The 121896-nt window shown below is 47.0% G+C and overlaps 4 protein-coding genes across 23 annotated transcripts in view; 2 read left to right on the plus strand and 2 right to left on the minus strand.

Annotated features, from left to right (window-relative positions):
* Positions 1 to 33363, plus strand: part of LOC114769910 (CUB and sushi domain-containing protein 3-like) — a 324749-nt gene extending 291386 nt beyond the window's left edge. The window contains 14 exon segments of the mRNA XM_028963275.1: positions 5936 to 6118; positions 8218 to 8394; positions 10991 to 11170; positions 14909 to 15082; positions 17709 to 17882; positions 21462 to 21535; positions 23191 to 23302; positions 27044 to 27223; positions 27579 to 27644; positions 28808 to 28966; positions 29710 to 29822; positions 30650 to 30737; positions 30831 to 30966; positions 31070 to 33363. Coding sequence (XP_028819108.1) covers positions 5936 to 6118; positions 8218 to 8394; positions 10991 to 11170; positions 14909 to 15082; positions 17709 to 17882; positions 21462 to 21535; positions 23191 to 23302; positions 27044 to 27223; positions 27579 to 27644; positions 28808 to 28966; positions 29710 to 29822; positions 30650 to 30737; positions 30831 to 30966; positions 31070 to 31229 — 1976 coding nt within the window. The 3' untranslated portion in view covers positions 31230 to 33363.
* A 9405-nt stretch (positions 33364 to 42768) lies between these two features.
* Positions 42769 to 48761, minus strand: clptm1l (CLPTM1 like). Its single transcript, XM_028963583.1, has 17 exons — positions 48454 to 48761; positions 47976 to 48070; positions 47145 to 47334; positions 46013 to 46155; positions 45851 to 45929; positions 45633 to 45750; positions 45426 to 45520; positions 45233 to 45317; positions 44881 to 44984; positions 44657 to 44722; positions 44330 to 44380; positions 44154 to 44236; positions 44041 to 44075; positions 43900 to 43955; positions 43772 to 43816; positions 43577 to 43692; positions 42769 to 43477 (listed from the first exon to the last, which is right to left on the minus strand). The coding sequence occupies exons 1-17, from the start codon at positions 48616 to 48618 to the stop codon at positions 43393 to 43395; spliced, it is 1611 nt and encodes a 536-aa protein (XP_028819416.1). The 5' UTR covers positions 48619 to 48761; the 3' UTR covers positions 42769 to 43392.
* Positions 48762 to 49291: 530 nt separating this feature from the next.
* Positions 49292 to 50476, plus strand: rplp1 (ribosomal protein lateral stalk subunit P1). Its single transcript, XM_028963584.1, has 4 exons — positions 49292 to 49519; positions 49720 to 49794; positions 50140 to 50257; positions 50351 to 50476. Exons 1-4 carry the CDS (start codon positions 49448 to 49450, stop codon positions 50431 to 50433), a joined length of 348 nt encoding a protein of 115 aa, XP_028819417.1. The 5' UTR covers positions 49292 to 49447; the 3' UTR covers positions 50434 to 50476.
* Positions 50477 to 52194: 1718 nt separating this feature from the next.
* On the minus strand, positions 52195 to 119771 carry ptk2aa (protein tyrosine kinase 2aa). Of its 20 annotated transcripts, none has more exons than XM_028964245.1 (36): positions 119638 to 119771; positions 100419 to 100445; positions 88608 to 88834; positions 84628 to 84794; positions 81534 to 81621; positions 80481 to 80560; positions 80307 to 80369; positions 78304 to 78358; positions 75503 to 75643; positions 75317 to 75394; positions 73941 to 74048; positions 72481 to 72598; positions 72166 to 72196; positions 71776 to 71837; positions 70731 to 70820; positions 68937 to 68954; positions 67820 to 67876; positions 66179 to 66259; positions 65512 to 65609; positions 64712 to 64796; positions 64531 to 64631; positions 64324 to 64439; positions 64045 to 64145; positions 62555 to 62644; positions 62256 to 62460; positions 60874 to 60985; positions 59753 to 59839; positions 58893 to 59033; positions 58671 to 58802; positions 56568 to 56630; positions 55901 to 55940; positions 55664 to 55767; positions 55021 to 55029; positions 53461 to 53616; positions 53295 to 53375; positions 53010 to 53222 (listed from the first exon to the last, which is right to left on the minus strand). In XM_028964245.1, exons 3-36 carry the CDS (start codon positions 88800 to 88802, stop codon positions 53010 to 53012), a joined length of 3366 nt encoding a protein of 1121 aa, XP_028820078.1. In that variant the 5' UTR covers positions 88803 to 88834; positions 100419 to 100445; positions 119638 to 119771. The 20 variants fall into 20 exon arrangements, with proteins under 20 accessions (XP_028820067.1, XP_028820078.1, XP_028820069.1 ...); XM_028964236.1 differs by lacking the exon at positions 119638 to 119771 and adding an exon at positions 105565 to 106636; XM_028964234.1 differs by lacking the exons at positions 100419 to 100445; positions 119638 to 119771 and adding an exon at positions 91492 to 91790 and having other exon boundaries at positions 52195 to 53222.
* Between the last annotated feature and the right edge of the window lie 2125 nt (positions 119772 to 121896).

Genomic DNA, 121896 nt, shown 5'->3' on the forward strand with positions numbered 1-121896 from the left:
TGCCGACACAAGCTCCTCCCCATCTGTATCTGCACACCGAAATCCCTGACCCAGAAAAAGAGTCGGGAGGGAGGGAGGAGGACGGAGGAGATGAGAATCTCGCCCTCTTCTTCTCCTCCCATCCCCGTCGAGGCCAGACTCGCCTTTTTTTTTTGGTTATTTTTTTTGTTCTCTGCCTTCTGGGGCGTTGTGCGGTTTCCGTGGCTCCGAATCACAGCGGGAGTTTAACTGATGCTCTTTTCAGAGAGGATTAGCTGGACGTGGTACCGAACCCGGACGGATTTGTCCTCTGTGAGAGCGTGTGAGTGTCGAGAAGGCGCCGGCGCGGCCGGCATTGATCAGCCACCATCTGGCCAGCCGTCGTGATCGATGACATTCCTTCACCCTTAGCCTGGACTTTTCCTCTCGGATAAGTGAAGGAACGCGGATGACAAAGTTTAACTGGAGTAATGGACGCCCGTTCCGGGATCGGGAGCGTGGCCCTCTCATTGCATTAGGCCGTCAGAGAGGGAAGAGGGAGAGGACACCAATTTTCGGTGTCCCGTGCTAATTGCTATCTGCCGGAAGTGTTGCCGGCGGAAAGCAAATGTCGAGGCTCCGGAGCTTTCCCGGCTGCCGTTAATGGCTCTGCACCTTACGGGTCAAGGCCATTTTAAACGGCTCAACCGACAACTTCCGCGTGCTTCCAGGCACCATTTACGTCGGCATCGATTTATGCAATGGAGGTCGGTCCCGCCTAGATTGGCCGACCTTCTGCTGGCGATGGCGATGTTGGAGCAGGCCAGAGAGCTTCGGGGTCCCCGCAGTGCGCACATTTCGACTGACCTCACCTGGACCAAACATATCTCCCATCAGGTGGGGAAGTCTCGGGTGAGGAGCCTCGCTTCCTCACCTTCTTCTGCCCCCCCCCCCCCTACCCGACAATAGCGGGCCTCCTGACCCACTGCTGTAAAAAGTGGAGAGAACTTATAACAACTCTCCCCCTACACAAAAAAAAAACACCGTATTAAAACCACTTTAACCTGGCAGAAAGGGGCGTGGCACAATAGAGGTTAAAAGGATAAACAGTTTCTAATTTATTAACACCAGTACATTACTATTGCAATTACTTGTGAATATTGTATGTAAAAAAGTACAAATGTTACAGAGAAAACCAAAAATAAAAGGAAGGAGAAACGGGAGAGAAAGAGAGAGAAAAGAAAAAAGAAAAGACTCAGAAAGTGATGGGAAGGTTCCCTCAGTTCCCGATGGAAAAGAAAATGGAAGTTCCGAGGCCACAAGTGAACATTCTTTTATACATCTGACAGACCAATCAGAATTAGTTGGTTCTCTCCTGTCACGCCCCCGGTGTCACGCCCCCTGGGGCAGACAAAGAGGTGCAGGGGATCCCAAAACAAATAGCTGGCGCTTCACACCATTTGCTCCGGGGAAGGCTGCTAAATGCTGTAATGCTGTAACAAAGAGGTGATGGGCCTCTCCGCAAGGCAAAAGCTGCAGAAACATCATGGCCCTGCAGAATGTCCCATCTTGCAGATCTCCGCAAGACAAAAGCTGCAGAAACATCATGGCCCTGCAGAATGTCCCATCTTGCAGATCTCCGCAAGACAAAAGCTGCAGAAACATCGTGGCCCTGCAGAATGTCCCGTCTTGCAGATCTCCGCAAAGCAAAAGCTGCAGAAACATCATGGCCCTGCAGAATGTCCCGTCTTGCAGATCTCCGCAAGACAAAAGCTGCAGAAACATCGTGGCCCTACAGAATGTCCCGTCTTGCAGATCTCCACAAGGCAAAAGCTGCAGAAACATCGTGGCCCTACAGAATGTCCCGTCTTGCAGATCTCCGCAAGACAAAAGCTGCAGAAACATCGTGGCCCTGCAGAATGTCCCATCTTGCAGATCTCCGCAAGGCAAAAGCTGCAGAAACATCATGGCCCTGCAGAATGTCCCATCTTACACAGCCTTGCGGCGGGTGGCAAAGGCGGCAGAAACATCGTGGCCCTGCAGAATGTCCCATCTTACACAGCCTTGCGGCGGGTGGCAAAGGCGGCAGAGCGCCCCGGTGGCACGACACTCCCTTCCCCCAGAGACACTGACACCAGTGGTCTTCACAGCAAGGCCGTGTGTATTCAGATGACCCAAATCACCCTGGATACCACCTGAAAACTGGCCTAAACTCTTACCTGGCGTGCCATGTGTTTTTTTTTTTTTTTTTTTGCCTTCGCTAGTTGTAGCATGCAGTACTGTGCAAAAGTCCTAGGCAGTGCAAACTAAACCACTGTTTATTCAAGCCTCAAGCAATTTTGTTAATGTAAGAAGAAAAAAAAAATCACTGTCAAACATTGAACAAATTTTTATCTATTTTTTTCAAAACAATGGCATGAATAGTGAATTAGAGATTCTGAGGAGAAATACAATATTGTTCTCCATCTGGAGACTTGTAGGAGATCATTCTTTTCACCACTGCCAATACATGGTGTATTCGGGGTTAAAACGTGCTGTCAATTTTTTAAGATAAAGATCTGTTGTGTTGAGAATGCAGAGACGATGGTGTTGGTGGTCTGTGACGCCATTAAACAGATGTGGACACGTGGACTGGGAATTCTTTTCATTGGTATTGCAGATGAGAGGTAATGATGGGATATTTTCCTATTATCTTGAATGACCAATCGAAGAGCTACAGTTCGAAAACATTCCACCATTTCTTCTTCTTCTATTCTTTCTTGATGTATTGGCTGCAATGCCCCTGCAATTTCCAGCAGCATGGCTGCATTCTGTCGGCATCAGCAAGCTTTTCCAGAAATATGGACAAAATGCGTCTCTCTGTGTCTGTTTCCATCATTAAAGTTGAGCATAAATGGGCCTTAAAGGGGCCATTCACAGAACCGAGGTTCTTAGTCCTGAAGGAAATGTGCAGCTCAGCCCTCGGGTACCTGGAAGCGCAGCGGTGCGTATGGAGCGATGGCACGGATCGATGTCCTTTTTTGAACAATGGAAGCGATTCTTGAAGCATGTTACTTCCACTGGGGCCGTGCTCTGTGCTTGGCCAATCAATGTGGAGAAGGAAGCGAAAGAGGAACTATATAATGAAACAGGTTCCTTAAGTAGAGACTAAAATCCCACTTCCGAATGTTAGTTCTTGGGAACAGTCATTTCCCAGAAACCAAGTGGGACATTTTCCCCCACTTACCGGGGTGGGATTAGTAATTGTGTGGTGTGTGGTCTTGGGAAACACGAAATGTCGGATAGAAGAGGAGAATTCTGTTAGGATGTGTCACTTCGGCGGGCTGACATAATGCAAGCAATGATTTATTAACTAATAAAGGAAAACGGCGCGATGGCCGAAAACGGTGGAAACGAAAAGGGGAAAAAACTCAAACCAGCCCGCAGGCGCAAGGTCCACAAAGAGGGTCAAGTTCACGAAAAGAGTTCACAAGAATGTCGGAGCCGCCGAAGGGAGGAAAAACAGTGCCTTATAAAAAGCCGTCCTGATTGGGCACAGGGGCCGTCAACCCTGACAGCATGATTATTTCCAAAAGACAACTGTCACGGGTAAGAGTTTGATTTTATAGAATATGTTTCTTACTTAAAGGTGGTACAGCATTTGCAAAACACATTCTACATATTTCATATTAAGCCGCGCATAAAGATCTCAGAAGCAATTTTTTTGGTTTTGCATAGGAAATATGAGCCGTGCGTTCGTGCAATTATGATAGAGGTAGTATATGGGGCATGTCGCTTGAGGATTTAACATCTCCTCCATTTTCTTTTTGTGCCTTGTTCACCATGTCGTCAGCAGACATCACAAGCTTTATAGCGTGCAGATAGATTCATTCCAGCAATCCAGTGAATCCGACATTCATTTACATTTACGGCATTTACCAGACGCCCTTATCCAGAGCGACTTACAGTCAGTAGTTACAGGGACAGCACCCCCCCCCCCCCAACCCCCCCCCCCCCCCCCCCCCCCCCCCCCCCCCCCCCCCGGAGACGCTCAGGGCTAAGTGTCTTGCCCAGGGACGCAATGGTTGTGGATACGTCTTACCCGCTAGGCTACTAGCACCATTCATAAATATTCCAAATGTATGGAATATCCCCCAATGGTCAAATTTGGCGAGGATGCTTATTTACATAAAAAAACAATTGAATGTGGTTAATGTCATAACCTTTAACCTCTGGCTAAAGGTTATGCGGGTTTGCTGAAGTCTTGAAACTTAAGGTTCTTTATACTTTCGCTCTCCATAACGATATGGGGGGGTATTTTGTTTGTGTGTGTGTGTGTGTGTGTGTGTGTGTGTGTGTGTGTGTGTGTGACAAGCGGCACTGTCCCTCGCGCCCGTGCTGCTTTCCGGGCTGCCAAAGGCAATGAGCGCAGCGGCGGCGGTGGGAACGGCTAATACGCCGGCACCCTCCCTCTGCCCTTGAAGTGGCGCTTGGTCAGCACTGCCCTGATAAAGCACACTCCTGAGAGCCCTACCGCAGCTTCCCCAGCGCACACACACACACACACACACACAGACGTTCTGTCAGGTGTGCCGTGGAGGAAGATGGAATATGACACACACATTTGCACAAACCTCGCTTTAGTCACCGGTGTCCGCTGTGCTTAGTCACACGCTGGCTTCCTGGCCTCCGTCGTGACAAGACATCGTCGCACGTCCCGGGTCGTCTGCCGCGTTGTCCCATGATACCGCAGCAGGTCTCTTTGTTTATTTATTGTAATATTTACCAGTGCGCTTTATCTCTTTCTTTTTTGGCAACAGCGGAGCAACGGAGACGGGACCTCCGCAGCAGCAGCAGCAGCAGCAGCGCAGACTGCCCAGCTCCAGTATTAATAATTAAAAAAAAAGGAACGGCCTGCGGCATTTTAATAACAGCCTCTCTAATCTTCCCCCTGGGCTGCCAGAGGACTGTACTGTCTACCTGCTGCACACACACACACATCATCATCTAAATCATCTAGACTCTTCTCCGTCTTGGCCCCTCGGTGGTGGAATGAACTTCCTCTCGAGGTCAGAACAGCTCAGTCACTGAGCACCTTCACACGGCAGCTCTTTAGAGAATATTTAGATGAACTTGTAACCTTCTTCTTGTCTGACTTCTGTATAGAAACTAGAACAGAGTGAATAAAAAGATTGTATTCATAGTTGGGGGTCCTAGTGAACCAGAACTGATCACTTCATCCATGGTAATATGAAAGCACGTTGTAAGTCGCTCTGGATCAGGGACGTATGGTAAATGCCTTAAATGTAAATGTAAAATTTAAAATGTACACTCCTCCCACGTGCAGCCAAATTGGATTTTTCATATTTAATTTTCCACGAAGGGCTTTATTATTTCTTGCTATGCCGCGATGTTGAATAAGTGTTGACTTCATCAAATGGTCTATTCTGACACCGGCCTGTCTGTCTGAGGTAAAGGTTAGGAGAACATTTATGATTGGTTCCATCGTCGTTGCCGTAGCTGTATTTGCTCCTCTGAAGTTCATCTGAAGCGCTGCTATTAAACTGTAGATGTTGGTACATGTAGATGGGGCGGGGATCGTTTTTTCCAGCCCTGACACCCCTGGCCTCTACGGTCCCCCCTCGGGCCGCTGCTTTGCATCAGCGCAGCTGACTGGTTGCGTGTGCGCTGGGTGATGAATGGCTCGCCGTTCGGGTGAGGAACAAGGCTAGCAGGCCAGGAGCAGCGGAGATATATGGAATGTCCATTTCCTGGGAGCTGTTGTGAAACCTTGAGTGTGTTATAAAAAAAAAGGGGGGGGGGGCGGGAAAAAAAAGGAAGATTACACCCAGAACGGACAGATGCGGGGAGGAGGGGCCAGACATCCTCCTCCCGTGGGAGCTGACGGCCGGCATTTCGCCCTGTCATATAATCACCATTTCCGTTCTCTTTCTGTCCTTCTCATGTCCCGCGCTCCCCGTCTGGCCGGTGTGAACAGGAGACTCGTCGGGAACGTGCGGTGACCCCGGAACCCCCTCCCATGGCAGCAGGGGCGACAGCGACTTCCGCATCCGCAGCAAGGTGCACTTCAACTGCTCCACCGGATACATCCTGTACGGCTCTGCAGAGAGGATGTGCTTCCCCAACGGCACCTGGTCTGGAACGCAGCCGTCCTGCAAACGTAAGACTTGACCTTTGGTAGAAAAGCAGCAGAGTGCTGAATTTTGATCCAATTAACATTTGTCTTCAGTTCCTGTTGATTAAGATGCAGCAACTTAGTAAACCTGGATTTGCACACCAGATCTAACAATCCCGAAAACTGAAATCTGATTGGACGATCCATGGCTCAGTGAACAAACATCACTAGACACATGATCACCAGACACACTTGTTCGTAGCTTTTGCTCTTGTGTTACTAGGCAACTGGAATATTTTAAAGCTGGAATTTATAATACATAATAATAATTAATGGAATTAATAATACATGTTGTTGGATAGATAGATGTGTATCACAATGATAGATAGATAGATAGATAGATAGATAGATAGATAGATAGATAGATAGATAGATAGATAGATAGATAGATAGATAGATAGATAGATAGATAGATAGATAGATAGATAGATAGATAGATAGATAGATAGATAGATGTAGATCGGACTGTTTGCAGATAAAGAGACAGAGAACAACAAAAGAACATCAGGAGGTCTGGAGAAACACGATCTGAACAGTCCTGGTCATTGCTGTTGGTGATTTATAAAGCATGCGTATCAGTACTTGACTGGAGTTCGTGAGGACACAACCATCAGCCTGAAAAATGCTTGGGGTTTCTTGACAGAACACTTTGTTAATCCGCTGGGCACTTTGGCTATAGTTCAGCCAACTCCTGCCCATATGAGATCGTGTCCAGGGAATTTTCATCTTTATACTTTTTTCCCCGACTGGCCACCGTTGCCCCAGAGCTAAGTAAACTTGGCCCTGCAACATTTTGCTCCCGATCCCCAAGACAGGCTGCTGCTGTTGCTGCAGGAGCCGAGCGCATTAAGCCACAAAATGAAATAGGACTGTGCCGCCAGCCAGCACAGGGTGCAAGAACATGCCTTGTTTGCTGAGAAAGCATGTACAACAGCACGTCCCTGCGGCCTGGGAACTGACTAATGGTGTTTCTTCACTCAGCCTGGGCCTCCCATTGCGGCTGGGTGTGACACAGCAAGCTTCTTCTGTCCGAGGGAGAGGCTTTCCGAAAATCACAAATTGGCATACTGGAAAGGGACGTAATGGTGGCCAGCGGAAGCAACACAGGAGTTCAGAAGTACACAATAACCTCTGTGCCATAGGGACACGATGGGGGACTTGGTGTTTGGGCACTAACAGGTCTCATTGGCACCTTGCTCATCATTTGTCTTGCCTCTGATGAGACTGCCCTGTCTAATCCCACAGCGCTAGGCCACAGTGCATGAGGAATATTCACTAATGTCCCATGGACGTATACAAATAAACAGATAAAGTTAAGAAAGGACTACTTGCTGGATGTCTGCACACCCAGGCCCTTTTGTCGGTGTTGAACTGTTGCTGAAACTTCAATAATGCGGTTCTTCATCGGCGTTGTGTATTTTTATTTTGCTCCTCGAACAGCAAATGACGAGATGACTCCAAGAGATTGCTTAACCATGTATATTTTTCTGCACAAAAAGCAAAGTCGCATCAGAACATCGCGTCACAACATCTCCTTCCTGCGCCTCTCTCTACAATATACAGTATTATAAGAACATATAGAATATTCCTAATATGTACATAATTTATAATAAAAAAAAAAACATTGTTGGCACCAACCCCACGTACCTCTTACAGCCCATGCCATGTGTTGAAGAGAATGGAGCCGGCTCCCCAACCCACTAACCCAAGGGCACGGCCGCTACCATACAATTTTTGGGGGGGTGATCAGAGTTTTATGACTCACATAACTTTTCACAATAACCATAATTTAAGCAAACACAAAATACAGAAGCATATTTGATATAACCAGAAACTCTAACACACTTAGATATTCCACATTTAATTAAACACCCAGATTTTCACTATAATTCCACACCAGAATACAGGTAACCAAAGTAAAAGTCTTTAGAAAATAAGAAAATAAGAGCACACATTTAAAGGATTAGTACATTAGTAGAATCTTGGAGAAATAGTGTGACGAATTTGCCAGGAAATTGTTCATCCTTGTTTCTGTTGTGATATGACTGCAGCGTTACCTTGTTGTCTGGTCTCCTCCTTCACAGCCGTGCAGTGCGGGAACCCTGGCACTCCCAGCAACGGCCGGGTGTTTCGGCTGGATGGGACCACATATTCCCACTCGGTCATCTACTCTTGCATGGAAGGCTACCTGCTGTCTGGCTCCACCACCCGAGAGTGCCTGGCCAACGGCTCCTGGTCCGGCACATTGCCCAACTGCACCAGTAAGGGTCGAAGTCGTCCGGCCATGTCCATGTTATCTTTGCCGACCACGTCTAGAAATGAGGACCTCTCAGTTTAATATGGCACAGGAAAGTCTGTTATAACTCGATAATGAAAAGGTCAGATCGTGTCATGCGAACGCACCGGGCCTGAAGGGCTCAATTTCACCTCATGAAATTTAAAATCAGACCTCATCAAGCTTGCCTTGGAGTTCCCCTCTGGTCACCTCGGGTCACCGGGGCTCCGTACCCCCCCCCCCCCCCCCCCCCCCCCATTTCGTTCAGACAAAGTAAATGTGGGCAAGAGATTACCATAGTCCTCTCTGTTCCCTTATTGTCTTCAAGATCCCCGCCTTACAGGGCCAAGGAGTCGATTTCGTTTAAATCTGGGCCAGAGGCAATAAGGCCTCGTCCCCTCTGTGAAAATGAATGGCGCCTGGCCTGCTGCTCCCTGTCCGACGTTCTTTTTGTTTAACGAATTGATTTCAGCGTCAGAGAGTTAATTCTTTGGCTGTGCGAGTTTCGCGGTTAAAGAACCCCGAGCCGACGTTCCTCTTCCTTTATCGCCGCGGCTTAGGGTGCTTATCGGACAATGGCTTTTAGTCGACTACAGTTCGCGGAGGACGGGTCCACTGGCCCCGCGCTAATTTAGTGCCACCAGACCTCAGCGTCTCAGCGAGCTGGAGCCAGGCCTTTAACGTCCTGTTTGTTTTGAGACTTTTTAATTACACCAATGCGGCAGAGCCGACTGATGCAACCGCGGACGTGTGAGAACCTTCCGTGTGATGCATGGGTCTGTCTCAGGGAGCAGTCGCATTAGCATCTCGGCTCACCTATTTCTCACAGCGGCCGGATGTATTTATGAGCGACTGCCCTCCCTGCCGCATGCACACACCCACCCATTCAACGTGATAGATTTCAGATCATCATTTGCCAGCCTTGTTTTTCACGAAGGCATAAAAAAGTATGGAAACTTCATGTTAATCAGTTTCTAAAACATAACTCGGCTCCATTCTGGGAACTAGCTAAAGCAAGGGGTAAAGATTGGTCGCGGGTTCCCGCGGAACGCAGCTGCATCCCTGCTCCACCCCCCCAATTTATCCAGTGGAGGGGAGGGTAATTGTAAAAGATCTGCCGAATTGATTATTGAAGTTATACCTCTGGGACACCTATGAGGAAGCAGCTCTCCCTGCTATTGATTTTTTTTTTTTTCACATAATGCTGTGATCTATCATTTTGAATAAAGGAGTCAAGGGTAGCAAAGATATCTCTGTTGCGGCACAAATGGTTTGTTTTAAATGATTTGTGGTCCTGCCTTTCCAGAGTTCTATTTCTGTGACCCAAGCCACACCTCACACAATGTAGGGGGGTTTAAGCTGCAATTCAATGTTTTTTGTTTTTTATGTATATGGCATTATTACTACTCTGCCATCTTAGCATCTAAATTGATCATAGGATGATTAAAAAAAAGTTTGACCATCTCTCTGCAAATCTCAGAGTTGATACATGCAAAAATTATTACTTATATATGTGTGTGTGTGTGTGTGTGTGTGTGTGTGTGTGTGTGTGTGTGTGTGTGTGTGAGTGTGTGTACTGTGTATACAGTACAGGCCAAAAGTTTGGACACACCTTCTCATTCGATGTGTTTTCTTTATTTTCGTGACCATTTACGTTGGTAGATTCTCACTGAATGCATCAAAACTATGAATGAACACATGTGGAGTTCTGTACTTAACAAAAAAAAGGAACTGAAAACATGTTTTATATTCTAGTTTCTTTGCTCTGATTACTGCTTTGCACACTCTTGGCATTCTCTCCATGAGCTTCAAGAGGTCGTCACCTGAAATGCTTCTCCAACAGTCTTGAAGGAGTTCCCAGAGGTGTTTAGCACTTGTTGGTCCAGCTCACCCCAAACCATCTGGATTGGTACATAACTCCACATGTGTTCATTCATATTTTTGATGCCTTCAGTGAGAATCTACCAACGTAAAGGGTCATGAAAATAAAGAAAACACATTGAATGAGAAGGTGCGTCCAAACGTTTGGCCTGTACTGTGTACACACACACACACACACACACACACACACAGTATAAACATGATATTTGCATGTAACAACTCAAACAACTTCAAGTTAGAAAAACTAAATTATTGTGCTCCTTAACATGAATGAAAAAACAATTTAGCTGCATGGGGGTGGAGAGGGAGATTCCGCTGCACCGAAAAATGAAAGACAACCCTGCACAAACGAAGTGAGGACATGGTCCTAATAAAGGCACAGGAAAGTAGCACATTACACTGTCCTGATGCTGGTTGTACATCTACATATAGGACATCAAGGTGACGTACCAAACAAATAAGTACAATAATGACACAATCAAAGCCCAAAGTTGGTGGCGGCCTCTGGTGGCTGCTATGGCCAGGACTTGGCAGTTTTGCAAGGTTTTTTCTTTTTTTTTTTTTTTTTACCTCAACAACCTATATAATATTGAATCATAACTGGTCTGATTTTCTAATTGTTGAGTTAATCTTTCACATGAAATTGAGTAAGCAAGCAAATCTATCAAGAAAAAGTCTAACAAGACATTTTGTTTTTGCAGTGATCAACTGTGGTGACCCTGGCATACCTGCCAATGGGGCCAGGCACGGGGAGGACTTCACCATCAACCAGAACATCAGCTTCGAGTGCCAGCTTGGCTACACCCTGGAGCCCGAGGGCTCATCCATCCGCACCTGCACCAATAACAGCACCTGGAGCGGATTCATGCCCTCCTGCAGAGGTACGGGGCAACCATGAGCCCTACTGTGGGGGCCCTGTCACAATTGGGGTCTCTGCAGATCACTGTAATTCATTTCCTATCAGTGCCTCATGTCTGCTTGTTGTTGTTGCCCCGAGCAACGGCTCACCATCACAGAAGCAGAATAAGTGGTTTTACGTAGCGGAAAGGCCTTTCTTCTCTATTACCTGCCTTGTGAACTTCACTTACCCACTCTTTACCCACCTGAGATCTGAGGTCTGGCGTTTTACCTTCTTTAACTTCCTTTCCATGTGTCAGTTCCTTTCACATCAAGCAAATGTGGTCTTTAAAATTTTAAAATACTGCACAGCCCAGAACCTTCCTGGTAAAAGAGTGCAAAAACAAATCATTGTTTCTTTGTTTTTAAAGCAGAGCATAGAAGAACGAATCCGCCCTGCGACAGTCCCAGCAGACTCCCTATAAATATTAATGTGCTAGAGAGCAGGGCAGTTCACAATGCAATGTGGTGAAAAGACTGAGCAGCATGCTCCCTTCTTCTAGTGTAAGGGCATGGTATTAGAATTCCTTTAATTCTATTTATATGTATTCTAAAAGTACAATAATGTAACGTATTCAGAATTACCAGGAAAACCTGGTTTCAGTCAGAGAATAGAGGAGGTTTTAATATGGGGGCTGTTACACATTTGTAATAGATATGTTACATGGTTATTACTCTGAATGCATTGTGTGTGTCTGTGATGTGAAGGAGCTGTCACAGTTGAGACAATTCTAACAAGTACATGGAAACACACACACACACAGACACTGAAGTTGTGAAACTGCATACATTAGCTATTCATTAGCTTAGTGAAAACTTAACCTATCCAGTCTCCATGGATGCGCCTCGGAGCGTGTCCAACACTAATTCCGAATATTAATACAACATTCAGGGATTTATTACACTTTTACTGCTCTTATTACAGGAGCGAAGGGGATGACAGCGCGATCATTGACTCATAAAAAGAAGCCCCCTTGAGCTGGATGCATTTGTGCTTGTGTGTTTTATTTTTTGTTTCCTGCGGGCAACTAATTGGGAGAAATCTCCACCTCGCCATTGTCCCCGTCCAATTTACCCATGCTAATGTAAATCAGGAAGCAATTTGTCACAGCGTCCCCACTTCCTAATGGCGGAGCCAGCATCCGACACACATACAGGGAGAAGGAAAAAGAGAACCGTCACCTGTGCAACGCGTCCACATGCAATAACAGCAACGTGTTGTGGCAGCATGAGCCATCCCGAGTTCGGCGTAGGCCGCCCGGCGCCGGGAGACTCGGGTGGGGCGAAAAACGCTCCCTTTTATCCCCACCTTCCCAAATCCTACAATGCATCTCAATTAGCCGAGTTGACTTAAGTCATAATTGTTCCAATTAGCGGAAAGGGACGACTGTGGTCCCAAACATTCATGGGGAAAAATGTACTGCTTGCAAGAGAAAAAAAGGAAACTGATTCATCTTTGAAAGAAAATGCTGAGAATATAACAAAAAACAAAAGTAAAATAAAAATAACTATAATAGTAGTCATTAAAAAAAAAAAAAAAGTTCTCTCCCTCTGTCAAAATGCCAACAGCACCCCCTGCCGTGCATGAAAATTACTGCAAGGGGATCAGAGCCCCCCTGAGCCTCCTGCAGAAGTCCATTGTAAGTGTCTGTCACCCCAGCATCGTGGATTTTGACATGCGGGTGAAAGGTAATGAAAGGCAAACCTCCCATTGTGCGGGTCACAGATTTACCTTTTTTTTTTCATAAAGTCATTTATTAATTTTGGCACTTTGACAAATAAGAACTTTGGACTCTTTGGACTTTTTTCCAATTTTCTTGTTTTCATTCAGATGAACACAAAAGTGACAAAATTCTCTTTCCAGTTGCGTTTAGGTGCTGGCAAGATGTTATTTGTCTGCTGGGCTACTTGTCACAGGGGAGTTTGTCAGAGAGATGTAGGCGGTTAATTAATTAATGTTTCTATTAATTAATTAGACATTACATTTCTTTTTCAAATATTCATTGGCCCTTGGTGGTGGACAGACAATGACCGACGTGACAGGGACTAATTTCAGCACTTAAAAATTAAGGTGATCAAGAAAATCAACGATATAAGGAAAAAAATTAATTAATGGGACAAGCATCAGATCAAGAAGCCCTGGACAGAAAGTCAAGATTATTACACTAGGTTGGAATTAATTGCTTAGTATATAGATTATTTAGATAAATGTTATTCCATATATTTCTGTCACAATGGCTGGACATGGCGAGGAAGGGGGACGCATACGCACGACGTCACGAGGCAGGGTTTTAATACACCACCAAACAATGACCTGATGGCAAACAGACACAAACAGGATAGTTTTATACAATTATACACAGGTGAACACGATTTGGAAACATTACACATGACGAACATGAAACTCCGGACCCGGAGTAACCCCTGCCGGATCATGACAATTTCCTAAAGATATTCCATATATTTCAATTTTTTTCTTTTAATTATCAACTCAAAATCTATATCAATTATTATAACAATGTATTTCTTTATTTATTAATTTGTTAAAGTTAAACAGTTTTAATGGTCATCAATTTGTTCCCATAGGATACAGAAATGTATAAAAGGACAGGACAGGACAATTTTTGCAAAAGACCCCCCTTTAGATACCACCCCTAGTCAGCAGAAGGTACTGATTGCAGTATCCTATTAGACAACCAGGAAGTCCTGCTTTGTGGAAGGGCCTGCTGGTCCACCACAGCCTGCCAATTTACAGGGGCAAGGAAATTACTTACCTACTGGCCAGATGTCCAAGTTCTTTTGATTTTCCAGCCTTCCTTTACCCAGTGTGATATATCCGTGGCCAATCAGACTGAGCAACTAGAGGTGGGTTCATTCCACTGTCAAAAAACCTCCCAGTGATCACATAAAGTAGAAGTTCAGCTGCTTTCCCAGTTTTCAGTGGGGGGAAATGTTGAAAATTGGCACCCTGTACCAGTGTTCAAAGAGCCTGTCCTCAAAACGCCTGAAAACTACGGAAAAAGTGAGGAACTGGCAGGAATGTGCTTCTAGATGTCTCACCAAAAGCACCAAAAAATATTTTACTTGCCACGTATCCTAACATAGTAACCCAAAACAGGATATTTTTGCCGATCTGAACGCTGATTCCACATTCGGAGGAGCTCAGAGGTTAACTTTCCTTTCCCAGAACACCACTGGGGTCGTTAGTCCCACAAACAGCTTTAAGCGATTGAAAGGAACCTTTTAATCAGTTAGATGCTGAGGATCTTGGACCCGACACACCCGGATGCCTGGTGTTTACCGAACCAAATTGCTTTTTGGCTGCCGAAAGCGTTCGACTGAACCTGTCGGGAGTGTCAAGGTGAATGTGACTTTCTCGCAATTTGAAAGTGAGAGTGAAGTGATTGTCATTGTGAAACACAGCAGCACAGCACACGGTGCACACAGTGAAATGTGTCCTCTGCACCCTTGGTGAGCAGTGTGTCGCAGTGTGAGCAGGGGCCGCTTCCTTAACCGCTAGGCCACCACTGCCACTGCACCGTTTCCTCCGTATCTCATTGGGTTCACACAACACGTGAACGCAGCCAAGTGGCAATTACAAAATTCGGACAAATCGCGAGCGAACTCGTACCGCCGTCAGCTCCGATTCCAGCTCGGCTGGGTGACATTTCTGTTCGGACGTGGTGACTTTGAGGTCTTCTCTCCTCTCTGACCCCCTGCAGCCGTCACCTGCACCGCGCCGCCTGCCATCTCCAACGGCATCTTGGAGGGCACCGACTTCGAGTGGGGCACCAGCGTGAGCTACAGCTGCACAGCCGGCTACGAGCTCTCCTTTCCGGCCTACCTCACGTGTGCGGGGAACGGCACCTGGCTTGGAGAGGTTCCCCAGTGCCTCCGTAAGTGACCTTCTGGGGCTTTCACAGACCACTGAGGATATTATGTAGCCATTCTGTCCAATTTTCTGCTAAAATACAAAATTATATTAATAGTTGCAAATGCGTGAAATGAATGAACTCCGGTCATTGCAATTTATGTTTTTAAGTAGTAATATTTGTCATTTATCGGCCTGGTCTGCATATGTAAATTGATTCAATTCATTACATTTTTTCACACATTACATTATTCACACATTTTGCAACAAGTGGAAAAAATGACAAAATAATAAAAAAAACATAATTCAAAAGTAAAAAAATGGGAAAAAAATGATCAAATCCAAAAAAAAACACATGATTCAGATGTGGAAAACTGGAAAAAAGGTCAATAATAAAAAAAAAAGTCAGAAGTGGTCAATCACGATGAATCACAATTAATTCTTAAGACTAAAACTTGCTATAATATTTAAAACTATGACCCATGCGGCTCTGTTGCTTCGGGTGGCTTGTGGTGCTTGTGCAGAGTGTTAAAAAATGTTGAACTTTCAATACATGCAGCAGGTGGCAGACATTCAAATCCATTCATGCATTCATTTTGACAGCCCTGATTTAAGTGTCAAAGCTCTAATTTACAAGAAGCTGAGTGAAAGACTGAATTGGCTGATTATGTCTAAACAGCATAAATAAGCCCTATTCATCGGCCAGCCACAAACCTGCAGTTTTTTATAAAGGTTCTAAAGCTTGTTTTTAACACACCACTGGGATAAAGTGGGTGTTCTTTACTGTTTGGTGCAGAATAGCTATTAACGCACAGCTTATTTTCCAAGTAGTCTAGTCAAATAAATTGTTATTGTCTTTTCAATTTAAAAAAAGATCTTTTTGTGTGCAAATATGTAGAATAGTAACAGTACTATATGTATTAAAGACACAAAAGGGCCTTAGAGAGAAACTTACATCTCAGCTCCTTTCATTGTTGCTAAGCAACATCCCTCAGTCAGGTAGGCACCAGATGCTTTTCGCTTTACTTTCATGGCTGGTAAACATAGTAATGGACTTTCTTTCGCTGGTTTGAGTATTTGACTTTGGAACAGAATGAAAATGGGGTCTCAAAAGTGCAACGCATAATACAATATCGTGTCCGTTTCTCAGGAAAACTTTCCACTTAACGTAACCTGAATTTAAGGCACATACAGTGAATGTTGGCCGCATTTCTGCATCGTCCTCTGGAGTCAGCAAGCTTAAAGAAAGCCAGTAGCGGAAAGAATAAAAGAAAATTGCATCAATTAGTACATAATTAATGGCATCTTTTTAAATGGGGGGGGGGCACCAGAAGCAGAGTTGCCTGCAGAGCACCAGACGGTAGCTCGGGCCCCGAAACTTTATCTACCTATACAACTGTACATCACTGGCCCATCGCTGTAGCATCTGTAAGAAGCGCTTTGCACTGCTGGTTCTCCACGCGCGCTTTGTTCCATTTTTAAGAGCGAAGTACGCCGCTACCCCTACTCCCACTCCGCCTGGGGAGGGATGAAAGACGGAGTACGCTGCGTTCCTTCAGTTCTGAAGGAGCGTTCTGCCTCAGAGGTGCTACTCCATGACGGCATAGACAGCTGGCATCTCAGCGGCTTACAAGGACGCGCTGGTAATCTAGCGGCAGTGTCACGCAGGTAGACATCTGAGACCTCAGACAGATCACTCACTTCGGTACTGAACCCAGACCGATCAGGGAAACTGCCATTGGGTTTCTTGCTCACACAATTAGTTGATCACGTGTCTATATTTATGTAGGAATGCATTTAATATGTATTCTTATTCCATGTTGCACCTCTCGGAGCTCCGCTTCTCAGTGTTGAGAGCATATGGCGTCAGTCATGTGTCATCGGCGCGTTCGTCATTCAGACTCAGGCAGACTGGACAGAGGCGGTTTTTTCGGCTATAATGAGGTCCAGTCTAGCCGAGTTTTACACATTCTTCTAAACTTTCAGCTGAGTTTCCATCACATTTCGCAGCATATGTAGGTTATTCTTCAGCTGTGGTATAATTTGTGTCCCTGGGGGAACTTTCGCACGCTACGAGGAAATATATTAAAAAGTTATAACAACTTTTTTTTAAATTGTTCATGTTAAAAGCAAATGTACAAATATATCATTTCAATAAACATAGTATGTGTGATCATATTTAATCACATGATCCCATCCTTTTACTGCCTTTATATCTCATTTCCACCACATAATGTTCTGCAGAATTCTGGGATCATTGTTTTATGATTTGTAGATTTGGTAACCATTTCAACAGTGATTTCAAAATTGGAATGCATGGCTGGAGAAAAAGTGTTGTCTCCACTGGGACTGATAATAAGGCAAAAAAAATCACTTAAATAGAGAGTTTGAATTCTGTGTGCCATATTCTGTAAGAACCAGTCTCATTTTTATTTTGTGCATTTTGTTTATATTCACATTAAGCTTAAAAACTGCCATTAAAGTGACCCAAAAAAAAACACAAATGAGGCTGGCCTTCTCGACAGAAGGTGACGTTGAAGCATCGCCCATAAGTGGAATCTGAAACATGGAGGGGGAAAAATCGCTTGATACCTGAGGTCTCTCTGTAAGTTGTTCCCGTGCTAAACGATCACACGTGCCTGTCGTTGCAGCCAAGTTCTGTGGGGACCCTGGCGTTCCCGCTCACGGTTCACGGGAAGGTCGGAGCTTCATCTACCAGTCTGAGGTGTCCTTCACCTGCAGTCCCCCCTTCATCCCCGTGGGCAGCACAACCCGCATCTGCCAGGCAGATGGGAGCTGGACCGGATTTCAGCCACGCTGCATAGGTACAGCACTTCACTGGGGGGAGGGGATTAACAACTTCAGCATTAATTGTCATTGATAGTCATTAGCTGTAGATTGAAGAAAATTTGGACATTTACATTTATGGCATTTACCAGACGTCCTTATCCAGAGCGACGTACAATCAGTAGTTACAGGGACAGTCCCCCCCCTGGAGACACTCAGGGTTAAGTGTCTTGCTCAGGGACACGATGGTAGTAAGTGGGATTTGAACCTGGTTCTTCTGGTTCACAGGCGAGTGTGTTACCCCACTTGGCTACTACCATCGCTCATCATGCATCTATCTCTCAGCAAGATCATAACAGCAAACAGCAAAACAGAATTTTAAATTTAAAAAAAAGGTCAAAGTGACCCTTATTTCCTGTGCAGAGAGGCAACATTGAAAAACAACATACTTTTTTACACAGGAGCGGCCATCTTGGAACCCTTTACATTTACATTTACATCATTTACCAGACGCCCTTATCCAGAGCGACTTACAATCAGTAGTTACAGGGACAGTCCCCCCCTGGAGACACTCAGGGTTAAGTGTCTCGCTCAGGGACACAATGGTAGTAAGTGGGGTTTTGAACCTCGAGGTCCGGGGCTGGAACCGAGTCCCCGCCTCTGTTTCAGAAGGTGTGAAAACGGACCGCCGTGCGGCTGGGTGTGCGTGTGCATGTGCTCGTTCAGGCGGGCGATCCAGCGAGCGTGACGTTCCGACCTGGTGCACTCCGGTGGACCGGAGCGTGCACTCGCAGCACGATGTTTACTAAAACAGAACGCCACGCCCACCGCTGGCCCTGCACCTTTTTGGACACAATGGAGGCGGCGGCGGCATTAACAGGAGCCGCTCTGGTGAAAGGCCCTCGGGCCGCTCTAGCAGCAGAGGCTCAGCTCCTGCTCGGTGTTCCTGCTCGGTGCTCCTGCTCGGTGCTCCGGCGGCCGCGGCCTGCGGGTATCATGGCTGTGCGGCACTCGTTAGCGGCCATTAAACGCCGCGCTGGGATGCCGCGAGGAGCGAAAATGGAGATGAATCACGAGCCGGCAGGTCAACGGAGGGCAGAATACCAAATGTGGGAAGCGTTGTTCACGCAAGGCAGAGAAATATCGGATTTTGCTGCGTAACTTTTCGCCGTCGCCAACCGAAGGTCTTCCCTGTGCTCCTCCAGTGGTTTATTTAACGTTCTTCCAACGTTTTTCGAAGAACTTGCGACCCCCCCAACTGGTGACCGTTCCTCGGCTTCCCCGTCCCCCAACTCCCAAGTTCCGCCCAGACCTCATTGATGAGATTATTCCAGAAATTGAAAAATTTCCAACACCACCTGCAACGAGCGCCAGCTGGCAGTTAAGAGTAATGGAGCTCCGCTACGAACTGCTCGCAGATAGCTGGAAGGAACCAAATTACATCGGGGGTCATTTTCCATCGCTCCGGCTGTCCTCGAGCAGTTGGCCGGAGGTGCAAACCTGTTCGCGGCACACCGTATTTCGGCAGAACTTCATAATACGGTGACGCTTTGTGCCACTGCAAACAGCATTAGAGGAATCGTTCCCAGGAAGGTTCGTGACCAGACGAACTATGAGGACAGTTTTTGTAGAACTTTTACTACTCGGGGAGGTTGGACGTAGTCATGCCCGAGGGCTGAGGGGTGAGGAAAGCGTAGAATCCGGACCAAAATCAGGAAAACAACTTGGTGGTCTTCTGCTTTGTTGGTGAGTGTTTCACCCACTACTTTACTTTACTTTTACCCAAAGCGACTTACAAGAGGAAGACACCAGCAACTCTCATTCGGTTTCCATAGATTGTGAATTATTTTTACATTTACATTTAAAGCATTTATCAGATGCCCTTATCCAGAGCGACTTACAATCAGTATTTACAGGGACAGTCCCCCCCTGGAGCAACTTAGGGTTAAGTGTCTTGCTCAGGGACACAATGGTAGTAAGTGGGATTTGAACCTGGGTCTTCTGGTTCATAGACGAGCGTGTTACCCACTAGGCTACTACCACCCCTATAAGAGCCCCGATAAGGCCTAACTTGTCAAGAATAGAACATGCTCGGGATTTTTTAAGTGCAAGACGATTTTTTATTTTTAGTGAGTGTGTGTGCGTGTGTTGGTGTTATCAAATTAATATCAAATTTTTTACTTAACAAATTTAACATCAAATAAAACTTACTTGAAATTTGCAGACAATAATGGTGAGCTGCTGGTTGACTGTCTCTTGAAATATTGCTCTGCCTGCTTGGATTGTCGGATAGTTACAGCCCCGAAACTGTGGTTTTCACTGTGCTGCATGGTAACAGCCATCAATCAACCAACCAATCTTTATTCATTAATCGTTGTTTACAGTGTACGCGTAATATAAAAGGGTTTCTAATACACGTCATTCTTCTATATATTCACACATTTTGAAAATGCCTTCATATACATTTGATTGCATATGTACAGTACACCCCACAGCATTGATCCCTTGACCATATAAAACACCATCATCAGTCATATGCAGTTCGATCTCCAGATAAACGTGTTTTTATCCCCCGGTGTTGTTGAAAGATGCCGATTTTGCTGCAAAGCGCAGCAGAGGCAATAATAAAGAATTCTTTCAGTTACATTCATTAGCTTTTTTTTTTTGCTTTTTTTTTTTTTTTCAGACCAAACAAAGAGCCCGTTCCCTGTTAATGCAGCAACAGCCTCCCTTAACATGCACACATGCACATACGCTCCTTCTTTCCCGGGAGATTATCCAGCGCCTGATTCAATATCGCTGCGCTGGCTCGATTACGCATTGTGTAGGCCCAGGTCCGTGGTCCAGGTGGTAGTAGCCTAGTGGGTCACACACTCGCCTATGAACCAGAAGTCCCAGGTTCAAATCCCACTTACTGCCATCGTGTCCCTGAGCAAGACACTTAACCCTGAGTGTCTCCAGGGGGGGGGACTGTCCCTGTAACTACTGATTGTAAGTCGCTCTGGATAAGGGCGTCTGGTAAATGCTGTAAATGTAAATACAAATTTAAAGTGGCTGGTAGTAGCCTAGTGGGTAACACACTCGCCTATGAACCAGAAGACCCAGGTTCAAATCCCACTTACTGCCATCGTGTCCCTGAGCAAGACTCTTAACCCTGAGTGTCTCCAGGGGGGGACTGTCCCTGTAACAACTGACTGTAAGTCGCTCTGGATAAATACTGTGGTATTTATCTGGATATATAGGGGTGGTACTAGCCTAGCGGGTAACACACTCGCCTATGAACCAGAAGACCCAGGTTCAAATCCCACTTATTACCGTTGTGTCTGAGCAAGACATTTAACCCTGAGTGTCTCCTGGGGGTTTCTGTCCCTGTATCTACTGATTGTAAGTCGCTCTGGATAAGGGCGTCTGGTTCGTGATGTAAACGGAAATGTAAAAATGTTCCAATTCTGCAAAGGCAAATGGCCCCGGGCCCCCGATGCCGCTGCAACACCCCCCTCTGCTGGGCCTTCCTTTGGTCGTAAAAAAATCACCATTATGCGACCGCGGAGGCCCATAACAATCACGATAAGCAGGGGCCGCGGCCCCCTCCAATCACCACTTCTGTCTCGTTGCAGAGCCCACGCGCACCACCTGCGAGAACCCCGGCGTCCCCCGCCACGGATCCATGAACAGAACCTACGGCTTCAAGGTAACGGCAGATGTGCAGATGCACTGTACTTCGCAACGAGACGGAGATTACGAGCCTCATGACGGTAACGACACCGGCGCTGACGCCGACGATGACGATAATGATGATGAAAGGGAGAGAGGCGAATGGCCGACGATTAAAATAGCTTTTGCACCTCGCCGCTGATGGATTTAATTATCGTCACGTGGAGCTTTTTTAAATCTTGTTATGAAGGGATTCATTGGGACGCCTGCCGGTTTATTTGTTAAGGTGCTTTCATCTGAAATACCCTACTGCTTCGACTTGCACTTCGGTGCGTGCATGTACGTTGCCGTGTGTCGTTGCTCAGCAGGACCCTCAGACTCACGCAGTCCCGCCGCACCGTAGTTTGGAGAACGTTTATGCGCCACGCTGCCTTGCTCAGAGCGTTCAGTGTTGATTAAATGTCCGTTTTCTGTAATTAAGGAATTACAGGATTCCTTCATTGGACTGTGGAATGGAAATTTGAACATTTTTCTTAATTAAAAAAAAAACTTATTTTTTATCTTCTATGCAATTTTAGTTGTTGTTATTTAGTTGTATACATATATATATATATATATATATATATATATATATATATATATTTATTTTTTTATATGATGGCGTGTGTAAATGAATGGCATCTGGGAAAATTCATTAAACGCCAGCACATCTAGTGTACATGATTTTGGATGGAAGGAGGAAACCGGAGAACCTGGAGGAAACCCACACCGACACAGGGAGAGCAAGCATGTAAACTCCTCGATCTCACCGTCATGCCAAAGAGGTCTTCATTAAGACTCAGTTAACAAAGAGCAGCAGAACGAGAAGCATTTAATGTTATTTGATTATATTTCCAAGAGTTTACAGTTGGGTTTACAGTCCACGCACTATAGGCTGGATCCTCGTTGATAATTTCCCTGTCTTTAAAACCAAATGTGTGACCAAAATTTTTTTTTTTGGGGGGACGAGCTGCAGCCATCTGCCTTTTACCAGTTCGAGCCCGGAATGCAGCTGCAGGTTGCAAGTCTTGCCGAGGTTTGGGAGAATCAGGCTTTTTACACTCATAAATCATTTGTCTCAGCGCGCAGACGGAAGGGAGAAGCGATGGGAGGGCCGCCCTCCACCCCCCTGACTTGCTGGTGCTTAATGATATTGAAGGCGAGGCGAAGGAGATATTGTACCCCGCCGATAAGCCGCGGTGCCCATTACTCGTCCTGCGAGAGGGGGAGAGAGAGAGAGAGACGTGTTAATCAATTAGCGCGTGGAGCCGGCGCGTCAATCCATGACACGTTTTAATATTTCACTCTCCTGGTCCTGTCACTTGGGCTCAGGCCGTCGAGGGAGAAGGAGGGGAGAGGCAGCGCCCGCAGTCAATGTGGGGGGGGGGGCTGACAACAGCAACTGAACGCCGCCGCCATCACTCTCTGCGAAAAGGCCATCGGCGATCATAAATACCAGCAGTGTGCTTCCTGGCATGAACGGGAGGTTTTTAAATAAAGTTCAATCGACGCCCTGACAGAAGAGGCCGATGTTGCGAGCTCCGTTTCACGGTGTTTTTCGCCGCGGTTTATCTCTCCCAACCATCCCCGGTGGCATCCTGTCCATATTTGATTTTTGGGTGTGTTTGTTTCCCTGTGTGTGTGTGTGTGCAGGTGGGCAGCTTGGTGGCCTTCCATTGCCAACCCGGGCACCTCTTGCTGGGCTCCACCACCCGTCTGTGCCAACTGGACCTCACCTGGAGCGGCGCGCAGCCCGAATGCATTCGTGAGTTGACCTTTGGCTTTAGGTCGTGCTGTAGGTCAAGTCCAGTCCAACATTTTCCATGGCCATCTTCAATATTTTCAATATTTTTCACGACTGCGATAAGCACATCCGTATTTTTTTTTTTTTTTTTTTTTTACATTTCTGACCAGGTAGGAAGCCAGATTCTCATTTTGTCACAGTGTCATTTCTGCCACGTTGCTCAGTGCAGCACAGACATCAGGGCCGAGTGTCCGATGGGAATTCCGGTGGATCTTGTCCCGGCCAGAGACAGGGGATGACGCGCTAATAATACTCCCGTGTCACAGCTTGAGCTACGGCTCACGCTGTGGGTCTTGTCACGTCGCGTTTGTCTGTTATTCGGGCTTCTTGCTCCGAAAGTGGCCTGTTATAACCGCCTGTTTCCCAGGTAGCCGGTTTATTATATCAATTTTAGCACTTTTTTTTTTCCACTTGAAAGAGCCGCTCTGCTGATTCAGAACCAAAGGGCCTGATTCTTTTGACTGATGAAGTACATATTCTGCCAAATGAAAGTCGGATTTAATAACTGCCACTTTGAAATTGATTCATATTATGGCAAAAGAGAGGGGAGATCATTTCTTCTCCCTTCACAGCAGGTACATTGGTTCCCTATGAATTAGAAAAGGAGGCGACAGGAGTTGAGACTTCAGAGTGAAAAGTGAAGTTGAAGACTTCAGAGTGAAAAGTGACACCCCACTGTCCCTACCTCTTTAGAAGGCACTTCCTGTGAGATTTATTCACACCGTTTTTTTAATCCGTTCCCTCACATTTGCTTTTGATCACTAGACCAGACTAAAGGACAGGAAAATAGCGTAAAGTTGAGAGTCGTGTTGCCAGATTGGGAAGTCCCTATTCAATTTTGGAGTAAAATTTAAAACGACATGTGATCAACAACTGGCTTGGTGTGGGATCAGTTTACCATTTCTCTTGTAGACAGACCCTGACCCTACACTGTCATATAATTAAGGTGGGACGCAGTTATACAAAATTTACAGACTATTTTCCACCCCATTACTCCAAAGTTACTGGTCGCGATGGCGACCCTTTCATGCCCAATTCATTTCTGACTTATCAAACGGCAGCAACAAGAGAGCCTGCAGAAGGCCGGCGTTGTGAGCTGAGAAATGTGCAACAGAGTGAAAAATGTTGCATGTGCACGCTTTCCCTCGCTGTTAAAAAACAGCTGGCGCCCCATTCCCCCAAACAGATTGCCATTCCATTCACTCCGAGCATCACAAAGGCGTAATTACTTTGTTGCCTGGTATTCCACAAGCCTGTGTTCTGCCGTTGTTTTGCTGACTGATGTCTGAGCGTTGGGACAGAAACAGCGAGTAAAAAGGTCTCATGCTGTTTAATTGTACAATTGTATGAATTGCCTGGTTTAAAAAGGGTTCTGTTTCAGAGAAACCTTATTGCAATTTGCAAATACGCATTAATCATATTAATCGAGCGGCATGAAAGAAATGAGACAAAGTAAAACAACATCAAGTGTCCAGTTACCAGAACCGTATAACCGGAGCCTTGGACACCGTTTGGTGGATCTTAGTGTGAACTATTGGCTGTGCCAACAGGCACCAAACTACCAATGGGCACATAGGACACATTTACATTTTTACATTTACAGCTTTTATCAGACGCCCTTATCCAGAGCGTCTTACAATCAGTAGTTACAGGGACAGTCCCCCCGGAGACACTCAGGGTTAAGTGTCTTGCTCAGGTAGTAAGTGGGGTTTGAACCTGGGTCTTCTGGTTCATAGGCAAGTGTGTTACCCGCTAGGCTACTAGAACCTGACTGACAGACAGATAAGTTACCATTAGTTACCAAGGAGTCCACTAGGACCTATGGCTGCCAGTTAGCAAATCACTTTAAGACATCGCTCCATAACCTTGCATGGGATTTGTTGACCGGTGACTACATTTACGTTTATGTTTATGGAATTTGGCAGACGACTAGGACTGCCAAGAGCTTAAAAAAAAATTAATAGTTAATTGAGAGTACTTGCAATTCCCTCTTAAGGCCAAGACTCTTAAGTCTAGAATATTTACAACCATTACAGAGCAATTGCCAGCCAATCCAATCCATTCGTGCAATATACCCAAACATACTGGCCAGTAGGTCAAATAGTTTGATCAGCATTATTTTCATGCTCAGCCAATCCGGGTGATTATTGGTCATAATCCTGGAAGATGGCACTACCACGATCAGGGTTGCAATGTTTGACTAACACACAATGGCAGAATGCTCCCATTCATTTATTCAGCCGTTTTATTGAACCTCGAGACAAAAAAGGGGCTGCCCCTAGAGAGCCACAAACACAATAGGATCAAAGCGGCGGCTTCGGCTGTGACAGGGGACACAATCCGATTGTCCCTCTTCCTGTCCCTGCAGTCTTTTGGTCGATGGCTACTTGTGGGCCTATTTTCATGCATTAATAACCATGTCAATAAGCTGAAGGTAAAGAGAGGCAGGAGTCTGATTAGTGAAAAACACTTCAAAATGGCCTTTGTAATTTATATGTACAAACCTGCGACTGGCAGTGAGTTTAAAGGTGGCATCAAAATGCCATTAAGATGACATTAATCGAGAAAAGGTGATGTGATTTGGCGGAAGGAGGAAGAGGATGGAAAATGGAGTGTGCATGACGCAAGGAATCAGCGAGGATCTCTACCACATTCTCGCCGCACGGCTGGTTGTAGAGGGTCCTGTGGAGTTTTAGCTGCTTCCATGGTCTTTCAGCCAAATCAGGGAGTCAGATAGGACAGCTACGCAGCTCCTCGTCCAGGCAATGGTCATCTCTAAACTCTCCTATTGTAACTCTCTCCTGGCTGGAGCCTCTGGAGTCACCATAAAACCCACTTGTTCAAAAAGTATTTCAGACGAGTCTAAAACTAACACACACACGCTCACAAAAAAATTAAAATTAAATTAAAATTCCGTCTAGCACTTAACAATTCCCCGGCATGTTCTATTCCTGACAAGTTAGGCCTTATCGGGGCTCATAGTTTTGTAACTCAAAATCTATAGAAACCGAATGAGAATTTGGATAAAAGCGCCTGCCAAGTAAAGTAAATTAAAGGACACGAGAGCAAACTGCGGTTGCTGAATAGCCATCCAGCCACGTTTAAGTGTCATTATTTAAAAAATAGATAATTACTGCAGTATATTTAGGCCCGATCAAACCGTTGAAGTAAGAAACCCTCAGTGTCACGTTGGGTCATAATTTTTTTTTTTTTACTTTTCACTATACTTGTAGCCATATAATTGGTATCTAATATAGATTCTCAATATAAAATGTCAATGCACTTCACAGCTCACGGGTCAGTGGTGGCCTAGGTTGCCGGTTCGAATCCCGATCCGCCAAGGTGCCACTGAGGTGCCACTGAGCAAAGCACCGTCCCCACACACTGCTCCCCGGGCGCCTGTCATGGCTGCTCACTGCTCACTCAGGGTGATGGGTTAAATGCAGAGGACAAATTTCACTGTGTGCATCGTGTGCTGTGCTGCTGTGTATCACATGTGACAATCACTTCACTTTTATAAAGCTCAGACGCGTATGAGGGGTGAACGTATTTTTAAATGCTGTAAAGGTCCAGATGGATGTGGGTGGGTGGACGGCTGTCTGTAAAGCTCGGGTATGGATCATATGTCTTCGTTTGAAGGCGGGGCATACAGTGATGTGTCATATTTTCTTCTTTTTTCTTTACCTACCTCTCCTTTCGCAGCCCACTCCTGCAAGCAACCAGAGAGCCCTCACCACGTTTCCGTGGTGGGGATGGACCTGCCCTCCTTCGGCTACACCCTGATCTACACCTGCCAGCCCGGCTTCTTCCTCTCGGGAGGGTCCGAGCACCGGGTGTGCCGGTCGGACGGGACGTGGAGCGGCAAGATGCCCGTGTGCAGAGGTACGCAGGCGGTTTCCGCCGATGATGGAGAGCAACTACTTCCCCCCGTTTTTCACCCCGCAGCCCCCGCAGCGGTAGTTAACACTCCCAGACAGATGTGGGCCCTCCATCCCGAACTCCCCGACGGAGGGGGGCCCTTGTTTCGCGGCGGCCCATACTGCTTGATGCAGGGGCCGTGTCATCCGCCCCGTGGTCTGCTGGCCTTTGACAACTTCCTGTTCAGACAGAGAGCAGCTCGTGCCGCAGCATGTGCGACACTTCGCCGACCAGCGAGCAGCGAACGGGTGCGAGGGGAGGCCGCTGAGGACGCTTGACTGCCTCGCGGGACGTAACCGTGTCCTCTTGTTGTCCCCAGCTGGCTCCAAACTGTCTGAGAAGCCCGTCAAACCCGCTCCAGGGACCCCCAGTCCGAAGCTAAGCGGTGAGTACCCCCCCCGAAAAAGGTGGAGAGCCAACGGCAGCGTGCACGAGGGCTCGGCTCGAGGAGTCAAGGAGCTTTCAGAAGGGCCCCCGCCGGCGGTGCCATCTTTAATGTGTTCTTCAAGAGCGTCTCTCGGGGAGCATTAAGTCAATAAGGAGGAGAGACGGTTCAGTTCGGGCCGACAATGATGCTGAGGCGATGCGGCGGCCGGGCAGCTAAGCTGCTGCGCGCTCTGGCACGGAGAGATAAAGTTTCCCTGACCTTCATTATACTTTTATCTGCTCCGATATAGTACTTAGGGAAAAGAAAGAAAGGATATGGGTAACTTCTTTTCAAGTTCTGCACGTGTAGTAGGGAGAAAAGAGACACAGGGCCCTAATTTCAAGGAGGTCTTTGGGATTTTTGGAAGTAAAGAATCAGTATTTGGAAATAGATCAGTGCTTTAATTCAAGTCTTCTGATGGAGCGAAGTTGGAGTCACTACGACCGTTAAAGATGGATTCAGTTCTGTTTTTTCACATTTTACAGCATTTACCAGACACCCTTATCCAATCAGTAGTTACAGGGACAGTCCCCCCCTGGAGACACTCAGGGTTAATTGTCCTGCTCAGGGACACGATGGTAGTAAGTGGGGTTTGAACCTGGGTCTTCTGGTTCATAGGCAAGTGAGTTACCCGCTAGGCCACTAGCACCCCAGCCGATGCGGACAGAACGGAGCAGAACCGCCGGAGAACGTGGAGTCAGCAGAGCCAGTGGTCCAAGAGAGTCACGAAGAAGAACTTTTTTTTTTTCCAAAGCTGGCTGATGTATTGCCTAGCGTCGAGTCCAAATAGAAAAATGACGGACGTCATTATTTTCATGCGCGAGGGGACATGGAACATGCTGGAACATGCATATTTGAACACATATAAAATATTTACGTACAGTGATTATATGGGTCGAATTGAAGCATAGAAGATTAGTAAGTTATTGCGTTGCATTAAGGGGGTGCAGGAGTAGCGGCGGCGTTCGTAGTAGCAGAAACTCTGATATAATGTTAATGAGCGAGTTATTGGCTCTCCCTGCGTTTCTGCGGATATAAATCAGAGCGTGTGTTATTTGCCGTGCACGTCGTGACACGCTCACCTCGTCCCTTTTTGGTTTTTTTTACCTCTTTCCACCCAGTCCCAGACGACGTGTTCGCTCCCAACTACATCTGGAAAGGTTCGTACAACTACAAAGGAAGGAAGCAGCCAATGACCTTGAGCATCACGAGCTTCAACACAACCACGGGCAGAGTTAACGTCACGCTAACCAACAGCAACATGGAACTGCTGCTTTCAGGTTGGTTTCCAACGACGACGTGGCGACTCGCGTTAGACACTTGACGTCAGTTCTGCGCTTAATACCCACCGACTCAAGGGGGCCTTCTATATTTAAATCCATAACGGCAGGCTTGTCACTTAGCACCAGGACGCCCCCCTTTTTTTCACGAACCCCCTCGGCCGAGAGCAGAGCTCCTCCACTTCTCGCTAATGAAAGATTAGTGCACTCATGAACATATTCTCTGACATTATTTTCCATCTACACCCACCTACCCACCCCGACCTTCGGCGGTGACAGTGTCTGGAGCAGTGGTGGCCTAGCGGTTAAGGAAGCGGCCCTGTAATCAGAAGGTTGCCGGTTCGAATCCCGATCCGCCAAGGTGCCACTGAGCAAAGCACCGTCCCCACACACTGCTCCCCGGGCGCCTGTCATGGCCGCCCACTGCTCACTCAGGGTGATGGGTTAAATGCAGAGGACAAATTTCACTGTGTGCACCGTGTGCTGTACTGCTGTGTATCACATGTGACAATCACTTAATTTTTTTTTTTTTTTTACACAACTTGCTGAATTAATCTACTCCCGCTTATGCTGGCATGGGGAACCGTATTGTCGCACCCCGCGGAACCGTAGCGCGATCCCGGCGTCCAAGGCGACGCTGTGCTTGTCGGAGGCACGTCCTGAACGCGGGGTCCTGCTCTAATCGTGCGGGAATTGTCTTGTGGTTAATCTCGACTCTCCGCTTGTCCATCTTCACTGCGCAGGTGTCTACAAGAGCCAGGAGGCGCGGCTGATGCTGTTCATGTACCACGCGAGAGCGTCCTCCCACACCGCACTCAGCAAGATCAAAGAGGAGACGTGGTCCATGGACGGTTTTGTAAGCGTCCCGCTAGGCTCAAGTTTTCGTTCCCCACAGCAACTCGGCACTGATTCATAAGAACTGTACAGTTAATGAAAAGTGTTGGGCTAAATAAGGCTAACATACGGCTAAATGCTTTAAATTTATAACAGATTTCAAGTTTGTGCACAAATAAGAAGCAAGTGGTAGTTTTTCTGTAAACTACGATCTGCTGTGGCATTCTGCTAACTCATCATTGGGATTCAGTTGATAGTCCTGCACGATGACACTTCAGGCCCGTTTGCACGTACTACATTTACGGCATTTACCAGACGCCCTTATCCAGAGCGACTTACAATCAGTAGTTACAGGGACAGTCCCCCCCTGGAGACACTTAGGGTTAAGTGTCCTGCTCAGGGACACAATGGTAGTAAGTGGGGTTCGCTACTACCTCCTTACTAATCCAACTGTCCAACTGTACTACCACGTACTAATCCAACTGTTGTGTGGATTGTTTTCGCGTCGTGATAATAATGACCCATGACGACTATTTGCCCAGAAAATAAGAGGTTTTCCCGAGACTAATTAAACAACAACAACAACAACAACATTTATTTCTTATTTAGCCCAAAATCCCATACAGTATGTCTTCTGTCCATTTGAAGATCCCTGAAGTCCTCCAGGAACCAGGATTCATCTGCTGTCTCTTCACTGGGGTCTGCCAGTAGTCTGTGACCTATTGCTGATTCTTCTATTGAATCTAGTGAATCTATTGCTATTGCATTTCTTGTCTTAACCATGAACGTAAGTCGGGAAAGAAATGTTGTTGCATGACTGCTAACACTTGCTTTCCGAACCACCGGCAGGTTTCCGCAGAACCCGATGGTGCCACGTACGTCTTTCAAGGCTTCATACAGGGTAAAGATTACGGCCAGTTCGGACTGCAAAGACTAGGTGCGGTTTTATTGTCGTTACTCGCCGGCCCGCGACCGAACGTTGCTGCGGAATGGCGTTGACGGCGTCCCCCCATGTCCTTGTTCCGTGCAGGTCTGAACACGTCGGAGAGCAACAACTCCCTCAGCCCTCCCCACGGTACAAACAGTAGCTCTGTGGCCATAGCAATCCTTGTGCCTTTTTTCGCCCTGATATTTGCAGGCTTCGGATTTTATCTCTACAAACAGCGGTGAGTTCCTTTCCGGTCCCCTACTGTCATCTCGTCGGTTGTGTGTGTGTGTGTATGTGTGTGTGTGTGTGTGTTCTAAGCGCCTTTTTTTTTTCGATTAAAGGACTACGCCTAAAACCCAGTACACCGGCTGCTCGGTCCACGAGAACAACAACGGGCAGGCTGCCTTCGAGAACCCGATGTACAACACCAATGCAAAGTCAGGCGAGGGCAAAGCGGTCCGGTTCGACCCCAACCTCAACACGGTCTGCACAATGGTATAGTGAAGTCTGCGCAGCGCAAAAACTGCATCCGTCCTTTTTCCTTTCTTTTAATTCCCGTTAAATCAAAAACAAAAATACTACGGCTTTTTCGTTTCGCATACGAAGATGGAATTTCACCGAGACTGGGAGAGGCGGTTCTCTCATATTTAAAGCACATTCTTCAGGAACCGTGATCGGCCGTGTGCATTGCGGAGGACACTGGGAACTCCGAAAACATGCTTTTCTTTCTTTTTTTTTTCAAAGCCCTGACCGACGAAAACCCAAATCTTCACGCGCAAGGAACCCGGCGTGGAGAGCTTTTACGCTTACTTTTTTTTTTTTTTTTTTTTAAAGTGCACTCTGTGAGTGCTTCTTCAGATGTTGATGGGGTCTTTTTATAAGATAAAAAAAAAAAAAAGATCTGTAAATCTTCTAGCATATATACGAGGAGCATCTCACCACCTATATTTTGTGCTATATATTACCACATGAGCTGGGCCCAGGGACAAAGAGAGATTCTATTCAGAGTTTATAGAGACGGCCATCTTTTTTCAAAAACCAAGCCGTTCGAGCAATCGGACAAAAAAATATGTATTAAAAAAAAAAACAACTGAAAATGTATTATCATCGACACCACCACATCTCAGTGTGTGTGTGTGTGGTTTTTTTCTTTAGGCATACGTGAAGTGTGCATGTGTGTGTTCCGCGTGGATGGCAGGTGTGTTTGACAAAGATGGGAGAAAAAAAAAAAAAAAAAGCGTTTTTTTTTTCTACAACATTCCTTTGGTTAACGAGTAATGATTTTTGTACCTTTCCAATTCATATTTATACCGTCTGCTCATAGCTGTCAGTGTGGTCTCCCTACAGTCTGCAGAGAAGTTTGGAGTTCATTTCTGAAATCCTATTTGTGCTCTGACAGATATGAAGCCTTGTGCCATCAATGCATCGACGCCAAATTCTCTGAAACGCGATTTGTATAAATTACAATTTTTTACATTTCTGATTTAAGGGGCACTAATTCATTCTGAAGTGTGATTGGAATGCAACGTCTTGTAGGCTCTTACATGATTTAATGGGCATTTTATTTATGTACATCTATTACATATGTATATATTTTTATTTTTTTCCTGGGGAAGCATGGGTGGTGAGTAAATTGACCACCACACAATTCATGTGACTAATGTGGGTCGAGGAAAACCAATTTCACCACCCCTCTCATTATTGTTTTTTAAATCAGCCAGTCACAATTTTGCTTCTGAATTTTCATGATGACCGAACGTGACATTGTCAAACACGGTTAGCATTAAATCAAGGATGCTTCATACAGCGGACCTGGCTGTGATTATGCCACTTTTTTTTTTTTTTTTGGAGAGGGAACCAAACCCAGGTTGGTGCTGCTCTTTCCTGCCCCGAAGCTGTGATATTCATTGCAGTGCCTTTTAATGTCCCACCTATCCCACATGCGGTGGATGGGAGCACTTACAGGCAGAGAAGGGAAAGCTGCAGACTTTAGGACATTTCACTGACATTTCACACCCTCATCCTCATTGAAAAATGTCAGGACCCCCCCCCCCCCCCCCCCCCCCCCCCCTTTTTTTTTTTTTTTTCCTCGCTTAACAATCAAATCTCATTTCAACTTTTGCTTACTGCTTTTTCAATTATAGCTTGTATTTGGTGTATTTTTTTTTTCACAGTGCCTACCAAAAAAGAAAAAAGGATGATAAAAATGTGGCCCAGGTCTGCTGCTTCCTCATCTTGTCATATCTGCTTCATATTGTGAAAATGGCTTCATTTTCTCCACTTCAGAGAGCAAGTGGTTCAAAGTCGCGGTCGCACTTTGTGTTCCATTACAGAACCCCCCCCCTTTACGTTGCTTGACCATTCGACGCATTTTTTGCCACTTATAAATGACTGCAATAAAAACCCATACAGTTCTAGGAATGGAGATGACTATTTGCAGTACAGCCGGGTACTCCTCCTATGTTAATGCATTCAAAAAGTAAGTATATATATAATATGAAAATTAAACAAAAACAAAAAAAACGTTTTGTAAAGAAATATATTTTTATGAAGAAATTATTTGTAAAATGTACGAATCTATTATGTAAATTTTCAATGCAATGTAAGATTAAAAAAGGCTAACTGCTTTTGTAAAGTGTTGTCTTTTCCTTTATTTTTCCCTTACATGATCACTTATCATAAAGTGACTGACAGTTTTCCTCAGTCAAGACCACCTCGGCATCGTCACCCAGCGGTGTGACTGACAGCGGAGACGGTTTAAATGCATGTGAGCGGGAGGGTACGGGCCCGACGTGACCCCGCCAAACAAAGCCGTGTCTCCTAATTGCTGTGCAGGTTTTTTTTTTTTTTTTTATGTTTTTTTTGGCCCTCTTCACCCTGACAGCTGTGACTGACGCTTTAGCCCATCTCCTCATTACTGACCTCAAACACCGACGCCTGTCACCCGGCGTCAAGCGTCCCACCACAATCCTGTCTGTGCAGAGCAGATTAAGACTAAAACAGGCCAGAAGGAGAGCGGGACTGGTGGGATGCACTGGGCCCTCTGTCCAGGGGGACTGGTGGGATGAAAGGGTCAGGGCTTCAGTCACATTCATGTTGAGGTCAGCAGAGCGAGCCAATGGCATCCATACCAATTTTGGTATCGATGCCTGATCCATTCTGGTGTGACGCAATCAATATTTCAGCTCATGTCTCGCACGCTCACTTGGTTCCTCAGCTGCGGCGCTGAAGAAGACCCAGACGTGAGGGCAAATAGAGAGGCGAATCAGACTCCGGAAGGAGAGGGACCCAGTGGAAGTGGGAGACGGGAAGACTCAATCTCACCCTCGCACCACATATGGAAAACACATCAGCACCATTAAATATACCAAGAGACTTAACTCGGACCAAGACTCGTGATCTGTAGGGCCGGCCCATTGACCTTAAATTATACTCACACTTACACACTCACACTCACGCACACCATGCACGCAGAATGTCAAGACCGCACCCGCAACACTGGTGCCGGCCCTCCTTCAAAGGAGGGAAAACGTGCAGGGAACGGGGAAGAGGCGGGGCCTGCACTCAGCACTGGAGCCCACAGAATATCCAGGTAGCTCGTACTGTGCTGAAGTAATTTGTAAAATGCCATTTTAAATCATGCATCGCAAAGGTCTGGTCAAAGCAATTAAAAAATATTTTTATTTGCCTGAAAACTGTCCTGGGTTTTAGCATGAATAACCAGTTCATGTTCATGAAAATTTGTTTATTTTCCAATGAGGCATTCAACTTATACATTTTAAATCCACGACATGAAAGTATATCAACTGCTTATATAAGAGCACCGTGCTGGCCATCGTACAGTGGAGGAAATAATTATTTGACCCCTCGCTGATTTTGTAAGTTTGTCCAATGACAAAGAAATGAAAAGTCTCAGAACAGTATCATTTTAATGGTAGGTTTATTTCACTCAGTGAAATGCAAATCAGTCTCTATCTTTTATTTAAAGTTATTTTTTCAATTTTCCTTTTGATGTGCTATCGGTCACTGTTAAAATAAACCTACCATTAAAATGATACTGTTCTGAGACTTTTCATTTCTTCGTCATTGGACAAACTAACAAAATCAGTGAGGAGTCAAATAATTATTTCCTCCACTGTATGTGGGGCAACTCAAGAGAAGGAGTGTGTTCTGGATAATCAAATGAACTTTTACCTAATATGCTTTTAATCTGCCTGTTTGTGATGTACAAACAGTACAGGTCAAAAGTTCTGACACACCTTCTCATTCAACGTGTTTTCTTTATTTTCATGACCATTTACGTTGGTAGATTCTCACTGAAGGCATCAAAACTATGAATTAACACATGTGGAGTTCTGTACTTAACAAAAAGTGGAGACCTGACCTCCACAGTCACCGGACCTGAACCCAATCCAGATGGTTTGGGGTGAGCTGGACCAACAAGTGCTAAACACCTCTGGGAACTCCTTCAAGACTGTTGGAGAAGCATTTCAGGTGACGACCTCTTGAAGCTCATCGAGAGAAAGCCAAGAGTGTGCAAAGCAGTAATCAGAGCAAAGAAACTAGAATATAAAACATGTTTTCACTTATTTCACCTTTTTTTGTTAAGTACTTAACTCCACATGTGTTCATTCATAGTTTTGATGCCTTCAGTGAGAATCTACCAACGTAAATGGTCATGAAGATAAAGAAAACACGTTTAATGGGAAGGCGTGTCCAAACTTTTGGTCTGTACTGTATTACCGTGGATGTCGCGGTACACTCTGAGAAGTGAAATGAACCATAAATCACCCAGAAGCAGTGTAGAGTACACCAGTGGGTGTAGACCATCGTTTACATGTATGCCATTTATCAGACGCTTTTATCCAGAGTGACTTACAATCAGTAGTTACTGGGACAGTCCCCCCCTGGAGACACTCAGGGTTGAGGGTTTGAACTTGTGACTTTGTGGTCTTCTTAACCACTAGGTAAGAAGAAGTTTTACCGGCTAGACTACTACCACAATGCACTGCAGTCTGTTTAGTATTACCACCATCGGTACCCTTGGTGAGCAGTGGGCAGCCATGGAAGGCGCACAGGGAAAATTGTGCGGGGACGGTACATTGGGGATTGGAACCGGCAACCTTCCGATTACGGGTCCACTTAAGCATATTATATATCAGCACATGAACTCACATGCTGGTGCGCGTGATGCATGCCATCCGTACATATGCAACAACGGCATCTTCTTAAAGGAACCTTCTGGAATCACATGGTTATATGGTATAAGCGCTACAGAGAAAAATGATTGGATAATGGCGTTGGCCGTGTGATGGGCACTTCCTTTAATAAGACGTTTTCAAGGTCCTTGACTTCTAGGATGCAGGGTGATCAGGGTGACCGTGGTTTGCCGTAATGGTGAAAGTGAAGTGCTCTATAAGAGCTCATGGCGGTGGCTGCCCTTTCATCTCCGAGCGGCCCGTGCCTCGGCAGTGGGCCGCCATGAGCTCCTCGTGCGTTTCCAGAAACGTCCGCTCTCCTTCTGCTCCGCTCTCGTTTTCGCTCCCACATCCTTCCACGCCAACTACAAGATCAAGGACGGCCGTAATCGGCCTGTTTTGCAGCCATGAAGTTGGAGCTGGCTGTGCAGCGCTTTGTAGTTACTCAGGCGCTGATGGGTGAGTAGGAACTGCAGCTGGTCCAACATGAAAAATCCAAAAGGGCTACATTTACATTTACAGCATTTACCAGACGCCCTTATCCAGAGTGACTTACAATCAGTATTTACAGGGACAGTCCCCCCCTGGAGACACTCAGGGTTAAGTGTCTTGCTCAGGGACACGATGGTAGTAAGCGGGATTTGAACCTGGGTCTTCTGGTTCACAGGCGAGTGTGTTACCCGCTAGGCTACTACCACCCCACCGGCTAATCAGATACTCGTCCAGGCTCTGGGCACAAACTATACTCCTGGCTGGTCTCCCTCCTAGTGCTTCTCGGTGTCTCCAGCTGCCGGACGACTTGTTTCCTGCCACCCCCAAATTCTCCCACACCGCTCCACCGCCACGTTCCCTCCGCTGGCTTCGTGTAGCTGCACGCATCAGCTTCAAAATACATTTACATTTAAGGCATTTGGCAGACGCCATTATCCAGAGCTACTTCTGCTACCATGTTACAATCAATAAAGAGATCAATTCTGGTTCACTAGGACCCCCAACTATGAATACAATCTTTTTATTCACTCTGTTCTGGTTTCTATACAGAAGTCAGACAAGAAGAAGGTTACAAGTTCATCTAAATATTCTCTAAAGAGCTGCCGTGTGAAGGTACTCAGTGACTGAGCTGTTCTGACCTCGAGGGGAAGTTCATTCCACAGAGAAGAGTCTAGATGAGCGTCTTCCTTTTACCTTCAGAGATGGAGGGACCAGGCGAGCAGTACTGGAGGCTCGGAGTATACGAGGTGCAGTGCGAGGTGTAATAAGGGCTGTGAGGTAGGATGGTGCTACTCCATGTTTGGCTTTGTAGGCCAGCATCAGTATTTTGAACCTGATGCGTGCAGCTACTGGGAGCCAGTGGAGGTAACGTAGCAGAGGGGTGGTGTGGAGAACTTGGGAAGGTTGAAGATCAGTCGTGCTGCTGCATTTTGAGGTCGGATGGTACGGATGGTACGTAGAGGTAGACATGTAGACCAAAATACTGCTGCTGGCCTAAAAAGCCAAGGAAGGGTCAGCACTCTTCAACCTCGGGTCTCTCACCACACCTCAGTCTGCACCTCGATCACTCCGATTTGCATATGTTGGCTTTAAACTCATAAGCAAGCTGTGCAGAGTTAGCATAACGCTGCAACGTCGGGGTGACCAGATCTGGGCTTGTCCCTGAACTTGTCTGGCCGGGTCTTGGTGAGCTAACATTTGGCGCGTCACCAGCTTCTGCACGCATATTTGTGCTGGTAATCAAGCGGTCGGGCTGTGAGCTGTTATGCGAACTGGATCCTAGTGAACCAACCGAGCGATTTCAATAATGTTAAAGCACTTATGTAAATCACTCTGGACAAGAGCATTTGCCAAATGCTGTAAATGTAAAGTTTAAAGTTCTGCTCGGTAGTTGTGTTATTAAACTAGCATTTTTGACCGGTATTCATATCCTCATCCAAAATAGTTCTCAGTTATCTACATTTATGTCTGTTGCCCAGCAACCAACTGGACTCATTAAAATAGATTTTCTCAGTTAACATACGCTAGTGTTGATTTAAGTAGGAATGCTTTTTAAGGTTAATGTGCTTTTGAAGAACAATTGAAATTTTTGTGTCCCAATTGTCATTTTCAGCGAGCAATTCACACAAGTGGGCAAAAACTGGCAGCTCAGTTAACCAACTGCAGGACAAACCCTAACATACTTTGGGGCAAAGACATCCCCTCTTTTTATCATATTTTTGACATGTCTTGCTGTGTTAATTGTAATAAATATGAATTAAGATCATATTCAGTGTGTAATCTTCAGATTTTTTTGACCCAGTTTAATTCACACTTAGACACAAATATGGCATTGTTAAATTAACATCGTATTAATGGTGAAATAATCCCGACCATGTAATCAGTGTGTAAAATAGACTTTACAACTCCACCCCGTCTCAGGTATCTGCAGTGCATTTGAATATTAAATGTATTAAACGCTTACAATTGTCACTATAATTTTGGAATAACAATGGGTCAAAAACCCAGATAAACTCTCATAGTGGACTTTTCTGGCCCGCAAGGGTCTAGTCGACATAGTTACTAAACAGAACTTTCTCTCCTCGTGGCAGTTTTTTTTTTTTTTGTAAGTAAGTGATATGTTGGGGTGGTAGTAGCCTAGTGGTTAACACACTCGCCTATGAACCAGAAGACCCAGGTTCAAATCCCACTTACTACCATCATGTCCCTGAGCAAGACAATTAACGCCTAAGTTGCTCCAGCGGGGGGGCTGTCCCTGTCACTACTGATTGTAAGTTGCTCTGGATAAGGGCGCCTGGTAAATGCTGTAAATGTAAATGTATTTGAAGTCACCGTTGTTTCATAGATCAGATGCCTACGTTACTGAGGTCCCCTTGATGAAGGTACAAAAAGCAGTGAGGTGGACCTGTTCCGACCAGGCGAGGTCCTATGCCATACGTGGCAGCCCCTGCGATGGTCCTGCTGCGCTCCTCCCCGCCTAATCCCACCCTGTTTGTATGAATTTGCCCCCTTGCTGGAGGTACAGCTTGCAAATGCACTCATGGCTACACAGGAGAGCCGCTGCAGATGTCTCCGTCGTGTCTCGTCCTCTCCCCAACATCTGCCAGCGCTCGCCTGCCGCTGATGAGATACTCAGCAGCCGGATCGAGTGGCGCTTTTCAACTGCAGCCGTGACGACAGGAATAAATAAAGAATGAAAAAAAGAAATGAATAAAAGTCGAAGTAACGGCGAGAAACCTGGAAAGGCAGCTCAGTCAGAAGAAGAAAAGACGGCAAAGTTCTTCTGTTGTCGCTCAAGGTCACTTTATTTTACGCACCGTGGAGACCAAGTGTCTGCGGCTTTGAGGTTTGATGGATGTCTCAATCTGGCCTGGCATTGCGGGCGCCATGTGAGAACGGATGTTCGCCAAGCCCCCCCGCGCCTCCGGCAGACTTGCGGTCGTTTCCGATTATAAAAGTGCGCTACTTGCTCGTCAGCGAGGGTTAATAGAAAATTCGCGTAATCCCACCCTACCCACGGGAGCGGCACGGGTGGCGCCGGCAGTGCCGGCCAGGGCCCTATGCACCTGGGATTTATGGTGAACGTCGTTAAATGCAAATGAGGTCACGTAACACACTATCGAGGGGGTCGTGGCTGCGTCGTTCCTGCCGGTCAACAATTGTGCCTGTTCATGCGACGACTAATTACACGGCAGTTGGCTTTAATGCGCCGGCCCGCCATAAAAAGACACTGTCTAATAGGCATGGACTACACAAGACCTTCGAACAAGTCCTGTGGCACCTGATGGATGCCAAAATGTTAACAAAAGACCATTGTCATGGAAAAGAGTTTTTCATCGACATGGGCAGCGCCGGCATTTCTGGACTCAGGGTTTCCAAGCAGAACCTTGCCGTCTGTTTGCTTGGCTCCTTAATCGGGGCGGCGGTGGCCTAGCGGTTAAGGAAGCGGCCCCGTAATCAGAAGGTTGCCGGTTCGAATCCCAAGGTGCCACTGAGGTGCCACTGAGCAAAGCGCCGTCCCCACACACTGCTCCCCGGGCGCCTGTCATGGTGCCCACTGCTCACTCAGGGTGATGGGTTAAATGCAGAGGACACATTTCACTGTGTGCACCGTGTGCTGTGCTGCAATCACCATATCACCATTAATACGACAATCACTTCTCTTGTCCAGTTCTGATGCCCACACAACTGTACCCTAGGCTGGTGGACAGGAGTCACCATGATCTCTTGGGGCATGGGGCTTATTCGCGAGTGTTAATTCATTCGGCTTCAAATTATCGCACTACTTGCACTACTACTTTTTTGTTTTGGGCTCAAAAAAGGTTTGGCTGGTGTCTCAGTTCCATGATCCAGAAGACCACAAAATCCCGGGTTTTCCTTGATCAAGACACTTAACCCTGATTGTCTCCGGGGGGGACTGTCCCTGTCGCTCTGGATGAAGTCGCCTGGTAAATACTGTAAACGTGCGCGGTTCGCCAGTGTTTGCTCTGCTCTCTCTCTCTGTGCGGCGCTCTCTCTCTGTGTGGCTCTTGCAGAAGAACAAGCTTGAGGAGCAGCAGCACGTTCTCCTGCTGAGGGGTGCCCCTGAAGCTTTCCATGCAGCGTGCTCTTCATTTCCTCTGCCCGTCTCTTTCATGCAGGCTGCTGCCTTTACGACCGGGACCAGGACAAAAGCCAGTTCCTCTTCTGGAACCAAGTCGGTATTCTGTAGCGTCCTGACATCCTTCCACCCGAGCAAAATCAGCAGATCTGCACAGTAAAGCTTCTCAAGTTCCACAGTGTGGACATCTGGGACTAATTTCATTGGGACGTGGAGTGTGGGTGACATCTGGAGGCCACCGGTTCACAGTTGCACGAGGTCTGAGCACAACCAATCAGAATGTGCTGCGTCTACCATGTTCAGGGTTAGAGGATCTCCGCATCTGAACAAATGCAGGCAAAACCATAACCAATTTTCACCTTGTGAAAATAAAATGATATACTACCGTAATATTTTTATTATTAATAATAATAAAGAACCAGCTATGTGTGTATACTCTCTTACTCACTCACTTTCCTCAACCGCAAAAAGTCAAAGTCGCCAATCCTCCATCGTGAGGAAATCGTGAAAATGGCAACAGGGACGCTGCAGATCCGTTGCAGAGGGACAGTCAGCGCAAGCAAATCTCCAGTTGCGGCGTAGGGGACAAAATTCTAAGTAAAGGAGAGGTCCTCACATCCCATCCCCGTGTGGTGCGCTGGTTGTACAGTAGCCGATAAGAAGAGACTCCAGGGGGTCACCAGAACAGCAGAGAAGGTCATCGGCTACCCACTCCCCTCCCTGGACTCCATTGCCAGCTCTAGATGTCTCTCATATCGATGATAAAAGACCACCTCCGTCCTAACCACCGCCTATTCAACACACTGCCCTCTGGAAAAAGGTGCAAAACCAACAGGCTACAGACTAGCTTTAGGGCACCGGTGACCTAGTGGTTAAGGAAGAGGCCCCATAATCAGAAGGTTGCCGGTTCGAATCCCCATCCGCCAAGGTGCCACTGAGCAAAGCACCGTCCCCACACACTGCTCCCCGGGCGCCTGTCATGGCTGCCCACTGCTCACCAAGGGTGTGTGCACCATGTGCTGTGCTGGTGTGTGTCACATGTGACAATCACTTCACTTCAGCTTCTACCCATGGCCAGTCAGAACTCTCAATGTGTGAGTGTGAGTGTGTGCAGATTTCTTCCGTACAGTCATCTCGCTGCTGCTATTGACTGTGCAAGGTAACTGTACAATGACAATAAAAAGTCCTTAAGTCTTGAAAGCCCTGAAAAGATTTTTATTTTTTTAAAGCATGGAAGAGTCCTACAAAGCCGTACCAGTTCTGTCCGGAGGAAATGGGCCAAAATTCCAGTTTAAGCCTATGCCAGAAAATATTAGGCAAAGTGTACGTAAAGTGGGCGTGTCCAACAATATGGCATATGTAGAATTTGTATAAAAAAAAAACGGTTCGAGTCTGTCGCTGCGATTGAATTGAAATATTACCTGCGGTAAAATTAACAGCCCATCGTACGCTCAGTACTTGAGGATTGATGTTTGTCGTGCAGGGAGCGCAAGAGTGGCAACCAATCGTTGTTTCTCGCTTGTGGCAACATTGATTGGCCGGCGAGTTTGCGTTCCGTTAAATCCCATTAATGGGTCTGAATGGCGGACTCTGTTGCGTCCCTGTTGGTGCCTTCAGTAAGTACGGTTACGACCCACCTGCTACGTCTCTTTCCCAGACTTGTTTGTGTAATACTTTTAAGCATTCTACTTAATCAATTGTCAAAAAAAGACAAACTGAATGACATCTGGCCCTAATAGAAATATTCAAGTTTTATGTAAACTTCTGACCTGTACACTTATTACCGCACTACTAATAAGTCGCGACCAGTCGTAATCACCCCTAATTATTGCCCAGATGCCACTGAGGTGCCACAGAGCAAAAGCACTGCTCACTCAGGGTGATGGGTTAAATGCAGAGGACAAATTTCACTGTGTGCACCGTGTGCTGCTGTGTATCACTGCTGTGACAATCACTTCACTTCAGGCTGAACCATTTACATATTTTTATTTCAATTAACAGACACAGTAAAGGGAAAGGGGAAAAAAAAGCTATGAAGGTGCAGCATTAAAAATCATCTTTTGTAGGAGAATTATCGGCTCACTTTGCAATCACAACCACGCCACTCAATGCAGCTTTCCAGAACGTCTTTCTAAGCTTATTTCACCAACGTACAGTTCTTCAGGAAGAAGCTTTTCTGCGTGAATCATCATGTTAATTGTAGACAAGAAATAATGGCAACTCATGACCACCGATTCAAGAAAAAGCAGGATCATAATACATATTCATTTTAATTCGGGGTGACATTTTCTGCAATGACACGGAAAAGAAAAATGACCAAACATAAAACATTATTACGGCTTATGAGCAGGGGAAGACTGATCCAACACAGAATATTCAATCCCAGAAGAAAATCCCAGAAGTGCTCCATGTTCCGAGCGTTTGGCACCATTACAGCATTGTCTTCATTTTCAAATACTATAGCGATAAATATTAATTTCATAGGCAAAACCAAAACAAGCCTCAATCGGACGTACATATTCACTATGCGTTGGCCCAAGGCTATTTATGTCTGGCATTAGGAAGGAAGGTTGTGGAAACCCCCCTGCTGCCCCATCTTCCTCAGGAGCGAGCAGGTGCAGAACGTTGGAGGGATGCAGCACCTCACGCTGGTGGGCGGGTGTTAGTGCAGGCAGGGATGGTTGCGGATGGGTGGGGCTTTTTCGACTGCGGGAATTGTGTTCAAGCACAAGGCGGAAACCGTTCCTCCAACCAAGGTTGCCCGGTACAAGGGACAGATGTTGGGCCCTTCCACCAAAAAAAAAAAAAAAAAAAAAGCCTCTGCAGAGGCTGCAGACGAATCTTCGTCTGTTGGTCCGTCACGCAGAAAAATAGTTTACTCTTTGTGGCTCTTGCCTTTGGGTTTGTCATCGTATGAGACTCCGTACTCGTTGACTCTGGTCTTATCCACAGGATAGAGCCTGGGGGACAGGAGGTTTCAAAAAAAAAAAAAAAAACCACGCACAGACTTCAGATGCGATGTTACGGACACTTCAACGCGAAACGAAGGCGAAACTCACCATCTCTGATACAGGTAGATGATGAACACCACGTCGTCTCTAAAGCACGCCAGGCGGTGGGACGTCGGCATGGTGATTATGAAGGCGAAGACGTCGTCGATGAAGGTGTTAAATGCCTGTTAGTTGAAGACATTTACATTATATATACATACGTCAGATTTTCTTTTTTAATTTTCCTATTTCGTGCGTACGTACCTTGTACATAAAAGCCTTCCAGGGCAGATGAGCCACTGATTTCATCTGTTGCCATAAAAAAAAAAACTAAATCAGCGGCACGGCGAACCGAAAGGTCCGTACGTTTGTACAGCTGAACGCAGACTCACCTTATAATTGACGAAAAGCTGAGGTAGCATGAAGAGGAACCCGAACGCATACACTCCTGCGGACACAGACACGGGATGAACAACCTACACGTCACCGGTAAATTAAAAAAAAAAAGGCGGGAACAGGTCGGCCACACCCACCATTCACTAAACTGTTGATCACCCAGGAATACCAGCTGGAATAAAGGGAAACGGGCGTCATTGTGCCATTTGTAAAGGTACGTAATGGGGTTGTCTTTGTTCGTGTGGCGTACCTCTTGTATTTCACGAAGAACAGGGAATAGACGGCCCCTCCAACGCAGAGGGGGTACAGAAGGTACGAGAGGTACTTCATAGCCTGCAGGGGGAGCAGTGGGTCACTCATTTCCTACGCGTGAACCCCAAATGCACTCATGGGAAAATGAGACTTTTGAAGGACGAGGATCCTTACCAGAGTGTCGTACTCTTCCGTCCTTCGCTCCGACTCGTCAGATTTACCAAACTGTGGAAGAGAGGTTTCCACACGCGCAGTTACTTAGTATTTAGTTCGTATTTGTCTATATATTTTTATTTTTGATAAAATACGGTCAAATTTTGTACTCCAGAAATGTATGTTTCTATCGCTCTGCTACATGGTCACAAGGTTCTAATTAAACACCGGAATTTGACGAAATTCACCAACACCAGATAAATGCTCCACTTTAGTTCCACTCATCTCCTGTCATTACAGAATATTAATTAGTAGTAACTAATGAGGGTTCTGGCCAGGAAGTCCTACCAGGAATGTTGGCTTCACACCCCTCCACACGATCTGAATCTTGAAGGCTTTCTTCACCTTCCACACCTGTCAAGAGCAGCGGAGGACAAATTCACCATCTACACACGCCCCGAACCTCGAACCCTCGACTTTTTCTGTACTATCTGCATTAATCGGATATCTCCGTTTTCCACCGCTTTTCTTTTATGGCAAATTCCTACGTGTGTGTGTTTGAACATACACACCTCAATTATGGCCCCTACACCGGCAGGAATAAGGACGAGTAAGCTGGTCTGCTCATCCATCAGGTAGAAGAAAATGACCACAGTGCTGAAACACCTCCAGAGCACTACATTTCCGGAAATAAAAACGTCATAAATTACTTCGAACGCTTGTCGAAATGGCTTGATGACTAAACTGGGGTCAGAGGTGTCCTCAGGATTTACATAAAAGAACTAGATACATTACATTACATACATTATTTTTGCAAATGTGACATTCTGACGGCTGTGGATTTAAATCATTCGCGAGAACCGAATAAAACATCTTTAAAGGTTGCGTCCTGGGTGACAGAAATCATTTTTTTTAGCATCTCACCTGCTTTGCTCGACATTCCCACCATGCTCTTCTTCTTCTTCCAAAAGCTGATGTCATTTTTGAACGCAAGAAAGTCAAAAAGCAGCTGAAAGGGGAGAGAGATAATGAGATTCAGCCCGGCGAACAACCTGATAGGAACAAGAATGGCTGGACCACCAGTGTATGGGCGTCAAAGCGGTCGAGACACACTCACGTGAAAAGCGGCCACGAAGAAAGTCAGAGCCAGGAAGTACATGTTGGTGTCGACGAAAATGGCTTTGATTTCGTCCACGTCTCGTTCTGTAAAACCTAAAAAAAAGGGCGACAACCCACTTGGCTTTTACACGCGCCGAATATATTAAAAAAAAAAAAAAAAGGTGGCGTTTAATGTAAAAAAATTATAAGAATAAAAAAAACTCACCAAACTGCTGCAAAGAAAAGACGGCGTCCTGCATGTGAATCCAGAAGCGAAGTCTGCTCAGAGAAATCGTGTCGTACGACACCGTGAGGGGGATCTCGGTTGTGCTGCTGTTAATTTCCTAACGAGGCGAAAGGACATTTTTTTTTTTTACGTTCTGAGGACGTCCGCCCCTAAAAAACGAAACAGAAAGCTGTCTGGACTCCAGGAGCCCAAAGTACCATCAAGTCCTTCACTCGGTTGCTCAACTCGTCCACGAAGAGCAGCGGCAGGTACGTCATCTTCTTCCCATTCCTGAACCTGGAAGAGAGGAGCGGATATGAGCGTGCGCGGCGTGGGACGGCGGTAGGACTGCGGAAAGCCCTCCTCCTCCTCCTCCTCACACTCGGAGATAGCGGTGAACGTCGCTGGGCAGAGCCTCCCGGTCGAAGACGAAGTTCTCTGAGACCACGTTGAGCGTGAGCCGTGAGCGCCAGTGGGACACCGGGCGGTCCGCCTCGGGCTTGGCGTTGGGCTTCCTCTCGTCCTGCGCGTGAGAGAGAGCCGGGGGTTATTATATGCAGCCAGGTCTATAAATATTGGGAATTATATTCCCAATATATATAACAGGCAGACTTTCTGCTTTAAGATCCAAACCAGGCGAGCGGTGTAGGAATTACGACAGTATGTGCGTTTTTCAGGGGCCTTTGTGGAAATGTATAAAGCCAAAAAATTTTGAATGAGCATCAGATGATGATGATGATATAATTTCATATTATGCTCTACTGTGCATTTCTTTCTGTAACAAAATACACTGCTTGCAGCAGAATTTGATTCTATGGGAAGAGAACACGTCAGATCTCCAAATTATTCAAATTATCAAAATTAATTTTCAAATTATTATGCTACAGTTTAACCACGAAGGAGATCATTCTCCTCCAATTTAAATACATTAATGTGCAAAATACAAAGTACCGACAGTACAGGCCAGACGTTTGGACACATCTTCTCATTCAACGTGTTTTCTGTATTTTCATGACCATTTACGTTGGTAGATTCTCACTGAAGGCATCAAAAGTTCTGGAGTTATGTACTTAACAAAAAGTGGAGACCTGGCCTCCACAGTCACCGGACCTGAACCCAATCCAGATGGTTTGGGGTGAGCTGGACCAACATGTGCTAAACACCTCTGGGAACTCCTTCAAGACTGTTGGAGAAGCATTTCAGGTGACGACCTCTTGAAGCTCATCGAGAGAATGCCAAGAGTGTGCAAAGCAGTAATCAGAGCAAAGAAACTAGAATATAAAACATGTTTTCACTTATTTCACCTTTTTTTGTTAAGTACATAACTCCACATGTGTTCATTCATAGTTTTGATGCCTTCAGTGAGAATCTACCAACGTAAATGGTCATGAAAATAAAGGAAACACGTTGAATGAGAAGATGCGTCCTTTGTAGGTACTTTGTATTTTGCACATTAATGTATTTAAATTGGAGGAGAAGGATCATGAGTGTCGACATGGGGTGTCGACCTACCTCCGGCTTCTCATGGCCTGACATCAGGCTGACCTCCGGAGGTTTGGGCAGCATGTAGGTGGTGAGCTGGGTCACCAGGTGCACTTGCCGGGGGTCCTGCCACGGGGACACACCCGCCTGGTGCACGAACACCATGGCGTACAGCGTGCCGTTTTTCCGAGTCTTCTTCGGCAGAGACACGTTGATTACCCTGCAGCGGGACAAAAGAGCAAGGAAGTGGCGGCACGATGACCAACAAGCCCACGGGAACCAATGCGGCTGCGATTAATGTGGCAGATGAGGGCTGATTTCAGTACAAATGTCATGCATGAGAACCGGCAGTAGTTTACATTATTTTCAGGGTGACGATGTCGCTCATGTTACAGTTATAAAATGTCCAAAATCTGGTCGTTTACGAAGCCGCCTTAACAGGCCTATAAAAACACGACTGATAAGCATCTTGAAGGCTTTGGCAGCGTTTGTCCAACGCGTTGTGGTAAAAAAAAAAAAAAAAATCAGGTTTGACCAGTCATTCCAACTTGCGAAATAACATTAGGCTGCGTTTCAGATGGTGCCCTCTGGCAGAAGATTCGAGGTCAAGAACAAATAGGAAAAAAATATCATTAACACGCTACGTTACATTACAGTATGCCACCGGGATACTGTATTTATTTTGCGTTACGTGCATCTTCTTTGATGTTTCTGTCCTTTTTACGGCGGTCGTGGAACTGCTGTACTAAGTATGAATGCGACAAAGTCTTTCAACTTTAAACTGAACCGTTCCTGATGACATTTTGATTGCTTTTCAGAATCACATTCGCAGGTGAACACTGGAATAAATGGATCGGTTACCTCTCAAACCTAGAGTGCACGTCGAAGTCCCCTTCGTTGACAACAAGCGTGTGTCCCCCCTCTGCGTTGGGCCGCTGCGCCGTGTAAACACTAAGCTGGGGGAGAAAATTGACACCTTATAAACCCTATACATTTACCAGACGCCCTTATCCAGAGCGACTTACAATCAGTAGTCACAGGGACAGTCCCCCCCTGGAGACACTCAGGGTTAAGTGTCCTGCTCATGGACACAGTGTAAGTGGAGTTTGAACCTGGGTCTTCTGGTTCATGGGCTACTACCACCATATAATTAGCTAAATTATTTCTCACTAGGTGAGAAAGTAGTGGAAAAACACCTGTCAAATACAGAATTTATGCATATCGCATGAGGACTCTTGAGATTATTTCTTATATGTACCGCAGCGTTCTGTTCCTGAAAACGTGCTAAATAAATCAAATGCATCATTGTGCAAGCACGCGGCCTGACGTCACCACTCGCCTCCAGCCGGGGCTTCTCCGCCAGGTACGGGCCGATGCAGTTCTCGGCCGCCGGCTCGTCGCAGGGCTTCGTGTACACGATGCCGTACATCACCCAGCAGGTGTGCAGCACGTAGACGACGAACACGCCGACTACCAGGGTGGTGAACGAGGTCTTCTGGAACATCTCGATCCCCTCCCCTAACTAACTAACCAGCTAGACACGTGGACAAACTCCGAGTCCGACCATCACGCATCTTCCGAGGCGCGGCCGCGACGGCCCGACAAACGCAACCACGGACCCCGTCGTCGCTCCGCGCACTTCCTGGTGGGGGCGTGGCAAAGGATGTGACGTAGGGCGCATGCGCAGGGCCGCCGAAGAACATTTCGTTGTCATGTGCGCAACGATAGAACTTTACTAATACCAATATTATATAGAGTTGGAGAATGCAAAATACACAAACGTATAGAGCAGGAGAGTTTAGTGTGTATAAACGTACACGTAAACGTAAACGTACATAGGACGGTTCAAACGTTCGGGGTCTTTTCTAAATGTCCTTGTTTTTTCCTTTAAAAAATAAAAAAGAAACTATGTAGACAAACCCAAATCTGTTTAATTACCTTCTGAAGCAGACACGTAACAACAAAGTACAACCAATGGTTACTTATGATTTTAAAATAATAATCGTGAAACACATGTATAACAATTTTAAGACTTTTCATGCTAGTTGGTTTGATTATAAGTTCATTTTTCCGCAGTTCTTGCTACGAGGTTCGGACCAATCGGGGGCTCCGTTTACATCACGTGATCCATCCGGAAAGAGAACCTTGACGTCACTGGGGTATAAAGTAAAAAGTCCCGCCTTTCCGCCTCCCCTTTTCCGCCAAAACGCGTGGCTCGTCCGGTGTGCCTGTAGTGCTCGGTCCTTCGTCTGAAGCTAAGGCCAGTGAATCCGGCGACTAGCACTCTCCAAACTAGGCATCCAGGCCGAAACGCCCGTAATACCGCATCCGACATGGCATCCGTCTCCGAGCTCGCCTGTATTTACGCCGCCCTCATCCTCCACGACGACGAAGTCACCGTTACGGTAAGCGGCCTCCGCCTGTCCGTCATGCCCGCATCATGCGCCGCGCTGTTATCTCTCCCTGTCGACGCGGAGTTGTTAATGTCCGCGCTGCGTCGCTCGCTGCGCGGCCCGCCGTTGTTTTTCTCCGCGCGGTGCGGCGGAGGCGCGACCTCGCCGCTGTGCTGCGTCGCGCTAACCCGCGTTTTGCCGGCTCTCCGCAGGAGGACAAGCTGAACGCGCTCATCAAGGCGGCCGGGGTCACCATCGAGCCCTTCTGGCCCGGTCTCTTCGCCAAGGTACGTGTCCCCGGGCCCCTGGCTGTAGGGGGCCTTCATTTCATGTTTCTAATGGACTTCGCACACGGAACAACATGCAATGGGGTGTCAGGATCTTGAGATGGTGTATTCAGAATGATCCATGTTCACTTAGGTTCTCCTGGAGATGTTTTTGTCATGATTTGTGCTGCTTGTTTTTATTTATATATGTCTTCAAATTGTTATACGTGTTTCACGATTATTAATAAATCATAAGTAACCATTGGTTGTACTATGTATTTTTTTTTTTTAGTATTCTTTCTTTACTTTATTTATTTGACCCCCCCCCCACCCCCCTTCAGTGGATAATGGTGTTTTTGTGTTCAGGCTCTGGCCAGCGTGGACATGGGCAGTCTGATCTGCAACGTTGGTGCCGGTGGCGGTGCTGCGCCCGCTGCTGCTGCCGCCACCGCCGGTGGCGCCGCCCCAGCCGCAGATGCCCCCGGTAAGCGGGTTACCACGTCTTACATCAGCACGTGGAGAGTGTTTTTATTTGTGTGTGTGTAATATGTTTTTTATTTTAATTCTTTATTTACAGCCAAGGCAGAGGAGAAGAAAGAAGAGAAAAAGGAAGAGTCCGAGGAGTCTGATGAGGACATGGGCTTCGGTCTCTTTGACTAAACAGTCTCTCTTTCTTTTATAATAAAAAAGAAACGTAAGCGACTATGTCGAGTGCTTCTTCAAAAAGAGCGGTGGCGGCCCGGTGCGTAAATTGGGTCGCGGGTTCAAATTAATGTCCCTGTGTGACGCTCGCCCACTTAACACACGCCAGTGCTGTAATGTAACAGCTACAGCTTTTTACAGACAGTATACTGAATATTGAACCGCCATAGCAAATTATAGCGACCCAATCATGATTTTGACTTAGAGAACGGTTGGAATGTTAGAGAACGGTTGGAATGTTAGAGAACGGTTGGAATGTTAGAGAACGGTTGGAATGTTAGAGAACGGTTGGAATGTTAGAGAACGGTTGGAATGTTAGAGAACGGTTGGAATGTTAGAGAACGGTTGGAATGTTAGAGAACGGTTGGAATGGACGCTGTGTGTGGATATGCATAAGTAGCCCGCGGCAAGTACGTCGCTCGAAAAAAAAGAGGGAACACGTAATTACACTCCAATAAAAAGTGAAGCGACACTGTCGCACATTTAATGTGCTGTTGTGCAAATTGAGACAACAGGTGGAAGTTATGGGCAAGTAGCAAGACGTCCCCAATAAAGGGGTGGTCGGGCAGGTGGGGACCACAGACCACTTCTCAGTTGGCCTGAGTGCCAGTAGGTACCGAGATGAGATCCTCACACCCCTTGTGAGACCATATGCTGATGTGGTTGACCCTGGTTTCTCCTGATGCAAGACAATGCTAGACCTCATGTGACTGGAGTGTCAGCAGTTCATGAAGGTGAAGGCATTGCAACAGACTGGCCTAGACCTGAATCCAACTGAGCACATCTGGGACATCGTGTCTCTCGCTCCGTCCACAAACACCACGTTGCATCAAAGACTGTCCAGGAGTTGGCAGAGGTTTTAGTCCAGGTCTGGGAGGAGACCATCCACCACCTCATCAGGAGCGTGGAGGCCACACACACTACAGAGCCTCATTTTGACTAGTTTTAAGGACATTATGTCAAAGATGAATCAGCCTGTAGTGTTTTTCTCCCTTTCATTTTGAGATTCACTCCAAATCCCAACCTCCAATGGTTGATAAATTTGATAATGTGTGATTTCATTGTTCTTTACATAGTTGAATGTACTAACAAAGTATTAATAAGAATATTTCATTCAGATCTAGAATATTCAAAAAAACACAATATGACTGTAAATTCATGGCTTAAGGGTCGTGGGTTAAATGCAGAGGAGACATTTTGCATCGTGACCCTCTTAGCACAACCACCAACCATCGTGGCAGCGCTTCGACTCCTCACTTTTGGCCCTTCTGTTGGAACAGTCCAGGAACAGTCCAGCATGTGTCCACGTGTGGAGTAACACTACGGATTATGGGGCCATTTTACAATCTTTTAGATGTGCAAATATTTCATTAGCTTTAGGCTTCACAAGGGGGGAAGTGGTGGCCTAGCGGTTAAGGAAGCGGCCCCGTAATCAGAAGGTTGCCAGTTCAAATCCTGATCCACTGAGCAAAGCACCGTCCCCACACACTGCTCCCCGGGCACCTGTCATGGCTGCCCACTGCTCACTCAGGGTGATGGGTTAAATGCAGAGGACACATTTCACTGTGTGCACCGTGTGTTGTGCTGCTGTGTATCACAAGTGACAATCACTTCACTTTAAAGTTCTGATTATTTATAATGAATTTTCCCCTTCTGGAGACGTGTTGGAACTGCAGTCTTAGAACCCAAAATGGAAATGAACGTGCAGAACACGGGATATAAGTGTAACGATAACACGTTTTATTAGTTAAAGGAACTGTACAGTAAATTCTTCCTGAGAATAATTTATACCCAAAATGACTAGCGATTTTCATAGATTGTACTGTACACGTGGGACGCGGGCCTAAAAAGAAAGGGGGTGGGGTGCGGAGGGGACCTTTAAATAAGTACATTTCTCGTATTGGGGAACTCCTTTAATCTCTTGGCTCGGGCGAGGATGTGCTTTCCGTGGATCACGCAGCAGTACTGGACGTTTCTTCATACGTCCCTGAGATCATGCTGCTTTAAAAATATATATATTTATATTATATATATATTTTAGTATTCTCGATTAGTCAACTTAAAAAGTGGCAGGACGCTCGCGTTGCAGGAAAACCAGGGGCGTCCCCTGACGCCAGAGGGTGAAACGTGACGAGAAACGTGACCCGGAGCATACAGGCTGATGCACCGCGGTGAACGGGCTCGTCCCGGGGCCCGAGGTTCCTTCGTCCCGGTCACGCCGCGCTCCAGCTCTGGTGACTACATACGGCTCGGGTGCCTTGTGTAATTTTTTTTTTTTTTTTTTTTTTTCGAGCCTCGTGATACGAAACGTGACGGTCGGCACAAACACGAAAAGGAAAGTTAAAAAAAAAAAAAAAGTATTTGCTGCCGACCTCCAAATATTCAGTGAGTGAAGAGCGGTAGGGGGAGGAGTCTCGGTCTCGTTTTTTTTTTTTTTTTGTCTCTTTCTCTTCGCAGAGTCTCATATTTTCACGCCTTCCAACGTGCCCTCCCCGCTCTGATTGCCGTGTGACGACCGTGTCTGGTGCTTCTTCTTAATGCGGCCTGGACTGGGCGATCATCTTCAGGCGGGCCTGGTCGATCACGTCCAGCAGGTTCTTGGCGTCCACGGCCAGCGCGTGGGCGGCCGTCAGCATCTGCTTCTTGTAGTCCTGCTGCAGGCTGGTCAGGACGTACTGCTGCGCCAGCTTCATCTTGTTGATGAGCTCGGCCAGGTCCGAGTTGAGCAGCTTCTGCGCCATCTCGATCTGGGAAGGAGTTTAAATTCGTTATTTCCGTGCGGTCGCAGCGGCCGGAGCGCAGCGGCGAGTGGGTTTTACCTCTCTGTGTGTGCTGGCTGGCAGGACTGGTATGGTTTCGTCTACCGTGGCGAGCAGGGTCCTCAAAGCCAGTCCCACCTCCTGCAATAAGAGCCTCGGTGAGCGTCCGCTTCGCGTCCTCACGTTTCACTTTTCAAGAAGGTGGGAGAAGCGTTCAAGACCTCACCTTCACCATGGGAACATACTCCTCGGGTGGGGCGGGCTGGATTTTACTTGACATTTCAATCACAGCTTTCACCAGCCCGGTCACGTTCTCATACACCTTATCATTAGAGCGGTCCAGGTTGGCAGTAGGAGGGGGGTTGATCTCCTGCGGTTGAATCTGTGGCGTTGAAACGAGGAGAAATTAAAAACAAAGCAAAACTAAACAAAAAAAAAAAAAAAGTAAATCTTTACTGTAGTTCAGCTAAATGTCCACTAGAGGACAGCACTGGCGTTCACATGAATCGCCGCCTCTTTGCTGCAACGCAACATGTCACCGCCAGGTGCCAGTATTGCGCTAAATCGTTTAATTAACGGCGGGACTTGGAATATAGTCTGTGAGGGGGTCACGTGGCTAGGGAAACGTAATAAACAATCATTTACATGAGGAATTTCAACTAAGCTCAAACTAAATAATAGTAGTGTTTAACACGTTTAACCTTCTGAAGGCCATGCTTGTAATTATAAGGTCAAAGCAAAGGGCAAACGTTGAATCTGGCCCAAGGAAGAGAAGAGTAAAACCTTTTGGTCACCACACCCGTCACATGGATTCATTCTAAGGCCCGCTGTGAGACAACAGTACACAGACAAAGTAATGTGGCAGTGTTTAAAAGAGCTTTGCATAGGCTCGATCACGATTCACTCGTTATTTTTGGAAAGCGTGAATTAAAGCAAAAACTGATCCATGAAACATGAGAGGCGTATTCCGTACGAGCAGAATGACAGGCTGCACATCCTGACCGCAGGATTTTTGGTGCATTTAGCTTAGCAGAAATCCCAAAATCAAAACCTTTAGTTCAGCCTTCTGTGATGACTTGCAAATGATGATCTGTGATGATCTGGCAATGTTCTGGAAGGGGGGATATGTTCATTCCGAAATGTACAATGTTGAAGGATTCAAAAAAATATATATAGACTTTAGTTACTAGTCTCAGCCATTTAGGCTTAGATTGGGACTTGAAATAAATCCACAGCAGGTTGAACTTGCCAGTGAAGTGTTCGGGTGTCAGTCCAGTCACAGAGGGCTGGTGCACAAACAGCACAAAAAATGCTCGGTAATCACCACTGTGTTATTGGTGGAGCAGACAAGAGAAAAAGAAAACCGTGTGTAATTAAGGTCCTACTCACCGCTCCTTTAAACATTAATTACGATATAAAAAAATTAAAAAAAACTAATCGTGTTAAACAGCACATCTAGTTTTTGACTATTCTGTTAAAACTAGGACTAAACCCACAAAACTAAAAGAAAAAGAAGGGCGACAAAGACGCACTTATGGCAAGACAAGTCGGCCTACTAAGGTCAGTGACTGTGACTCTCTAACACACCAGAAACCACAGATCTGGTCCCTAAATTGGCATGTGCGCCATTCACGAAATTACAAAGTGACTAAATATGAATTTACTGTGAACGGGTCGACTAGAGTTTAATTGGAAAGTCGGATTGACGACCTGTGGAGTCTGAGAGAAGGAGCAACAGCACACCCTAGTGGCCCGACAACGACTGACACAAACACAGAGCTCTTACCCTCCAGGGCTATGAAGTGCACAAAAAAGTAAAAAAAAAAAAAAAAAAAAAAATTCAGGCAAGCAAAACGGGGGTGGGGTGGGGGGGTGCAGGAGAACAAAAGAAGGAGATATGATTAATAATGCATAAACATAAGCAACGTGCAAGTCAGGCCATAGCTCAAAATGCAGGAAGCAGCCAGGGTGTGTCCGCGTTTACGGCCCGTTAGTGACGCTTTTGTGGCTTCCTCACGATGAGATGAATAATCTCGCAGTTTCGTAGAAGCGTGTCTCTCGTATGGCGTATGTGTGTGTGTGTGTGTGTGTGTGTGACTGTGCAGCGGCGGCTTGAAATAGACAGCGCCGTGGTTTTTCTAGTTCCGCCTCATGGAGGCCAGAGGGTGACAGGAGGTCACGACCCCCGTGTCCAAAAGGGGAAAGTGGCGTGGGAGGCGACCGGGGCCCGTAGATACTGGCCGCGTAGGTCGATGTAACGTGTGCGTCGGGTAGGTAAACCCCGTCCTGCTTGGCAGGAAGTAGCCCGGCTCTGCTGACTAAGGGGCGACTCTATCTGGGCTCCTGGTGAAAGTTTATTTCTCCATCCGCTCAGAGCGGGCGGGGAACGTTGAGAAAACGTTGAGAAAACGTTTCGACGGCCGACGTACCTTGACTCCTTCGTTGTAGCTCTCCGTGGGGTTGAGGCTGGCCACGCTGCCCGGGTGGCCTTGCGCCCCGGGCCGGGGGGGCTTCTTAGGCGGGGCCACATGCTCTGCGGAGCGGGCAAGAAATCGGAGGTTTCCAGATTCGTCACAAGACGTTGGCATGTTCCCACAATGCACCGCGCCCCCCCCAAACTGCACTCGAAACGGCGGCGTGGTGGCAGCGAGGCTGCCGGGCCTTACCTGGCTTCCCCACCGGCTGGTATATGTGCTGGTTTCCCGTCTGTCGTACAGAGAAAGAGAGAAGAAGAAAAAAAAAAACAACAGTTTCACGGACGGATCTCAGACGGGGACGCGGATTCCCACGAGACGGCCAGTGTTATTGTGGGCGCTCGGCGCGGCGGACGCGCATAGTTTGGGGCCCCGTCGGTGGCGGCCGCTCCCTCCCCTCCGTGCGTGTTTTTCTCCCCTCTTCCTCGATGCGTCCCGACGCTCCTGTAATTACTGGCCGGGTTTTGCGGGCGCTCCCGCTTGTCTGAAGCCAGATCGCCCGGTGGAGACGATGGCATGAAAAGTAGCTGGTTGCGGCGGGCGCAGCTGCACTGGCGCTTTCCACCGGGGCTTTTTTTGTCGAAAAACACCAAACGCCTTCTTACTTTCCACGGCCGTGGCCCGTATTTCCCGCCTTTTTAAAGAAATGTTTTTTTTAGAAACGTTCGGTGGAAGCGACTGAATTTGAGAGAAGGGAGGTCCGGAGGGGCAGTCAGTAGTGACAGGGACAGTCCCCCCCTGGAGACACTCAGGGTTAAGTGTCTTGCTCAGGGACACGATGGTAGTAAGTGGGGTCTCCTGGTTCGTAGGCGAGTGTGTTACCCGCTAGGCTACTTTTGGGGAGTAAAGGGAAACTCACCGGCCCCTGGAGACCGCTGTCCTCGCGGTCGATGCTGCCCCTGGAGTTCCTCGATTCCGGCTTCTGGAAGGGAGGGAGAGTGGGGAGTGGGGGGGGGGGGGGGGGGGGGGGGGGGGGTCATGTCCACATTCAAAGGAACAAAGATTAAGATCCGCCGTTCCGTCTAACAAACCGTCCATCGTCCGATTCCTTCAAGCAACGAGGAGCCAAGCACACACTACAACACGACAAACCCCAGTCCACACGTCCCCGCCTAGTCCTGTACCGTTTTCCCGAAGCAGGACTTGAACAGATGCATCCTGCGGGAGAGTAAAGGGAGGGCGGCGAGAGCCTCCATCGGCCGGGCGCGAGGTGCGGCGAGTGAGCCTTTAAAAGAGAGAGGGGGAAAAAACCCCAGAGCCGAAACGCCTCTCTTCCTCCCTCCCTCCCTCCCTCTCGCATTTCAGCCGCCAGTCCACGCCTTCGCGTCCTCCCCGTCCTCCCCGTCCCCTTCCGCAGGAGCGACGTTGCAGCAGCAGCAGGAGCTTCTGACGTCATCGCGATTACGACGTCGTCAGACGAGTTCTCCCGCTAAGCGGCCCGCCAGACTTTCCACTGGGGGAGGCGCGGCCTCGCCACAAAACAGGAAGTCTCAGGCGGGTCAGCTGACCCGGCCACGCCTCCCAGGAACTTCCCCCACCAATGCTTAATGCTTACGGGTCCAGCGTGACCCGCCTCAAATTTCATTCAGTTCATTCTGGGGGGAAAAAAAATTATAATAATGCAATCTTCATTTGAATTGAATTAAAAAAAAAAAAAAAAAAAAATCACAACTATTAAATTGTGCAGTTCTAAAAGTACGAGCTGGGACAAAGGTAGCTAACAGCAGTTCGGCTAATTGAACTAATCAAGTTAGTCCAAATTAGTGCATTTTCTTCATTCTTCACACTGCCTTGCAACAAAGCTACTAAGCTATTTATGACGCAACAAGTCCAGTAGTTATTAGTCTACACATTTAGTGAACAATAACTGCGTATTCTTACATAACTCAGTCTTATGTAACACGACTGTTTGTTTGGAAAATGTCTTATGAAACGTGGTGAATCTGAAAGCCGTTTCTTAATAATTTGGGAAATTAGCACTTGTGATGCTGAAGGTGAAGGTAAGTCTGCATAATGACACCCCTGAAGGCCTGATGTGGGATCGGTGAGCACGGCGGCGCTCCACCGAGACTCGCGCTGCACGCCAGAAGCCTCCAGGCCGCCGTCCCGTGCGAGTTTTGGCCGGTCGCGGGACAGATTTACTGCCTTGTTTTTCCGAGCGGCGGCTTCTCGTGTCCCGCCTGCGACGCGGGAGACGGAGAGACAGCCATTGAAGCTTGAGGTAAAACCAACAAGCTCCTGTCTGAGCGTTAGAAGAAGCGTAAGACGAGTAGATAAGCGATGGCGGGAGGCAACGCTAAAAGCAGAAAAATTAGCTGCGAGTTCTAACATTCATTACGCAACAGCCTGTAAAGCTGTAATAGGTATTGACCAAGCCGAAATCTGACGATACGATACACATCACAACCGGGAGTTACAATTCAATACACTGAGATATATTGCACTACTGTGCATGAGGCAAAGTATTGTTTTTATCTAATTACACAAATATATACACACACACACACACCGCCATCCTTTCAGCTGTACAAATGATTATAAGGTAAAAAACAATTTTTATGATAATAAATAAATAAAGTGAAGTGATTGTCACATGTGATGCACAGCAGCACAGCACACGGTGCACACAGTGAAATTTGTCCTCTGCATTTAGCCCATGAGTGAGCAGTGGGCAGCCATGACAGGCGCCCGGGGAGCAGTGTGTGGGGACGGTGCTTTGCTCAGTGCCACCTCAGTGGCACCGTGGTGGATCGAACTGGCAACCTTCTGAATACGGGGCCGCTTCCTTAACCCGCTAGGCCACCACTGCCCCAAATATTATATTTTATCATAATATCATTTAATCACTTTTCTTTTTTTGTGTTGTGTTACTGTTGGAATTCTGTCAGTGTTCGGAAGTACAGGTGACAAGTAGTGTCCCTTGCATGTACAGTCATGTTCGTATTCATACAGGGACTGTTACCATAAAACTCTCTTCCTGCTCCAGCCAGCGCTGGTCCTCCACCATCTGCTGCTGCTGCATCATCAGACGTTCCTCCATCACGTTCGGCGGCAGAACTTGACTCAGACCCCGCATGTCCAACGCCCCTCCGTCCTGCCGACAGAATACAGTGGACGTGACCTCGCGAGTGGTGCATTCTGGGCCGCGGCGTGTGCGTGAAGGAGGGCAGGCGACGCTGCTCACCTCCACGTTTGGGGACCACATGGACACGTCCTGGGGTCTGTGGTGGTTCCAAGTGTCGTGGGGGTCCAGCACCGAGGCCTGAGGCGGGTAACCCCCGCTGGGCATCGGTGGCATGCCGTGAGGGGCGGGGTAACCCGATACCTGGAAAAGAAATAACGTGAAAAAAGTAAAAAAAAAAAAATAAAAGGTTCCCCTTCATGCTTCTTTGGAAGACCTCCATCAGAACTGGCCTGAACTGACCCCCGATTTCTCATTCGTCAGCCCAGCGACCCAAAAGCCCCCCGTCCTGCAATCTTCTCATCCATAGCAGAGCTAACAATAGACGACCCCTCGCCAAGACAACAAAATAAACAGCATAACTCTTTAAAATAAAGAACGCCATTTAAGGCAAGAGAAGTTCCTCTCGCCGACGCGGGGAGCGATAACAACCGAATATTTTGCGAGGACTTTTTCCACAGATGGAATCCGTCTTGAGTCAACAATGGCAGCACTTTTAAAAGGGGTCGGGAGGAAATGCCTGCTGTCAGCGTGTTTTATGAGTGACTGAGGCGCTGTGAAATGACTAAAAAAAAAAAAAACGTTGATTCGTGCTGCGTTAAGATATTTCGCTCTTAAAGAGACGTCTTGTCCGGGTTTCGCATTGACACGCTGCAGGGATCTATAAATAAGCACTATTTTCCAATAGTGAAAAATAATCCCGTTCCAGAGCACATTCTAATTCGAATGATGAACTGTTCTGGAGAACGACGGGATGATTATGGCCGTGCACCGTGACCTTAAAGACCATTCAAAAGCGAACCTTTCCTTTAAACAAATGTAAGAGTTCAGACATTGGGGGTGTGAGGGGTGTGTGCTGGTACCTGGTAGTGGTTGTGCTGTCCAACATGCTGGGGACTGGGGTAGAATCCGTCGCTGGAGCGAGGGCTGGGGTAACCAGGCCTGCTGGGCTGCAGGGAGCAGGAGACGGCAAGTTACATCACTGAGAAAGACCACTGTGTCCACGTCCCTAAAGGACTGCACTGGTGAGGCAAAGTTTACCTTTACAGCATTTACCAGACACCCTTGTCCAGAGCGACTTACAATCAGTAGTTACAGGGACAGTCCCCCCCTGGAGACACTCAGGGTTAAGTGTCTTGCTCAGGGACACAATGGTAGTAAGGGGGGTTTGAACCTGGGTCTTCTGGTTTATATGCGAGTGTGTTACCCGCTAGACTACTACCACCACCAATGAAAAATCGACATATTTAAAACAATTACTTGTTGGCCTTTGAAACCCGGAGTGAGCATTAACAATTTTATTGTTATTTCTGATTCTGACGAGCTTTTCAGGTTTACTTCTGTACGGTGGTTTTTAATCCATATTCTTACACTGAAAGCTTGGAATTCTAAGGAGTGAGTCAGAGAAAATTAATTTTTTTTGCATTAGGTTTCTTTTTTTTTTTTTTTTGTAATATTCGGAAGCCAAAATCGTAATCGAAATTACAATTTCATGAATATTTAAGCCCAGCTCTGGGAGTTCCCTTACAAACTTTGTTCCATCTACTTCGACCAGAAGCTTGACTAATAGCACTCAAATAAGTAGACGAGAGGGACGAGCCAATAGAGTCGTACAAGTAGTAGCAGAATGTGTCCCGAAAAGGACCGTTAAAAGTCCACTTATTATGAGAGTTTCATTTTAAAAACACTAGATAGCTCGACGTCTGTTTAAAAACGGCACGTTGCTCTAGGCCTGGTGCACGGTGCTTTCGGTAAAACATCTAGCACAATTCAGACTTCGGGACGCTCCATGCGAACAGACGTCTTGCCGGCTTTCCCATCGTAACGCGCGTCCAATCGATAAAAACGATCCTTGCGAGCGCTGCAAACTCTTACGAGCTTCTGAACGGTAGACCCCCCCCAAATCGTCCCTGCAACGCGAGACCCCATGCACATTCCAACAGTGGATCACAGTGTGAAAACAAAGAGCCGGTCTTGTGCTTACTTTAGGGGGAGCCTCGTCTGAGCCGCCCGAGTCCCAGGAGACGGTGACCTGTCTCCTCATCTCCATCCGAAGCCTCTCCTCTTGCTGAGCTTTCTCTTCATCCAGGATGGTGCTGAGACAAGGAAATGGAGGTTATCAAGACCCTCTCCCTCTTCCCCTGAACCTTCAAAGAGCTTCAGTAAGCACATCGAATGAATCACGCAAAGGAGTCGACGCCATGTCCTTCTCTGACCAGATGCTGGCGATGAAAGGCAGCCTGGTCTTGACTGGAGCAGCACAAGGGCTGGGCTAAGAAAAAAATCCTCCGTGTCAGAGCTAGCTCTCTCGGACCCCGCTCCTCTCTCCCCCCGGCAGTTTGCTGCCGCTGTTGGCCCATGGCCACAGCTCAGCGTCCAGAGCCTGGCAGGCCGCGAGAGGCCGGTTAGAGATGGGAGAGGGTGCGAGTCCGGAGCGGAACTCATTTCCGTCTGAGCACGGAGGGTGAAGAACACAGCGGTGGCAAATGGCAGCGTAAGTGTGTGCAGGTCTAGTTATGAATTAAGACACTCCAGGACTCGTCTTAAGAGAAAGGAGCTGCTTTTATTTATCAACGGTGACCTCTGGTGGTGAGCGGTGGACGCAGGGTCTCCCGTTCATCTGTTTGCAGTGCCCTATCAAATTGCATGATCGATCGATCGATCGATTAATCGACAGAGAGGGCGAAGTGCAAGTTATCCCATGTAAAAAGATGACCGAGATATTTAATCAGAGATTCACTTCAACCGTGAGAGACAGAATGTAAAAAAAAATAAAAAATCTCACTGTATGATTTTTAAAATAATTTATTTGAATATGGTGCAGAAATACACAAATTACTTTCTGTCTCTCACAGTTGAAGTGATAAAAGGACAAGAGGTCTGTAATTTTCAAGTAGGACAACTTCAGCAACAATCGGTGGCTTCCAGATGCTGTTTTTGCTCCACTGTAGTACTGCCTTTATTGCCATAATTTATTTCATGTTGTTTTTATTCCCGATTTCGATGTCTGCACTTCGAGCTACGTTCAGGTGTATGAAATATATAAATAAAACTATTGTTGCTAGTATTAGTTTATATTATTGTTAAATGCAGTGTAATCATTATTCCTAATATCCCCAATGCAGTACAGTTAATATCCGGATATGATGAGTGCTTGACCTCAGTACCGACAGCGGGTGGCACTCAAGAATCAATAATAATCATATTAGGACTAAAACCGCATGAACAAACAACGCAAAACTTTTACGCTAATGCAACACACTGCCTCTGTGTCCAGAAGCGAGTTAGCGGCATTTAACGGACGACCCTGTCCTAGCTGATGACATGAGAGGTGCACAGTCGTGGCATTGCTGCCATGGGCGTTACCTGAGCTGGGTCTTAAGCTCCGTGAAGCGTGGCCGCTTGCTGGGGTCGTAGGCCCAGCACTTGGTCATCAGGCTGTAGAGGGTGGGGGGACAGTTGTGAGGCATGGCCAGCCTCTCTCCGTTCTCGATCCGACCAATGACGTCGTTGTTCTTCACCCCCTGGAAGGGCTTGATGCCGTACATCAAGATCTCCCACATGCACACCCCTGAGCGACGAGCAGCGAGAGGTGTAAAGGACGGCAACCCGGCACGAGTAATTTTGCGAGCAACGTTCCAGCACAATAAAGATGAACATCTCACCAAACATCCACACGTCGCTGGCTGAGGTAAAACGTCTGAAGTTTATAGACTCGGGGGCCATCCACTTGATTGGCAGTTTCCCTTTGGATGCTGAGCAAAACACATTTTTGCCATCAGACATTTCCTCGCCGGCCACTCGCACCCCAAACCTCAGCTGACCGGAGCAGCAGATGCTGTCCGTGTCATTCCATTACGGAACTGACCAGTAGGTGACACTACAGCTCCGCTATTTCATACAATCTCGTTCTCTCACTTTCCTTTTACGCCAGCAGCGTCTACGTTTTTTTCCCAGCAGGGCCAGATCACCCTGCATGGATCGTTGGGTTAACGGTAAATACTATCATGGACAACGCAAAGTCTACTTTGCTTCATATTTTTTTAATCTAATTTTCACCTCATATTTATGCTAATGTAGCGTAACTAGGAAATTGATAGAAATAATTAAACGAAAAGAAGAAAAACTTTTCCAACAAGCATGACATTAATACAGAGAGCTGAAAATCTGAAATGGCAGAACCAGTCACCACTGTGCAGTGTGAACTCTCAAGAGGAGTTCAAAGAGAGCACAAAAATAAAATGGATTCTGCACAGAAGTCTTAGTAATTAATGCAATGCAATTTAATGTAATTTAATGTAATTTAATGTAATGCAATTTGCAAACTCAACACCAAAGTCACCAAACCCACTGCCAATGGCAATTTTTTTTTTACATATCATATATTTAGCAGTACAAAAAAACCCAGGGGTCTACATTTGGAACGCATGGAACAAAAAACTAAATTGTATTGGGGCTTTTGGGTAAATAAGAAATAAATGTTTTATCCAGACTAGGCCTTGGCTATATGGCAAAAAAATTGACCATGATATACTTTTGAATATATGGTACTGCCAGACTGAAACAAAGACACCAGCGATAATAAACAGTTTATTAACATCTAAAAGCATGACTATCGCTGCCTTCCTCTGCTCCATTTTCCAAAATGTTGTTCTTTTGTGGGATATTTCACTCACGGGAGCGTCTGGCAGCTTTGTGTCTCCATTTAAAAGTAATGTAAATATACACACAAAATATGCTAACTTCAGCCATTTTTATCACCAAGATCAAGCGGAATTTTATCGAAAGCGCTTTTAATTTAATAAAATGATTGCTTTTTGTTCTCTGTTGGCTAGAAGGCTTATTCTTCATAGATGGACGTGTATTTGGGGACTGGCTTAGAGAGGTCAAGTGCTGTGTTCATTCAGAGGAGTTATGATATACTGTTGGAGGATCTTTGGAGTGTTTCATATTCTTTTATGCCCTTTGTTGAAAACATGGCAGCAACCAACATAACCACACAATAATGATGGCTGTGACTTATAGGTAAGGAACTTTCTTTTCTCTAACGTCTCCAGCATGGTAGGGGTGGTAGGGTGAGAACGGATTTGTTGTGGTCTTATTGTTTTCTTTTCGTACTCTTCTATACTGGATAAAATAGTGAAATAAATCAGACCTTTGTAGTAGGAGCTGTCCTCCATGTATCGGGACAGACCAAAATCACCCAGTTTGACGCAGTCTGCGGAAGACACCAGAACATTTCTGGCTGCAATGTCCCTGTAGAAGAAAAATGTTAAAAGTTTAGTAGCAGCCAACTCGGAGAAATCATGCACTGTCTAGACATGTGGTGAAATAATGATGTATCTTGAATTTGGCCCAGTATGGTGGATGTCTTTATTAACACAGACACCTACTTTTTATGTATAGAGGGGTGTGGAATAACTGCTGTCATTACCTATGCACAAATCGCTTGCTCTCCAGATATGCCAATGCGGTGCTTAGCTGGAAGGCGAACAGTATAAGTGTGGCCAAGTCTAGACTGTATTTTCTGACTTGCAAGAAAGACCTCAGCTGGAGAAAATGGGATAGAATAAACAGTTGAGATAAGTCTTTATTATAATATCATATTTTTTAAGTTGCAATAGGACCATTCCTGCCTCACCTCTCCCAGTGTGCAGAGCTCCATAATGATCCATACTGGGTTCTCTGTGATCACACCAATCAGTTTGACAATGTGGGGATGGTCAAACTGCCTCATGGTTACTGGAAAGACAAAATGACATCCATAAAACACCCTTTGCAAATGTGACAGGATCAAAAACAGAAACCCAACATGAACTTACAGGCTTCCTGCAGGAACTTCTCCCGGACACTGTCCGACGTGCAGTTCTTACAGGTTTTAATGGCTACAGACAGCGTCGGTGTATCCTAAAGGTCGGAGTGGATAAGATGCTTGTTACCACATATACCACAAAAAATAATACAATGGCTTCAGCAGCATTGTTAGCGCCACATTTCAACCAACTCTTGGCTTGTTTGATAAGGGACACTCTGATGGACACATCATATATACAAATATGCAGGCATATGGGTGGCTAACAAACTGTACACAGCAACTGATTGGAACATTTTGCCCACATTTTTGGCCATGTACTAAAGTTACACGAAAGCTGTTACTAACAAAGCACCCGGGAAAGTCTATATAAAGTTAGTGTTTATATGAACCTGGGTAAAAGTGTGAGTCGCAATTTATCACAGCATGAAAAAAGAGAAATGCAAATCTGTGAAAATGATGTTTTGATATACAACACACTTAAGAGGTATTTAGACCATTCAAAAGCCACACAGCTAAACAGTCACGGTGACAGACGTTTCTTTTCTGGGATCTAACATATCAAAATGAGATGAAATACCACCAAAAACATAAAGGTAAAAAAAATAAATAATAAGGTTTTTAATAAACCTTGTTTGCACCCATTGCATATCCTTTGCATTTAAACTTCATGATTATTGCAGTAATCGTGATTAGTACAGATAACTAGCCCCTAGAAATATTGAAGATATATTGATGCAACATTAGTGACCACGCCCCATGCACTACGTCTGCTACAGGGTTTTGAAATCAGGGTCCGGTGACACTTACCGGGCTGGTGTAGAACCCCTGGTGGACATCTCCAAACTGGCCTTCGCCAATGCAGCGGCCCAGTTCAATCCGTTCTCTCTGGATCTCGTAGTCTCTGGCTACAGATGCAAAACCACCAGATGTTAGGCTCACGTTCACATTCTTTTGCCCCAATTCACCCCCTTCAAAACCAGGCAGGCATGCAATATACACCTATCAACATCCGCGCCATTACACTCAGTGAAATATCTGAAACATTCGGGCCTTCCTCTTCAGCAAGATGCCGATGAGGGGAGGAGACTTGTGACCTCTACATTACCAGGTCACCCGGACACACAAGCACCACGTATAGGGTCGATATAGCAAATTCACCACACAATATTATTCTATTCCGAGGATCCTCATCTCTGCAGCTTGAGGGTCCATGCAGGTTTCTAAGCTGGGTTCAGACCTCTGCCTTAAAAAAAAAATTCCTTTCAAATAGGAAAACAAACCACTGGGCCATAAGCAAATGACTTTGCTGGATTTATTTTTCTTATTCTAGAAAACTTTAAACTGGAAATATCCGGAGGAAAAACCTCCATGGACCTCCAAGGCAGCAGCTGAAGAACCCGGACTAAATCACAAGGCCACAAGCAAAGCACCACAGACAGAATACAGGGGAAGGCAGTGATAGAGAGATGGTTACCTTCATCTACTCCATAGCTCTCTGCTGGACGTTTAAGGTAAAGAGAAAACCAAAAGAGCTGACTTTTAGAACCATTCTGAACTGGACAATGTGTGAGAGAGAAAGAGTGATGGGGGAAAGGGGAGAAAAGGATGAGGTGAAGGAAAAAAAAACAAAAAAAAAAAAGAAAGAAACAAAGAAAGCAACAGTGCACAAAAGTAGACATTTTTGCCACATAACAATAAAAAGTGTACAATGACCCTGACGACCTGGCACTCTTCAAGTCATGCTTTAATAAAAGCGCCCATTATAAGCCCATTTGTCATTATAAAGCATATATGCAAATAACTGTAAGAGACACATCATGTGGCCGTAGCGCTCGCTGCCCGGGCATCACATGATAAAAGGATGCTCCCAACCTAAACACAGTTAAAACGAATCCGCTCTGTCATGTCGTGGGATCATCACTTGCTGCGACGGGGGAACCTAAAGCACACAAAGCCGACACTGTTTTAATAAGCACGCGTGCCGGTCAGGGGGATCCGGGCGGGATGGCGGGGCACCCGCTCCCATGATGCCCCGGTGGCGTTTTTTTTTCCCTCCTCCTCGACCACGTGGTCGCCCTCGTGAGCCCATGCGATTTTGGGGGTCGTGGCTGTCGGTGCCTCGGGCGACTGAGTCACCCTCTAAACTCGGCGGCTCCTGTCCTGTCTCGTTCGCTGGAAAAAGGGGAACCGGCTTCTTGTGTTAACGTCTAAGGCCACTTTTTTTCCAAACTGGTGCTAACTAGTTTGCTAACGTAAGATAAAACTACTAAGGAACACGTGCATGTCACGTATTAACAATCATTTACATTTACAGCATTAACCAGACACCCTTATTCAGAGCGACTTACAATCAATAGTTACAGGGACAGTCCCCCCCTGGAGACACTCAGGGTTAAGTGTCTTGCTCAGGGACATGATGGTAGTGGGGTCTGAACCTGGGTCTTCTGGTTCATAGGCGAGTGTGTAACCCACTAGGCTACTAACACCCAAATCATCCGGAATGAGCTGTCGATCATTCCATTAAAAAAAAAAAAAAAAAAAAAACACCCTTCAAGTCAGTGTTATGTTATGTGTGATAACTACTTACCATGAAAAAAAAAAATTCTCTTAAAAAAAAAAAAATAATAATAATAATACAGACCCCAATGACGCTTTTGTCATCTTGGCATCTCGCAGCCAGTCCACAGACGCCGCCCTAAAAAGTCGCGTTCTCGAATCACTTGAGGGGAATGTTACTGGCTGGCCGAAAGTAGCGCGCCGGCACGGCAGCCTTCGAGCGGAGGTGGGACGCGTAGCGCAATCGTAACGTAAACGTAGCCCTTTCAAACAAAGTCAAGAGCTGCCCTGTCAACAGACGAACTGCGTCAGAGATGGAGAGAGAGAGAGAGAGAGAGAGAGAGAGAGAGAGAGACCGGAGAGGGAAAATAGGCCACGATTCGGCAACCGGAGCCACGTTCAAAAGGATTTTGGCCCGACGCTGGAACATCTGGAACCCAAGAGCGACGGGCTGCCGGCTGAAGTGCTTCTGGAGCAAAGCCTGCCACGGCAGAGGAAGAAGAAACACACACACACACTTACACAAAGTAGAGAAATGAAGGGAGCGTGTGGTACTTACTGGAGGGCATGGTGTAGGTATCCTCCTCGTCTATGATTTCTGCATAATCGTCGGTTTCTGCCGGGAGAGGGAGAAAAAGAGAGAGGGAGTGAGAGAGAGAGAGAGGGCGGTCAGGAGGGCAGGACGCTCCGCGTCCAGACAGATAATGCAGCTGAAATGGAAACTGCGGCTCGACGCGCTTCGCGACAGAGGCGCCGAGCCCGGCTGGAAATAAACGCCCGAGTCGGGCGACGGACGGACGAACAGAGGGTGTCGCACGTGTCTGTTTGTCTTTCTGTCCAATCAGGGATCAGAAGTGTTTTCTGGGGGCGAGAGAGGAAGGGAGGGGACAGCGAAATGGGAGGGGATGGGACCTTTATTTATTTATTTGTTTGTTTTAAACCCCCGTTTCTATGGTTTTTTTGTGCGCACACACTTCTGTCTTTAGGAGGAAATAGGGAAGTATCTTGGTGGCAATCGTGGCTCAAGGGAAGTCAGTGAGCTTCTAGATCTTTCTCTCTCTTTTTTTCTTTTTTCTATACACACTGTACGATTCCTTTTTAGTCAGGAATGCAGGACGGCTGAGACGGAGCTACTCCGGCCAGGAGCCGCCGGACTTTATGAGAAAGCCGGGCCAGGAGGAGTGTCCCTTAAAGGGCCAGACCGATCCGACCCATCACACACAGCTCCTTGTTGCAGGACGTGAACAGATGTGATGTGATCGCTCCGGCTGTAAGCAACTGATGAGCGGCGGTTTTCATCACGGCGGCCGAGGCGAATGCGCAGAGGGGTGGTCTCTGCCTGGTCCTGCTGATAATTCCATTACCTCAATATGCTTTGTGGGAGAAGCATATTAAGGGAGAACCTTAATTCTAGAATTGTTTCATCTAATAGAATTTATTCACTGTTACACCGCTCTATTTCAAAGTAAAAAAAAAACAACAAAGACAAATAAAAAGTTCACACACACACACACACACACACACACACATATATATATATATATAAAAAGTTCAGCAAATCAGATAAAGGTTCTAACTGAATCTAGATGAGTAAAATTCTACCTCAAGCAACTTCAGAATGTTAGTAAGAGACAGGAGAGAGGGATGAAAAGGAGATATTAAAAGCCAAACGTTACCATCCCCACTTATATCCTCTGCAGGTCCAAGGAGAGGCATGCAAAGAGGAGAGAGAGAGAAGGGAAAGATGGGGGAAGAGGGGGAAAAAAGACATGTTATTTCCTGGTAATTAAAATAGATTTTTATATTATAATAACAATAATAATAAGTTCATAAAAGACATAACGACATGGTTAAAGGTTGGTGATGCGGTCTCTCTTTTTTTTTTTTATTCTTTTTCACCGTTCCCACTGAGTCGAGTAAAGCCTCGGAAGAAATGGAGCCGGGACGCTGCAGGAATGTGTGGGGTCTGATTAAATTTGATCCTGGAGAGCCCGCTGCGCTCCGCCTGCATTGTTACGGGAGTTCAAGCCAGTTCAAACCCACCAGCGAATCACCTGGGCTTCTGCCGGGCCGATCGCGAGGGCCACGGGTTTTACTGGCCTGGTCGTTCGATGGAAACCTGAAGCTGGTCTAGAAACTGGAAAAGTGATCGGCCCCTCAGGGGAACAGTGGATTTTCATTTTAAAAAGCTGCACGGAATAGCAGTATCTCCAGTATCTCCTGTGTCCGGAGTGTCGGGGGAGGTTGACGTGGCCGCCTGCGTATTGGCATCTTGCGGCGGAAAAAAGGCAACTCGACTGATTCATAGCGGGAGGCAGAACGAGACACGAGACTAATTCAGTCTCTGGAGACCAGCAAGGGCTTTCAGCCAGCCTGTCAGCTTTATTCTAACCAAAATTTATTCCAGAGGTATAAAGATGAACCCAGAAGATTCTAGGTCCGAATCCTGGCTGGCTCGTGGTTTGGAGCTCTTTTGATCATCTATTCATGATAAATTTCGGGGCAGTGGTGGCCTAGCGGGTTAAGAAAGCGGCCCTGTAATCAGAAGGTCGCCGGTTTGAATCCACTGAGGTGCTGCTGAGCAAAGCACCAGTCATGGCAGCCCACTGCTCACCAAGGTGATGGTTAAATGCAGAGGACACCGTGCTGTGCTGCAGTGTTTCACAATGACAATCACTTCACTTCACTGTCGGTTGCCAGAATCAGTACTTCAGAATTAGAGAATTAGAGACTGAAATTAGTCAATATTCGTTCAGTAACTGTATAAAATAAATAAATAAATAAAATAATGCCAGTTTGACATGTTTATGGTAATTGTGTTCCGCTTGTGTCTGTGTTATCGTTTTAATGCCAGTTTATGTGGTGCAGAAGCTTGGTTAAAAAGACAAGCCAAAAACAATTGCATTCATGTGCCATGCACACCTAGTTTTAATTTCCCAAAAAAAAGAAAATGATGTAGAACATAGCGACCCCTGGTGACAGACACACAAACGGGAGTCAAGCTCGTCTCCAGCAGGACTCTGTGGTGGCCAATCCACGTATTTAAAAAAAAAGAAAAACTCTTTCACAATTAGAGCCCGAGGAAACCTGCCAGTGCCATCAAGTAGAAAAACAAAAAATAAATCGCTGGAAACTGCAGGAATTAACCAAATCAAAGGCCACAAATATGCTAATTTAAATCCATAACTGATGGAACAGTGGCTGCTCTTTCGCTGCAAGAGCAGCACGCAGTCACTTCGCACGCAGTTTAGCAAAGCTCACACAGCCAAACCGGCACTCTGAATGCAGCCATAAAGCCTGTGGGGGTTAAAGGGCAAGGCCGTGTGCTTTGTGGAGGGACGGAGGGGGACGTGGATTAAACACTCTCTTTTCGGGGTGAGAAAGGGGCAGAGGAGCAGCTGGGGAGCAGGTGAGAAGGACCAGTCGGGTTAGTCCTGGCGAAGCGCGGAAAAAAGCCGAGAGGGCAGTACCCTTGGGCGGAGAGTCATGGGAACAGAGGACGAAAGGGAGGAGGAAGCGCCTGGCTTTAGCGGCCTTAGGAGGCGTCTGAGGGACTGAGTCTTCGAAGAGGAGGAGAAGAGAAAAGGAGGGAAAAAATGGTGAAAGAAAGCAAGAGCTAAAATCATGGCGCCCGTACAACAGGACACAGAAAAACAGTTTTCAGGAATGTTAATTCCGGTGGTGCAAATGGCAGAGTAGAGAACAAATCTGGCATCCACGTCTCAGACCTGCTGTTGGAAATGTCACAATTAGTCCTGAGCACGTGGACGGTCAAACGATGGATGTTGGGGAACTTTTTTTTTTTTTTTTTTTTTTTTTTAATGATACCAGAGTTGCCAAGGAATGCCGTAGGCAGTAAGAGTACACGAATTATTAGAAGTTGTAATTATGTTTTTAGGAATGGCGACTTGCACGGGAACCCAGAATAAGTCTGGTAGCTGTGAAAATGACCACAATGGCCAGCCATATTTAAACCCCAACTGCACATCTCCTCGGATGTGGGAGGCCGGCGGTCGCCTTTACGCTCCCAGGCCCACCGGCACAAGCGGCCCATTGAGAGGACCCTGCCACCAGAAGACCTCCGGCCCTCTCCGGCCTCAATCGGCCTCATTATCCCCCGAGAAAACCGACTGGGGAGGGCGGAGTCCGAGGCGGAGAGGGAAAGGGGAGGAAGACCACCCCCCCCCCCCCCCCTCCAGCTGGATCATCCGCCACCTGCTGTCCCCTCCACCGCCGCCACTTGTGCCAGCTGTTAATCCAGTGGCACATAAATTGCGCCAGCATGCTTCTCTGGCGAGGGGAATTTCGAGATAATGCGCCGACGCCGTAACCTTTACAGCACGGGCGCTGTAAACCAGCGACTTCAGGCGATAATGTCACGAAAATGATTCATTCCCAGAGTTCCCTGAACACGATCCACGGTTCTTCCGGGTGACAAGTAGTCAGCTTTCGAAAGGATATCGCCAAGGCCGACAAAATACCACGAAGGAGGTTCGGGAAGCGGCGGCGTCCTACCTGAGACGGAGATGGCCCGGACACCCGTTCGGACTTCGGCCCGTTTCTCGTTGTTGGCCACTCTGCAGGGCGAAGAGCGTGAAACACGGTCCGTAAAAACGTAAAGAGGATCCCCAGGAACCCTGCTATTTGTATCTGGTATTCAGGGATCCATTTATGGGTCAATGTTTAAGGGTTAGTTTCATTTAAAAATTATAAAAAAAAAAAATAAAAAAAAAGTGTCATACATTTGGTTTTATGGTGAAAATTTGAAGAAAATATTCGGGGAAGCACGGCAAAAAACACTTACAAGTATTAATGCTTGAAATAATCATTACTTATACCACTCGCCTGTCAATGTTTGGTTTTTAAAAACGTTTTAACGAAATTAAACTTTCATTAATTACTTACTTGGGAATCGACGGAAGAGCTCTTTCACCCTCTGTGGAAAACATGAAGAAAAAAAAATCCACACTAAATTATGAATGAAATAATAAAACATGCTTTAAAAAAAAGGGGAAAATTCTCCATCTACGACAAGAGATTCCATGACTATTACAGCCGACGTCTGTGCAATTTCCTCAGTCTGTCCACGACAATGACGTCCATTTAGAACGTGCCCCAAGGGACAGAACCGGACACTGACCGTCATCCCGTCTGTCTCTAGCTGTGACCACGGCTCCGCCTAAACCGATCCTCTGCAGGCGAAGTCCGCCAGCAGCTCACCTTTCTGGGGTCGGATGATGAAGGACTGCGTGGCGCCGTTGACCAGCCGACAGTAGCCGTCTATCAGGTCTGCCATGTTCTCGGCTATGGGGAAGGACGGCGTGGTGACTGTGAGAGGCTGTGGAAACAGGGGTCGTCCACAAAGGGCCATTATCACCAGAGAGAGAGCGCGAGAGAGAGAGAGAGAGAGAGAGAGAGAGAGACAGCTGCCCCCTCCCATCCACCCACGGACGCTCCCCCACGTCCCACACATGGAAACACACAACGCCCCACACACGGTCGGCCAGGGACATTCCCAGCTTTCCTAACTGTGCCGGCTGCCTGAAAATCCCGAGATTGTGTAGCTAACCGCTCCTCCATCTACAAACGGGATAATAAAATAAAATAAACCAGACACCCTGCATAAAGGGACTCGCTGTGCAAAGCATTTAGAGAAAGTGCGAAGGTGGGACACACGCTGCAAGAATTCCTGCCGGTCCCCGAAGGTGTCTACTCGGAAACGACCGGCTACTGGAAAACAGACGCGGTGATGCCACGCCGTTCACTTGCTCGAGGTTGGCGGAGGGGTTTACTTTAATCCTTCCAAGCCCAGGCATCCAGCCCACACAGACACTTACATGTGTTCACAATGGCTGTTTACATTAAAAACTCTCTTATTTATTCATAAGTTCGGATCCCGAGGTGCCACTGAGCAAAGCACCGTCCCCACACACTGCTCCCCGGGCGCCTGTCATGGCTGCCCACTGCTCACCAAAGGTGATGGGTTAAATACAGAGGACACATTTCACTGTGTCACAATGTGAAAACAGCATACAAAATATAGTGAAAATCACTTTCAAAAGTTATATATGACTTTTATGAACAGCCAGTTGGAGAACAAACAGAAAATTAACAATGAGCTCAATGAGTTTTTGCAGTGCTTCATTGGATGGTAGTGGCCTAGTGGGTAACACTCTCAGAAGACCAGGTTCAAATCCCACTTACTACCATCGTGTCCCTGAGCAAGACACTTAACCCTGAGTGTCTCCAGGAGGGGACTGTCCCTGTAACTACTGATTGTAAGTCACTCTCGATAAGGGCGTCTGATAAGTGCTGTAAATGTTTACTGGTCGGTTCCCATTTTTACCCATCTCATCTCGAGGTGGGTCTGTGGGAGAGATAAGATGAGTTCTTACACAACCGGAGCATCTGTGATCCGGGCAGCGGTGGCCTAGCGGTTAAGGAAGCGGCCCCATAATCAGAAGGTTGCCGGTTCGAATCCCGAAGCGCCAAGGTGCCACTGAGCAAAGCACCGTCCCCACACACTGCCCCCTGGGCGCCCAACTGGCCACCCACTGCTCACCAAGGGTGATGGTTAAATGCAGAGCTAGTTATCACAATGACAATCACTTCACTTCACGGTTGCCGAGTAGTGGCAATAGTGTGAGGCATTTGTAAATGATGTGTCTTCGCCATCTTACCTCCGCCGCTCCCGCTACATTCAGCTGCAGCATGCCTTTCCTCTCCTTGTCCTCCAGGCTGGAGTACTGGATGGTCTGCACCTGAGTGAAGTTGGCCAGGTGGGTGGGCTGCACGGATAGAGGTCACATGTTTTGGTTGGGTAACAACATCTCCCACGATAAACAGTTTGTTCTCTTCCAGCCGCCTGCTTCAAGCAGACAGCTTTTTATTTTCCATTCATCAAGTTTTACTGCAATGAAGAACACGATTGGTATAGATGGAAATAACGATGTCATCACCACATGGTCATCATAACTGTGAAAACCATTTAAAATAAGAAAGAACGGCAGCAAGGTTGGAATATTGTGGAAAATCGTAAATGCACAATTTGTATAAAAATAAGGCTACACAGCACATGGCCAGTGTTTCAGTGAGTTTGACTCCTGACTGGCTTGTCATTTTGGGTCAGTGGTGGCCTAGCAGTTAAGGCTCGAATCCCGAGCCGCCAAGGTGCCACTGAGCTGAGCACCGTCACCACACACTGCTGTCATGGCTGCCAACTGCTCACCAAGGGTGATTGCTAAAAGCAGAGGACACATTATGTTGTGTCACCGTGAGCTGTACTGCAGTGTAACACAATGACAATCACTTTCACTTTTTCATTTGAAACAATTTTGAATCGGCAAAAGTTTAAAAGTTCCCCTGACATTAATGTTTTTTTTGCTTTTATACAGGATGTTAGTGTCCCCCAATACTGAATCTGAAGTCTCTTTCTGAAATTCAGCCTTGGTGCAGAATTACAGCCACTTTGATCCAGTCCCACAACGAAATTTCCCCTGGACACGCCAGGTCAGTGTCTGTAGCTTTAAATGCTAATGAGGAGGAGAGGGGCGGGACGAGGAGGAGAGCGGCCTGTAGAAGTTGAGGAAGCAGAATGGGCTTAAGAACTCTCTACACCCATCGCCATTTCTAGCCACTGCAGGACCATAGACAGGCTAGTGGAACTCGTGTTAATGATAAATAATCTTACAAAGTGATATTTTCACAATAGGGGACCTTTAATATATACAACACTTTATGCATACTAGGTAGTTAGCAACGTAATGTGGTAGTAGCCCAGTGCCTGTGAACCAGAAGACCACAACGTCCCAGGTTCAAGCCTCACTTACTACCATCGTGTCCCAGAGCAAGTCACTTAACCCCGAGTGCCTCAAGGGGGACTGTCCTTGTCACTACTGGTTGTAAGGTGCAACTAAAACTCTCTACGGACAGGAATAGCTAAAATTTTAACAAAAAAAAAAAAAATTATTATGACTAAGAATGTGACAGTCTGAAGTATATGCTAAAATGAATGCAAAACAATACAAACGTCTTTTTGGGTCGAGCACCCACTCACCGTTGAGCCTTTGTCTGTAAGATAACTGATTCCTTCTTCTGGTCCAATAGCGAGTTCTACAGAGATGACCCAGCTTGACTGTAAAATAATAATACATGCAGATATGTATTTTTACATTCAGAATATGGCCAGCAGAGAGCACTGCAGCTCAGTCACACGGACGTGGCCTCAGAATCACATATTTACCCCGAGGGCACATTTGAAACACTCCTTGTCAAATCTGTACACCGGCGTGAGGATCTCGAAGAACTTCAGGATGCTCTGCTCGTCATTCATGTTGGCAAACTGTTTGAAGGTCTGCTGGATCAGCTTGCGCAGCGCCTTGGCCTGGGTAGAAAGCGAAAGCCAGAGATGTTCACACAGCCACCAAGCCCACGATGCTGAGAAGCAGCGTGAGTCAGACGTTAAAATTGCATTATCGGCATTAACAAGATCAAAGAAATGTTCAATGACTGGATTCAATGACTGCTATTTTGAAGAAACTAGAATATAAAACATTTTTTTATTTTCAGTTATTTCACCTTTTTTTGTTAAGTACAGAACTCCACATGTGTTTATTCATAGTTCTGATGCCTTCAGTGAGAATCGACCAACGTAAATGGTCATGAAGATAAAGAAAACACATAGAATGAGAAGGTGTGTCAAACTTTTTGCCTGTACTGTATATAATATTTAATTATTCTTATAAATACACAGGAAGGGGGAAGTGAGATATCAGAATATCCTCTCTGCCAGAACTCGAACCCTGCTGATAGGTGCATGATTGAACGTTCATGTATATTGTATGATAGTTTTTTTTTTTTTTTTTTTTTTAAGTAAAATGTTTTGTGCTGTAATGTTTTTTTTAAAGCACTTCAACTGATTAAAATGCAAACCGCTATATGACGATAAGAGCTTAACAATTCAACCAAAAACCATCCTGTAACCTACAGCCTCCATCTTGTTTGTAGCAGTGTGCAGCCACAGTGACAGCGCTGGCAAATCCTTGTAAGTGGTCACGCTTTCATGCACGATGAAAATAGACGGCTGTCCCCTGCCCTTTAACCCTCGTCTGGGATCCACGGCACTCCGCCTCGGTCTCCCCGCTCCCAACATCCACCCTTCCTGAGAGGAAGCGCTGCCTCGTATCCTTGCGCAAATCGACACTGCAGGGTGCACGAAACGTCAAGCACGGACCTCGCGTCCCGAATAGACTTCGCACCCTGGCCAGGGCAAAAAAAAAAAAAACCTCAACCTCCCTCATCTCCGGCATGTCTACAAGCCCTGAACTGATTCCCTCTGGCGCAGGGCGAAGAGCGGTGGTAGCCTAGCATGTACCAGAAGAGCCAGGTTCAAATCCCGCCTAGTGTCTCCAGGGGGGACCGTCCCCGCAACTACTGATCGGAAGTCGCTCTGGATAAGGGCGTCTGGTAAATGCCGTGAGTGTAATTGACGATCAATAATTCCATTTATTGTCCGATTTTGATTAGGCTTTGACTGAGTTAGGCTGCAGTCACCACCATCTGCCAGGCGACACACCGCCAGCCACTCTGGTGGGGGTTTGTAGTACTATATATCATATAATGCGCTTCGACACGTTAATACTCCCCCCCCCCCTCCTCGATTGTACAACGAACATGTTTCTACTGTCAATTCAGACTCATATTTCAGTAATAAAATATATTACGATTGTGAATTACTTTAATTGGCTATTTGTTTAGACAGTGCTAATATTTGCAAAGCAGCCTGACAGAGGGTGAAAGGAGAGACACACACACACACACACACACACACACACACACACACCCCCCGACCCGTAAACCGAGGGTAGAGCGCAAGACTGAGAGAGTGAAACTGTGGGGGCTCGACCCCCGAGGGGTCGGGCGACACCCCCACCCCCTCAAACGGGGCATCTGCCCTCCCCTGCACCGTCTGCAGCGACTCCCCCACCTCACGGGGTTCCTGGGGCATCTGCTGAAAAGCGCCGCCCGAGTGTTTTACTTTACTATTTGTTTAACACCCCGACATTTTACGCGATAGCCTGTTGTCTTTTTTATGTTGTGCTGTTTCTGCTCCGCTGAACGTATAAATGTGCATTTGGGGTTTGAGCTTTAAAAAGTAAATAAATAAATCGTATTCTTTCAGATGACAGATGCGGGGGGGGGGTCTTCATTTGCCATGGGCTTCTCCCCACAGGCTGCTCGGGGGGGGGGGGGGGGGGGGGGGGGAAACTAGGCCAAAGCCTCCCAAAGGCTCAGCCAAACAACACAGCAAATTCACACATGCTACAGAGACCCCATTTTCAGACAGAAGACCAGGAAACTGAGGTCTCTCTCCTGCTCATTCGCATTTTCGGGCACCATATTTAACTGCTTCAACACACGGGCCTGGCTCGCTAGTGTAAGGCACCCTGCAGATTTACGCAAGTAGTGGACACAACAATAAAGAACCGCTTGGTAGTCAACTTGTCTCCTGAAGAGAATTTGTCTTTTGCCATGTCTTTTTGTCTTTAAGCTGCTCTTACATTTACAGACGCGACTTACGTACGTGCTTTAAAATGTCCACCATTGAAGGGTTTAAAACGAGAGGAGCCCAATGATCAGCGACTCTCGCACACGTTGCCACTTCATGGTGATTTAAACCCACGCCTGTCAACATGCCACATGTGCAAATACTATTAGATGCCGAGGACGTCTCTGACATATAATCCTGCGGGGCAGGGGTGGCCTAGCGGTTAAGGAAGCGACCCCATAATCAGAAGGTTGCTGGTTCGAATCCCGATCCGCCAAGGTGCCACTGAGCAAAGCACCGTCCCCACACACTGCTCCCCGGGCGCCTGTCATGGCCGCCCACTGCCCACCAAGGGTGATGGGTTAAATGCAGAGGACAAATTTCACTGTGTGCACCGTGTGCTGTTGTGACAATCAAGCCCCACGTTTAGGGCCAGTTTGAAAGCTGGATGTGCTTGCAGCTCAGGGCCTGTTTAAGGTTTATTCGCCTGAACTCACCTTAACGGAGTCTAGCAAACTCTTTGGGAAGAATCTCCTGAGCCCAACGTCTTTTCTGTAAAAGAATTAAAAGTGCAGCATTAGGGTCAGCGGGAACATGATGTTACAACAGCAGGGACCATCACATTACACGGCAGGAACTCCCACGACAGCGTTACATAACGCCGTTTTTGATGTGTGATATTCATCTCGGTAGCCAGGGCTCCAAAGGAAGGAGTCCATTTGCAACGGCCACTTACAAGCACTCGTACACGATGTTGTCCAGTTACGTCCTGTTCGACCTGGTCATTGTACAGAAAAGTTTATAATTTTTCTCCTGTAGAGATAACCTGTACAGTATTCAAGCTTTAGTTTTAGTTAGTATAGATTAGTTCAGTGTGCACTATTGCACTATGGGGGCATCTGCGTGAAACATTATTTCAATACATTGTACACTGTGTCTTCTGTTGCAGTGACGATAAACCAATCTTGAATCAGACGGATAAACCAAACCTGCTTCTGAAACCACACGGTACTAACTAACGTTTGCACAGCATTGCTGCCGCAAGAAAACAGCAAGGATGATGAGTCCTTCTCAAATCTAAATTTTAATTTGTCACACACACGGTCATACACGGAATGATATGCAGTGAAATGCTTTGCCGACTGCTGCAGACCACAGTATTGCAAAATATTGCAAGTGCACAATGATTGCCAATATGCAAATATTGCAAACCTAACCAAATATTACACTTTTATGTCTGACATAAAACATAAAATATGTGCAACAGGTAGGGTGAAGGTGTGCGAATGAGTGAAGTCAAAGTGAAAAGTAAATAAATAAATAGTTTGTGCAAGAGTAAAAAGATTATTTTTTACAGAGAGGGAATACAGCTTTGGGAGGCGTGTAAATCTCAGGCTACTGTGCGGGCGCTTCATCGTCCACCCTCGGTGAAAGGCCAAGCTTGTTAAACCTCAACCTTGGCATCCCATCAAATAAGCCCGGAAACGCGTAGTGCATTTAGCAGCGAGGAACGTCCCGGCAGCAAACCGGCTGTTAAGGGACGTCTAATAATCTCACTACGTTACCATAACCGAAACACGACACGTTTCGAAGCCCCCCCCCCCTTTAAATGTCCCTCGCCGTGCGTGTCTGCAGCTGTCGCTCACGCTCGCCCGGGCCGGCCAGCTCGCGAACGACTCTCACCGGTGCGTTTCTACGCCGCTAAGCGAACACACGATCGGACTACGTTCCTTGTTCCCAAGACAACTGACGCACGGCCCGTCTGCCGGCAAAGCTGGCGCCGTGTCTGGGAGTGAAACAGGTGATGCTGTCTCCTTGTCTGTCCAACAATGGACGGCTGTGCCTTTTGCGGTGGACACGTGGACACTTGGAAACGGGCCTCTCCTGTCGCCTCCAGGTCAAGGCCTGGAGAGGGGATTGAGGAGCGTGTGCAGAGCCCAGGCAAGTTTCGGTCCAACCCAACCAGGAACGCGACGGTCCGATTTAGTTCCGACCGGGTGTCCAGATTGTGGTCGGTCCGTCACGTACACATCGCATTCGTTATTTTCCATAAACTCTCTGCATGTCCTTCGAGGGAGACATTAATTTCCGGCAGAACGAGTGTCAGGATATTTGCCGGACCGCACGCTCCTCGGCGGTTAATGAGAAGGGGAGCGGCCCTCTGTGGCACACGTATGGAATAGCAATGCATGGGACGTGACCCCGCAGCCTTCCAAGGAGACTGTTAATGAATGGGAATGCTGACGGCTCGGGGAAGGCGGAGGCTGCAGCGCGGGCGGGGAATGAGGAGTGGGGACCTTCCCCATTAGTGGACATCATTTAACGACGTCCGGTGGGCCGAGAAGCTCCATTCTGGCCTGCTGGTCGAGCATTTTTTTTGGTCTTTTTGTCAAACCAAAAGGCAATCATGCCCGAGGCAATTCACTCCCGACTGTTATTTATGCTCAAGAGATTTTTTTTTTTGAAGGCCAGTGAAATTAAATGAAATAAAAATACTCACTCTAGGAGTTCATAGTTGGATTTTTTATCCAGAGCGTTTCCTCTCATTTCTCTGTAGAACCTCCTGTAATGGAAAAAGCCCCGGTCAACAATGTTCGTGGTACTTTTTACCACATAGTTTCAACAAAAAAAAAAAACAAAACAAAAAAAAAAAAAAAAACCCAAAACTACTCACCGAATCTCAAGGCACCCCAGTTTAAGTGCAACGTCTTGCTCCACCTGATCGGCAAACTCAAGCATGTAGTCATTTTTCACCTGCGGGGAAGAGGAATTGCATTTGCCGTCAAATTACCACATCAACAAGCCAAAGTGGGCCGCAGGCGGCTGCTGGGAACAAGCTCCTTCGAGACTGAAGACACACAGCGATCAGTGCTGCAGCGAAACCTTCTCCTTGATGAACGTCTCCTATGTTTATATGCATAATGACCTTATCAAAGCCACCCAAATAAACCTAAACAAGTGCATCAAGCAGAACTGGGTCAAAAAAAAAAAAAAAAGAGCTTCTGGACATTGGTAGAAGAAAGAATGGAGCAGAAGGGAAGATTTTTTTCTGGTTCACTTGTGGAAGCAATTTTATTATTATTATTATTCACTTTTATTGTAGGGAGGAGCTACGTGACGAAGCAAAAAACCCGAACAAATGAGAATAGGTACTTCTCTGGCGTTTTCTTGAAATGGACTGTTAAAGATCAAGTGAAGGGCAAAAAGAAAAATGGGCAAGGCAACACAGAGCGACAACTTTGGTGAATCATTATCGAATCATTATATAAGTTGGAAAAGAAACAAAATTAAAAAATAATAATAATAAACTGTAGGCAAATTTCCATAGACATTTGTGATGGTAAAACACATATTTTGGGTCATGACCTAATTCCTGTTTTTAAAATTCTAAAGTTGTGAAAGATTTCATAAAAACCATCAATAACGGTCCCACAACACGTCAAGCATCGCCAAATTTGTGATGTCATGGTAGCCATGGCCTACATGTCATTGTGGCGCTGTCTGCTTTGCAAAATGCAACTCATTTCCATTTCAGCTCCACAGACTTGCGTTCTTGTGAAGTCACTCCGCCTCAGCCGACGCACACACACACACACACACACACTTCACCGCTCACCGTCTCTCGCGACAGAAAACATTGTGTGTCTGCCCAGCCACCTGATCCCGGCGCAGCTTCACCACTGACGAGGGAGATCTTTCATCCGATCGCACCTACGCCGCGACTCACCTGCTGGTAGAAGTAGTTGAGCGTGGGTTTATCTTCGGTGAACTGGTTGAGGTATCCCTTCGGCAGGTAGCGGATGCGCAACTCGTACCTAAGGAACACAGAAGGCGAGTGGAGTTCAACGTACAAGGCCAGGCGGGGCGGCTCCGGTGACGGGACGGGGGCTGATTCGAACCACTTGTCCCTTATTCGGCTTTATGGCAAATATATGTTGTCATTGGCGCAAAACCCCCCCTCTCAAACGGAGCCTGATCAAAGAGCGGCGATCAGGCCGACCTCGGTGTAACTAGCTCCATCTGATCCCAGACCTGGCCGCCAAAAAAACGGCAAAAACCCTCCGCTCCCTCTCCCGACGGCTGAGGCAACTCCCCGCTTAAAGAGCGGCAAGGCGCCCTCCGTCACCACGATCCGCTGGATTAGAAATTCGACCGGTTCGGCATAACGAATGGCGTCCCCCGTACGGCGGCAGGATGAGAACGTGCCGCGCCGGTCCTGGTGAAAATCGGTAGTTGATCAGCCGGGAAAAACCATGTTCCATGTTGCATTCTACAAGACGCCATTTTTAAAAGCAAAAAGACAAATTTCAGAATATATCTGCAGCAATATAAAAAAAAATATGAAGTCGGCTTCGTGCATGCAAACACACACGGATGGTGGTCAATCAGAAATAATATTGATTTTGACATTTCATTCGCGTCGAATGAAATTACCCAGAACCATTTGAAAATAAATATATACTCAACGTATTGAGTTCAATTTCGCTTTGATGCAACGCTATGCATTTTATTCCCGTTCAGACACACTGCATGTGATTATGGGTTATATAAGAAATAAATGTTGTTCTTGTTGTTATTCTCATGATGCTTGATGGGTCATGAAGGTCAATTTATTTTCGCTCAGTTCATGTCATTTTAAACATCATACTGTGCACCTTTTGTTGCAATATTACACAGTAAGGTTTTGGAACATTATGAGCCTATTGGACACATGAATAATGTAACAGGATGGAATACAAGTGTCGTGTAAATCCAAAAGCAGTGAACGTGAAGATCTAAGAGCTTTCTTTTCCTCTGCACGCCTTCGATACAACGCAGACGGCCAGTCTGCCCAGATATCAAACGCACTTTTAACGGAAGGCTACCCCACCGAACCCGGGGCATGACGTCGAGGTCAACCAGCCGCCACCATCAGAACAGATGTTCTGACAAAGCATTGAGTTCATTGTGACCGGCCGACGACGCCATAAAACCCCCGGCCGTGACGTCAGCGCACACCTGGGCACCCCCACCTTAAAATGACGACTCCGTGCACCCGACCCGCCTTGTCGAACCCCATTAGAGGGCGCGCACAACAAATCTCGCCGGCTTTATCGCTTCAGGTACGAATTTCACCGCAGTAGCCGCGCTTGGCCTTCTTCATCACAGCAGCCCCACAGGCTTCGCAGCAACTTTTGTAATGAACGCCCGTGTCCAAACGCTCCTGGCAGACTCACACATATTACAAAGGGAATTTCAATGCTCTAAGCGACAGCACGAGCTATAAAAATATATAAAAATACTGAATTTAAAATACCGCAAACCGCTTCCATTCATTCCAAACGTTCTCTCGTAAAAATAATGGCGAAAAGGTCAGCATATTCCCTGACAAAATTCAAACGTGGACAAAGCAACTGAATATGTGTCGTGCTCGGCGATCATGCAGAATGACCGATGATCGGTAAACACCGAATCCACGGCGCTCGGCGGACAGAGGCGGAAACAGACACCGCGTTCACCTCCAAAACTCGCCCGGCTTGACGCCTCGCGCCGGGAGGTTCGCCTGGAGCGCCGTTTATTACGTGGAATGCAAACGAGGGCCGCTTTACATTAAGCATTTAAGAACATGGCGTTTGGAGGCAGGATGAAGCTCCAAGAACGAAACGCCGCCGTGTCTTTAGGGCACGATCGCAGCGCTGCCAAAAGAGGGCGGCACGAGCAGGGTGGCACTGTTCCCCGTCCTGTTCCTACAGGATTAGAGGCGGGACCCATTGTGCTTTTTGACAGTCAGATGCGCTCCGAACCCGTTCGCGAGAAGGACTGGTGAGGAGGAAGGATTTAGCAGCTTAGCGTGCTGAAGGACGAGCGCTCCAAAAAAAAAAAAAAAAATTCCATCACGGAGGCAGATTTATTGCACATAAATCAAGACATAAATCAAGAAAATACTATTAAATATAAAAACACTTTTTAAACTTAAATCTTCTCAAAGACGTACCATATCATCATATGTAAAGAAATGCTTGTTAATGTTTATCCATTAAAAGACTATGCAATTATGGTTTAATTGTTTTTTTTTTTTTTCTGAAGGATATATGCAATTTATATATTTAATAACTGAACAAGTGTTTTTTTTTTTTTTTTTTTTTTTTTACGGCGACGTTTAACTTCAAATTTTCAAATGAACCTTTTTGTCATAACACTGATTTATTAGTCTGATGCGACTTCGAGAAAAAGACGCGGTGAGCTGCTCCCCTGCGGATGATGATTATGCCGATCGAATTCGATTTATGCATGACAACGCGCTTCGATCGCAGCAGCCGGATATCAATACTTCACGCTCCCTTCCGAGCCCCTCCTCACAACGGTTCAACGTTCAGTAATACGTTCCATAAACCAGAGCGATGAAAGAGGCTGGGAGGATAATGGTGGCATCTGCCTTTCCCCCGACTTAGTCACAAAAGAAGAGAGAACGGCATAAAACTGGCTGCCGGTGGCGTTCCTGACGGGGCAGAATTAAAGAGACACCATCTGTGCAGTTCCCGCTGGGCGTTCAGAAGATCCTCACTTTCAAAGGTGTTTACACGCAGACCCGTATCGATCGCGATATTCCACTTCCTTCCGACGCAACCATCTCCATGGCAACATCAGACTTCCATCTTAAGTGCAGGGGAATAGGGAAACTAGCCACCTTGTACTGGGTCACAATCGGAATGTCCCTTTCCCGCCAACATATGACATTTTTTACAACATATGAAGCTTCTGTAGAACATCGGAGAACCAAACCAACAAAATCTACACGTCCGTCCATTTTATGACACTGTATACAGGAACTAGCTACTCACCTCCACTCATCCTGGGGGTGGTTCTGCTCATACTTCTCCCTCACGTGGGACACGCCCATGTCTGGGTGGAGCCAGTGCACCTCGCTTGACGGCACGTGGCTGAGGCGCAGCCCGAAGCAGGCCACGCATTTCACCTTGTGGATGTCGACGATCTTCTGAATGATGCCCTGTGGCACAAGAGCAAAATAAAAACACAAAGTGTTTTATCTGCTTTTTTTTTTTTCTCAAAAAGCAGAGGGATGTGGGGCCGATGCGGTCATCACCGCGACAGAGGCAAGGTGGGGGCGAAAAAAAAGAAAAAACTGGGTCGTTTAATGGGATTCAGGGTACGAGACAGGGCACCCGGGCATCAGCCCAAGCTGATTTGGGACAAGACGGATCATTGGGGACGCTTCTGGAAGTCAAATCACAAAATCACCAGTGGACTGTGTGCGCCGAGTGCTTTCGAACCCACAGCCGGCAGCGGCGACAGAGGGAAGGACACAGTTGTCTTGGGCTGTGTGCACGACGAGCATGTTCGACGGTGGAGCCGTTGGATATTTATGACTGCGGTGCGGGTAAGGGGAGCCCCCTGAGGGTCCAACTGTGGCCCAGTTTCCCCCCTAATAGCTGTTTCTGAGATTTCACGGGGAGACGGGCAGAGGAAAGTGCCGGATTGCTCCCGTTGTGGGACGTCGGGGTGGCAGGACACACCGGTGGCAGTGCCAAGGAGTCACGGTTAAAGCTGTAATGCTTTAAAGGCCTGTTCTTGGTTTACGTTGATAACAAGCACGACAGGCCAGCGTCTACAGTGGAGATCTTCAGGTTCCCCTCGCCATCACCCTCGTATCGGAAAGTGAAGTGAAAGTGAAGTGATTGTCATCGTGAAACACTGCAGCACAGCACACGGTGACACAACAAAATGTGTCCTCTGCTTTTAACCGTCCCCCTTGGTGAGCAGTGGGCAGCCATGACAGGCGCCCGGGGAGCAGTGTGTGGGGACGGTGCCTTGCTCAGTGGCACCTCAGTGGCACCTCGGGATTCGAACTGGCAACCCTCTGGTTAACTGGGGTCGCTTCCTTAACCGCTAGGCCACCACTGCCCCCAAAACACAAGAGCATTGCCTCCCCGTCGGGGAATCGAACCCCGGTCTCCCTTCTGCTATTATTTCTGTAATCTTTGTATGTAAGATTAACATATCCTATGTTGTATATTGTTGTTGCTTTATATATAATCACCTCGCTTATTTGGATGCATGGGGCAATGCTGCTTAATTCCGGTTTTAAATCTGTAGATGCGAACCAGAGAAAGAATGGTTTCGCGACTCGGGACTAAGGGAACAGAAACGGGAGAGGTGGACAATATGGTGGTGAGAGAAACGTCTGGCCCTCTACACACACACACACACACACACACACACACACACACACACACACACACACACACACACACACACACACACACACACACACACACACACACACACACACACACACACACACACACACACACACACACACACACACACACCAGAAGATTACAGGGCCAATCTGTTATCTCCGTTTTCCGGAGCTTCAAATCTGCCATTACAATGATTAAAGTCTGGCAAAGTCCCCGCTCGGTGTTTTACGTCCGAGGAGTCTGGTGTCGGGCTGGACCCAGGGCAGCCTGTTAACCTCTGAACTAAAGACCTTTTGTGATTCCTAAGACACCGAATCAATGGATTACAAGTAAATCAGACGAATACAAAATAAACCCTTATTTGAAATGAAGGATTATTGTATATATAGTAAGCAGTGTTTTTTTTTTGGATACCACGGACGTCAATGAATGCCCAAAGTAGGTGCACAATGTCATACTTTATTTGCTCGATTCATTGCCGGCTATGGCTGTGCACAGAAAGTACTGTTACTACAGAAGCACAGACAATCAGGTTAATTGTTTTTCATGCCTGCCCGAATGCTATTAACAAGATTCAGTTAAAAAGTGGCTGAATACGTTATTTTTCGTAATGGAGCGAAAAAATTTTGCGCTTTTCAATGGCAAAATCTGCTGAAAGCACACGGGACAAGCCAGTGCGCGAGCCAGACAGGACAAGCCAGTGCGCAACTGTCCCGTGTGACAAGCAGCGACCAAATCAGTGAAGTTAAAGGCACCCAAAGATAATAACTCCAGTGTGTAATTAAATATTCCACATATTTAAATAGGAAAAATGAAGATGAGACTTCCCTGATCACTACAAGGCGATCTAAAACATGGCCGGATCTGATTTCTGGACGGCGCGGGGCCTCGGAGAAAATACACTTTGGCAAATCACTGCAACACAATGCATTTGTGGGTGAAATGCATATGTGAGTCACATCGCCCGTCGACAATACAAAAAAAAGAAAAAATAATAATAATAATTCACACAAACATGCAAACTAATGGATTAATTGCTCTGTCAAAAGGTGGAGGAACAAAATAGAAGTTCACAAATCAAAAAAATATACATGCGTGCATACAAAACGCTCCTTTAGGAATGGCTGAATAAAACAGCTCATCTCCCCTGAACCGAACGTGCTCTTCCTCTCCCGCTGAGAGCATTATTCCCTCCCCCCGTCACGCGCGAACGCCGCTACGAGCACGGAGGAGCAGCGATCCCCACTCAATAGAACAAAGAAGCGCGCCAAGGCGCCAGCGTTTGTGAATGACACTTTTTTTGACGGCTGGGCAGAAGACCGTTCCCTGTAGGATCCGCCACACCCTGCTCGGAAAATAAGACCGGAGCTTTTTACACTTACAGCATTTACCAGACGCCCTTACCCAGAGCGACTTACAAATCAGTAGTTACAGGGACAGTCCCCCCCTGGAGACACTCAGGGTTAAGTGTCTTGCTCAGGGACACGATGATAGTAAGTGGGGTTTGAACCTGGGTCTTCAGGTTCATAGGTGAGAGTGTTACCCACTACGCTACTACCACCCTGAGCACTGGCTGAACGTGAGGCTTTGCTTGCAATTGCATCCAGGAGGACCATTAGGTGTTTTTTTTTGTGATACAAAAATGTATTCTGCAATTAACCCTGCATCAGCCATGGAAGGTGAACCGGGACCTCGTGGGATTCGAACACACAACCCTTCAGTTCCCCAGGGGGGTTGGTACGTCCAGATAATGAACGAGCCCATCCTTTCTTCATTAGTTCCGGGGGGCTTCCAGATGGAAACCCAAGAAGGCTCTTCGACCCAACGGGCCTCGTTTTTTTTTTTTTTTGGTTTTTGTCCTCAAGGAGATCCGTAGGTTACCCAGAACTAGAGGACAGGGCAGATTCACAGAAAGAAAGTGATGAATAAAGGCTGCTCGTGTAGTCGGGATACCTGAGACCTCCGAAGGGAGATGGTTATTCTAGTCAGAAATCCTTCTGCCCGGTACTGGATCGATATGCCGTCTGTGCCTCAAAATACGAGACGTCTTCACGTTATCTGCATCCGCACAAAATCAAATGCCCTTCCGGAAAATTAGTTCAATAGCATATTTTGTTTGGGGATTAAAGCCAGAATAAAGGTAAAAATTGAGGAGCTTTTCATGAATGACGGGCTTAAAGGAACGCAACCGTGCTCGTTCATTGACCTGGGCAGGCGGCAATGCTAGCCTTGGCATGTTGGGTGCAGAGCAGTGCTGAGTGACAGTCTTGTGTGGGCATAAGCTTGTAATTAACCAGCTTTGATGGAGGCTGTTCCGAAGGAAGTTGCAACCAAAAACTTCAATCCGAACAAAGTGAACCGTTCAGCAAACTGACTCCTACAAGTGGCAGATAAATCTTATAACATTTTATTTTCACGTTAATTTCATCAAAATATTTAGAGAAAAAAAAAAAAAAAAAAAACTTGCATTCAACACTTATTCATTGTCTCATGAGACAATGAATAAGTTGCAAATAATGGGTCATGAGACAATGAATAAGTTGCAAATAATGGCAGGACATTTCTCAGCACATACACTCTCGTCATGTTCGGAGCCTCACCCTGACGTCAGTAGCGTCGCCGTGGCGGATGTTGCTGGACCACGTGCTGTGTTCGCTGTTGCTCTCAAAGTGGTGGTAGACCTTCAGGACCCGGTCGGGGGCGCCGGGGGCCCGCTCTGTGCCCGTGCTGAGGCGAGACTTGGCCCCCGCAGCCAGGGCGTGGTTCAGGTTGGGGTCCAGGTACGCTGTCGCCATCCCTTTGCTGTGCGCTAGGTGTCGGTCATATTCTGTCGACAGCCAGACAGAGAAACATTAAATAAGCTACTTATTTCCTCATAAATTACTATTAAGTCTGATTAATTGCAACTGGTGGAAATATAACATTGCAGGTGCATAGCAAGTGTGATTATATTTCATAGAAATATATTTGCTTGTTAAATGGTAACCTGTACACTAAGATTTTAGAAGATTCATTGAAAATTGTTGCAAAAAGAGAGGCGTAAATCAGACCCCAGTTACAAGTATTTTTGACTGCACGTCCCATGATATGAGTAGAGAGTAAAAAATAAAAAATAAAAAAATCTAACCAATGGCTAGAAATGCCAAATCCTTCAACCACATGACATAATTGCAACACGGCGACCGCAGTAAGGAAATGCGCATTGACATCTTAATGAGGGTAAAGTCGACAGCTTTAACAGCGGTGCAACACAGAAGCGGGGAAAGGATAAGGGCGGTGAAAGGCTCTCGAAGCGATCAGCAGGGACGAAGGAAGGGAGAAAACAATTAAATAATAACGAAAAAAAACATCCGTCTGCTGTTGGACGACATATTTTAACCAGACAGCGCAAAAGAAGAAAAAAAAAAAAAAAGTTGCATAAGCTAGTTTTTAGCACCATTACATTTACAGCATTTATCCAGAACGACTTACAATCAGTAGTTACAGGGACAGTCCACCCCTGGAGACACTCAGGGTTAAGTGTCCTGTTCAGGGACACGATGGTAGTAAGTGGGGTTTGAACCTGGCTCTTCTGGTCCATAGGCGAGTGTGTTACCCCCTAGGCTACTACCACCCAAAACCACAGAAGGTTGAATAGAGCTCATAACATATAAAGGGTGTGTGAAAGAGCCCATAATACACTACAATATGATATTACATATATTATATATATTACATATATTACAGGAATATTGTCTAGGATATCTATAAATGTGGAGCAGAGAACACAAAAAAAAAGCATTCAACGAAACCCTTTGCACATGGACACCAGCATATCAATTCTGTTTTAGTTTATAGTTTAGTAGGAATAAGTCGCAATATATATTTCCAAATGCGACAGTAGGGTGGCAAAAAAGATGAGGTAATATATTGTAATACACTATGTATACACCGCAGCACCTTGGCGGTTCGTAGATTCTGATTACGGGGCCACTGTTCCTACTGTATTGGAATACCTCAGAATCAACAATACTGTAATAATCATCATAGTGATAATTTAACTAATTGGGATTATCTGCTCCTCCAACCCCTATTAGTTATTACTTTAAGAATTTGTATATTCCTTTCAAAATGGACTGTTTATATGTAATACCTATATAGTATCCAAATGGCAAAACGTGCTGAGAGCAATGAATGCCAGCAATAAGGCCACCTGACGTGAAGTGCATTTGAACGGGCGAACATGGGAGTGTTACGCCGACGCCGTGCACCAATGCGGACAGGACAAGCCAGTGCGCAGCTGGAGAAAACTGCCACAAAGTCCCATGTGACTAGAGGCAACCAAATCAGTCAAGTTAAAGGCACGCTCCTACGTGCAATTAAAATTTTGCATATATTTCAATAAGAAAAATGAAGATGAGACTTCCCTGATCACTACAAGGCAAAACATGGCCGGATCTGATTTCTGGACGGCGAGGGGCCTCGGAGAAAATACACTTTGGCAAATCACTGCAACACAATGCATTTGCAAGTGAAATGCAGATGTGAGTCACACACAAAAAAAAAAATAATAATTCACACAAACATGCAAACTAATGGATTAATTGTTCTGTCAAAAGATGGAGGAACAAAATAGAAGTTCACAAATCGAAAAAAAATGTACGTGCTTGCATACAAAACTGGGGACTATTCGCTCGAACAGAATAAACCAGCTGAACTGAAACACCTCCTCCTCTCTCGTGGCGAAACCCGCGAGAAACCGGCAAAAAAATGTTGATGAAGTATTTTAATAGGTCAAGCTTGGTGACACAAATCCGGAGGGGGAGAGAGAGGGGGGGGGGGGGGAGAGAGAGAGAGAGAGAGAGAGAGATTTTGCACTTGCGTGTCTTAAAAACTGTTTACATCGTTGGCATCGCCGGAATGCCAGGCTAGGCCAGCGACGCCTCATCTCCTGCCAGGGCAGACCGGACGTCCACAGGCTCCCCGCGGCCCCGGTACGGCCCGGCAGTCACCAAACCACAAGAGCCACATTCCAGCAAGTCCGGCAGCGCGCACCCCCCCCCCGCTCCTTCCTGACAGCGCGTTTGTCTGTCCAGGTTATTAGATACAGGGGGGCACACAGAACCCCTTCGGAGGGCGTCCAGGCCAAACGTCTTAATTACAGCAAGTCAATCCCGTTTTCCATAAAAAGGCCGCGACCTCAGCCGAGAACTTCCCTCGAGGAAAACTAATTTACACAAAACAGCTCACCTTCCAACTCGCAAATCAGAAATAGCAGAAATAGCGACCACGGGGCGGGGCCGGTCGATAAAGAGTGCGTGCGACACGCCCGCTCCTCGGAAGAGGCAGTAAAAAAAGTCAAGCGTGCTCGGGCTACGCTACATCAAAGCGCCAGCGCGCTATTATCAGGCCGAGCCGAGCTCCACCACACCCACCCGACCGCACGGAGGGGAGAGGAGGAAAATCCACCCGGAGCGGAACGGCGGCGCTCCAACGTCCCCCTACCTCCGATAAGAAAGGGCCAGCAGGTACATGCCACGCTGGCGTGGCGGGGAGAAAGGCACCCATACTCCTCGGAATACATGGGAGGGTCCCGGGAACGGGTAATTCCCAGGTCTTTTTTTTTCCCCCTGCTACTCCCGAGACGTCCGTAGTCAGCCTTCTCCCATCCTCGCGGGCCCGTCCGCTTGTGGGGCGGCCCTCGCAGAGCCTCCTTCCTCCGGCACGCGTCACATCCTGACCATCACAATGCTCGCCGCCGGCCAGTGAGCCGCGCACGGACTCCCGCTTCCGCTCCCGGTCGCTCCTCTCCGACTGCGCGCAGGTGCTCGGGAGGCGGGTCGAAGGGGGGGAAAAAAAAAGAGAGCAGGCTCCGCCTCCCCCACCCCCGTTCTCAGAGCGGGCGCGGGCTGAGTCACTCGCTCCGTGAGGGAGGGCCAGTGGATTGGCTCTCGGGAGGTGTAAACAGACTCTAGCGTGGCTCAGCGGGACCCGGGCCAGCGTCTGCACCCACAGGGTGGGGCCAACACCACAGCCGGTCCACTTGTCGGCGGTTAACCCTTACATGGCGCCAAAATAAAGGTGTGTGTGTGTGTGTGTGTGTGTGTGTATATATATATATATATATATATTTTAAATGTATTAAAAATGTATTAAAACCAGAGTGCTCGGATCATTTCTGCCAAGTATCTGCAGATGACAAAGACGTTGCCAGATTGTGTTTTGTGTTTTTTTTTTTTTTTTTTTTTAACTCTTAATTCCAAAAATGTTCTGTAACATAACAGTTAAACTCCAAAAAATAAAACATCTCATTTCAATTTAATAAAACTTATGTGCCAAAATTTGGTGAGGTTATAATCGCTTTCACCATCAAATCAATGCTTCAGCACATAAAATGACATTAGGAACGTAAAACTAACGTAAATCACTAAAGCTTGAAGACTAGAAGGCAACGCGTACGGTCGCTATCAGCATGAGAACGCGGCGACGCTGTCGCTGCGAGGAGGGGGATCCGGACGTCTGGTAGCTCCTTTCATCACCACAACCCACAGGACGCTGAGACTTTGAACTCCAGCAGAGACGACACCACTCCGTTTCTTTCTCCGCCATGGTTTGTTTTGAGAGAAACACGCCATAAACTTCCTGCGTCTGGGCCGGCGCCGGTTCAAAGCGGACGCTTGTCGCAGAGTTCAGCGTTACTATTGCAATGATCAGAAGCCCTTTTCACAATTAACTCGTAGATAAACGATGAAATGGATAATGAGTCAAGATGGTGGACTGACCACAGTGCTGAGCACTGGCCTATGAACCAGAAGACCCAGGTTCAAACCCCACTTACTACCATCGTGTCCCAGAGCAAGACACTTAACTCTGAGTGTCTCTGGGGGGGGACTGTCCCTGTAACTACTGACTGTAAGTCGTTCTGGATAACGGTGTCTGGTAAATGCCGTAAATGTAAATGTTAACGTAAATGGTACAGTAAGGACCTCAGACAGCAACCTGGACTACGCAGATGTAGTCGTCGATTGCTCCACTGGAACCACAGTGCCGGCTTTAGGAGGACGCTGGACCTGAAGGAACCGCGCGAGACCTCTGCGTACGCTAGTGGGTAGGTAGGAGCGTAAAATCAAAGGTCTAGTGATCTTGAACCTGAAATCCCAACCCTCGCTCTTTTTCCCGCCCCCCTGCGGTGGCACCAATAGCACCAACACTCGGGCAACCTGAATGAAATCGTCTCGACATGCGAGACGCATTCTGAGGGCGGGACCTGGCACCTGGCGCCCCTTGGCAGGCATTCCGGGACGGTCGGGGGAAAAAAAAAAAAAAAAAACTACCCCGAGAAACCGAGCGCCGGCTGCCTACAAGAGCCCCGCTGTGCTCAGTAGCGGACGCCGAGGTAACCTGCCGCCAAGCGGCGGTGATTACGGCAGTAGATACGGATACGGGACAGGCCGTCACCAATAATCTACCAGTCAATTCACGGTGTTAAAAGGCTCTGCGGTTACGCAAACCGCGCGAGCTTACTGTACACGGGCCTGAGCTGTTTATTAAAGGGGCCAGTTTATGAGGGTGAAGGGGACGAGGGTAAACAAAGAGGACTCTCAAGCCGCCGGCCGGCGTTTTTCAACCCACACGCAATGAAGCTTAACTCCCTTACAGTAGAAAAAGACAATGTGCTCGCAGGAGCAGAAATGAAAAACTACAGGCTGAATTAAAGCCTCGGGCCGGGCTTTTGACTACGGGAAACCATGATCCAGTCATGGATTCTTCTGGAGCACCAGAAGAAAAAGCACAAATGTAATTAACTTGACTTGGCAGACGCTTTTATCCAAGAGGAAGACACCAGCAATTCTCGTTCGGTTTCTAGCGATTTTGAGTTTACAAAACTGAGAGCCCTGATAAGGCCGAACTTGTCAGGAAAAGAACATGCTCGGAAATTGTTAACTGCTAGACGAAGAAATTATTATTTTTTATTTTTATTTTGTGCAGTGTGAAAGTGTTAGATTCGTCTGAAATACTTTTTGAACAAGTGGGTTTACAACTAAAAGTACAACGTGGATTAATTTCCCACAACATACACTGAACCGTATGTACGGTAGACGCAAACTGGCCAAAACAGCATATGATTATTTTTACAGAATGAATCACAATCTAACTGAGGAATTGCGTATTTGTTACCTTGTATAGATTTACATTTAGGGCATTTAACAGACGCTCTTATCCAGAGCGACTTACAATCAGTAGTTACAGGGACAGTCCCCCCCCTGGAGACACTCAGGGTTAAGTGTCCTGCTCAGGGACACAATGGTAGTAAGTGGGGTTTGAACCTGGGTCTTCTGGTTCATAGGGTTAGGGTTAGCACCTGGCTAGGCTACTGTTGCTGTTTTACTGTAGTGAATTCCCGTATGATTACGAGCCTGAGGTATAACCACGGCTGAGAACAGGCAACGCGAGATGATCTGAGGCCGATCTTATCCACCCTGAAGAAGTTGTGCGGAAGCGACCGGGTGCCTGTGACTCAGCCTGTTCAAAGCAGACACCTGGAACCAGACTCCAACCTTCGCCTCTGCGGAGACGCGACCTCTGACTCCCTCGGAAGCCAGACACAGCGGCGCAAAAGATTACAGGCTTCAGGGACCTGGTGCGACTGGTGACTCCCGCGAAAGTCATCGTCGGAGGCATCTGTTTGGAGGCATCTCATTTGCAACGTGCGGTAAGAACACTGAGACACCCAGGACTGTCATGCGGCTGGAACGTCACCCCTAACGATCTCGAGAAGTGGGTGGTAGTGGCCTAGTGGGGTAACACACTCGCCTACGAACCAGAAGACCCAGGTTCAAATCCCACTTACTACCATTGTGTCCCTGAGCAAGACACTTAACCCTGAGTGTCTCCAGGGGGGGACTGTCCCTGTAACTACTGATTGTAAGTCGCTCTGGATAAATTTAAGGAACTTAAGAAAGCTACTTGCCGAACAAAAAGGGGCGTCCCTTTCTCCTCCTTCAAAGCAGAGAATCTGATGCTAACCAAGTCGGAAAGAGGCGACACGTTGCGAACAACAGCCTGGGAGTGGAAGGATGTGGCCAGGACGAAGTGTGTCAGTGTGACTCTTCTGAGCTAATGAGCCTGAGCTCCCCCCCGAGTGGCATGTCGGGGAGAGACGCCGCCAGGCGACATTATCAAACAACACAGCGTCTTCCTGGAGCCAAAGGGAGGATGAACATCCCTCCTGGCAAATGCTCCTGCAGATGGACGTAGAACCAAGATGTGGGACCAATCACTGCCTAGGATAATTAGGATCCCATCCACACGTGGGGGGAAAAAAAATGGGAAAATTTACATTTACGGCATTTACCAGACGCCCTTATCAAGAGCGACTTACAATCAGTAGTTACAGGGACAGTCCCCCCCTGGAGACACTCAGGGACACAATGGTAGTAAGTTTGAACCTGGGTTCACAGGCAAGTGTGTTACCTGCTGGTGACCGATATTGTCCCGCGTCCACACGGAACAATTTTTTTAAGGGACTCAAAACTTTTTTTTTTTTTAAAAAGAGCATTTTGGGACGTTCTCGGTGGGGACGACAACATTTCAGAACGTGCAAGCGCCGCATATCCCAGATCGGAATTCAGAACGCTAATGCAACGAGTAAGTGTAAGTGAAGTGATTGTCATTGTGATACACAGCAGCACAGCACACGGTGCACTCAGTGAAATTTGTCCTCTGCATTTAACCCATCACCCTGAGTGGGCAGCGGGCAGCCATGACAAAATTGAACAGAGGAGGACAATCCTGACAAATTGACGTGATTGGGTTTCATCTCTACAGCCTCCTTGTTGACTATAACATCATTAAAGTTCATCACCAATCAAAAGAGCTGGCGGCCATCAAGTCCCGCCCCTCCAGGAACGCTTCTACCAAAATCCATCCAGGACTGAGAGCGGGGGATTGACAGGAAAGGTGGTGGTGGTACCTTGCGCCCAGCACACGGGGAAGGGGCTGCAGCCGCTTCTCTCCACGCGGACCACCGTCTCTCTCTCCGCCGCAGACGAGGCGGCAGCCGGCCAGCATCCGGCGGTGCGCTCGCAGAACCGCATGGGGGCGACCGGCTCGCCGCTGCGCCGCATTCGCGCCGACCTTCGCTTGGCTCCGCGCGGGTAGGCAGTGTCAGCATCCCATCCTCCAGAGCGGACAGGCGGTCCACGGCCAGCGCCCCGAGTCCAAGTCGGACCCCAAATCCGGGTACGGACACGGTCCTTGGTATTTTTTCCCCCCACAGAAGCAGCAAGGAGCGGAGGAGGACAGAGTTCCTGGTCCCGCCTGCCCCCCGAATGCTAATCCTGCCCTGGCGCCCGGCAACCGGAGCCCCTGCTAACACCCGAGCCTCTCTCTCTCTCTCTCTCTCTCTCGCCCTCGTTCCCAGTCCTTCCACGGACGGGCCCGGCGCCGACGGGGCTGGAGTGAGGGAGAGGGGCCACCGGACCTTTCTCCGCGATCGAGAGCCACCACTCGCACTACGAGAGGGAACGCTGGGACAGAGAAGACGCAGCCAGCTGGAGAGGAGACAGAAACGCGGTGATGTCTCGCATCGCTCCTGGTTGGAATCAACATGAGATGAAAGGAACGGGATGAAGCGACGCAGGCGCAGCGTTCTCCCGGCCTCTCCGCGGGAAATGTGGCGGGGCGAGAGAGGGCGAGGGAGCTCTAAAGGAACACGGGGGAAGGGTTACCAGATCAAATCCCACCCCCCCTCCCCTCCTATTCTCTCAAACCTGCTGCTGTTAACCCAACAGAGCGAGCTGCAACTAAAGCCCGATCCGGGTCACGTCTTCAGCGGCCGCCCCCTGTCCCACGACTCTCTTTTCCACTCCACCCGCCCCTTCCGGGATTCGAAGGCCGCGTCTGGGCTACATGGAGCCACTGCGAGGTGCCGTGGACGCCTGTGTAGAGCTTGCGAGAAGGTGCCGGCTGTCCGGTCCCATGGTGGCAGACACGGGCAGCGTTTAATTGCGGATTAAACCAGCCAATCGGGGATCCGGGCTCGTGGGTTGAGTGGGGTATGTGTAGATACAGGCATACAGCATTGCGAGAGAGAACAAACACCTCCGCCTCTTGGAGATGAGAGCAAGCAGAGCTCATTGCAAATTTATGGGAAGGGAAATTCTAGAGTTTAAAGGCCGCCTTGAGGATTCAGGTGTAAACAAAATAAATAAAAAATCCAATGTGTTGCATTTAGGGATCAAGAGAATTGACTGAGGCCCACCAGCCCATGTTCTTCTAACAAGCTCGGGTTTTATAAACTTACTCCATTCCAACTACAGCATGAAACATGATATTTTGACAATGGATCCAAGAGAAAAGGGTCCAAATCACACACGGGGTTTGAAAGTGTTACTACTGACAGCACGGGGATGATGCTCTTTTCATCTATTTTTTCCCCCCACCCTTCTGCTTTGTGATATGAACAAGATTGGGGTGGACTGGGCGTGTGTTCTGCATCTGACGGACAGAATACACGCCAATCACTGTGGGGGGTGGGGGGGGGGATCTCTTTCCCCAGCCTACAGCGGGTTCACAAAACCCACAGAGGGAGCAGAGACATCCATATTAATGAAATCCCTGGAAGTCACTGATAACGCGGGGAATTAGGGTGGGCCTCGCCTCTGAGATCATCTAAAACGACTGCGGTTTCCAGACGGGAAATGCCACGCTGATTGCCTTTGCAAAAGTCGAAAAAGCTTGCATATGAAAAGCACAATATTAAAACGAGACGTGGGGGTGTGGGGTCCAGGAAAAATAAAAAGACATTTCATTTCAAGCTTTGCTGTTGATTTTTCCGATCTCTCTCTAATATAATATAAAATAATAATAATATAAACATATATACTCACACACACATACGTGTGTGTGTGTGTGTGTGTGTGTGTGTGTGTGTGTGTGTGTGTGTGTGTGTGTGTATATATATATATATATATATATATATATATATATATATATATATATATATAAAAATGGGGGTCTGGAAAATGTATTATTTTTGCTCCTAACCTTTATGGTGTGTGTGTGTGTGAGATGGGTTACACACATTGTAGTTGGGTTGCTGTCGTTTTTATGCGTACGTCTGCATATTTGACGGCTAAATCTGCGGTGCCGGTTGAATCGTTGTCTGAGCACATGGTTTAAGAAAACACACACAAAACCAAGAGTTTCCCCCAGCAGAGGGGACAAGGAGGGGCGGCTGGTTGTTATAATGGCCATTCATGCAGGCACCAACAGCGGGACGAGGCGCTCTGACAAAAAAACAACAGCAGACAAAGGGCCGCCCCCGGGAGTGTGGACCCCAGGGACGGAGAGGTGCTCTTCCCATACAAACCGTCCACATCCGGACCACTGTTCCTCGCACACAAAAGGAGCTTTTACAAACCAAAACGCATTTCCATACCAAGAGTCCACGACGGGGCACGCGTTGCAAAATCGACAGATCTGTAACAGATTGCCGGCGCTCCGTGCGCGCACACACATGCCGTCCTGACTTAGTCAGGGAGTTAATGGCTAAATGGGCGACCGTGAGTGGGACGGGGCTTGGCCTTTCCTCATAAAAACGAAAAGGGGACAATGTGGCAGTTCGTCACCCGGGGAAATAAAAAACGAACACACACCCAGGCTTTATGTACCTTCTGGAAAGAAGAAACCTACAGACATATGGCACAAGCAGAAGGCAGCGACCTCAGAACGTTGCACAAAGAAAACAGACAGATTATTATTACTTTTTTTGTATCATTTACTAAGAAATCCCAACGAATACCAGGGGCCTCTAGCGGTTAAGGAAGAGGGCCCGTTATCAGAAGGTTGCCGGTCCGAATCCAGATCCACCAAGGTGCCACTGAGGTGCCACCGAGCGAAGCGCCGTCCCCGTACACTGCTCCCCGGGCGCCTGTCATGGCCGCCCACTGCTCACCAAGGGCGATGGGGTAAATGCAGAGGACACGTTTCACTGTGTGCACTGTGTGCTGTGCTGCAGCATTTCACAACGACAGAGAAAGGGAGGAGAAGCGCACCACTTCTGCGATATCGCCCTGTTGAACATGCTCGACTGTCGTTACGACATGATAATGATATTTAAATTTGATATTGGCACATTTCCCGGCAACAGATCCCTGGAGCCGCCCCGAATGGCATGCGCGTCCCCGTAATTGGCGCCATCGTCCCCCTCACCACCACCGTTACTGCGGCCGCCCCATCCGCCTTAATGGACCCCGCTGCCTCTGAACTGTTCCCGTATTCGGAAGGTTGCCGGTTCGAATCCCGAATTGTTCGCATTTTCATAATGCCTGCTCTCACAGATCACAAAGTTTCACGACCTTGATGAGAAAATATGCCACACTGACACAAACAGTTTTCAATTTCGCCTGAGGCGGGAGGGTGGGGGGGATATGCGGGAAGCCGGCATCGGCGAACCCGAAGACTCGAGGCAAAAAGACGAATCATGACAGCGTCTCCGCCAGGACAAGCGCCCCGTGATCAATATTGATGAGCTGTTCAGTCCGCATCACCGCCCAGGACGTGAGGAGCTTTAGCGCAGGGAAGGACCCATCTTCCTCCATCAGACTCCGCACCCCTCATTCTCCGCCCGCGGACTTGGTAAAGATGCAGGGTGGCTCGACGGCTCCCGTGCACCGGAACCGCACCGTTTCGTTATCTAGTTTACAAGACATTCCCAATGCAGAGATTTCACTATTCAACTAAAATAATTCAGAACATATTAGTGTTAATTTGCACAATGTCACTAATGAAATGGGCTCAGATGGTTCACTTATAACAATGTAGGGATGTAGTAGCCTAGTGGGTAACACACTCGCCTGTGGACCAGAAGACCCAAGTTCAAACCCCACTAACTACCATAAGCAAGACACTTAACACTTAAAGTGTCTCCAGGGGGGACTGTCCCTGTAACTTCTGCTTGTAGTTCGCTCTGGATAAGGGCGTCTGATAAATGCTGTAAATGTAAATGTCTGAACTCACTGTTAGTACAGAACTATTTTTTGGTCTGATTCTGTAAATCATGAATGACAAGTAAATTAAACAGATATATCCTGTAATGGTAACAGCCTCCATAAGTATGCATGGTGTCCAACTTTACAACCCTACCCCACATGGCATAGCTGAAGAAGGCTACAGAACAAGATTAAACACTTTCACATAAATATTTCTAAGCTTTGTTGGGATAAATATTTGGTGCTGCATTCACTTGCTTTAAAAAAAAAAAAAAAAATGCATTGAAATTTGCAAAACAGATCATGCCTTGCCTATATCGAAACTCCGCGGCTGTCATGATTAAACTGAAATTCCCGCGCTTCTCGTCAGCCGTCGCGTGTGATAACCGGCTTGTTGTAGCGTGGTTTAGAGGTTCATGCGCAGAGTACGGGACTCACCTGTGTAGTAGGAAATTCTCGAAATGTCTGTGAAAATAAAAGAGAGGAGAAAAAGAAAATTAGGTCACTTCGTAAAAAAAGACTTGCCTGCACGTTTAGAACGTGGGGGGTTTTGTGGGTCAGCGGTGATCCTTGAGGGGACGCCCGCGGGTGTCCCGCGACTGATGAGGGGACGCCCCCTGGCTGCCGGAGCCCGCAGTCAACACTGTGACTGGCATCCAAATGCTACTGGTGCCGCACAGATTGGCATGGCAACGCAGAATTCAGAGAGCCGGCACAGCAATGTCACAATCGCAACAATTAGCGCAAAATTTCTAATCAATCAATAAATAAATAAAAAATGTAAAAAATTTGACCAGTTATAGCTTCCGGAATACTCTGGAATAGCCCCGAGCAGACCGACGTCATCCTCACCAAGCATCTGCATGGAATTTTTTTTTTTTTTTTTTTTTTTTTTAAAGCTGACATGAAATCAGGCTTTTTAGGCCACAACCGTGTTCAATTACGAATGGATCGAACAATAACTTGATAAAATGTAAAACCCATAGACCTTGTATACCAACTCAATAAAGTGCTGCTTCCTCGTCTATCTACATGAAGTCATTTCTCTCTGTTGGTCAACATCGGGATTTTCGGGCGATCGCGGTTGAACGTTTTCTGCTCATTACACTCATTACTCGCCCTGCAAGCCAGCCCTCAATGCACACACAAAGACCCTCCAGGAAGTAAACTGGTTTTGCTTACATTTCGGGCATTCACCAGAGCGACTTACAGTCAGTAGTTACAGGGACAGTCCCAGGAGACACTCAGGGTTAAGTGTCTTGCTCAGGGACATGATGGTAGTAAGTGGGGTTTGAACCCGGGTCTCCTGGCTCGTGGGCGAGTGTGTTACCCGCTAGGCTCCTACCAGCCGTTTTGTTTCTCGCTACCGAGATAATGCATCGAACACGATGAACCCGCAGGCCCGAGCTGGCCAACACAAACAAATTCAACTCGGGCAGAAGAACCGACACCAAGAATGTGGAATTAAGGTCAAATATTTTGTGCCATTTGATTAAGTACACGTAATGAGGTCATCCCCCCATTCCAGGGTCGCAAACACAACGGTACCATTTGTTAACGTGCTTCGCTGCATGCTTACACACACACACACACACACACACACCCTGGTGCATCGGTGGCAAGATGTCACGAGGAGCCAGAAACATTTAAACATGTCTATTGAGCGCTGGGTCACGGGCGCACACCTCACATTATCGCCACGGTTCACGCAAGGCGGGCGCTGGTACGTCAGCATCTGTCCCACCTCACTCTCATTTTTAAAAGAACATTATTAAATAACATTTACGGTGGGGCGATGCTGCGGTGATTGATTGGCGATGAAGTTGTAAGAACTGATCTAATTACACCAGCCAGGCGGGGACAATCTGTGACCCTCTCGACGCCTGGAGGCCCAAACACATGGCCGCCCTTTGACTTGTCCAGGTCACTCTTTGGCGCCTTTGTTGAATGACACCTGATAAATCAATGGATTGAGAGGAGTTGATCGAATCTGCATGTGAATTGGCCGCCCGCCCGTGGTTTGAGGGATTAGCTCCGCTAACTGGCTCCCAGTCTGCTGGTCCGTCTGAGAGTGTTGGTTTTAATGGACTTCAGCCAGTTCCTCGCATACGCTCGTCTCGCTCGCGGACCCGCGCACTTAACGGGCCGGACGCGTGTCGGAATAGACGCGGACAGACGCCGGTCCCGGGCGTGGCGCTCCTTACTGGTCGGCCCGTGCGCCACGGCCTGTCGCTGCTGGCCCTGCGAGGTCCTTCTGTCGGGCTCCGCACTCTGACCCACAAAGGCTCCTGTCTGTCAGGCCTGGCTGGGGCCCAAACACCTGCTCCTCAAGCTGTCCACAGGGTGCATGCACACACACACACACATAAGGTCTGTGAGATGATTCCTCTAACCAATGGCTAGGATGGAAACTACCAAAAAGGACTAAATATTTACTTATATATATACACATTTTTTAATTCTGGCATTCAACATAACTGGGTGGTAGTAGCATAGCAGGTAACATACTCGATCCAGCTTCAAACCCCACTTGCTACCATCGTGTCACTCAGGAAATTTTTTTTTTTAAATAACCCTGAGTCCCCCTCGTCCACACAGACATTCGAAATAAACCCCCTCGCTGCATAAAACGCTAATCGAGCGGCGTCAATCGTTTAACATTCGCCTGGATTTCGATAGAAAACGTGGCGTGCGGCGTTGATTTGACACCACCCGAATGCACATCCGACAGAACGCTGGTGCCGAACACCCATGTGGACACTTTGATTTGCTCCAATGGGCAGAAAAACGGTCACCTGATGCCAGGAAACGGCAGAAAAACGGCAGAAATCCGCGTGAAGACGGCCTCGATCTGCTTTCCTCATGGTTACAGACCTGACTTTTCATTCCCACGATTCTTGCCACATGGTCTACCCAGTGTTCTGTGTGCAATTCTATTAAATTTCTCATTTCTTATTTAAATACGTGTCAAGGAATTACAATGCGCACGGCCAACCAGAGCTGAATCCATTGTATGTGCAGAGTATAATGACGGTCTTTCGTGAAATCCCAATTCTGGACTCATTCTGAAAGCAGGTGGGTGCACTTGCATGGACAGGACAACAGATAAAGTGCCTTTGCCCCCCCCCCCCCCCCATGCAAACGACCAGTCGGCAGCAGACACCTCTGAAATTCAATAGCTGCTTTTATGCCGGAACCATTTAAAGGTCCATTACTGTAAAGCATTCGTGGTGCAACAGATCAATCGCTGAACTGCACCGTGCCTGTTGTTGCGCGTAATTATGACGGACTGCGCAGCCTCAAAACAGCCAAGAGCGCCTTTCGTCCCAATTCATCCCAATGTGGCCTTGGCAACCGTGAGCGCTGTTGTTTGAAGAGGAAAGGAGCGTCTTGGACTACATGCCCGATGCCGAGAGTGGCGGGAGCACCCCGGAAATTACAGACCAGGGGTAATTGCAGAGCAGATGAGAGAATGGTAAGTGCAGGCTGAGACATAAAGGGCTTTTTGGGAGCGATATCATCAGCATGTTCTCTCACCCCGAGACCAGAGCCATGCAAGAACTCTCTCTCTCTCTCGCTCCCCTTCTACCCCTCTCCGGCTATAGGTCATCTTCTGTGACAGAGAGGTCTGTTGTCACTATCTGTCTGGTCCTTAATCAGCACTCCTCACAACCGGTCGAAGTCAAACGGAGGGTTCCGAGTACATTAGATGTAAACCCCTAATCGAAAAGCCAAGTCAGACTGCTTATCAGCCCACTGCTGCTTAGGCCAAACGCTCGGGAGAAGGGGGGGTGTCGTTGTGGCTTTGTCAGTGACGTTTCAGAAGAATGCGGCCCCCATACGAACAGGGAACACTCAGCGGAGTAATAATCCGTCCGGCTCCTAGATGTCTGCTTGCTCTTAGCACAACCTATTTCACAGCTGACCTGGCCGAACCTCATTTTCACCCAACTTGAACTGATTAAGCAAAGGCCCCTTGACTGGTCCCTGTTGCACCCCGGCAGGGCTAAGCCGCGCTTTGTTTTTCTTTCCTCCAGTGCGGGTCTGTTTTCACTGAATACCCACAATGCCCCTGACAATCGGCAAGGCTATAAATCCTGAGAGGACGGCCAGGTGCTGACGAAGCAGGGCTGCTCAACAAGGTCAGTTGAACCGACAAAAAAAAAAAAAAAAAACCTCGCTCAAGCAGCCCAGGAAGTGAGCGAGAGTGTGGTGTCTATATCACCAAAGCAAAGCGTAGAGAGGTCACATTAGATTAAAGCAAGTGGTCATGAAATATTAAATTACGGCGCACGGCACGGTTGAGCCAGGCTGCAACCAAGAGATTCCTATCGAGTTAGAAATGGCATTTAACAAAATGGAGCAATCCTTTTCGACAGATTATACGGAGTCGTTGTCTGCTGCTGAAAAGCTAAGCTTTGCATCAGGACAAAAATGGGCACCTAGGTTAATAACTATTTTCATAGGGAAGGAAAAATAACACAAACACATATTCTGCAGCCCATGATTACCTTCTCTACGTCCCAGAAGTCAAATTTAATAAGTGATAAAGCGACAGTGAAGTGATTGTCATTGTGATACACAGCAGCACAGCACACGGTGCACACAGTGAAATGTGTCCTCTGCATTTAACCCATCACCCTGAGTGAGCAGTGGGCAGCCATGACAGGAGCAGTGTGTGGGGACGGCGCTTTGCTCGGTGGCACCTCAGTGGCACCTTGGCGGATCGGAATTCGAACCGGCAACCTTCTGATTACGGGGCCGCTTCCTTAACCGCTAGGCCACTTAAATTTCCCAAATTTTCCAAGAGATAAAAACACTAAATAATAAAACCTGAAATATTTATTTATTGCGCTGGACACTGTACCGCACGCTCTGTAGTTAAAAGCTAATACTGGGTTCCCCTCCCGCTGACATGATCCCCGAGGAGAAGTCGGCGTCACTGAAGCCTGGCACACACGAGGGCCCTGGAGCCAACGGTCGGGGCTCAACAGGCCCCGGGCCAAATGACACGCACCAGAAGGCCTACGCTCGCTCGGGCGTCCACACACGCTTACAGAATGCGCGGGGGTGCAACCACAAAAGTAATGCATGCGGTCAATGTCACACGCGTGACGAACAGAAACGTGACTGTGATTAAAAACAAATTGAATATGCGGACGCGCCGTGACCGTTTCGAATCCAGAAAGGAAGAAGATGCTGAACGTAACGCAAACTTTTTTGCTTTCTTTTTATGCGCGTGCAGAGAACATTGTGTGGCCATGCGAGTGATGCTGGTTTTGACAATGCCGCATGAATGTTTCAAGAGCACATATGAGGGGGGGGAGTGTAGTAAAATATTAACACGAGGCGCACAAAGCGGGAGAAAAAGGGTGCGCTCCAAACGGAGGCGGAAATTGATCAGGCCGACTCCTTATTATCTGCGTCTCATCCGACTTCGGCGACCGGACCGATCGCCGCGCCGACAGGGGAGAGCGAGGCGACCCGGCGCGGTGCGGCCAGAACACGCCCACGCGGCAAAGCGGTGGGGGGGGGGGGGGGAATACCGCGGCAGGGTCTCTCGGCGAGAGAGCGAGGGGCTTACCATGGTACAGTCCTTCCATGGAACGGGCGAAGCCGGGAACGTGCCGTGGTAACCTTCCTAGGGATCGGCTCCTTTAAGCCTCGCAATGCCGGCGTGCAAGCGGCGCCCCTTTACAAGCATCGGCCGCGGTGGCGACAAGATCCCCGCCGTGCAGGGAAGCCTTTCCCGGTCCCTCCGACCGGAGTGTGTGTATGTGTGTGAAGAGAGAGAGAGAGAGAGCGAGAAAGCGAGCAGCAAATGAACTGCCTCCAAAAGAACGGGGGGGGGCTGGGTGGAGGAGAAAAACGAGAAGAAGGGTGGAGAGGGAAGGGGCGGGAGTCTTTGTCTCATTCCGAGCCGGAGGGGGGGAAAAAAAGAAAAAAAAATGGACAGAGGAGGGGAAGGCAAGGGGGTGGGACAAAAGGGAGGGAGGACGTCACGCACAAAAGCCATCCATCACTGGGTGCCCATTAGCTTCCCCGGCCGAGCCGGCGGCGTGCAGACGGGAGCGTAAATAAAAATCTTCTGCAGCATCTCCGCCCGTAGCCCACAGCCAGGCCACCTCTTAAACCACGACCGACTGACCGACCGACCGACAGGCGGACGGACGGACGGAGAGTGAGAGCAGCCAGACGGATGAAGAGTTTCACCGCTCTTCTCTTTTTTTTTTTTTCCTTCCCTCCCTCCCCTCTTAATTCCAATCGACAAAATCTAATCTTCTCAAAAGGCTCCTGCCAATTTGACCTACAGGAGAGTGGACCTAGACCGGCCGAGGGGAAAGTGGTGGTCGGCAGGGGGAAGGGACCTTGTGATTGACAGCTGGCCTAGTTTTTAAGATTGCTCGAGATTAGTGCGTAAAAGTGAAGGTGGGGGCGGAGCCGAGGGAAAAGGAGAACCCGCCAGTCAGCATCGGCAGGGGTTTCAGCCCAGAAGGTCGAAAGATGTAGGATCTCTCTGAAGAGTGAAATATAGTAATGAGAGCAGAAAAAAAAAACGTTGAAATGTCTATGCCGCAACCTTGAAAACCACAGATGGGGTTAATAACTCAGGAGGGTAACACTGATCCCCACGTTACAATGGCAGACGTCAAGGGGCAGTGGTGGCCTAGCGGTTGAGGAAGTGGCCCCGTAATCAGAAGGTTGCCGGTTCAAATCCCGATCCGCCAAGGTGCCACTGAGCAAAGCACCGTCCCCACACGCTGCTCCCCGGGCGCCTGTCATGGCCGCCCACTACTCACTCAGGGTGATGGGTTAAATGCAGAGGGCACGTTTCACTGTGTGCACCGTGTGCTGTGCTGCTGTGTATCACAATGACAATCACTTCACTTTCACTTCACTTTAAGGGGTTGGATAAACAGCTCGGCAATCAAGAGGACGTTGCAAAAATTGGTCAATAAGTCATTGAGGGACATGAAGGGAAGATGTTCTGGGCCTTGGACTTCAGCCTGACTCAGCATCTGCTGGACATTCTGGAAAACAGCAAGTCAGACCCAGTGAGTCTGCAGCTAACGTCCAAATGCTACAGGGCATCCTTGCACGAGGAAGACCTGCACCGTGGTGGGCAGGTGGTTGTACGGTCTTGGCTGTAAAGTTCTTCATTTTGCCCAACATCTACATCCTCGACGATATCGATGCAGTTAAAGAGTGCAGAAGTGACTTGGAACAACGTTGACAAAAGTAGGTTACGGGCTTGAACTGCACGCTAATGTATTATGTCATGCAACCCGCAGCGCGGCACAGAGTGAAAATGGATTTAGTCTTTCCCCTGGCGTCGACTCACAGCTGCGGTTGGAGTTCAGCCGTAGTGAGAAGAAGAAGAAGAAGAAGATGAACAACCTCGGGCTCTCCTTACTGACTCTCGGCAAAGCGGGCGAGCCTGGCGAAACCAGATCAGCCGGAATACTGGAGAACCGGACTAATCCGCGGTAAGACGTAGCCGTGGTGGGGATAAGGCGAGGATTGGTTTGAATCGGCTCTAGCCGGCGAAGGCGGAACGCGATGAAAACCCTTCGCTCAGAATAAACGAAGCGACCTCCGCTGCTCGGCTCGTCGCCATCACTCTTTCCGATACCATTAGAGACACGACCCGCTGGCTGCATTCCCCGGCGGTCCATCTTCCAGCCCGGAGATGCCGCGAGGCTCCTTTTTTTTTTTTTTATCTTGCCATGATCAAAGAGGAGCAACAGGAAGAAGCCCTCAACCCACCCACCAATCCCCCATAAGAAAATGGCCTGCAGAGCTACACACACACACACACACACACACACACACAGAAAGACGAGACAAAGATAAAGAAATCTCCTTAGATGTGCTATGTACCCAGGGGATAAAAAAAAAAAAAAAAAAGCACTTTGATTAATTCAGAATTCTTACTCTCGTGTTGCATAAGCAACACCAATTAAACCCACAGCTTGCCAGACGACAGCACCTAATTCTTTTAAAATTCTGAAAATCTAACCTTTCGAAGACCAACGGTAGAACTGACAAACAAATAGGAGAAGAAAATATATATATATATTTTTTTTCATCTCTAAGAATTCCTTATTTCTGTGAAAAATCCTGTGCTGGTGTTGCTAATGAGACATCATTAATCACTCAAATCCCCCTGAAAACGCCATCAGACCCCTTTTTAATAATATCGTTCAAAACTATTTGATTTGCAATCACTTTTGGTATCAATAAATACATTTTAAAAAGCTTTGTTTTATCTCTCTCTCTCTAGAGTATCGTTCCTCTTGCAGGCTCAGCACGCCCGCTACTGCGATCTTAATTACTGGCTGAGGGGCAGTCTGCCAAACTGCTGACAGAGACGTTCAGTCATCCGGTTCTGGGGTGCATCATCGGAATCGCTCTAGAAGTCACCAGCAGGCCCGCATATGGTGCCCGTGCATCGGTGTGTCCCACAAGGCCTTGTGGGAGACTGAGGAAACCGGAACATTGGAACGTTTCTCTTGATCTCGTCATTGTGAATTACCCAGAAGGTTCCCTTTCCCCCCCACCTCTGCTAATGAGAAATGCATCAGATGTTCAAGCTTCTCGTGGTCCATTTACATTTTCAGCATTTACCCGATGTCCTTATCCAGAGCGACTTACGAGCAGTAGTGACAGGGACAGTCCCCCCCTGGAGACACTCAGGGTTAAGTGTCCTGCTCAGGGACACAGTGGTAGTAAGTGGGATTTGAACCTGGGTCTTCTGGTTCATAGGCGAGTGTGTTACTCACTAGGCTACAATAAACCACTACTACCACCCACTGGTCCAGCACGGCACCTCCTCTCCAGCAGCCTGTTCGTTTTATACGTGAACCCGCGGAAAATGGCTCGACAATGAACCAGGCCCGAAATCCAAGAGACACAAGAGATCCACAAGGCCACCCTGCTCAGCACCACTCATATAAAGAGAAGACTTTCATCAAGGGAACCCTCACAGCCTCATGACAGACCAATGTGTGGGTTCGAGGAATGGGCTCAGCTGCAGGAGTGCAAAGGGACAATAATTATAAAATGATAATATTTGTATATTGCATATAGAAATTCAAATAATCATGACCGCGCACGGCGTACAAAACCACACCGGTGTCAGAAGAAAAAGCGGTTTGTCCGATTCAAGCGTTACCCAACAGCCCTTAACCTTACAAAAATATCCCTGTACCGGCGCCCACCCTGGGCTCGTGGATTTATTTTTAGCAGGATTCTTAACACCCAATCGCACTAATGCCCACTTGAGGGCGTGCTTCACAGCCAGCCGCGACGTTGTGAGACAGTTGAGAGCCACAAAATGACCGCCTGGACAATTTCAGAAGCGAGACAGTATTATTATTTTTAAATAAATTAATAAAAATCTCTTTCATCATATGCTGACCAGCGTTCGGCTGCCAGGCGCTCCTCGACTTTGGTTCTGAATCAGTCTGAAAAGCCAGACTTGGGTCCAGGAATTCATTCGTTCGTTCGTTCGTTCGTTCATATGAAATGCCGTCTTATCAAAATGATTCAGAGGTTTTTGACGAATAACAATGCGGTCAAACCCACGTTCGCTGATGCACCAAACTAGTCTGAATTCTGCCAGGCTTGCTTTCAGCCATACTAAGATCACTGGAAAAAGGTTGTCTAATAACCAATCAATGATTTTAAAAGGGACAGACTTGCATTAGTGAGCACCGCAACATTGCACTTGGAACTCAAGACCATCATCATCAAACATTTCCAGCCCAACCCATCAGTCATTTCACAATACGAACGGTGTCTGGCCGAGAGGTTTGGTCAAGGTCACGTTGAAATTTTTTATCGTGCAATTGATTTTAGAGAGAAAGAGAAAAATAAAGGAAAGGGTGAAGTCTGATCCTGTAGGCGACTCGGCCTTGGTAACCTTCAACCTCTCTGGCAGGCAGCTCGGGGCTGTGAGGGGCAAGATGCCCGGTCCTCTGCCCACCTGCCTAGACTGCCTCCTGACACCTTCGGAGCCTAGAGGGATACCCCGCTCCTTCTGGCCGGGTCAAGGGAGAGCTGCGGAGTAATGGCAAGACCACTTATCCAGTTGCCCAAAGACAATGGTAAAAAATACACAGGTTTTTTTTTTTCTCCCCATCTTACGAAATTAAAAAGGACAGCTAAACCGTACCTCGTTTCCTCCTTCCGAGAGCGAGCACCGTTTATGCCATCATCATGATTAGCCTTGCAGACACGAGTCACTGGCAGTGAGAACTGAGGAAGAATTTGGCCATATCCAAAAGAAACATGTTGGGAAGAGGGCTGGACGCACATGCAAGAGTTCCAGAACTACATTTCCAAAAAAAGAAACGTAGGGATTAAATGTAGAATAGTCGCTTTGGGAGACCACAAGGGGGCCATATTACATTATCAAGCCTTTTAAACTACGTTAGATTGATTAGTGACAAACCGGTTCCAGCTAGCTGACAGCTGCCAAAAAAGTAACAGCAAAAGTGAGGCTACTATGCAAGCACATTCATGTGTACAAATGTGGACATTTTCAACACCTAAAAAACTAAATTCTGAAAAACATGTTTATTTACCTGTTTGGATGATATTAAACAAAGCCAAACATACCATTAGGTATTAAATTTGAACTATTCTATGAATAATGTATATAATGTATCTATGTATATGCCTTGAAATATAAAAGTTCATAAGTTCATAAATTAAGTTTATGCCTTAATTTACTCTAAACTTGGCCTCACGTCGATGCGGATGCATTACAACACTGGGTACTGAAGTCTATTTGAACAATGCCAGCATACATGTTCAGTACAGGCCAAAGGTTTGGACACACCTTCTCGTTAAATGTAATTTTCTTTATTTTCATGACCATTTACGTTGGTAGATTCTCACTGAAAGCATCAAAACTATGAATGAACACATGTGGAGTTGAACACATGTTTTATATTCTAGTTTCTTCAAAATAGCCACCCTTTGCTCTGATTACTGCTTTGCATTCTCTCGATGAGCTTCAAGAGGTCATCACCTGAAATGCTTCTCCACTAGTCTTGAAGGAGTTCCCAGAGGTGTTTAGCACTTGTTGGTCCAGCTCACCCCAAACCATCTGGATTGGGTTCAGGTTTGGTGACTGTGGAGGCCAGGTCTCCACTTTTTGTTAACTAAAGAACTCCACATGTGTTCATTCATAGCTTTGATGCCTTCAGTGAGAATCTACCAACGTAAACGATCATGAAGATACAGAAAACACATTGAATGAGAAGGTGTGTCAGAACTTTTGGCCTGTACTGTAGTTAAATAAATATATGGTGGGTACAGAAGCAGTGTAAATTGAGATTGAGAAGATGAGATTCCTAAATAAAACCTATTTGGATTGACTTGAGCAATTGTGTTGTGTTAGCGGGGAGGTATTTCTCACTGTACCTACAGTACACAGTCCGGAAATGGGGTAGATGGGGGGGGGCGGTTGTTTTAGGTACAAGGCTTCTACTGTAACCGGCGGCAGAGCCTTGGAGACAGACGTGTCATTCAGCTCCCAAACGGCCCACGGTTCGGCGGCCCCCGCCCGTCTCCACAGAGACTCTTTTCTCTCTCTCCCCCCCTCCCTCCCTGTCTCGCTCTCTCTATAATCACAAAGACATTGCAGTTAGCGGAGGGTCACAGTGTCGGCTTTTGTTTGTCCCTTGTCTTTCGCTCCCAGTGACTCACTCCCAGCAGCCCAACCACTGTCCACTTCACCATGGTAAGAGGGCCTTCAGACATGGCGAGTCATGTGACCTGAGACCACTCCTGGTCACAATGACATCACTCTAAGGAGAAGACCAGAAAGCTTGCTGATGCTCATTTCGACTCCAGCTCAACATGGCCAGCTGCCATAACATTCAGATGTTTGCATTACGACTGATGGACACACCTACTCTGTGGCGAAGATGGAGCCATTTTGAAGAATCCAACGCAAGAAACATATCAGCAGAAATTGAAATATGTTTGATGAATCTGTTCTCCTCTTTTTGTCTTCACGGCTGCTTTGTTCACTATTGTCACCGTCATTGTCACTCATTCATGAGACACTCATGAACACGAGTGAATGATAAGAAAGTGTTCAGCATGAACCTTCAGGACTGTTGGAAGCGGTCCACGCTGTCTAACGTAAGGTGGTGGACAGTCTCACAGTAACAGACAAAAATGTGATAATCGATTGAAAAAACGTTCAAGATGAGGAAATATACTGGGATCAGTTTTTTTTTTTTTTTGCACCATGAACGAGACTGGTAGTGTACAACCATTTCGTTAAATGAAATCATAAGATGATACAACAAAGTTTGGAGTTTTCAATCTTGGTTCTTGGTTCTTTTTTTCCAAAGCGAACGTAAGCGTCTCCCATTGAGTAAAAACACTAGACATTCAAAAGACAGGATATGCACTTTTCATAAAAATGCACACTATGGTTACGTTTACTCTTGTGTACAATCAGGGGGCTTTATATTACTATAAAGCTGTCTGCATGAACCCTCATAGGAAAATAGCTCGGGAACATTGCATTAGCAGATGAAGGCTAAACCTACTGTGGATGCAAGGAATTTCTTTTAAGAAATTATTACCATGACGAAAACATTACCAGTAACAGTACTACCAACAAGTTTCTTTAAAATGCAACTCTTTAATTCCATAATTAAGCGTAAACAGGAAAGTTCTGTGCGGTCCCATTCCAACATATCGGAAGTTGTCGGCTCAGTGGAGATGCCAAGAAGGACAGAAGAAGGTGCTAGAGCACACTTTTCATAATCATTTTGTTAGGTAAGTCGACGCTTTTGCTGATATTATCTCCAGAACGCACTTAATGGGTAAGTTTCAAGACGTAATGTTTCAGGCCATCCCATCAATCAGCCAGGATCAGAATGGGGTGCACGTGGTGGCAAAGAAGCCTCAGATGAGGTCACCTCCTACAGCCTGAGGGGAGGGCTTGCTTTCTTGCTTGGCCTGCTGGTTTTTTGTCCCCAGCCCGAGGACATGGCATGATAAAGCATGAAGTCACTTCCCCCCATTGTGCGAGTCCCTGCAGTGCTCTCAGGCCTGGTGAACGTTGGAGCACATTAAACCAATGCAGCGCTCGGGTTGTAACAATGGTTATACTGCAAGAACACCTCAGAGTTTGTGTGGTCATTTTATGGTGCAATGCCGTGTCCACAGGTTACATTCTTCTAATAGAAATTCAAAAAGGACTTAATTCTCAGTTTGGTTTCTCAAGAGGCTTTAAATGTGCCTAATCTACGATTCCAGTGTGAACTGATGAACTGAAGAACCACATTCAAGAAGCGTACTGTTGTACAGAAGAAAAACATGGATGACAGAGAAGTTAGTGTGGACCAGTAGATGGTCAGGTAAAGTGATGTGAAGTCGAACCTGATATGCAAATGGGAGCAAGGAGATAAAGATCAAAAAATCTAAATCCGAACAAAATTCACTCTCGGAATTTTGACCATACAGTGCAGTCACACTGCTTGAACAATCAGACCTTTATCGGATTTGGAACCACATCTTGAACTTGCCCAAATTTTGAATTATATATATATATATATATATATATAGATATATATATATATAGAGAGAGAGAGATTTTTTCAATGATAATAATTGCCACTGAGTCACTAGAAATGAGCAGAATGAACTTGGGCTTTGTCTACTAAGCACTAAATGCAAAACTGCAAACAATAAGGAAACAAAATCACACAAGATTTTAGTTTTCTTTGAATGATCATTTCTTTTGGGAATAAATTCCAATTTAACAACTCCTTGCCAAAAAATGAACTATGCAAAGTAAAAACTCATTTTAAAATCAGTTTAAAACAAACACATTGTGAACACTGTCTTGTAATCAGTCTAAATATTCATTTTCTTACCCCCTTTCAGTGCATATCACTACCAGATCAATTAAGAAAGGTTGGAATGCCAACAACGTTACACGTTTATCAGTTTCCAGATGAACATTTTAACAAGCCAAGCATTTACTCCGTAGGCAAAATGGAACCTGGACTGACCTCACTATGGTGAGAATGACGGAATGTACAGGAGGGGCATGATAGGAACGAAATGTCATCGTAGCTCCAGAGACGGAGGGCGGGAAAGCGGGAACAGAGAGAAACCGCAGACGTAGCGGGGTAGCCTGCGAAGATTCGAAATAGCTCCGCGTCCTTATCTTCCAACACACCTGCTGCAATTTCACAGCCAGCCTTAGGTGTCGTCTGTAGGTGTTCAGCCAAAAGAATGAGATCCACCAAACCGGCACTGGGCTTAAGAGAGGATGACTCGACACAAAACACCGTAAAATGCCTCGATTTCACTGGACCTGCCGAAATCTTCCAAATCTACCTTTTGAAGGATCATGTTGGACCCAGACCTTTAGATGGTCTCAGAAACCAGATAAAACCTTCACCGCGATCTCTTTGTATCACCCCCACCCCACCAGGTCCTTCAAGATACAGTAGCCCTAAATGCCACCGTGCCATGTGAAGGGTCACTTCGACAGTGTCGACCTTCGACACGTCACAGCTCGAGAAAGTCAATGGCCTGCATGACGAGATGTGGGTGGAGGATGAGGAACGCGCCGAGCCATCGCTTGGAACAGATTTTATGCAGCACTCGGGAGGAAAACTAAACCTGCACTTCATCCAGACATAAACAGAGACAGGGTGCTTAAAGGGTGCTATGAACTCAAGACCACAATTTGGTTTGTTCTTCATTAAAGCCTCCTAGGTCATCCTTAGGGACAAAACTTGCAACAGACCGAAACAAACAGATGAGACACACATTTTAAATATTAGCTTAAACTTTTATGTATTACAGTGTGATTCAAATTTGATTCTTCGGCTCAACATAAAGTGGTGATTGCACTCCAGAACGCAGATAATTACATTCGGCTTCGTGCATCTTATACTACGGCACGCATACACTGGCGCCTTGAAATGTGAATAAAAATGTGCAATTATGAATGGATTTTGCATCAGTACAGATGTGAACTACGATTAACATAAACCATTAGACTAAAAAAAGAAAGATGAATTTGTTATAGAAGACAATCACTTCAACTGTATGAGATATGATGAAACATTTTCTCCCGACATCAGCTTCTGCAGGAAGTGTGTGAATTAATGATGATTATGCAACAAAGATTAATATGAATGTGATGAATAATAGGATGAATATGAGGGACATACGTATTTTTCTGTTAACTTGCGCCTGATGCCTGCATTTAAAATAAAAAAGGTTTTAACCAGATTTCCTTAGTGCAGAATTAAACACATAAATCTGCAAGCATCCACTATGCGCACGTGTGTATTAAATTACATTTCTATTAAATTTATGATGCCCTTGTACTTACCCCCCATGTCTCTTGTACCTTACACTGTGTAATAGGGTTTTATATACAGTACAGGCGAAAAGTCTGGACCCAGACTGTTTTCTTTATTTTCGTGACCATTTACGTTGGTAGATTCTCACTGAAGGCATCAAAACTATGAATGAACACGTGTGGAGTTCTGTACTTAAAAAAAAAATGGTGAAATAAGTGAAAACATGTTTTATATTCTAGTTTCTTTGCTCTGATTACTGCTTTGCACACTCTTGGCATTCTCTCGATGATCTTCAAGAGGTCGTCACCTGAAATGCTTCTCCAACAGTCTTGAAGGAGTTCCCAGAGGTGTTTAGTACTTGTTGGTCCAGCTCACCCCAAACCATCTGGACTGGGTTCAGGTCCGGTGACTGTGGAGACCAGGTCTCCACTTTTTGTTAAGTACATAACTCTACATGTGTTCATTCATAATTTTGATGCCTTCAGTGAGAATCTACTAACGTAAATAGTCATGAAAATAAAGAAAATACATTGAATGAGAAGATGTCTCCCAACTTTTGGCCTGTATTGTATGTGTCACACACACACACACACACATACATACATACATACATACACATATGTGTGTGTGTGTATGTATGTATGTATGTATGTATGTATGTGTGTGTGTGTGTGTGTGTGTGTATATATATATATATATATAATGCTGGGCCATATGTTTTAATTCTACCATTCACATGTTTACATTTTTTTTCCATATTAAAGTATACCACTGGGTGTCCTCGTGTCCTGAATGGGACCGTTGAACCCTTCCGGGGTAGCTCCAGGGGACATGAGCACCCTCAAGTCACCCTCAACAGCACAACTCCCCCCTCGCTCACCAGCCTCCATCATCCTGCTACATCTGCAGCGTTCGCTACTGCACATCTTCTCATGTGTAACATGAATCATCTGAAGGGCATTACGTTTTCGAAAGAGCTCCTCTCGAGGAGGAAGGCCGCAACAATTACTTGCTTTTACTCTGCAGCAACTGCAGTCAATTAAGCTCCCAGGACGGTGACCCTGAGGACGAGCGGAAATGTCGAGTTAATCTGCGGGCTTGCGCGTCCGTGTTCTGAGGGGAGGACGCCGGGCTCAGAATCCGCGTCCACCACTCCGGTACGTCGTCTGGCCGTCCGGTTAAAGGGCGGGAGGAGATTAAAAACCCTACAACAAGCCCCATCTCTCACATCCGTAAACACACACACACACACACACACACTATTCTGCGAGTTGTTGCCTCCGAGAGGAAAAAGGCGTCTCTCTCCCCCCCGCGGCCCTGAGGGACCCCGCAAGGCAGCAACATCCTGCATCCTCCAACCCGGCCTGTGTGTGTGTGTGTGTGTGTGTGTGCGTGGCCACTTCGGCTTCCTGCCGTAGCGGCCCACATAACAACCCCCCCCCCGCCCCGCCCCTTTCCTCTGCAGCTAAAACAACAGGAGCCGCGAACAGGGAGGATGCACTTAACGCCGGTCACCCGGGGCCGCCTTGACAAACGCAATCTCCATTACTGACCGCGAGGCGGAGGGCCCTGTTTTCAGAGCGCCGTAACGGACACAATGCATGGGGCGGGTTCGCGAAAGCCGACTTACAGAAATAAATAACAAAAAAAAAAACGTTTTTGGGAGCAAAAGCTTCAAATGGGAGGAGCTGACGGCAAAGGTGTTCTCAAACGACTGAAACGAACGTTCTGAGGATGGGGGTTGGCGGTCTGAATATTCTTGTTTTTGTCCCCCCCCCCGCTCGGTTACATAAATTATTCCATGAAATGAACATTGTTCGTGAGTTATGACTCGCATGCCGTCGAGGGCAGGTCTGAAGTCAAGTCACAAGTCCTTGTTTGTGCGACTCGAGTCCATCTCTGGCTCTTCATTCAGGAAGTGAGAGTATTGCCAGATGCAAAAAACAAACAAAAAAAAATGCCAGAAGGTTGCCGGTTCGAATCCCGATCCGCCAAGGTGCCACTGAGCAGAGCACCGTCCCCACACGCTGCTCCCCGGGCGCCTGTCATGGCCGCCCAAGGGCGATGGGTTAAATGCAGAGGACACGTTTCGTTGTGTCGCCGTGCTGCAGTGTTTCACAATGACAATCACTTCACTTCCCTTCATCACTAACACTCAATCTGCCTTTTCTGTGTATGTAATGGCAGTGGACGTCACACGCCATCAGCAAACCAAAAACGGATGTTTTCTGTGGTTTTACCCAAGAATGCTGAATCCGACATCTTGAAATTAGTCCATTTTTACATAAAGCGGGAGAAGAACAATACATTTACATTTAATTACATTTATGGCCAGACGCCCTCATACAGAGCGACGTACCACGTGCTTTACCATCAGTGACGTAATCAGATCCGGTTCGCTGGCACTCAGACCGTGAATACGACCATTTTATTTCACTCGGTGGTTCTCCAAAACATCCCCCAGTACAAACTTCATAAACGTCCACAAGACGAGCATTCGCGAGTCCACGCACGCAGAGCCGTGCCAATTCTTACCGCGACGCCGCTTCCCTCGACATGGGTACGCGGGCCGAACCCCGGGGATGTTTGCCTACGGATGAATTGGGCCTTACATGCACCGACTGGCCATGCACAGGTTCCATTCACGGGTTCCAAAGCCGGCCCCGGGTGAAAATCCAGGTGTGCAAGGCGTTACACCGCGACAGTAGAATGCGGTGTTTCAGTGCCACTACTGCCCACACTAACTGGTCAATACGGAAACAATGCCGACCCAACGTTTCTGACAATATGTCACATCAACGGTGCGTTTGTAACAAATTCTATTCTAACCAGGGATTTTTCTCATAATGCCAAGATGACCAAGAACCTTCTGGAGCATCTGACCGGTGCAATAGATCATAATAAACCATACAATAGATGGATGGATATTGAGTGAAAATGTACATTCTTGAACGTGATTTCACGTTGTGAATCCAAGTAACCCTAAAATGGCGTACAGCAACCCTAAATCAAACCCTTTAGGTCAGTCTACAAAGGTAAAAAAAAATATTTTTACTCCTGTGGCTGGAACCTCGTTACCTGGATATACTCACTACACGACACATTTACATTACATTTACATTTACGGCATTTATCAGACGCCCTTATCCAGAGCGACTTACAATCAGTAGTGACAGGGACAGTCTCCCTGGAGACACTCAGGGTTAAGTGTCTTGCTCAGGGACACAATGGTAGTAAGTGGGATTTGAACCCGGGTCTTCTGGTTCACAGGCGAGTGTGTTACCCACTAGGCTACCACCACCCCCCAACACGGTACGGTACTGTACTCTACGGTACGGTACTATATGGTACGGTACTCCTGCTGAAGCTACGAGTAAGGGACCGCATTACCTGAATACACTCGCTACATGACACGGTACGGTACTATACGGTACTATCTTCCTTCTGAAGCTAGGAGTAAGAAACCGCGTTACCTACACGATACGGTACGGTACTATACTATACGGTACTATACTCCTTCTGAAGCTAGGAGTAAGAAACCGCGTAACCTACACGGCACGGTACTATACGGTACTATATTCCTTCTGAAGCTAGGAGTAAGAAACCGTGTTACCTACACGACACGGTACGGTACTATATTCCTTCTGAAGCTAGGAGTAAGAAACCGCGTAACCTACACGGCACGGTACGGTACTATACTATACGGTACTATATTTCTTCTGAAGCTAGGAGTAAGAAACCGCGTAACCTACACGGCACGGTACGGTACTATACGGTACTATACTCCTTCTGACGCTAGGAGTAAGAAACCGCGTAACCTACACGGCACGGTACGGTACTATACTATACGGTACTATATTCCTTCTGAAGCTAGGAGTAAGAAACCGCGTAACCTACACGGCACGGTACGGTACTATACGGTACTATATTCCTTCTGAAGTTAGGAGTAAGAAACCGCGTTACCTACACGACACGGTACGGTACTATACTATACGGTACTATATTCCTTCTGAAGCTAGGAGTAAGAAACCGCGTTACCTACACGACACGGTACGGTACGGTACTCCACGGTAGAATAAAAGCCCATCCGCCTCCGCCGTGTCCGGTTAACTGTGTCGGGAAGTATCTGTTACGTCCGGCGCCAGTGGAGACCCCGCAACGGCGCGTTTACTATACGATACGCGGAATTAACGAAATAAAGTGCTGGCGCGGAGTCTGAGGGGAGGGGGGCCGCGAACGAAGTTGCGTTCATCAGTAATCTCTGGAAGAAGAAGAAGAAAAAAAACTGGTCTACTCACACAGCGCCGGATTTTGTATTTTTTGGACTCGTCATTAATCCGTGGCCGCGGATTAAATCCCAGCGACAGGGCGGAGGAGGAGGAAGCTTTTGATATATATATTTTAAAAAGGTTTATTTAAAAAAAAAAAAAAAAAAAGGCCGATAAGAAGCGCTCCTGCCTTCCTTTCGCTCGGAAATAACGCTCCGGAGCCCGGTCCCCTTCATCCAGAGTCGAGCATTCCAACATGGCCGAGCCGCGGCCGGGATACACCCCTAGGAAGGGGAGGGGGAATCTGGGAACAGGGCCGCGGCGACGCCGAGCATCTGACGACGGCACCGACTCAATTCTTGGTTTCTTCTGTGTGTGTGTTTTTTTTTTTTTTTTTTTGGATAATAAAACGTTCCACGTGGGTTCTAAATGAGTTTTCAGCCTTTAGTACAATCCAGGTCCTGTAACACAGGTCCACAGAAGCATCTCCAGTTCGGCCCGCCACGTGTCTGACATTAAAATGTACATCTTGTTTTTGACCATTTTTACAATCAAGTAAAAAAAATAAAAAAAATACGCTTGAGACACAATATTTTAAATCTTTTTTTTTTTTTTTTTTGTGGCTGCGTCCCAATTTTTAGGCCAGGTAAAGGCGTCGTGGAGCGTCCACCGGTTCGTCGCGTCCACTGCGCAGCGGGGCCCCGGTGACGAAGGGCGGTGTATTTTGGACGCGGCCACCGAGGACCTGAGTCAGGTGTGAGTGGACCGGGGACGCAGCGAAAACGTGGTCCGGGGCTGGACGCTTTCAGGACTGGATTAGGATTTATTTGTACAGTGGGGGTTTCGTCGATGGTTCCTGTGGTTTTTGAAAATGATCTTGCATTTATTGAGTTTATATACAGTCCACTACTTACCTGTCATATATGATTAAAGACTTGTGTAATGTCAATATTTTTATGAATGTCCTAATATGAATGCCAGTCAAATGGAACTTTATGGTGTAAATACACAATAAATAACACATTTCTAAAAACGTCCATGAAATTGCAACTTACTGCATTGATAAACCTTTCCATGGTTACACAACGGTGTAGGGTTGTCCTAGCCCCTCTTGGGGTGGCACTTTGGGACACTCCCCTGTTTACTAGGGGACCACAAAGTCCCAGGTTCAAACCCCACTTACTACCATTGTGTCCATTAATTTCAAATACTGTAGAACCCACTAAACGCTTAATAAACGGGGAATAATAGCCCTGCTGTGCTGCTTGATTCATGGTTGGGACCCTCGGCATGCATTTCGGAACAGTGAGGTTTCCCGAAAATCCTGTAACCCTGCAGGCGTCCCCGGGGGTCACCCCGCCACACCCAGTGTTGGGGGGCACCTGTTCAACGGTAATGGGACTCCTGAGACTCCTTAGAAAACCCGGTCGCTTCTTCGTCCACTTCTCGCTGCTCCTGTGCATTTCTTTATTATTTTTTCATGTTTTATTGCATGGTCGCATTTACAAATGAAAGAAAATTTTCAGACTAGAACGGCCGTTTTTTGACCTAAATTCTGTTTAAAAAAGGAATTTAGCAGCCAGGTGGATACGCAACCAAAATCCACCCACACAGCCGGTGTGATGGAACTGTCGAGTTGGCCCTGGTGACGATCTGTAGGCACATTAGCAACTGGCTTGCTTTTTTTTTTTTTTTTTTTTTTTTTTCCCCCCAAAGCCACCTTTGGTGAGTTTACAAAAAAAAAAAAAAAAAAAAAAAAAACAGCAGACATTTCAATTCACACAGAGGATGACAAGTAAATCTTTTCTGCACCTTCACAATCTTTTGCCAAACTATCTGTGCCAGGTCACAGCCGCAAATAAATCTGTAAAAAAACACATTGTAATTTTTGTGCTTGTAATCTCTAATCTGCAATGGGATTATTAAAATGCCTTTAAACAGACTTCAATTGCATCGCCGGCCTTGCTGTGCAGAAGTAGAGCAGAAAAATAACTACGGATTACGCCACCCCAGCCCAGTTCTTTCAAATGAAAATGTTGAAACGAAGAAAGAAATACATTTAAAAAATATATTCCGTCCAGGATGTATTGTTTCGGATCTTCAACTGGAAACTGCCCCCCCCTCTACTGCCACCTACTGGACAAAATTTACATTTACAGCATTTATCAGACGCCCTTATCCAGAGCGACTTACAATCAGTAGTTACAGGGACTCCCAGGGTCTCCCTGGGGCAACTTAGGGTTAAGTGTCTTGCTCAGGGACACAATGGTAGTAAGTGGGATTTGAACC

The sequence above is a fragment of the Denticeps clupeoides genome, chromosome 20 (assembly GCF_900700375.1).
Source record: "Denticeps clupeoides chromosome 20, fDenClu1.1, whole genome shotgun sequence".
In the NCBI taxonomy this organism is placed as follows: domain Eukaryota; kingdom Metazoa; phylum Chordata; class Actinopteri; order Clupeiformes; family Denticipitidae; genus Denticeps; species Denticeps clupeoides.

Excerpts from the sequence above, each read along its gene's own strand:
- clptm1l (XM_028963583.1), bottom strand. The coding sequence starts at position 48,618 with ATGTTCCAGAAGACCTCGTTCACCACCCTGGTAGTCGGCGTGTTCGTC. Across the intron at positions 44,723-44,880 it reads GTGTAGGGGCCATAATTGAG|GTGTGGAAGGTGAAGAAAGC; the intron begins GTGTGTATGTTC and ends TGCTCTTGACAG. Across the intron at positions 43,956-44,040 it reads GATCAACAGTTTAGTGAATG|GAGTGTATGCGTTCGGGTTC; the intron begins GTGGGTGTGGCC and ends CTGTGTCCGCAG.
- rplp1 (XM_028963584.1), top strand. The coding sequence starts at position 49,448 with ATGGCATCCGTCTCCGAGCTCGCCTGTATTTACGCCGCCCTCATCCTC. Across the intron at positions 49,520-49,719 it reads ACGACGAAGTCACCGTTACG|GAGGACAAGCTGAACGCGCT; the intron begins GTAAGCGGCCTC and ends GGCTCTCCGCAG. Across the intron at positions 50,258-50,350 it reads CCCAGCCGCAGATGCCCCCG|CCAAGGCAGAGGAGAAGAAA; the intron begins GTAAGCGGGTTA and ends CTTTATTTACAG.
- ptk2aa (XM_028964234.1), bottom strand. The coding sequence starts at position 91,570 with ATGTATTCCGAGGAGTATGGGTGCCTTTCTCCCCGCCACGCCAGCGTG. Across the intron at positions 64,440-64,530 it reads AGCTCTGCACACTGGGAGAG|CTGAGGTCTTTCTTGCAAGT; the intron begins GTGAGGCAGGAA and ends CATTTTCTCCAG. Across the intron at positions 62,461-62,554 it reads CAGCGACGTGTGGATGTTTG|GGGTGTGCATGTGGGAGATC; the intron begins GTGAGATGTTCA and ends CTCGTCGCTCAG.